We start from the raw sequence: 144179 nt of genomic DNA, 5'->3' as shown, positions 1-144179 counted from the left end.
TACCGGCTAGCGTTGGTCCTCTGTGAGCTGGGACCTGGAGCCAGCTCTGACAACACCAAAGAACACAACTTGAAATAAGCGAAATCCAAGATTCTTCTTTCTATGTAGTTGGAACCCAAAACAACCTGTTTTGCCGTGTTTAGACTTATTCCATATGCGAATAAGACGAATAAGCTTTGATTGGGCTTATGTCAAATCGCATGGTGTTTTTTGGGTGTACACCAGAATCATCCCCAACCAAATCAAAAAGGCGTTTGGGGGGGGCCACTAGGGGGCGCATCGGAAGATGGCTTACTATAACATCTCTCCGACCCACACGAGGTAATTTGGAGGCTATGATGGGGTTAATTAGCCTCCTTACTCCCCCCCCCCCCAGGATGGAGGAGGGGGACTGCCCTTGCCTGCTGTGCCCTACACCACCCCTGAATTTGTGGGGGTGGGGGCACTAGGCACAAAGCCCTCCTGTGGAATTTCGGCACTCCTGGACGCCGTCCCTGATCCGCGCCACGAGCTGCAAGAACTTCAAAAGAAACAATTTTGCAAGATGACCAAAACAACGTGTCAGGGGCTCAGGAGCAGAGGCACAGGGGAGAGAGGAAATGGAGAGCGAAGGGGAAGAATCTGAGGGCAGCGTAGGGGAGTATGAAAGTGGCCCGAGAGATTCCATGAGTCTCTCCAGCGAATCAGAAGATTCCCAGAGGGGGGCGCCAATGGCCAGGGCAAGGGGGGTCCCAGGGGGGACACACCAGAAGCAAGGGGCCAGCGGGGACTCCCAAAGCAGCAGCGGGAGAGCAGGACCAGCTCCTCCACCAGAGCGTAGTGAGGGGGAAGAGTCACATGTATCAGGGCCAGCTTCTCCTCCAGCAGGGAGAGAAGATGAGTCAGGGGTGGCCACGCCTCCATCGCAGAGTGAGGGAACGAAGGGAGAGTCAGGTGCAGCTAGCCTCCCCGAAGGGGGAAGCAGTGACAGGAGCAGTGTAACGGTCAGGAGGAAGGTGGCCGGCTGGGCGTGCGCGCCAAGTTCGAATGTACAGGCGCGCGGCACAGTAGGAAACCCGGATTGGGAACCAGGTCCTAAAGCCCACCGGAGGGAGGGGGAGGACTCAGGAGACTCAGCGTCAGAAGAGTCTAGGAGAGGCGAGACCCCAGCGGACAGGCGGGTCCAGAGGAGAAGAGAGCAAAGGAAGAGGTGGAGCAAGGCTAGAGTCTTAAACTGGTGTCTGGGGGGAGGAGATTCAGACGGAGCTTCGGCGGTCTAGAGTTTGAGACGTAGAGCTGCGCGCCGCGGCTGTGAAAGCGGAACTGAGCTTTAATAAAGACTGTTTTATATAACAACGAACTGGCGTTGGTCCTTTGTAAGCTGGGACCTAGGGCAGCTCTGACAGTAAGCTCCGTCTCACAAATTCAACCCTCGCAGCGTGAGTTGGCGCAGCGAGGGGCAAAACTTGGTGTTTTGTGAGCTCACGAAGATCGGCAAAGATGACTACCGAAGACAAAGTGAAAGACCTGCAAGCAGCAGTCACGACGCTTTACGCAGAGGTAGCAGCATCCAAAAAGAGGGAGGAAGAAGCAGTAGCGCTCTGCCGGGATCTGCAAGCCAGGTGGGAACGTTGGGGCAAAGAGGGGCAGCCAGGACCCAAGCCGGAGGGGGTTGGCCTCGGGAAGAGGGGTGGCAGCATCGTAGCCCACTTCGACGGGAACCTGCAGCAGTATCCTAACTTCAGAGCAGACATAGTTTTTGCGCTCAATTTGCTTCGGAAAGACTTTAGAGATGAGGAGGAGAAAGTAGGCTTCATAATAACTCATCTGCATGGGGAAGCGAAATCGTGGCTGCGCAATTTATGGCGCGAAAATGATCCCACCCTCCAAGATTCAAAAGCCTTTATCAAGGCTATGGACGATTGTTTTAAATCAACAGTAGATGTGGATGTGGCCAGGAGGGAAATGCATGGACTGAAGCAGGGCAAAGCCACTGTGAGACAATATCACTCCCGCTTTTTTGCGTTAGTAAATGTGCTGGGCTGGGAGAAGGACTCCGTTGACGTCAGGGATCTGTTCTGGGAGGGGCTAAATGGACCAGTGAAAGATGAGCTGGCAAGGGGGGAGAGACCTAACAGCACCACAGAAGTCGTGCAGAAAGCGCTGGCGATAGGCGTGCGCCTGGAAGAACGCCCTTGGAGCAGGAATGAGGGAAGTATGGGGCGCACACCAGCCAGAACAACTCCCTTCCTACCCAGAGAGACAGGGCGCGCGCAATCCACGCCTCCACTGGGGAGGGGAGAAGAGCCGATGGAGATAGGTGGTGCTAGGGCTCAGACAGCGACCAGAGCCCAAACACCAGGAGCAGTCAAGGCGAAGGCTCCTAGAGGGAACAGGAAGTGCTATATCTGCGACAGTGCACAGCACATGGCCAAAGAGTGTCCCCAGAGGATCCAGAGGCACACTGCAGCCTCAGCAACAGTAAGGGGAGCAGTTCAACAGGGGGAACAGATACAGGGAAACGACGAAGCCTGGTTGGAGGCAGAGGCACTGGGGCCCAGCCAGGCGAGTCAGTGAAACAGTCCCCAGAGATTTTACAGCCCACAGACCCCCTCCCACCCAAACCAGTGGTGCAACTCACCGCATCACTCCAGCTGCCCAATGGACTCACCCTGGAAGTTCCTATTACCATTGACTCTGGCAGTAATGCAGACTTTGTAGGAGTGGACTTCATCAGGCAACATTGCATAGCGCTCCTACCAGCCACGATGCCCCTAAACGTAGTCACAGTCGATGGCAGAGAGCTACTGGGAGGACAGGTGGTACAGCAAACACCGCCTATGGTAATGCAAATTGGAAATCACCGCGAAGTCATCAGCTTCAACGTCACCCACCTGTCGGACACGCCCATAGTGTTCGGCATGAGTTGGCTGGATAGGCACAGCCCAGCTTTAGCATGGTACCAGTGTCAATTGACCTTCTGCTCCTCCTACTGCGCGGAACACTGCATCCGGACCAGCCAGGAAGAGGAGGGACAAGAGGATGAACCACAGCTACATCTAGGCATGGTGCAAGCGATACCTAACAAGTACAAGGCGTTTTTGGAGGTCTTCTGAGAGAAGGAAGCGGACAAGCTGCCTCCCCACAGGCCCTACGACTGCAAGATTGACCTCCTGCCGGGGGCGACGCTGCCAACTGGAAAACTGTATTCCATGTCTGAAGACGAACTGCAAGAACTCAGGGAGTTCATAGAGCACAACTTGAAGCAGGGATTCATCCAAGAATCCAAAGCAGTGGGGGGCAGTCCCGTGTTTTTCGTGAAGAAGAAAGATACGCCCCAACGCAGGCTGGTAGTTGATTACAGAATCATAAATTCCAGGACAAAGCCCACAGCATTACCCATGCCCAAGATCGACGACCTGCTCGCGACGGTGAGGAAGGGACGAATCTTCACCAAGTTGGATTTACGAGGGGCGTACAACCTTATACGCATGCGGGAGGGCCATGTTTACGCCGTTAGGCACCTATGAATATCGAGTTATGCCGTTTGGTCTCCAAAATGGCTCCCATTGTTTCCAAGCATTTATGCACCACGTGTTAGCGGGACTCCTCTACAAGAAGTGCGTCTGCTTCCTAGACGACATCCTGATCTTCTCGGAATCACAGGAGGCTCACGAGGGAGACGTCAAGGAGGTCCTGCAGAGACTACGGGAGCACAGACTTTACGCCAAACTGGAGAAGTGCCAGTTCGACATGACAGAGGCGGATTTCCTGGGCTACAAGCTGTCCGACAAGGGACTCGCCATGGACAGCGCCAAGGTCCGCTCGGTGTTGGACTGGAAGAGCCCGCGCAATCGGAAGGAAGTCCAGAATTTCGTCGGATTCGCCAACTTTTATCGCAAGTTCAAGGGATTCGCGATGGAGACGGCGGCCATCACGGACACCCTCAGCTCCAAGAAGAAGAAGTTCACCTGGACGGACCAGGCGGAGCAGTCCTTTCGGAGACTCAAGCGTCTCCTCGCGTCCGAAGAACAGCTGCTGCACGTAAACCCCAGCAAACCAATGAGGGTCGAAACGGACGCCTCAGACAGAGCGGTGGGGGCGGTCCTGTTGCAGCAAGATCCGCAAGGGAACTGGAGGCCATGTGCATTCTACTCCAGGAAACTCAGCAAGTCGGAACAGAACTACACCATCTGGGACAGGGAGTTGCTGGCCATTCATGCAGCCTTCAAGGCGTGGCGGCACTTCCTCATCGGAGCCAGACACACAGTGCAGGTCCGCACGGACCATAAGAACCTGGAGTACTGGCGCACGGCGCGGTTCCTGAACCAGAGACACATCCGCTGGGCGGCGTTCTTTGCGGATTTCGACTTCCGGATAGAATACATCCCGGGAGTCAACAACGTCATGGCAGATGCACTGTCCAGGAAGCCGCAGTATCTCGAGGAAGCGGCACCGGTGGCGGCCAAACACATTTTCGCACCGAAAGCGTGGGCGTGCGCTTCAGCCACCGTGGACCTGGACGCGGTACGTCGCGCGCTGCAGACGGATTCCTTCGCACAATCCAAGATGGAGGAGGTGCGAAGAGGCGCAGTGAAGGACGACGAGTTCCAGATACGCGACGGACTGCTCATCCGCAAGGGGGCCCTCTACGTGCCGGGAGACGACCTCCGCGCGAAAGTACTGCAGCAGTTACACGACGCGCCCAGCGCCGGGCACTTCGGCAAGGACAAGACGGTGGAATTGGTAGCCAGATACTTTTGGTGGCCCAAGATGAGGGGAGAAGTCGCGGATTACGTCACTAGGTGTGACACATGCCAAAGGGCCAAACCAGTACACAGGCGGCCGGCGGGACTGCTGGAACCGCTACAGACGCAGCTCGAGCCGTGGGAGAAAGTGGCCCTGGACTTTGTCACATATCTGCCCAGTTCGCGAGGCAAAACAGTGGTACTCGTGGTCGTAGACCTGTTCACCAAGATGGCGCACTTCATTCCTTGCGCGAAGGTGGCCACAGCGGAACAGACCGCCAAGCTGTTCATAGACCACGTGTTCAAGGTTCACGGCTTGCCGCGGTCCATCCTGTCCGACAGGGGTCGCCAATTCATCTCGAGCTTCTGGCAGAAGCTGCTGGGCATCCTGAACGTCAAGATCAACTTAGCGTCGGCACGACACCCGCAGACCAACGGACAAGCGGAGAGGGTCAACGCCATCATGCAGCAGTACCTGAGATGCTACGCGAACCAACAGCCCGCGACCTGGGTGGACTACCTACCGCTGGCCGAGTTTGCCTACAACAACACGAAGCACGTGTCCACGGGGGTGACACCGTTCTTCGCCAACACTGGGCGGCATCCCAGAACCTTCCCGGGGTTGGAGCCGAAGGGGGAGGGGGAGCCACGGGGAGCAGAGGCCTTGGCAGCGGAGTTACAGGAGGTCCACGAGCAACTCCGAAGGCACTTGGAGCTAGCAAAACACGCCTACAAAATGCAGGCAGACAGGCACAGGAGAGTCAGGGAAGACGTCCAGGTGGGGGACTGGGTCTGGTTAGCAGCCCAGGCAGTGCCGGCCAGGACGTTAGCTAAGAAGAAGCTCGGACACAAGCAGCTAGGGCCTTACCAAGTCGAGGCACAAATCAATCCAGTGGCCTTCCGGTTGGCACTCCCGGAGGGCTCCAGAATGCACCCAGTCTTTCATAGATCAGTGCTCACACCCTACAAGGAACCCCACAGGTTTCAGGTGCCAGGGAACGCACCAGACCCACTCAGCAAATCGCCAACAGGGGAGGGTCACCGAGGGCGGCGCCACTCAACGAGGTCATGGAGATTTTAGACTCGAGATGGGGGGAAGAGGGAGTTGAATATCTCCTCGCCAGGGAAGGTACCCCGGCCAGCGCCAACAGGTGGGTACCGTACTATGCAGTGGAGGAGCACTACCTCAAAGACGAGTTCCATGCACTCTTCCCACACAGACCTATGCCGGCAGATTATTTCGACGACTGGCTTTTCACACCCACACTCTCAGCCAGCACGTTCCAGGGGTTCTCATCAGATGAGGAGCCGGCGCCAGACACACAATCCCCGGAGGGATCACTCTCGGGGTTTGCCACAGACCGCTCTTATTGGTGGGACAATCAACCGGAGGTGGGGTGGAGCAGGGAACTGCGGAGGGGGCCCTTACACGCAGCATCGCCCGAGGCAACAGGGGGAGAGACGGACATGGACGTGTTGGGGGAGGATCCTGGGTTCGAGCACAGCTGCAGAGAGATAGAAGCAGAGGAGATTGACGTCGACGAACCCATTACGGACTGGCCGGATCCAGCTGGCGGGCTGCACACCAGGGGGGAAGAACTGTACCCTGCACTCACCCCCACAGCACTGGAGCACCCGGAACCCGCACCCGAAGAAGGGGAGGGGGGAAGGGGGGCTTCGAGGGGGGATGGATGTCAGGGGCTCAGGAGCAGAGGCACAGGGGAGAGAGGAAATGGAGAGCGAAGGGGAAGAATCTGAGGGCAGCGTAGGGGAGTATGAAAGTGGCCCGAGAGATTCCATGAGTCTCTCCAGCGAATCAGAAGATTCCCAGAGGGGGGCGCCAATGGCCAGGGCAAGGGGGGTCCCAGGGGGGACACACCAGAAGCAAGGGGCCAGCGGGGACTCCCAAAGCAGCAGCGGGAGAGCAGGACCAGCTCCTCCACCAGAGTGTAGTGAGGGGGAAGAGTCACATGTATCAGGGCCAGCTTCTCCTCCAGCAGGGAGAGAAGATGAGTCAGGGGTGGCCACGCCTCCATCGCAGAGTGAGGGAACGAAGGGAGAGTCAGGTGCAGCTAGCCTCCCCGAAGGGGGAAGCAGTGACAGGAGCAGTGTAACGGTCAGGAGGAAGGTGGCCGGCTGGGCGCGCGCGCCAAGTTCGAATATACAGGCGCGCGGCATAGCAGGAAACCCGGATTGGGAACCAGGTCCTAAAGCCCGCCGGAGGGAGGGGGAGGACTCAGGAGACTCAGCGTCAGAAGAGTCTAGGAGAGGCGAGACCCCAGCGGACAGGCGGGCCCAGAGGAAAAGAGAGCAAAGGAAGAGGTGGAGCAAGGCTAGAGTCTTAAACTGGTGTCTGGGGGGAGGAGATTCAGACGGAGCTTCGGCGGTCTAGAGTTTGAGACGTAGAGCTGCGCGCCGCGGCTGTGAAAGCGGAACTGAGCTTTAATAAAGACTGTTTTATATAACGACGAACTGGCGTTGGTCCTTTGTGAGCTGGGACCTAGGGCAGCTCTGACACAACGGCTTTTGCTTTGTCTGGACATTTCACTTCCTTTTGGATTTTTGACGGATATGCATGCACAGCCAAAAAACATGAAACCAATCCAAATAAAGCTTATTCGTATTTTTCTATGCAAATAGAAGCAAAATCAATGAGTTTTCGTTTGTTTGGGATTTTATGAAACAAAAGAACTCTGTTTAAAACCCTCCTTTGTTTCGTTTGGGCTTCTTTCACCGCTTTGTGTTTTTTGGGTGAATATGCATTCACACCTAAAGAACCAGAAACCGTGAAATACACCCGAATAAAGTTTGTTCTTTCTATGCAGATGGAATAAAACATAACCAGTTTTCCTTTGCTTGGGATTCTCCCTTCGTTTGCGAATTTTGGGTGCACAGCGAAAGAACCTGAAACCAAGGGAAAGATACCCAAAGAAAGCTTATTCCTCTTTCAGCTATGCATATGGAAGCAAAAACAACGAGTTTTCCTTTCTTAGGGATTCTTTCACTTCGCTTTGCTGTTTTTGTGTGCAAGGCCAGACAACCTGAAACCATGTCAAAGCCCAATCAAAGCTTATTCATTATTTTCTTTGCAAGGTGACCAAAAAACAATGGCTTTTGCTTTGTTTGGACTTTTCATTTTGCGATTTTTGGGTGAATATGCGTTCACAATCAGAACCCAAGTTAAATAAACGTCTTCTTTATATGCATATGGGTGTGCATATTGAAACAAAGTGAACCTGTTTTGCTTTATTTGGCCTTCTTTGTTTTGTCATGTTTGGGTGAATATGCGTGCACACCCAAAAAAACCCGAAACCAAGATAAGCCCAAACAAAACTTATTCGTCTTCTTACTACGCATATGCAACAAAAAACAGCCTGTGTCTCTCTCATTCTCTCTCTTTCCCCCTTCTCTCTCTTCCTTCCCCCCTCTCTCTCCCTTGTCTCTCTCTCTCTCTCTCTCTCTCTCTCTCTCTCTGTCCTTCCTTCCTTGCTTCGTCCTTCCTCCCTTCTCTCTTTCTTTCCTTCCTTCTTCTCTCTCTCTTTATCTTTCTCTCTTCTTTCTCTCTCTTCCCTTCAATCTTTCTCTCCCTATCGCTTTCTCTCTCTCCCTTCCTTCCTCTCCTCTATCCCCATCCTTCAATCTCTCTTCTCTCTCTTTCCTTCCTTCCTTCCTTCCTTCCTTCCTTCCTTCCTTCCTTCCTTCCTTCTTTCTTTCTTTCTTTCTTTCTTTCTCTCCTCTTCCTTCCTTCTTTCCATCTCTCTCCCTTCCTTCCATCTCCCTCTCCCCTTCCTTCCACCCTCTCTTTCTCTCTCTCTTTCCCTTTCTCCCTTTCCTCTTCCTTCCTTCTCTCTCTCTCTCTCTCCTTCCTTCCATCTATTTTTCCTCTCTTTTCCCCTTCCTCTCGCTCTCTCCTCTCTTTCTCCCTCCAATTCTCCCTTTCTCTCCCTCTCTCTTTCCTTCTTCTCTTTCTCTCACCCCTTCCTTCCTTCCTTCCTGCGCTCATTCCTTCCCTCGCTCACGCCTTCCTTCCTTCTCCTGAGCTGTTGAAGGCTTTCTCCATTAGAAGTAGCCCTTGGAATTGGGTGCAGCTGGTGCTGTCAAGGTAGGATCTGTGTCAGATGCTGAATCCGTCTTGCCCCGGTTAGCAACCTGGCTGCCAACTTCTGCACTGGCTTAAATGTCCGAAGTGTCTTTGGAGGCAGCCAAAGCGTCTTTGGAGGCAAGATGCGGACCTTGAGGCTGTCCAGCTGTCATGGCTTTCCCTGTCCGGGGGGGGGGCAGCTGGGTCTCCAGTCGAAGTGGAGGGAAGGCCACAGAGGCCCCCCGGCCTCAAGCAAGGACCCTGAAGCAAAGGACCCCCCTCCTTCCGACAAAGGGTCAGTCGAGGAAGAGCTGCCCACTGGGGTTGCCTTATGATGGGCAAGAGAGCGAAATCATTCAAGGATGAGGCACAGAGAATTTCCGTTAGACTTCTTTCTAGTTTTGCCAAGCCTGCTCCTGTCCCTCTAATAGGAGACTGATCTTCAGATATCAGAAAGTCAAGCTTTGGCTGGGTATAAATTATTGGGTTGTCTTTGTTTTTATTATGTATTTTGTGTGTTTTTTTATTTTGTTTATCTGATGCTGTGAACTGCCCTGAGATTTATGGGTAAGAGGATGGTATACAATTTATTATTATTATTATTATTATTATTATTATTATTATTATTATTATGTAAACTTTAAAAAAAGAAGCCAGGGCCATTTGATAATAATCTGCCAAAATAAAAGTTAGCAACCAGAGGCAGCTAGCTTTAATGGTCGTATCGGATCTTCTTCTCCATCTTTTTCAAATATTTCTAATCTTTCAACTCTTTCCAATCCTCAGTGGGAAAAGAAAATGAAAGCTCACCTCACCAGTGTTTCTAGGGGACCCAAGCACCTGGAGGTCACAGCATTATGGGTGAAAGGATGTCATTGGCAAGGAGGCCTGGGACAATGGGCCAGGTGTTTGCATGTGCCCCCCCCCCCCCCAGTTCAACTACAGCCTCCAGTGGGTTTTCCAGAAGCCATGCAAGATTTTTCAGCCAAGCAGGTCAAGGCAATGTTATTATTACATTGATTAAACTAATTTTATTAAATTTCTATGACACCCCCTCATTGGGGGATCATATGCTTGTTTCACCTCTGCACTCTAAGTTATGGGTGGCCTTTCTCTCTTGCCAGCATTGTATATTGAAAACAAAAAATGCCCAGTTTGAAATTATTATTATAATTATTATACATTTATTTGTACTCTGCCTTTTCCCCTGATGGGGACCCTGTAGTGCTGCAAAGTCAGAAATAAAGGATGTAAACAGACGTTTCTGACTATCTCTTTTCCCTGCCAGGGAAGCAGGAGGGAGGGGGTGTGCATTTCCCACGCTGGGAAGTGTCGCCTATTGAGACCTAGCCTGGATCCTGCGGGGATTGCAGCCAGGGAGGTCACCGGATACCAAGCCGGGAGCCTGGGAGAGTTGCCAGCTTCTCCCGAAGAAGGAGGCTTGTTTCCAACATTTATATATATATATATATATATATATATATATATATATATAGAGAGAGAGAGAGAGAGAGAGAGAGAGAGAGAGAGAGAGAGAGAGTTGTAAAGTATTTTGTACTTCTTTGATTTTACCAACTGAGGGATTGATATAGGCACAAAAGGCCTTATGATCTTCAGATGGACAGCAACTCCGTTGAACCTGTGTGAGTGGTGGAATCTAAAAAATGAAAACACTTTAAAAAAAAAAAAGGTGTTTTGAAGAATATATTGAATTTGCCATAACCTCACAATTGCCATCTAGTGTCACATTTGTATAATGCACCTTAAACACTTCAAACGTTATATTTGCAGCCGTAGAGTTGACTCTGGTGTCCTGGGCAGGGGTGGTTGGGATCCCAGGGTAAATATAAGGCGCAAGATCTTCTAGCACCACAAGTTTTTGCATGCAGTGGTCTCTATGATAAGCCAGTCATGTGTTGTGCTGAGACTTATAGTTTAGGGGCAAACTACAGTTCCCATGATTCTTGGGGGGTGGAGTCATGTGCTGTAATGTTATGCCATGTCCACAGCCACTAACCGCAACAAAGAGGAATACTTTCTGGTGAATTTTCCTTAAATTGTCTCTTCTCAATTATATTTTTAGCATTTCTCCTGAAAAATTTTTATTGATTTGACATTTGTTTTAAATACAGAACGTAATCTGCATTTCATCCAGTGTTTAATCCAGAAGCTGGCCAGTTTGGTGGAAAGATTAGCAGAGCAAATATTAGCACTGCTCGATCCAAGGAATACTTGGAGGCTTTTAAACCAAGCCCGGTCAGAGAGCAGATACTGTACGGTGTGAAAACCCCTATGAAGAAAAAGAGAAAGGTCAGAGCACTTTCCATTGGGAGTTTCCCAGTTTGGGAGAGAGCAGGAAAGCAAAGGTCTTTTTGTAGTCCAACCCTCTGCAAGGGAAGAATCTTTTTGCCCCTCAAACCCAGGTCTTTGAGATGGAAAGTCTCCTGCTCTACAGACTGAGCTGTCGCAGTGATTTTCGGCGTCTGGGCATGCGCAGAAGCAATTTCCAGAGCCGCAGACACACACAGATGCGATTTCTGTGGGAGTGATCTGGCCCATGGCCTTGCCAACCCCTGGGTTAGGGTTAGGATTTTGTTAGGGGTAGGGTTCCCTTCTTGCCAGGGAACTCTGGGAACATGGGGCTCAAAGGATGGCCCTGAGATTAAGAGTCTTGTGCTCTGCCCAATGAGCTATATGGATTGATTTAAATAACAAACACTATTTTTTATTATTTAATAATTTACAGTGATGTAAAATAAAGGGCAATATAAATAAATAAATAAATAAATAAATAAATAAATAATCCCTCAACTGCCAAAACAAATGGTCTTGTAGCACTGTAAAAACTAACAGATTTTGGGGAAACTTTTTTAAGAGGGGGCCTTGGTGAGTGCTAAGAGGGTGCCATGGAGTCCACGTGCCACCCTGGGAACCTCAGTCTGGACCCTAATGATGAAGCGAATCACCAGTCCCTAAATAATGGGAACACCATATGTAACATTAACCCCACAAGAGAGGTTGGTCTTTGTTCTCGGCTGGGAGCAGAGCGATTGAGAGAGTGAGGAGGTGCAGGCACAGTAGGTGAGAGATCCTCCCAGGTTGTCCTTGTTACAGTTCAAAGGCCTGGGACGTGCCTCCTTCGCATCCAGCTCACCAAGGCCACTTTGCACGACACCCACCTCCCAAAGAAGAGAATTACAGAGTCTCATGTGCCTTCCATTTCGGGAGAAACTTCTCAAAGGAATATTTGCTCCCTTACAGGTTAACGGGTGACCTCTCCCTTCTGTTTTAGCTGATTCTGGAAAAACAAAACACTATGGGTAAAATTTTCTGTCCTGGATTGTTGATATTCTCCTGTGTTTTGGCAGGTGAGCTCGTCAGAGTGTTAAATAAATTTATCCCAGCAACACAAATGAGGGATGTGGTTATTTAGCAAACGCAGGGGAGTTTTCCTATTTGTTCCTATTTCCTATTTGTTCTTTGACTGTTTGTGCATTAAATTGTGCAAAGATGTGATTTCTCCAGGCCAATGAGACATGGCCTGGAGAATGTGGATGGAGGAAAGTTTTTCTCCCTCTCATAATGGTAGAACTCATGGAGCTGGACGCTGGAAGATTCAGGACACATCAAAGAAAGGAAGTACTTCTTTGCAAAGCGCACATTATGGAACTCCCTGCCACAAGAGGCAGTGGTGGCCACCAACTTGCAACTTCCGCTCAGGATTTTCCCCAGGGTAAGCCCCATTTCAGCCAGCATACTTTGCACCCTCCTCAAATGCTTTGGCCTGGTTGGGAGGTTTCCTGGTAACCCCCTCCCTTCCGGTGGTGCCAATGTTCCCCTGGCCTCGAATGCCCCCTTGACCGGTCACCGCAACCCCGTTCATCTCCACTGTCGCCACAGTCCTCGGTGCAGGCAGGGGCCACGCAGCTGCTTGGCAGGCACGGCTTGCCTGGGGTGCAGCTCCAGGGACTTGGAAATGTTGGGACGGTTAATGAGTTGCCTCCAAGCAATCTATCTGGTTGGCCAGGTTTTGGGGAGGCGGAAAATAAAGCTTTACTTTGGGGGCCACAGTTCATGAACTACACGTTGTCCAGTGCCACACTCGCCACCGAGGAGAAGGTCACCTGCGCTCTTGACATGCTCCAGATAAGGAGCCGGCCGGGGAGGGCGAGGAGCCCAAGACCTAACTGGAAAGCACTGTGGACTCTTCCGGTGTAGGCCAGCAGGGGGCGCCAGGTGCCTGAGGATGAGGCAGGGCTTCACCACAGGGGACAATGTGGTTGCCGTGGCTCAGCTCCACAGGGAAGCTTCCGTTGAGTCCTGCACAGGAAGGGCGGAGGGGTGAGGAACCAGGCGTCATCTTGCCTGGCCCCTGCAGGTGGGAACCATAGTTATATAAACAGAGGAGATGGGACCCGGGGGTCATCTAGCCTGACCCCTGCGAGAATTGCAGAATGACATCTCATCTCAACTGCTCTCATTTTTATCAGTCAGCTGCCAGGAATCCCAACGGGGGACGGGAAGCAGGGCATCAGTAAATTTCATGATAAGAATGGTATTTCATTATGCTGGCCCTACCAGGCGGGTCAGTGGTCTGGAAATCAATAAATAATAATTATATGATAGCACCACGATATGTCCTGCAGCTTAGAAATGTACGGAATTACGACAACTGTGCCTGGTGGCATTTCCTCCACACAGGGAAAAAGGCCAAGTACATGGCTCTGCTCCTGTTGGTTTTCCGACCAGTGCCCCAAGCTTACCTTTCTCAGCCATACTGTACCAGGTGCGGAGTTCACAGGCTGTGGCTGCGTCACTCATGGTCAGGGAGCGGAGTCAGGCGGCTTGGTTCGCTGCTCCGAGGTGCTCATGTACCAGCCTGGTTGGGGGGTGCCAGGTCAAAGGGGTGCTCTAACTGCTAAGCAATGCTTCTCTGCCTTTCAAATGAAGCAAGTTTACCCTGGTCGGTGCCCAGAATGTGGTTGAAGGGGGAGTCGGAGCCGCACACCCAGCCTCTGCCCCACCCTGGGCACCACCAGTACCCAGACATGCTGACGTCCTCCCAGCTGCAGGCGGTGCCTTCAAAGTCGCAGGCCAAGGTGACACTTGGCGGTTCCAGCCCATTCCGGTAGCCTAGAAGGAGAAGGAATCAGGCGCCCTGAGCAAGCTACAGTTCCCAGAATTCAGGACACCAAGTGATGTTCCTCCCATGAGCTACAGTTCCCAGAGTTCCCTAGGAAAAGAAATGGGCTTGGGAACTAGATCTGTCAAGGGATTCGCAACCCTCAACACCCAGAGCAAGCAATAGTTCCCATGGTGCTTTGGGGAACATCGTGGGAACTGTAGTTTGTTCTGTTTCCCACAGAGACCCTCTCAGAGTTATAACTCCCAGAGTTCCCTTGGGAAAGGTTGTGCAGAATATTCTCTCCCCCCATAGGAAACTACAGTTCCCAGGGTGCTTTGAGAGATGCCGTGATGGGTTAAATACTATCTGCGAGGGGAATTGAAGCACATCTCCCTGATTCCTTTGGTGACGCCAAAACTAGTGTCAATGGATCTTGTCAGAGCAATCCCAGCAGTCGCAGGCAAAGTTGCAGGCGCCAGCACTTGGCTTCCTGGAGGCGGCCCAGCTAAGAAATGGAGGCCCAGCTAGGGGAAAAAAAGGGGGAAGTGCCATTAAAAGGAGAGTAACAGTGAGAGAGATAGGGAGCATGGGAGACATGGAAGGGGCATCAAGAGGCATCTAGTCCAACCCACTGAAAGGAAGCTCAGAGCTATAATTCCCAGGACTTCTTTGGGAAATGAAAGAGGGAAGAGAGAGAAATAAAAAGCATAGAGAGAGGGATGGGATTCACAGCCCCCCCCTCCCTCACCCCAGCCCAGCAGGGCACCCCTCAGGCGCGCCGTCCTCACAGCAGCACCCAGCAGGCCTTCGCCCCCCACCTTATCTGCAAGCCGGCAGGGTGAGGGGGGCCAAAGGTTGGCAGGGCGGAGGCCCCTGTACCCCAAAAGACGCCCAGGGGGACAGAAGCCCACCTTGTGGGGCTACCCTGGCCTCCTAGGCGCTTCTTCTCTCGGGTGGAGCCTCCCGTGCCAGTGGCAGTCTACCTGGGCAGCTCCTGAAGGAGCTTAGCGCTCAGGGAAATGCTGCAAGGAAGAGAAGGAGGAGGAGAATAAGGATAATACTGAGGATAATGATAACAGCAGCAGCAGCAGCAGCAGCAACAACAAACCAGAGAAAGGCTAAGGCCCCTAAGGCACTGTTGGAACTCCTCCCTGAGGGGATGGGGGGGCTCCACCCTTCCTTCTCCACAGGGACCCCTAACGTCTCCTGGGACCCCTCAAGAGATGAGGCGCCCACCTCACAAGGGAGACCAGTGCCACAAAATGGCCAGGCTAGGCCCAACTGCCCTCAACCAATATGGCGGTGGTGGCATGTCTTCATTTGCCTCTCCTCTGGTGGCGCCTCTTTCCGGTCACTCTGCCTTCATCCAAAATGGCCTCCTAGGACCCCTAGGACACGTGCACAGCAGCAACATCAACAATAAAAACAGCAGCAGCAGCAAACAAACATTTGTGAGCCAAAATGGCGACGGAGGTAGCAGCCTAGCCAGAACCTCCTGCCTTCAATTAAGCTTTTAATTAGGTTTTAGCCATCTTCTGACCCTATGTTTATATTTTTAGTTGTCATTTTGTTTTCTTTGCTTTTAGCCTAATGGTTTATTGTTTTAATGTTTTATTATCTACTGTTTTATGGCTCAATTCGATTTAGCGTAAGAAGGAATACTAAAGAAGGTAGACTGCAGTCTTTGCAACTAACACACAGCTTTCATCCATTGAACATAAGACCTGGCCTTGATCTGATAAAAGGTCCAGTCATGGCCGACTGTGAGATTGCGCACTCCTCTCGCTTTATTGGCCGAGGGAGCCGGCGTACAGCTTCCGGGTCATGTGGCCAGCATGACTAAGCCACATTTGGCAAACTAGAGCAGCGCACTGAAACACCATTTACCTTCCCGCTGGAGCAGTACCTATTTATCTTACTTGCACTTTGACATGCTTTCAAACTGCTAGGTTGGCAGGAGCAGGGACCGAGCAACGGGAGCTCACCCCGCTGCTAATTATGCCTGCTAGAAGGAAAAAATGAGGCATTAAGAGCCAAAACAGCATATCATATTTTTCACTCTGTAAGACGCACCAGACCACAAGTTTTTGGAGGAGGAAAACAAGAAAAAAAATATTCTGAATCTCAGAAGCCAGAACAGCAGGAGGGATCGCTGTGCGTGAAAGAAGCAATCCCTCTTGCTGTTCTGGCTTCTGGGATAGCTGCGCAGCCTGCATTCGCTCCATAAGACGCACACACATTTCCCCTTACTTTTTAGGAGGGAAAAAGTGAGTCTTATAGAGCAAAAAATACGGTAATTGGGACTCACAATTCCTCCAACGCAGAGAAGTGGCAGAAAGCCAACACCTTCATTCCTAGCTCGGAAACAGAGCAAATTGTGAGTAATGTTGCTGGGGGAACCCTCCCCCACTCTAAGAAGGAAGGAGATGATCCGACCCCTCCCCCCTTTCAAGGAGGGAAGGAGATGATTTCACCCAGAAAACAGGAGTAGGAGGGATCCCCCCCATCCCAAATGCTGACCCACCCATGTCTTTAGAACAAGACAAATAGAGGAACTTGTTTCCAGCAGATTCCAGATATATACCCTTACCAAGAGATTTATATGATGTCAGCAGAAACTATGGTCTAATTAGTTCTTCAAAGACTGAATGAAATTTTCACCAAAATAACTAATATAGAGGAATACTTGGATAATTGCCCTCCCTCTATAAATGCCCAAAGGGCTAAAAGGAGGATTAGACACAACTATGCCAGCGAACTATCAGTACAAGTCATGGATGAAATAAAGCCTTGCCAGGTCCTCCAAGTGAACCAGATAATGCTTGAGATTCATCAAAATGAGTACAAGTGGATGAATCGCAGGTTAATTATGACGTCCTTATCTCAGCTTGTGACCTGCCATTACCAAAAAGTAGATCTGAAAAATTTCCATTTCCTGCCCAGCATAAGAAACATCACACACCTATTTATGACTTTTAGAATGCCAGCTCTTCCATCTCGACTTATGGAGATGAAAAACATTTTATGGCGGTCTCACCTTCTTTACCTGATAAGGGTTTTCAAGGATGAGACAGTGAGGCAGCCAGTCCCCGGCAGAGAACCAAAGCAAACGCCAATAAGAAACAATACCTGCACGAAGGAGGAAGAGAAACCCGTGACTTTGGAATTAGAAGAATTAGAAGAACTGAAGAGGAGATTATTGAGCATAAAGAGCATAAAATCTCAATTGAGCATAAAATCTCAATTCAAAACATAAGGACATTATAGCTCGGAACACTATATGCCCAATAGCCCTTCATCTCGAGGAAAGACGACTATGCAATTCCCTGATCTTTCCCCAAGCGATAGCGATGGAGAAGATGAACCTGGCAACTCTGACACTCTCATGGCAACAACTTCTAAAGAACTTCATGTCGCAGATAGATTGCTGAAACCAAGCACCCAGGCTATACTTGGGCCTTTGCCTAATACTCCTAAAACTTACAAGAATGACTCACCCAAAGGGTGAGATAGGACGGACGGAGTCTCTGAACATGAAGCGGCTCTCTGCTGGCTAGTGACCTCCATTTTACAGCACATGCCTCTTTAATACTCCCAAAGGCACAGAAAGAGTTAATAGCCTGGCTACCTTATGAGGGAGAGAGGGATTGACAGTTAGTGGACCAGTGTGGGGCTCCCCTCGCTACCTGGGGTGTGGCTGGATGGGTTTTACCTATTGGGGATGTTTGTCCTGCTGATTTTTCATCTCAATATCATACCTTTTCAATTTGGGAGACTTGGCCCAGGGATGTTATGTTATCATTCCTCTACAGGGGAGGCTAGCGTGGGGTCTGGGATTGCCACCGTCAAAGGGCAAGGGAGGTACGGCAGTGGGGGTAAATATTATCTATGAAGGATTTTGAGATGCGGTGATGCTCGAACCCCTTCCAAGCTACGCCCCATCCCAAGGGACATGAGCAGGGATTATCCACCTCCGTCATTGGTGCTGTGCAATGCCAGGTCCATAGGCAATAAAACTGCCACCTTGCGAGACTTATCTCGCTGGGGGTTGACCTGGCTTGTGTGACAGAGACCTGGGTGCACGAAGGCGAAGTATTCACCTTTTATGAGATGTCACCACCAGGTTTCTCCATCCTCCACCAATCGGGGACTGTGGGTCGGGGGGGAGGGTTAGCGTTGTTAATCCAGAAGGATTGCTCTTTCAGGGCTCTGCCATCACCATCAATCTCCAGCATTAAATGTGCTGGCCTAGTGTGGGGCACAAAGGAGAGCTTGGCTGTCTGGCTGGTGTACCAACCACCAGTAGCCACCCTGTCAGGCCTGTTGGATGTGGTGGCAGGCTGGGTCTTGGAGGTTTTGGGGGACTTCAATGTCCATGCTGATGCCACCCCCTCCTCACAGGCTCTGGACCTGGTGTCTTCCATGGCAATATTAGGGCTCTCACCACATGCTGGATTTGATTTTTGGTGTGGGTATAGTATGATTTTTGGTGAGGATCATGTCCTCACTTGTGGAAGTGCCATGGTCTTATCACTACATTCTGAAAGCCAGGATTGACTTCCCGCCCCCACCCCGCTTGGGTGGTGAGCCTATTTGGGCTTGATGTATTGATGTAATGAGGCACAGAATAATGTAAAATTACAAAAGGGACAAGATAGGGTTGACCCCTGTCACTGTTATTGTTTATTTTAGTTACTGTTTATTTTATTGTTTATTGTATATTTGTATTAGAGACCCTGGCAAGGAACAAAAGATCTGATGAAGAAATAAAAGGTATAACAGATGGGTGCACAGCAAATAAAAGGAGATCATATGCAGATGACCTTGTAGGAAACCTGTTGGCGAGTATACCAAATATACACAATATCTGAGGTCGGACAGGTGGCAGGATTCAAGTTAAATAAAAATAAAACAAACCTACTGGTGAAAAATATGACAGAACAAAATAAAAATGAGCTACAAGTAGCAACACAATTGATAATTGAGGGGAAAGGGGAAGGCATGGCTAACAGTCAAGAATATAAATATTTTTAAGGATAGGTATTGTCAGAGCTGCCTCCAGGTCCCAGCTCACAGAGGACCAACGCTAGCCGGTAGTAATGTACAAAAGTCTTTATTGAAGTACAGTTTCCATTTTCAAGCCGCAGCTAGAAGCTAGACCGGCGAAGCTCCGTCTGAGTCTCCACCCCCCGTACACCAGTTTAAGACTCTAACCTTACTCCACCTCTTCCGTCTCTCCTTTCTCCTCTGGGTCCTTCTGCCCCCCGGGGTCTCCTCCTTTCTGGACTCTTCTGACGCTGACGCTGACCCCCCTGAGTCTCCTCCCTCCTTTCTGCGGGCTTTAGGACCTGGCTCCCTATCCGGGCTACCAACTGCGCCGCCCTCCTGTACATTTGAACTTGGCGCGCGCGCCCAGCCTCCAACCTTCCTCTTGACCGTTTCCTCGCTCTCCGATGGAGGCGTGGCCAATCCTGACTCATCTCCTCCCGCTGGCGGTGAGCCGCCTGATCCCGATACCTGGGACTCCTCCCCCCTACTGCGCTCTGGTGGGGAAGCTGGTCCTGATTTCCAACTGCTGCTCTCTGAGTCCCCTCTGGCCCCTTCTTCCTGGGGTGTCCCCCTAGGCACCCCCCTTGCTCTGACCATGGGAGCCCCTTTCTGTGAATCTTCTGATTCGCTGGAAAGACTCAGAGACCTCGGGCCGCTGTCATCGCTAACATTTCCTTCGGATTCCTCCCCCTCGCTCTCTATTTCCTCCCTTTCCTGTGCCTCTGCTCCTGAGCCCCTGACATCCATCCCCCCCTCGAAGCCCCCCCTTCCCCCCTCCCCTCCTTCAGGTGTGGGTACTGGGTGCTCCGTCCTTGTGGGGGTGAGTGCCGGATACAGTTCGTCCCCCGTGGCGTGCATCCAGCCGGATAAGTCCGGCTCGTCCTCCGTGCTCTCGCCGACGTCGATCTCCTCTGCTTCCATCTCTTTGCCTCCGTGCTCGAACCCAAGGTCCTCCCCCAACACGTCCATGTCCGTCTCTCCCCCGGTCTCCTCTGGGGACGTTGCCTGCCCAGGACCCCCCAGCCACTTCCTGCGCCACTGCTCCTCTGGTCGATCGTCCCACCAATAAGAGCGGTCTGAGGCGTGATCCCTCCGGGGAACGTGTGTCTAGTGCCGGTTCCTCGTCCGAGGCGAACCCCTGGAACGTGCTGGCTGAAAGTGTGGGTGTGAAAAGCCAGTCGTCGAAATACTCGGCTGGCATGGGCCTGTGTGGGAAAAGGGCATGAAACTCGTCTTTAAGCAGAGGTTCCTCCAAAGCATAGTCCGGCACCCAACTGTTGGCGCTGGCCGGGGTACCTTCTCTGGCGAGAAGATACTCAACCCCCTCTTCCCCCCATCTCGAGTCTAAAATCTCTGTGACCTCGTTGGTGGGCTCCCCCCTTGGCGACCTCCCCCTTGTGGGAGGCTCTCTGAGCGGGTCTGGTGCCGTCCCTGGCTCCTGAAATCTGTGAGGTGCCTTGTAGGGCGTGAGCACTGATCTATGGAAGACCGGGTGCATTCTGGACCCCTCCAGAACTGTCAACCGGAATGCCACTGGATTGACCTATGCCTCGACTTGGTAAGGCCCTAGCTGCTTATGTCCGAGCTTCTTCTTCGCTAACGATCTGGCCGGCACTGCCTGGGCTGCTAACCAAACCCAGTCTCACACCTGTATGTCCTCCCCAACCCTTCTGTGTCTGTCAGCCTGCAGTTTGTATGCGTGCTTTGCTAGTTCTAACTGCCTTCGAAGCTGTTCGTGGACCTCCTGCAACTCTGACGCGAAGGCGTCCGCTGCCTGTGGCTCCCCCTCCCCCACTCTCTCTAATCCCGGGAAGGTTCTGGGATGCCTCCCATTGTTGGCGAAGAACGGTGTCACCCCCGTGGACACGTGCTTCGTGTTGTTGTAGGCGAACTCAGCGAGCGGCAGGTAGTCCACCCATGTTGCAGGCTGCTGATTCGCGTAGCATCTCAGGTACTGCTGCATGATGGCGTTGACCTGCTCCGCTTGTCCGTTGGTCTGCGGGTGTCTCACCGACGCTAGGTTGATCTTGACGTTCAGGATGCCCATCAACTTCTGCCAGAAGTTCAAGATAAACTGCCGCCCCCGGTCGGACAGGATAGACCGTGGTAGACCGTGAACCTTGAACACGTGGTCTATGAACAGTTTGGCGGTCTGTTCCGCCGTGGCCACCTTCGCGCACGGAATGAAGTGGGGCATTTTGGTGAACATATCCACCACCACTAGCACTGCTGTCTTGCCCCTCGAGCTGGGTAGATCCGTGACAAAGTCCAGGGCCACCCTCTCCCACGGTTCGAGCGGTGTCTGCAGCGGTTCCAGCAGTCCCGCCGGCGGTTTGTGCACTGGTTTGGCCCTTTGGCAGGTGTCGCACCTCGAGACGTAGTCTGCGACTTCCCCCCGCATCTTGGGCCACCAAAAGTCTCTGGCTACTAATTCTACCGTCTTCTCTTTGCCAAAGTGCCCGGCGGTGGGTGCGTCGTGCAACTGTTGTAGTACCTTCGCGCGGAGGTCGTCTCCCGGTACGTAGAGGGCCCCTTTGCGGATGAGCAATCCGTCGCGTATCTGGAACTCATCATCCTTCGCCGTGCCCCTGTGCACCTCCTCCATCTTGGCTTGTGCGAAGGAGTCCTCCTGCAGCGCGCGACGTACCGCATCCAGGTCCACGGTTGCCGAAGCGCACGCCCACGCTTTCGGTGCGAAAATGTGCTTGGCTGCCGCTGGTGCCGCCTCCTCGAGGTATTGCGGCTTCCTGGACAGTGCATCCGCCATGACGTTGTTGTCGCCTGGGATGTACTCTATCCTGAAGTCAAAATCCGCAAAGAACTCCACCCAGCGTATGTGCCTCTGGTTCAGGAACCGTGCCGTGCACCAGTACTCCAGGTTCTTATGGTCTGTGCGTACCTGCACTGTGTGTTTGGCTCCGATAAGGAAGTGCCGCCACGCCTTGAATGCTGCATGAATGGCTAGCAACTCCCTGTCCCAGATGGTGTAGTTCTGCTCCGACTTGCTGAGCTTCCTGGAGTAGAAGGCGCACGGCCTCCAGTCCCCATGCGGGTCTTGCTGCAACAGGACTGCTCCCACGGCCCTGTCTGAGGCGTCCGTTTCAACCCTCATCGGTCTGCTGGGATTCACATGCAGTAGCTGCTCTTCGGACGAGAAGAGACACTTGAGTTTCTGAAAGGACTGCTCCGCCTGCTCCGTCCAGATGAACTTCTTCTTCTTGGAGCTGAGCGTGTCGGTAATGGCCGCCGTCTGCATAGCGAACCCCTTGATGAACTTGCGATAAAAGTTTGCAAAGCCGACAAACCGCTGGACCTCCTTCCGATTGCGTGGGCTCTTCCAGTCCAACACTGAGCGAACCTTGGCGCTGTCCATGGCGAGCCCCTTGTCCGATAATTTGTAGCCCAGGAAATCCACCTCCGTCATGTCGAACTGGCACTTCTCCAGCTTGGCGTACAGTCTGTGCTGCTGTAGTCTCTGCAGAACTTCCTTGACGTCTCTCTCGTGAACCTCCTGCGATTCTGAAAATATCAGGATGTCGTCCAGGAAGCAGACGCACTTCTTGTAGAGGAGTCCCGCTAACACGTGATGCATGAAGGCTTGAAAACAGTGGGAGCCATTTTGTAATCCAAACGGCATAACTCTGTATTCATAGGTGCCCAGGGGTGTGAACATGGCCGTCTTCCACTCGTCGCCCTCCCGTATACGAATAAGGTTGTACGCCCCTCGCAGATCCAACTTGGTGAAAACGCGTCCTTTTCTCACCGTCGCGAGCAGGTCGTCGATTTTGGGCATGGGGAAGGCCGTGGGCTTGGTTTTCGAGTTCAAAATTCGATAGTCTACCACAAGCCTTTTTTGGGGCGTCTCTTTTTTCTTCACAAAGAATACGGGACTGCCCCCCACTGCCTTGGACTCCCGGATGAAACCGCGCTTCAAGTTGTGATCTATGAACTCCCTGAGTTCCTGCAGTTCGTCTTCAGACATGGAATACAGTTTCCCGGTCGGCAGCGTCGCCCCCGGCAGGAGGTCAATCTTGCAGTCATAGGACCTGTGGGGAGGTAGCTTGTCCGCTTCCTTCTCGCAGAAAACCTCCAAAAACGCTGCGTACTTGTGGGGCACTGCTTGCAGCGTGCCTAATTGTAGCAGTGGGTCATCCTCTTCCCCTTCCGGGCTAGGCAGAATGCAGTGTTCTGCACAGTAGGAGGAGCCGAAAGTCAGTTGGCGCTGGTACCAAGCCAATGCTGGGCTGTGCCTGTGCAGCCAACTCATGCCCAATACTACAGGCGTGTCCGACAGTTGGGTGACATTGAAGCTGATGACTTCCCGGTGATTTCCAATTTGCATCACCATCGGGGGCGTTTGCTTCACCACCTGCCCCCCCAGCAATTCCCTGCCATCCACCGTGACAACCTTCAGGGGCAGCGTGGCTGGCAGTAGCGCTATGCTGTGTTGCTTAGTGAAATCCAGTCCTATAAAGTCTGCGTTACTACCAGAGTCAATGGTAATTGGCACTTCCAGTGTGAGTCCATTGGGTAGCTGGAGCGATGCGGTGAGCTGCACCACTGGTTTGGGCGGGAGACGGTCTGTGGGCTGCAAAATTTCTGGGGACTGCTTCACTGACTCGTCTGGCTGGGTCCCAGTGCCTCTGCCTCCAGCCAGACTCCGTCGTTTCCCTGCTGTGGTTCTCTCTGCTGAGTTGCTTCTGTTACTGTTGCGGAGGCTGCAGTGTGCTTGTGGACCCTCTGGGGACACTCTTTCGCCATGTGCTGAGCACTGTCGCAGATGTAGCACTTCCTGTTCCCTCTAGGAGGCTTCGCTTTGACTGCTCCCGGTGTTAGGGCTCTGGTTGCTGACTGAGCCCTGGCGCCTCCAATCTCCATCGGTTCCTCTCCCCCTCCCAGCGGAGGCGTGGATTGCGCACGCGCTGCATCCTTGGGAAAGAGGGGAGGTGCTCTCGCTGGCGTGCTTCCCCAACGCCCTTCTTCTTTCCTCCATGGACGTTCTTCCAGGCGCACCCCAATTGTCAGCGCCCTCTGAATAACTTCCTGAGTGCTCTGGGGTCTCTCCCCCCTTGCAATTTCGTCTTTCACAGCTCCATTCAACCCTTCCCAGAAAAGGTCTCTGACTGCAGCTGAATCTTTCTCCCATCCCAGCGCATTGACCAATGCAAAAAAGCGGGAATGATACTGCCTTACAGTGGCTCTCCCTTGTTTCAGCCCATGTATCTCTTTTCTGGCGATATCAATGTCTATATTTGATAAAAAACACGAATCCATCGCTTTAATGAAGGCATCCGCACTTCGGAACGCCGGATCCTTATCTCTCCACAGATTGCGCAGCCACGCTTTAGCTTCTCCATGCAAATGAGATAAGATAAACCCCACCTTCTCTTGCTCATCTCTAAAGTCTTTATCCAGCAATTCCAGCGCAAACAGCACGTCTGCTCGGAAGTTAGGGTACTGCTGTAAATATGACAGAACAAAATAAAAATGAGCTACAAGTAGCAACACAATTGATAATTGAGGGGAAAGGGGAAGGCATGGCTAACAGTCAAGAATATAAATATTTTTAAGGATAGGTATGTAACAACGTGGAAAGAGATAAAGAAATTACGGATGTCTGGGGAAGGATGAATTTTGGGGAAGAATTTCAGTTATGAAAATGAATGTACAGTTGTCAGGGGTTCAGGGACAGAGGCACAGGTGAGGGAGGAGACGGAGAGCGAGGGGGAAGAATCCCAGGACAGCGAGGAAGAGGATGACAATGACTTGAGGGATTCCATGAGTCTTTCAAGTGAATCGGAGGATTCCCAGAAGGGGGCGCCTGTGGTCAGGCCAAGGGGAGTCACAGGGGGGACTCGTCAGGAGCAGGGGACCAGCGGGGGAACCCAAAGTGGGAGCTGGGAGTCGGGACCGGCTTCTGCCGCCAGAGCGCAGTGAAGGGGGTGGAGATTCCAGAGTGACAGGGGAAGCAGGTCCGAAAGCAGAGAGGGAGGGGAGATCGGAGCAAGACATCGTCCCGGAAAGGGAGGGGAGTAGTGCAGGGAGTAGTGTAACTGTCAAGAGGAAGGTTAGAGGTTGCGAACGCGCGCCAAGTTCAAATGTGGAGGCGCGCGGAAGAACAGGGAGCCCGGAGGAGGAGCCAGGTCCCAAAGCACGCAGGAGGGGGGAAGAGCTGTCTGGGGATTCCGCGTCAGGGGAATCCAGGAGGGGCGAAACCCCAGGGGGCAGGAAGACCCTGCGGAAAAGGAAAGAAAGGAAGGTGGAGCAGCACAAGCCTCTTAAACTGGTGCAGAGGAGGGACTGACTCAGAGGGGACTTCAGCGGTCCAAGCATAACAGACGTGGGGCTGCGCGCCTCGGCTGTGGAGCGTACAATACACTGCAATAAACATCTTTGTATATAAACTGGACTTGGCGTTGGTCTCTTGTGAGCTGGGACCTGGGGCAGCCCTGACAACAGTATTGCCAAGAATGTTATTTTTATTTCAAACAATACCTGTGGTCAGTGGAGCTTCAAACAATGGCAAAAAGATGTATCTAAATTCATCTGGCAGGGGAAGAAACCAAAGATTAAATACAAACTATTAACAGATAGTAAAGAAAGAGGTGGCTTCTCTCTACCGAATTTGAAATTATATTATGAGGTGTCATGTCCCTACTGGCTATAGGAATGGATAACTTTTTAAAAATACAGATATTCTAGACTATGAGGGTCATGATAGCAGATAGATGCACATCTAAGGTATGAGAAGACCAAAATGCATAAATGGTTATTGAAACATTTGGTAAAAAAAGCAATTTATGGGGAAAATATAAAAACTTGTTGGAGCAGAAGACATCATGGTGGCTTTCCCCAGGGAAGCGATATCCCTGAGAAAGACTAATGCAAAAAATGAATGGGCAACTGTCAGGGGCTCAGGAGCAGAGGCACAGGAAAGGGAGGAAATAGAGAGTGAGGGGGAGGAATCCGAAGGAAATGTTAGCGATGACAGCGGCCCGAGGTCTCTGAGTCTTTCCAGCGAATCGGAAGATTCACAGAAAGGGGCTCCCATGGTCAGAGCAAGGGGGGTGCCTAGGGGGACACCCCAGGAAGAAGGGGCCAGAGGGGACTCAGAGAGCAGCAGTTGGAAATCAGGACCAAGCTCCATCTGAGTCTCCACCCCCTGTACACCAGCTTAAGACTCTAACCTTACTCCACCTCTTCCGTCTCTCCTTTCTCCTCTGGGTCCTTCTGCCCCCCGGGGTCTCCTCCTTTCTGGACTCTTCTGACGCTGACGCTGACCCCCCTGACTCCTCCCCCTCTTTTCGGCGGGCTTTGGGACCTGGCTCCCTATCCGGGCTGCCAACTGCGCCGCCCTCCTGTACATTTGAACTTGGCGCGCGCGCCCAGCCTTCAACCTTCCTATTGACCGTTTCCTCGCTCTCCGATGGAGGCGTGGCCAATCCTGACTCCTCTCCTCCCGCTGGCGGTGAGCCTCCTGATCCCGATACCTGGGACTCCTCCCCCCTACTGCGCTCTGGTGGGGAAGCTGGTCCTGATTTCCAACTGCTGCTCTCTGAGTCCCCTCTGGCCCCTTCTTCCTGGGGTGTCCCCCTAGGCACCCCCCTTGCTCTGACCATGGGAGCCCCTTTCTGTGATTCTTCCAATTCGCTGGAAAGACTCAGAGACCTCGGACCGCTGTCATCGCTAACATTTCCTTCGGATTCCTCCCCCTCGCTCTCTATTTCCTCCTTTTCCTGTGCCTCTGCTCCTGAGCCCCTGACAACGGTGTTTTGTTATTTTGGTCTCATTACATACCTTTTGCGATTTATGGGTTAATGTTGCATTAACACCAAAGAACACAACTTGAAATAAGCGACATCCAAGATTCTTCTTTCTATGTAGTTGGAATCCAAAATAACCTGTTTTGCCGTGTTTAGACTTATTACACTTTGCTTTTCTATTTGTGGGTGAATGAACAAAGAAAGAAAAATCAAAGCTGATTTGTCCACTTTCTATTGCGATAGAACCAAAACAGCTATGCATGAATTGGGCTGATAACAAACGTTTCACTCTGCGATTTCTTGGTGAATGTGCAAAAACACAGCAAAAACACCAATTTGAAATAAGCACATATTTTTATGATCTTTTTGTGTAGATGGAACCCAAAACTCCTTTTTGCTTTGTTTGGGGCGATTCTGGTGCACACCCAAAAAACGCCATGCGAATTGAAATAAGCCAAATCAAACCTTATTCGTCTTCTTTCTACGCATATGGAAGCGAAAAGATGGTGTTTTGCTATTTTGGTCTCATTACATACCTTTTGCGATTTCTGGGTTAATGTTCCATTCACACCAAAGAACACAACTTGAAATAAGCTGTCAGGGGTTCAGGAGCAGAGGGACAGGAAAGGGAGGAATTAGAGACCGAGGGAGAGGAATCCGAGGGAGAGGTCAGCGATGATAGCTGTCCGAGGTCTCTAAGTCTCTCCAGCGAATCAGAGGATTCACAGAAAGGGGCTCCCGTGGTCAGAGCTAGGGGGTTGCCAGAGGGAACACCTCAGGAAGGAGGGGCCAGAGGGGACTCAGAGAGCAGCAGCTGGAAATCGGGACCAGCTTCCCCACCGGAGAGCAGTAGGGGGGAGGAGCCCCAGGCATCGGCAGCAGGCAGCTTTCCGTCAGCGGAAGGACATGAGTCAGGGTTAGCCACGCCTGCATCAGAGAGCGAGGAAACGGTCAAAAGGAAGGTCAGGGGCAGCGCGCGCGCGCGCCAGGTTCAAATGTACAAGGGGGTGGCGCAATGAGCAGCCCGGAGAGGGAGCCGGGTCCCAAAGCCCGCCGAAGAGAGGGGGAGGAGTCCGAGGGGTCCGCATCCGAGGCGTCCAGGAAGGAAGGCACCCCGGGGGGTAGTAGGACCCAGAGGCGGAAGGAGAAACGAAGAAGGTGGAGTAAGGCTAGAGTCTTAAACTGGTGTACAGGGGGCGGAGACTCAGACAAGGCTTCGCTGGTCTAGGGTCTAGGCGTAGAGACGCACGCTAGGGCTCGAAAATGGGAACTAAACTTCAATAAAGACTTTTGTACAGTTCTGCTGGCTAGCGTTGGTCTTCTGTGAGCTGGGACCTGGAGGCAGTCTCTGACAGTAAGCCTCGTCTCACATTTTCATCGGTTTTCTTCGCCTCAAGCATCGCTACGGGAGCGAGGCAGGGAGGGCAGAAGACTGGTGCCTTGCGAGCTCACAAAAGTCAGGCGAGATGACTACAGAACAGAAAATAGCTTCCCTGCAAGAAGCGGTGACACAGCTCAGCGCTGAAATAATCGCATCCAGGAAGAGAGAAGAAGAAGCGGCGGCTGCCTGCAGAGATCTTCAAGCCAGGTTGGAAGGGCTTGTGAAGCAGGGGCTACCGGGACCCAGATCCAAGGGGATTGGGTTGGGGAAGAGAGGAGGCAGCATTGTATCTCATTTTGATGGGAATTTGCAGCAGTACCCCAATTTCCGAGCAGACGTGCTGTTTGCGCTGCAGCTGTTGGATAGAGACTTTAGAGATGAGCAAGAGAAAGTGGGGTTTATCTTGTCCCATTTGCATGGGGACGCGAAAGCATGGCTGCGCAATCTGTGGAGGGATAAGGATCCAGCGCTCCAAAGCGCAAATGCATTCATTAAGGCAATGGACTCCTGTTTCTTATCAAACATAGACATTGACATTGCCCGGAAAGACATATTTGGGCTAAGACAAGGGAAAGCCAGCGTAAGGCAGTATCATTCCCGGTTTTTTGCATTGGTCAACGCGCTGAATTGGGATAAGGATTCTCCGCCAGTTAGAGACCTTTTTTTGGAGGGATTGAGCCCACAGATCAAGGATGAGATGGCACGGGGAGAGAGACCCACAACCACTCAGCAAGTGGTTGAAAGAGCGCTATCGATTGGGGTGAGGCAGGAAGAACGCCCATGGAGCAAAGAAGAAGGGCGTTGGGGACGCACACCAGCGAGAGTGCCCCCCCTCTTGCCCAGAGATGCAGCGCGTGCGCAGTCCACGCCTCCACAGGGAGGGGGAGAAGAGCAGATGGAGATTGGCGGTGCTAGGGCTCACTCAGCTACCAGAGCCTTAACACCGGGAGCAGTAAAACCGAAGCTGCCTAGAGGGAACAGGAAGTGCTATATATGTGATAGTGGACAGCACATGGCGAAAGAGTGTCCCCAGAGGCTCCACAAGCACACTGCAGCTTCAGTGACAGTACTGGAAACAACTCAGCAGAGAGAACCACAGCAGGGAAACGACGGAGTCTGGCTGGAAACGGAGGCACTGGGGCCCAGCCAGACGAGTCAGTGAGGAAGTCCCCAGAGATTTTGCAGCCCACAGACCCCCTCCCGCCCAAACCAGTGGTGCAGCTCACCGCATCGCTCCAGCTGCCCAATGGACTCACCTTAGAAGTGCCTATTACAATTGACTCTGGCAGTAATGCAGACTTTATAGGACTGGAGTTCATTCAACAACACAACGTAGCGTTACTGCCAGCCACGCTGCCCCTGAAGGTTGTCACGGTGGATGGCAGGGAACTGCTAGGGGGGCAGGTGGTGCAGCAGACGCCGCCGATGGTGATGCAAATTGGGAATCACCGGGAGGTCATCAGCTTCAATGTCACCCAACTGTCGGACACGCCTGTAGTATTAGGCATGAGTTGGCTGCACAGGCACAGCCCAGCATTGGCTTGGTACCAGCGCCAACTGACTTTTGGCTCCTCCTACTGTGCGGAACACTGCATTATACCCAGCCCAGAAGGGGAAGAGGAAGACCCGCAGTTACAGGTGGGCACGCTGCAAGCAGTACCCCTCAAGTATGCAGAGTTTTTGGAGGTATTCTGCGAGAAGGAGGCGGACAAGCTACCTCCTCACAGACCCTATGACTGCAAGATTGACCTCCTGCCGGGGGCGACGCTGCCAACTGGGAAACTGTACTCCATGTCTGAGGATGAACTGCAGGAACTCAGGGAGTTCATAGATCACAATTTGAAGCGTGGGTTCATCCGGGAGTCAAAAGCGGTGGGAGGCAGTCCAGTATTCTTTGTGAAGAAGCGGGACACGCCCCAAAGGAGGCTGGTGGTGGACTATCGAATTTTAAACTCGAAAACCAAGCCCTCAGCCTTCCCCATGCCCAAGATAGACGACCTGCTCGCGACGGTGAGGAAAGGACGCGTTTTCACCAAGTTAAATCTACGTGGGGCGTACAACCTGATTCGCATGCGCGAAGGCGACGAGTGGAAGACGGCCATGTTCACGCCACTGGGCACCTACGAATACAGAGTTATGCCCTTCGGATTACAAAATGGCTCTCACACTTTCCAAGCCTTTATGCATCATGTGCTGGCGGGGCTCCTTTACAAGAAGTGCGTATGCTTCCTGGACGACATCCTGATTTTTTCAGAATCGCGAGAGGCGCACGAGAGGGATGTCAGGGAAGTTCTGCAGAGACTGAAGGAGCACAGGCTGTACGCCAAGCTGGAGAAGTGCCAGTTCGACGTGACGGAGGTGGACTTCCTGGGCTACAAGTTGTCGGACAAGGGGCTCGCCATGGACAGCGCCAAGGTTCGCGCAGTTTTGGACTGGAAAAGCCCACGCAATCGGAAGGAAGTCCAGCGGTTTGTCGGCTTTGCCAACTTTTACCGCAAGTTCATCAAGGGATTTGCCATGCAGACAGCGGCCATCACCGACACGCTCAGCTCCAAGAAGAAGAAATTCATCTGGACGGAGCAAGCGGAGCAGTCCTTTCAGAAACTCAAGCGTCTCTCCGCGTCCGAAGAGCAGCTGCTGCATGTGAATCCCAGCAGACCCATGAGGGTGGAGACAGACGCCTCAGACAGAGCCGTGGGAGCTGTCCTGTTGCAACAAGACCAGCAGGGGGACTGGAGGCCGTGCGCCTTCTACTCGAGGAAGCTCAGCAAGTCGGAGCAGAATTATACTATCTGGGACAGGGAGTTGCTAGCCATCCATGCAGCATTCAAGGCATGGCGGCACTTCCTCATCGGAGCCAGACACACAGTGCAGGTCCACACGGACCACAAGAATCTGGAGTACTGGCGCACGGCTAGGTTCCTCAACCAGAGACACATTAGATGGGCAGAGTTCTTCGCGGACTTCGACTTCAAGATAGAGTACATTCCAGGCGACAACAACGTGATGGCGGATGCATTGTCCAGAAAGCCGCAATACCTTGAGGAGGCGGCACCGTCGGCGGCCAAGCACATTTTCGCACCGGAAGCGTGGGCATGCGCGTCGGCAACCGTGGACCTGGACGCCGTACGTCGCGCGCTGCGGGAAGACCCCTTCGCACAGGCCAAGATGGAGGAGGTGCACAGGGGCACAGCGAAGGCCGACGAGTTCCAGATACGCGATGGGTTGCTCCTCCACAAGGGAGCACTCTACGTGCCGGGAGACGACCTCCGCGCAAGGGTACTGCAGCAGCTACACGACGCTCCCACCGCCGGGCACTTTGGCAAAGAAAAGACGGTCGAACTAGTAGCCAGAGACTTTTGGTGGCCCAAGATGCGGGGGGAAGTAGCGGATTACGTCTCGAGATGTGACACCTGCCAAAGGGCCAAGTCAGTTCACAAACCGCCGGCGGGACTGCTGAAACCGCTGCAGACACCGTCTGAACCGTGGGAGAGGGTGGCCCTGGACTTCGTCACGGATCTGCCCAGCTCGAGGGGAAAGACAGCAGTGCTAGTGGTGGTGGACATGTTTACTAAAATGGCACACTTCATTCCGTGTGCGAAGGTAGCCACGGCAGAGCAGACCGCCAAACTGTTCATAGACCACGTGTTCAAAGTCCACGGTCTGCCACGGTCTATTCTCTCCGACCGGGGGCGACAGTTCATCTCGAACTTCTGGCAGAAGCTGATGGGCATTCTGAACGTCAAAGTCAATTTGGCGTCGGCGAGACACCCACAGACCAACGGGCAAGCGGAGAGGGTCAACGCCATCATGCAGCAGTACCTGAGATGCTACGCCAATCAGCAGCCCACGACATGGGTGGACTACCTGCCACTCGCCGAGTTCGCTTACAACAATACGAAGCACGTGTCGACGGGGGTGACGCCGTTCTTCGCCAACAACGGGAGGCATCCCAGAACCTTCCCGAGTTTAGAGAGAGTGGGGGAGGGGGAGCCACAGGCAGCGGAAGCCTTAGCGTCGGAGTTGCAGGAAGTCCACGAACAACTCAGGAGGCAGTTAGAACTAGCAAAGCACGCATACAAAGTGCAGGCCGACAGGCACAGAAGAGTTGGGGAAGACATACAGGTGGGAGACTGGGTCTGGTTAGCAGCGCAAGCAGTGCCGACCAGATCGTTAGCGAAGAAGAAGCTAGGACATAAGCAGCTAGGACCTTACCAAGTCCAGGCACAGGTCAATCCAGTGGCCTTCCGGTTGGCTCTTCCGGAGGGTTCCAGAATGCATCCGGTGTTCCATAGATCGGTGCTCACGCCCTACAAAGCACCTCATAGATTTCAGGAGCCAGACACAGCACCAGACCCGCTCAGAGAAGGGCCCAGAAAGGGGGGGTCGCCAAGGAGGGGGCACATCAACGAGGTCACAGAGATTTTAGACTCGAGATGGGGGGAAGAGGGAGTAGAATATCTCCTAGCCAGAGAGGGTACCCCGGCCAGTGCCAACAGCTGGGTACCGGACTATGCTTTGGAGGAGCCTCTGCTCAAAGAGGAGTTTCATGCCCTCTTCCCACACAGGCCCATGCCAGCCGAGTATTTCGACGACTGGCTCTTCACACCCACTCTTTCAGCCAGCACATTCCAGGGGTTCGCCTCGGACGAGGAACAGGCCCCAGTCACGAGCTCCCAGGTGGGTTCGCCACCGGGGTCTGCCTCAGACCACTCTTATTGGTGGGACGATCGACAAGAGGAGCAGTGGCGCAGAAAGTGGTTGAGGGGTCCTTGGCTGGGACCACCCGAAGAGGGGGAGGGGGCGAGACGGACATGGACGTGTTGGGGGAAGACGTGGGGTTCGAGCACGGAGACAGAGAGATGGAAGCAGAGGAGAGCGACGTCGACGAGTACATGGGGGACGAACTGTATCCTGCACGCACCCCCGCTACGACGGAGCACCCAGTACCCACACCGGAAGGAGGGGAGGGGGGAAGGGGGGGCTTCGAGGGGGGGATGGATGTCAGGGGTTCAGGAGCAGAGGGACAGGAAAGGGAGGAATTAGAGACCGAGGGAGAGGAATCCGAGGGAGAGGTCAGCGATGATAGCCGTCCGAGGTCTCTAAGTCTCTCCAGCGAATCAGAGGATTCACAGAAAGGGGCTCCCGTGGTCAGAGCTAGGGGGTTGCCAGAGGGAACACCTCAGGAAGGAGGGGCCAGAGGGGACTCAGAGAGCAGCAGCTGGAAATCGGGACCAGCTTCCCCACCGGAGAGCAGTAGGGGGGAGGAGCCCCAGGCATCGGCAGCAGGCAGCTTTCCGTCAGCGGAAGGACATGAGTCAGGGTTAGCCACGCCTGCATCAGAGAGCGAGGAAACGGTCAAAAGGAAGGTCAGGGGCAGCGCGCGCGCGCCAAGTTCAAATGTACAAGGGGGTGGCGCAATGAGCAGCCCGGAGAGGGAGCCGGGTCCCAAAGCCCGCCGAAGAGAGGGGGAGGAGTCCGAGGGGTCCGCATCCGAGGCGTCCAGGAAGGAAGGCACCCCGGGGGGTAGTAGGACCCAGAGGCGGAAGGAGAAACGAAGAAGGTGGAGTAAGGCTAGAGTCTTAAACTGGTGTACAGGGGGCGGAGACTCAGACGAGGCTTCGCTGGTCTAGGGTCTAGACGTAGAGACGCACGCTAGGGCTCGCAAATGGGAACTAAACTTCAATAAAGACTTTTGTACAGTTCTGCTGGCTAGCGTTGGTCTTCTGTGAGCTGGGACCTGGAGGCAGTCTCTGACATAAGCGAAATCCAAGATTCTTCTTTCTATGTAGTTGGAACGCAAAACAACCTCTTTTGCCTAGTTTAGACTTATTACACTTTGCATTGCTATTTGTGGGTGAATGAACAAAGAAAAAAATCAAAGCTGATTCATCCACTTTCTATTGCGATGGAACCAAAACACCGATGCATGAATTGGGCTGATAACAAACGTTTCACTGCGAATTCTTGGTGAATGTGCAAAAACACAGCAAAAACACCAATTTGAAATAAGCACATATGTCAGGGGTTCAGGGAGAGAGGCACAGATGAGGGAGGAGACTGAGAGCGAGGGGGAAGAATCCAGGAACGAGGAGGAGGAGGAGGACAATGACTTGAGGGTTTCCATGAGTCTTTCAAGTGAATCGGAGGATTCCCAAAAGGGGGCGCCCCTGGTCAGGCCAAGGGGAGCCACAGGGGGGACTCGTCAGGAGCAGGGGAGCAGCAGGGAAACCCCGAGTGGGAGTTGGAGATCGGGGCCGGCTTCCCCGCCGGAACGGAGTGAAGAGGGTGGAGTTCCCAGTGTGACAGATGAAGCAGAGCAGGAAGCAGAGAGGGGAAGGAGATCGGGGCAAGACGTCCTGCCGGAAGGGGCGGAGAGTAGTACAGAGAGTAGTGTAACTGTCAAGAGGAAGGTCAGGGGTAGCGAACGCGCGCCAAGTTCAAATGTGGAGGCGCGTGGAAACGCGGAGAGCCCGGAGGAGGAGCCTGGTCCCAAAGCACGGAGGAGGGGGGAACAGGCGTCTGGGGACTCAGCGTCAGGGGAAAGCAGGAGGGAAGGAACCCAGGGGGGCAGAAAGACCCTGCGGAAAAGGAAGGACAGGAATAAGTGGACCAGCAAAAGCCTCTTAAACTGGTGTGGAGCCGGGACTGGGGACTTCAGCGGTCTAAGCGTAACAGACGTGGGGCTGCGCGCCTCGGCTGTGGAACAAACAATGTACAATAAAGACTTTTGTAAATAAAGTGGACTTGGCGTTGGTCTCTTGTGAGCTGGGACCTGAGGCGGCCCTGACAACATAGTTTTATGATCTTTTTGTGTAGATGGAACCCAAAACTCCTTTTTCTTTGGTTGGGGGCTACTCTGGTGCACACCCAAAAAACACCATGCGAATTGAAATAAGCCCAATCAAAGCTTACTCGTCTTTCTACGCATATGGAAGCGAAAAGACCGTGTTTTTGTTATTTTGGTCTCATTTGGTTACATTAACACCAAAGAACAAAACTTGAAATAAGCGAAATCCAAAATTCTTCTTTCTACATACTTTCTACGTACAACCTACGTACTTTCTACATACAACCTCTTTTGCATAGTTTAGACTTATTACACTTTGCTTTGCTATTTGTGGGTGAATGAACAAAGAAAGAAAAATCAAAGCTGATTCGTCCACTTTCTATTGTGATGGAAACAAAACACCTATGCATGAATTGGGCTGATAACAAACATTTCAGTCTGCGATTTCTGGGTGAATGTGCATTCTAACCCCAAAAACACCAATTTGAAATAACCCCAATCAGAGCTTTAACATCTACTTTTATGCAGATGGAACCCAAAACGCCTTTTTGCTTTGGTTGGGGGTGATTCTGGTGCACACCCAAACAACACCATGCCAATTGAAATAAGCCCAATCATAGCTTATTCGTCTTCTTTCCACGCATATGGAAGTGAGAAGACGGTATTTTGTTATTTTGGTCTCATTACATACCTTTTGCGATTTCTGGGTTAATGTTGCATTAACACCAAAGAACACAACTTGAAATAAGCGAAATCCAAGATTCTTCTTTCTATGTAGTTGGAATCCAAAATAACCTGTTTTGCCTTGTTTAGACTTATTACACTTTGCTTTGCTATTTGTGGGTGAATGAATAAATTAAGAAAAATGAAAGCTGATTTGTCCACTTTCTATTGCGAAAGTGCAAAACAGCTATGCATGAATTGGGCTGATAACAAACGTTTCACTCTGCGATTTCTTGGTGAATGTGCAAAACCACCACAAAAACACCAATTTGAAATAAGCACATAGTTTTATGATCTTTTTGTGTAGATGGAACCCAAAACTCCTTTTTGCTTTGTTTGGTGCGATTCTGGTGCACACCCAAAAAACACCATACGAATTGAAATAAGCCAAATCAAACCTTATTCGTCTTCTTTCTACGCATACGGAAGCGAAAAGACGGTGTTTTGCTATTTTAGTCTCATTACATACTTTTTGCGATTTCTGGGTTAATTTTGCATTAACACCAAAGAACACAACTTGAAATAAGCGACATCCAAGATTCTTCTTTCTACGTACTTGGAACGCAAAACAACCTCTTTTGCATAGTTTAGACATTACACTTTGCTTTGCTATTTGTGGGTGAATGAACAAAGAAAGAAAAATCAAAGCTGATTCGTCCACTTTCTATTGCGATGGAACCAAAACACCTATGCATGAATTGGGCTGATAACAAACATTTCAGTCTGCGATTTCTGGGTGAATGTGCATTCTAACCCCAAAAACACCAATTTGAAATAACCCCAATCAGAGCTTTAACATCTACTTTTATGCAGATGGAACCCAAAACGCCTTTTTGCTTTGGTTGGGGGTGATTCTGGTGCACACCCAAACAACACCATTCCAATTGGAATAAGCCAAATCAAACCTTATTCGTCTTCTTTCTACGCATACGGAAGCGAAAAGACAGTGTTTTGCTATTTTGGTCTCATTACATACTTTTTTCCGATTTCTGGGTTAATGTTGCATTAACACAAAAGAACACAACTTGAAATAAGCGATATCCAAGATTCTTCTTTCTATGTAGTTGGAACGCAAAACAACCTCTTTTGCCTAGTTTAGACTTATTACACTTTGCTTTGCCATTTGTGGGTGAATGAACACCGATAGCACCATTAAAGCTTGTTCGTCCTCTTTCTATTGAGATGGAACCAAAACATCTATGCTTGATTTGGGGTGATAACAAACATTTAACTCTGCGGTTTTTGAGTGAATGTGCACTCTATCCCCCAAAACAACAATTGGAAATAAGCCCATCTTCTTTTTATGTAGATGGAACCCAAAACTCCTTTTTGCTTTGGTTGGGGGCGATTCTGGTGCACACCCAGAAAACACCATGCGAATTGAAATAAGCCCCATCAAAGCTTATTCGTCTTTCTACGCATATGGAAGGGAAAAGACCGTGTTTTGTTATTTTGGTCTCATTACATACTTTTTCCGATTTCTGGGTTAATGTTGCATTAACACCAAAGAACACAACTTGAAATAAGCGACATCCAAGATTCTTCTTTCTACGTACTTGGAACGCAAAACAACCTCTTTTGCATAGTTTAGACATTACACTTTTCTTTGCCATTTGTGGGTGAATGAACACCGATAGCACCATTAAAGCTTGTTCGTCCTCTTTCTATTGAGATGGAACCAAAACACCTATGCTTGATTTGGGCTGATAACAAACATTTAACTCTGCGGTTTTTGGGTGAATGTGCATTCTATCCCCCAAAACAACAATTCGAAATAAGCCCATCTTCTTTTTATGTAGATGGAACCCAAAACTCCTTTTTGCTTTGGTTGGGGCGATTCTGGTGCACACCCAAAAACCACCATGCGAATTGAAATAAGCCCAATCAAAGCTTATTCGTCTTTCTACGCATATGGAAGGGAAAAGACCGTGTTTTGTTATTTTGGTCTCATTACATACTTTTTGCGTTTTCTGGGTTAATGTTGCATTAACACCAAAGAACACAACTTGAAATAAGCGAAATCCAAAATTCTTCTTTCTACGTACTTGGAACGCAAACAACCTCTTTTGCCTAGTTTAGACTTATTACACTTTGCTTTGCTATTTGTGGGTGAATGAACAAAGAAAGAAAAATCAAAGCTGATTCGTCCACCTTCTATTGCGATGGAACCAAAACACCTATGCATGAATTGGGCTGATAACAAACATTTCAGTCTGCGATTTCTGGGTGAATGTGCATTCTAACCCCAAAAACACCATTTTGAAATAACCCCAATCAGAGCTTTAACATCTACTTTTATGCAGATGGAACCCAAAACGCCTTTTTGCTTTGGTTGGGGGTGATTCTGGTGCACACCCAAACAACACCATTCCAATTGAAATAAACCCAATTGTCAGGGCCGCCTCAAGTCCCAGCTCACAAGAGACCAACGCCAAGTCCACTTTATTTACAAAAATCTTTATTGAAGTACATTGTTTGTTCCACAGCTGAGGCGCGCAGCCCCACGTCTGTTACACTTAGACCGCTGAAGTCCCCTCTGAATCAGTCCCGCCTCCACACCAGTTTAAGAGGCTTCTGCTAGTCCACCTCTTCCTGTCCTTCCTTTTCCGCAGGGTCTTTCTGCCCCCCTGGGTTCCTTCCCTCCTGCTTTCCCCTGACGCTGAGTCCCCAGACTCCTGCTCCCCCCTCCTCCGTGCTTTGGGACCAGGCTCCTCCTCCGGGCTCTCCGCATTTCCGCGCGCCTCCACATTTGAACTTGGCGCGCGTTCGCTACCCCTGACCTTCCTCTTGACAGTTACACTACTCTCTGTACTACTCTCCGCCCCTTCCGGCAGGACGTCTTGCCCCGATCTCCTTCCCCTCTCTGCTTCCTGCTCTGCTCCGCCTGTCACACTGGGAACTCCACCCTCTTTACTCCGTTCCGGCTGGGAAGCCTGCCCCGATCTCCCACTCCCACTCGGGGTTTCCCTGCTGCTCCCCTGCTCCTGACGAGTCCCCCCTGTGGCTCCCCTTGGCCTGACCAGGGGCGCCCCCTTTTGGGAATCCTCCGATTCACTTGAAAGACTCATGGAAACCCTCAAGTCATTGTCATCCTCCTCCTCCTCGTTCCGGGATTCTTCCCCCTCACTCTCAGTCTCCTCCCTCATCTGTGCCTCTCTCCCTGAACCCCTGACACCAATCATAGCTTATTCATCTTCTTTCCACGCATATGGAAGTGAAAAGACGGTGTTTTGTTATTTTGGCCCCTGACACATACCTTTTGCGATTTCTGGGTTAATGTTGCATAAACACCAAAGAACACAACTTGAAATAAGCGAAATCCAAGATTCTTCTTTCTATGTAGTTGGAACGCAAAACAACCTCTTTTGCCTAGTTTAGACTTATTACACTTTGCTTTGCTATTTGTGGGTGAATGAACACCGATAGCACAATTAAAGCTTGTTCGTCCTCTTTCTATTGAGATGGAACCAAAACACCTATGCTTGATTTGGGCTGATAACAAACATTTAACTCTGCGGTTTTTGGGTGAATGTGCATTCTATCCCCCAAAACAACAATTGGAAATAAGCCCATCATCTGTTTATTATTATTATTATTATTATTATTATTATTATTATTTTGTAAACTTTAAAAAAAGAAGCCAGGGCCATTTGATAATAATCTGCCAAAATAAAAGTTAGCAACCAGAGGCATTTAGCTTTAATGGTCGTATCGGATCTTCTTCTCCATCTTTTTCAAATATTTCTAATCTTTCAACTCTTTCCAATCCTCAGTGGGAAAAGAAAATGAAAGCTCACCTCACCAGTGTTTCTAGGGGACCCAAGCACCTGGAGGTCACAGCATTATGGGTGAAAGGATGTCAGTGGCAAGGAGGCCTGGGACAATGGGCCAGGTGTTTGCATGTGCCCCCCCCCAGTTCAGCTACAGCCTCCACTGGGTTTTCCAGAAGCCATGCAAGATTTTTCAGCCAAGCAGGTCAAGGCAATGTTATTATTACATTGATTAAACTAATTTTATTAAATTTCTATGACACCCCTCATTGGGGGATCATATGCTTGTTTCACCTCTGCACTCTAAGTTATGGGTGGCCTTTCTCTCTTGCCAGCATTGTATATTGAAAACAAAAAATGCCCAGTTTGAAATTATTATTATAATTATTATACATTTATTTGTACCCTGCCTTTTCCCCTGATGGGGACCCAAGGCAGTTTACGGATGAAAAGAAGACAAGCTAAAACCTGGGCGGGGGATCTACAATTAAAAAGCAATTAAACACTGATAGAATTAAAACTGTGTGTGTATACATATAAAAATCTTGATATTGATGTATACTTCGCTAATTGTAGAGTTGGAAGGGACCCCAAGGGTCATGCAGGAATCTTTCACGCAACATGGGACTCAAACCCATGAGTCTTGGTCAAAATTTTAGGCCTTTATAGTGCAATCCTATACATATTCTCTCAGAAGTTCTTTGAAGTTCAGTGAGTTTGATTCCCAGGTAAGTGCATAGCCCCGCAGCCTTCCAGCAGAGGCTCCTCAGTGTGTTGGAATTATTGTTACAATATGAGCTTATCGCAGTTGCAGACAGCCAGTTTGTTGACATCATGTGATATGGCTAGCTGTGGGAAAGAAGCTTCCCGGGAGTTCACAGGCTGGAAAAGTCTTTGTGAAGAGTGTAATATGAGACCTAATATGAGATGTAAACAGACGTTTCTGACTATCTCTTTTCCCTGCCAGGGAAGCAGGAGGGAGGGGGTGTGCATTTCCCATGCTGGGAAGTGTCGCCTATTGAGACCTAGCCTGGATCCTGCGGGGATTGCAGCCAGGGAGCTCACTGGACACCAAGCCGGGAGCCTGGGAGAGTTGCCAGCTTCTCCCGAAGAAGGAGGCTTGTTTCCAACATTTATATATATATATATATAGAGAGAGAGAGAGAGAGTGTTGTAAAGTATTTTGTACTTCTTTGATTTTACCAACTGAGGGATTGATATAGGCACAAAAGGCCTTATGATCTTCAGATGGACAGCAACTCCGTTGAACCTGTGTGAGTGGTGGAATCTAAAAAATGAAAACACTTAAAAAAAAAAGGTGTTTTGAAGAATATATTGAATTTGCCATAACCTCACAATTGCCATCTAGTGTCACATTTGTATAATGCACCTTAAACACTTCAAATGTTATATTTGCAGCCGTAGAGTTGACTCTGGTGTCCTGGGCAGGGGTGGTTGGGATCCCAGGGTAAATATAAGGCGCAAGATCTTCTAGCACCACAAGTTTTTGCATGCAGTGGTCTCTATGATAAGCCAGTCATGTGTTGTGCTGAGACTTATAGTTTAGGGGCAAACTACAGTTCCCATGATTCTTGGGGGGTGGAGTCATGTACTGTAATGTTATGCCATGTCCACAGCCACTAACCGCAACAAAGAGGAATACTTTCTGGTGAATTTTCCTTAAATTGTCTCTTCTCAATTATATTTTTAGCATTTCTCCTGAAAATTTTTTATTGATTTGACATTTGTTTTAAATACAGAACGTAATCTGCATTTCATCCAGTGTTTAATCCAGAAGCTGGCCAGTTTGGTGGAAAGATTAGCAGAGCAAATATTAGCACTGCTCGATCCAAGGAATATTTGGAGGCTTTTAAACCAAGCCCGGTCAGAGAGCAGATACTGTACGGTGTGAAAACCCCTATGAAGAAAAAGAGAAAGGTCAGAGCACTTTCCATTGGGAGTTTCCCAGTTTGGGAGAGAGCAGGAAAGCAAAGGTCTTTTTGTAGTCCAACCCTCTGCAAGGGAAGAATCTTTTTGCCCCTCAAACCCAGGTCTTTGAGATGGAAAGTCTCCTGCTCTACAGACTGAGCTGTCGCAGTGATTTTCGGCGTCTGGGCATGCGCAGAAGCAATTTCCAGAGCCGCAGACACACACAGATGCGATTTCTGTGGGAGTGATCTGGCCCATGGCCTTGCCAACCCCTGGGTTAGGGTTAGGATTTTGTTAGGGGTAGGGTTCCCTTCTTGCCAGGGAACTCTGGGAACATGGGGCTCAAAGGATGGCCCTGAGATTAAGAGTCTTGTGCTCTGCCCAATGAGCTATATGGATTGATTTAAATAACAAACACTATTTTTTATTATTTAATAATTTACAGTGATGTAAAATAAAGGGCAATATAAATAAATAAATAAATAATCCCTCAACTGCCAAAACAAATGGTCTTGTAGCACTGTAAAAACTAACAGATTTTGGGGAAACTTTTTTAAGAGGGGGCCTTGGTGAGTGCTAAGAGGGTGCCATGGAGTCCACGTGCCACCCTGGGAACCTCAGTCTGGACCCTAATGATGAAGCGAATCACCAGTCCCTAAATAATGGGAACACCATATGTAACATTAACCCCACAAGAGAGGTTGGTCTTTGTTCTCGGCTGGGAGCAGAGCGATTGAGAGAGTGAGGAGGTGCAGGCACAGTAGGTGAGAGATCCTCCCAGGTTGTCCTTGTTACAGTTCAAAGGCCTGGGACGTGCCTCCTTCGCATCCAGCTCCCCAAGGCCACTTTGCACGACACCCACCTCCCAAAGAAGAGAATTACAGAGTCTCATGTGCCTTCCATTTCGGGAGAAACTTCTCAAAGGAATATTTGCTCCCTTACAGGTTAACGGGTGACCTCTCCCTTCTGTTTTAGCTGATTCTGGAAAAACAAAACACTATGGGTAAAATTTTCTGTCCTGGATTGTTGATATTCTCCTGTGTTTTGGCAGGTGAGCTCGTCAGAGTGTTAAATAAATTTATCCCAGCAACACAAATGAGGGATGTGGTTATTTAGCAAACGCAGGGGAGTTTTCCTATTTGTTCCTATTTCCTATTTGTTCTTTGACCGATTGTGCATTAAATTGTGCAAAGATGTGATTTCTCCAGGCCAATGAGACATGGCCTGGAGAATGTGGATGGAGGAAAGTTTTTCTCCCTCTCATAATGGTAGAACTCATGGAGCTGGACGCTGGAAGATTCAGGACACATCAAAGAAAGGAAGTACTTCTTTACAAAGCGCACATGTCAGGGGCTCAGGAGCAGAGGCACAGGAGAGGGAGGAAATAGAGACCGAGGGGGAGGAATCTGAAGGAAATGTTAGCAATGACAGCCGTCCGAGGTCTCTGAGTCTCTCCAGCGACTCGGAGGATTCACAGAAAGGGGCTCCCAGGGCCAGAGCAAGGGGGGTGCCTAGGGGGACACTCCAGGAAGAAGGGGCAAGAGGGGACTCAGAGAGCAGCAGTTGGAAATCAGGACCAGCTTCTCCACCAGAGCGCAGTAGGGGGGAGGAGTCCCAGGCATCGGGATCAGGCGGCGCACCGCCAGCGGGAGGACATGAGTCAGGATTGGCCACACCTCCATCGGAGAGCGAGGAAACGGTCAAAAGGAAGGTCGGAGACTGGGCGCGCGCGCCAAGTTCAAATGTACAAGAGGGCGGCGCAGTGGGCAGCCCGGATAGGGAGCCAGGTCCTAAAGCCCGCCGAAAGGAGGGAGGAGACTCAGGGGGGTCAGCGTCAGCGTCAGAAGAGTCCAGGACTGAAGGGACCCCGGGGGGTAGAAGGACCCAGAGGAGAAAGGAGAGACGGAAGAGGTGGAGTAAGGTTAGAGTCTTAAACTGGTGTACAGGGGGCGGAGACTCAGATGGAGCTTCGCCGGTCTAGCTCTAAGACGTAGAGCTGGGGCGCTCCGGTTTGGAAATGGAAACTGTACTTCAATAAAGACTTTTGTACATTACTGCCGGCTAGCGTTGGTCCTCTGTGAGCTGGGACCTGGAGCCAGCTCTGACAGTAAGCTCCATCCCCTTTTGCACCAAAAACCTCGCAGCGTGAGGTTACGCAGCGAGGGGCGAAGATTGGTGCTTCGCGAGCTCACAAAAGTCAGGCAAGATGACTACAGAACAGCAGATAGCAGCTCTGCAAAATGCAGTGACACAACTCAACGCGGAGGTAATCGCCTCCAGGAAGAGGGAAGACGAAGCGGCTGCCGCCTGCAGGGATCTCCAAGCCAGGTTGGAAGTGCTTACTAAGCAGGGGCAACCGGGACCCAAATCAGAGGGGATTGGGCTGGGGAAGAGAGGAGGCAGCCTTGTATCTCATTTCGATGGGAATTTACAGCAGTACCCCAACTTCCGAGCAGACGTGCTGTTTGCGCTGCAACTGCTGGATAAAGACTTTAGAGATGAGCAAGAGAAGGTGGGGTTTATCTTCTCTCATTTGCATGGAGACGCTAAAGCGTGGCTGCGTAATCTGTGGAGAGATAGAGATCCGGCGCTCCAAAGTGCGGATGCATTCATTAAAGCGATGGATTCGTGTTTTTTATCTAATATAGACATTGATATCGCCAGAAAAGACATACATGATTTGAAACAAGGAAGAGCCACTGTAAGGCAGTATCATTCTCGCTTTTTTGCATTGGTCAACGCGCTGGGTTGGGAAAAACATTCTGCTCCAGTCAGAGACCTTTTTTGGGAAGGCTTGAATGCAAATGTTAAAGATGAAATTGCAAGGGGGGAGAGACCAAAGAGCACTCAGGAAATTGTCCAGCGGGCGCTGACAATTGGGGTGCGTCTGGAAGAACGTCCATGGAGCAAGGATGAAGGGCGTTGGGGACGCACGCCAGCGAGAGCACCTCCCCTCTTTCCCAGGGATGCAGCGCGTGCGCAATCCACACCTCCGCAGGGAGGGGGAGAGGAACCAATGGAGATTGGAGGCGCCAGGGCTCAGTCAGCTACCAGAGCCCTAACACCGGGAGCAGTCAAAGCGAAGCCTCCTAGAGGGAACAGGAAGTGTTACATCTGCGACAATCCGCAGCACATGGCGAAAGAGTGTCCCCAGAGGCTCCACAGGCACACTGCAGCCTCCGCAACAGTAACAGAAGCAACTCAGCAGAGAGAACCACAGCAGGGAAACGACGGAGTCTGGCTGGAGGAAGAGGCACTGGGGCCCAGCCAGACGAGTCAGTGAAGCAGTCCCCAGAAATTTTGCAGCCCACAGACCCCCTCCCGCCCAAACCAGTGGTGCAGCTCACCGCATCGCTCCAGCTACCCAATGGACTCACTATGGAAGTACCCATTACCATTGACTCTGGCAGTAACGCAGACTTTATAGGACTGGATTTCATTCAACAACACAGCATAGCGCTACTGCCAGCCACGCTGCCCCTGAAGGTTGTCACGGTGGATGGCAGGGAATTGCTGGGGGGGCAGATGGTGAAGCAAACGCCTCCGATGGTGATGCAAATTGGGAATCACCGAGAAGTCATCAGCTTCAATGTCACCCAACTGTCAGACACGCCTGTAGTATTGGGCATGAGTTGGCTGCACAGGCACAGCCCTGCATTGGCTTGGTACCAGCGCCAACTGACTTTCGGCTCCTCCTACTGTGCGGAACATTGCATTCTGCCTAGCACGGAAGGGGAAGAGGATGACCCGCAGCTACAATTAGGCACGCTGCAAGCAGTGCCCATCAAGTACGCAGCGTTTTTGGAGGTTTTCTGCGAGAAGGAAGCGGACAAGCTACCTCCCCACAGATCTTATGACTGCAAGATTGACGTCCTGCCGGGGGCGACGCTGCCGACAGGGAAACTGCATTCCATGTCTGAGGACGAACTGCAGGAACTCAGGGAGTTCATAGATCACAACTTGAAGCGCGGCTTCATCCGGGAGTCCAAGGCAGTGGGGGGCAGTCCCGTATTCTTTGTGAAGAAAAAGGACACGCCCCAAAAAAGACTTGTAGTGGACTATAGAATTTTTAACTCGAAAACAAAGCCCACAGCCTTCCCCATGCCCAAGAGTGACGACCTGCTCGCGACAGTGAGAAAAGGACGCGTTTTCACCAAGTTGGATCTGCGAGGGGCGTACAACCTGATTCGCATACGGGAAGGCGACGAGTGGAAGACGGCCATGTTCACGCCCCTGGGCACCTATGAATACAGGGTTATGCCCTTTGGATTACAAAATGGCTCCCACTGTTTTCAAGCTTTCATGCATCACGTGTTAGCGGGACTCCTCTACAAGAAGTGCGTCTGCTTCCTGGACGACATCCTGATATTTTCAGAATCGCAGGAGGCTCACGAGAGAGACGTCAAGGAAGTTCTGCAGAGACTGCAGGAGCACAGACTGTACGCCAAGCTGGAGAAGTGCCAGTTCGACATGACGGAGGTGGATTTCCTGGGCTACAAATTGTCGGACAAGGGGCTTGCCATGGACAGCGCCAAGGTTCGCTCAGTGTTGGACTGGAAGAGCCCGCGCAATCAGAAGAAGGTCCAGAGGTTTGTTGGCTTTGCTAACTTTTACCGCAAGTTCATCAAGGGGTTCGCGATTACCGACACGCTCAGCTCCAAGAAGAAGAAGTTCATCTGGACGGAGCAAGCGGAGCAGTCCTTTCAGAAACTCAAGCGTCTCTTCTCGTCAGAAGAGCAGCTACTGCATGTGAATCCCAGCAGACCGATGAGGGTTGAAACGGACGCCTCAGACAGGGCCGTGGGAGCAGTACTGTTGCAGCAAGACCCGCATGGGGACTGGAGACCGTGCGCCTTCTACTCCAGGAAGCTCAGCAAGTCAGAGCAGAACTACACCATCTGGGACAGGGAGTTGCTAGCCATTCATGCAGCATTCAAGGCGTGGAGGCACTTCCTTATCGGAGCCAAACACACAGTGCAGGTCCGCACAGACCATAAGAACCTGGAGTACTGGCGCACGGCACGGTTCCTGAACCAGAGGCACATACGATGGGCGGAGTTCTTTGCGGATTTCGACTTCAGGATAGAGTACATCCCAGGCGACAACAACGTCATGGCGGATGCACTGTCCAGGAAGCCGCAATACCTCGAGGAGGCGGCACCAGCGGCGGCCAAGCACATTTTTGCACCGAAAGCGTGGGCGTGCGCTTCGGCAACCGTGGACCTGGATGCTGTACGTCGCGCGCTGCAGGAGGACCCCTTCACACAAGCCAAGATGGAGGAGGTGCACAGGGGCACAGCGAAGGACGACGAGTTCCAGATACGCGACGGATTGCTCATCCGCAAAGGCGCCCTCTACGTACCGGGAGACGACCTCCGCGCGAAGGTACTGCAGCAGTTGCACGACGCACCCACCGCCGGGCACTTTGGCAAAGAGAAGACTGTAGAGTTAGTAGCCAGAGATTTTTGGTGGCCCAAGATGCGGGGGGGAAGTCGCGGATTACGTCTCGAGGTGCGACACCTGCCAAAGGGCCAAGTCAGTGCACAAACCGCCGGCGGGACTGCTGGAACCGCTGCAGACACCGATCGAACCGTGGGAGAGGGTGGCCCTGGACTTTGTCACGGATCTGCCCAGCTCGAGGGGCAAGACAGCAGTGCTAGTGGTGGTGGACATGTTCACCAAAATGGCCCACTTCATTCCGTGCGCGAAGGTGGCCACGGCGGAACAGACCGCCAAACTGTTCATAGACCACGTGTTCAGGGTTCACGGTCTACCACGGTCTAACCTGTCCGACCGGGGGCGGCAGTTCATCTTGAACTTCTGGCAGAAGCTGATGGGCATCCTGAACGTCAAGATCAACCTAGCGTCGGCGAGACACCCGCAAACCAACGGACAAGCGGAGCGGGTCAACGCCGTCATGCAGCAGTACCTGAGATGCTACGCAAATCAGCAGCCTGCAACATGGGTGGACTACCTGACGCTCGCCGAGTTCGCCTACAACAACACGAAGCACGTGTCCACGGGGGTGACACCGTTCTTCGCCAACAACGGGAGGCATCCCAGAACCTTCCCGGGATTAGAGAGAGTGGGGGAGGGGGAGCCACAGGCAGCGGAAGCCTTAGCATCAGAGTTGCAGGAGGTCCACGAACAGCTTCGAAGGCAGTTAGAATTAGCAAAGCACGCATACAAACTGCAGGCTGACAGACACAGAAGGGTTGGGGAGGACATACAGGTGGGAGACTGGGTTTGGTTAGCAGCCCAGGCAGTGCCGGCCAGATCGTTAGCGAAGAAGAAGCTCGGACATAAGCAGCTAGGGCCTTACCAAGTTGAGGCACAGGTCAATCGAGTGGCATTCCGGTTGACACTTCCGGAGGGGTCCAGAATGCACCCGGTCTTCCATAGATCAGTGCTCACGCCCTACAAGGCACCTCACAGATTTCAGGAGCCAGGGACGGCACCAGACCCGCTCAGGGAGGCGCCCACAAGGGGGAGGTCGCCAAGGGGGGAGCCCATCAACGAGGTCACAGAGATTTTAGACTCGAGATGGGGGGAAGAGGGGGTTGAGTATCTTCTCAGCGAGAAGTGGTTGCTGAACAACTCCAGGCACGCCTGGAAGAAGCGGACCATTTGGATCCCTTCCAATCGGGATTCAGGCCTCATCACGGGACTGAAACTGCCTTGGTCGCACTGGTTGATGATCTCCGGCGGGCTAGGGACAAAGGTGAGAGCTGTTTCCTAGTTCTGCTGGATCTCTCAGCGGCATTTGATACCATCGACCATAACATCCTTCTGGACCGTCTTGAGGGGCTGGGAGCTGGGGGTACTGTCATACAGTGGTTCCGCTCCTTCCTCCTGGGCCGTGTTCAGAAAGTGGTGGTGGGGGATGAGTGTTCAGACCCCTGGGCTCTCACTTGTGGGGTGCCTCAGGGTTCTGTCCTCTCCCCTATGCTTTTCAACATCTACATGCAGCCGCTGGGAGAGATCATCAGGGGGTTTGGGCTGGGTGTTCATCAGTATGCAGATGATACCCAGCTCTACCTTTCTTTCAAATCAGAACCAGTGAAGGCGGTGACGGTCCTGTGTGAGTGTCTGGAGGCGGTTGGAGGATGGATGGCGGCAAACAGATTGAGATTGAATCCTGACAAGACAGAAGTACTGTTTCTGGGGGACAGGAGGCGGGCAGGTGTGGAGGATTCCCTGGTCCTGAATGGGGTAACCGTGCCCCTGAAGGACCAGGTGCGCAGCCTGGGAGTCATTTTGGACTCACAGCTGTCCATGGAGGCACAGGTTAAATCCGTGTCCAGGGCAGCTGTGTACCAGCTCCATCTGGTACGTAGGCTGAGACCCTATCTGCCCGCGGACTGCCTCGCCAGTGTGGTGCATGCTCTGGTTATCTCCCGCTTGGACTACTGCAATGCGCTCTACGTGGGGCTACCTTTGAAGGTGACCCGGAAACTACAACTAATCCAGAATGCAGCAGCCAGACTGGTGACTGGGAACGGCCGCCGAGACCATATAACACCTGTCAGGGGTTCAGGAGCAGAGGGACAGGAAAGGGAGGAATTAGAGACCGAGGGAGAGGATTCTGAGGGAGAAGTCAGCGATGATAGCCATCCGAGGTCTCTAAGTCTCTCCAGTGAATCAGAGGATTCACAGAAAGGGGCTCCAGTGGTCAGAGCCGGGGGGTTGCCAGAGGGAACACCCCAGGAAGGAGGGGCCAGAGGGGACTCAGAGAGCAGCAGCTGGAAATCGGGACCAGCTTCTCCACCGGAGAGCAGTAAGGGGGAGGAGTCCCAAACATCGGCAGCAGGCAGCCTTCCGTCAGCGGAAGGACAGGAGTCAGGGTTAGCCACGCCTGCATCAGAGAGCGAGGTAACGGTCAAAAGGAAGGTCAGGGGCAGCGCGCGCGCGCCAAGTTCAAATGTACAAGAGGGGGGCGCAATGGGCAGTCCGGAGAGAGAGCCGGGTCCCAAAGCCCGCCGGAGAGAAGGGGAGGAGTCCGAAGGGTCCGCTTCCGAGGCATCCAGGAAGGAAGGCACCCAGGGGGGTAGTAGGACCCAGAGGAGGAAGGAGAAACGTAGAAGGTGGAGTAAGGCTAGAGTCTTAAGCTGGTGTACAGGGGGCGGAGACTCAGACGAGGCTTCGCTGGTCTAGGGTCTAGACGTAGAGACGCACGCTAGTGCTTGAAAATGGAAACTAAACGTCAATAAAGACTTCTGTACAGTTCTACTGGCTAGCGTTGGTCTTCTGTGAGCTGAGACCTGGAGGCAGTCTCTGACAGTAAGCCTCGTCTCAAGTATCATCGGTTTTCTTCGCCTCAAGCATCGCTAAGGAAGCGAGGCAGGGAGGGTAGAAGACTGGTGCCTTGCGAGCTCACAAGAGTCAGGCAAGATGACTACAGAACAGAAAATAGCTTCCCTGCAAGAAGCGGTGACACTACTCAACGCTGAAATAATCGCATCCAGGAAGAGAGAGGAAGAAGCGGCAGCTGCCTGCAGAGATCTTCAAGTCAGGTTGGAAGGGCTTGTAAAGCAGGGGATCCCAGTACCCAGATCCGAGGGGATCGGTTTGGGGAAGAGAGGAGGCAGCATTGTATCTCATTTTGATGGGAATTTGCAGCAGTACCCCAATTTCCGAGCAGATGTGGTGTTTGCGCTGCAGCTGCTGGAAAGAGACTTTAGAGATGAGCGGGAGAAAGTGGGGTTTATTTTGTCTCATCTGCATGGGGACGCGAAAGCATGGCTGCGCAACCTATGGAGGGATAAGGATCCAGCGCTCCAAAGCGCAGATGCGTTCATTAAGGCGATGGACTCCTGTTTCTTATCCAAAATAGACCTTGACATTGCCCGGAGGGACATATTTGGGCTAAGACAAGGGAAAGCCAGCGTAAGGCAGTATCATTCCCGGTTTTTTGCATTGGTCAACGCGCTGAATTGGGATAAGGATTCTCCGCCGGTTAGAGACCTTTTTTGGGAGGGTCTGAATGCACAGATCAAGGACGAGATGGCAAGGGGAGAGAGACCCACAACCACTCAACAAGTGGTTGAAAGAGCGTTGTCTATTGGGGTGAGGCAGGAAGAACGCCCGTGGAGCAAAGAAGAAGGGCGTTGGGGACGCTCACCAGCGAGAGTGCCCTCCCTCTTGCCCAGAGAGGCAGCGCGTGCGCAGTCCACGCCTCCACAGGGAGGGGGCGAGGAGCAGATGGAGATTGGCGGTGCTAGGGCTCACTCAGCTACCAGAGCCTTAACACCGGGAGCAGTAAAATCGAAGCTGCCTAGAAGGAACAGGAAGTGTTATATATGTGAGAGTGCAGAGCACATGGCGAAAGAGTGTCCCCAGAGGATCCTCAAGCACACTGCAGCTTCAGTGACAGTATTGGAAACAACTCAGCAGAGAGCACCACAGCAGGGAAACGACGAAGTCTGGCTGGAATAGGAGGCACTGGGGCCCAGCCAGACGAGTCAGTGAGAGAGTCCCCAGAGATTTTGCAGCCCACAGACCCCCTCCCGCCCAAGCCAGTGGTGCAGCTAACCGCATCGCTTCAGCTGCCCAATGGACTCACCTTAGAAGTGCCTATTACAATTGACTCTGGCAGTAACGCAGACTTTATAGGATTGGAGTTCATTCAACAACACAACGTAGCATTACTGCCAGCCACACTGCCCCTGAAGGTTGTCACGGTGGATGGCAGGGAACTGCTAGGGGGGCAGGTGGTGCAGCAGACGCCGCCTATGGTGATGCAAATTGGGAATCACCGGGAAGTCATCAGTTTCAATGTCACCCAACTGTCCGACACGCCTGTAGTATTAGGCATGAGTTGGCTGCACAGACACAGCCCAGCATTGGCTTGGTACCAGCGCCAACTGACCTTTGGATCTTCCTACTGTGCGGAACACTGCATTATACCCAGCTTGGAAGGGGAAGAGGAAGACCCGCAGTTACAGTTGGGCACGCTGCAAGCGGTACCCCACAAGTATGCGGAATTTTTAGAGGTGTTCTGCGAGAAGGAGGCGGACAAGCTACCTCCGCACAGACCCTATGACTGCAAGATTGACCTCCTGCCGGGAGCGACGCTGCCAACTGGGAGACTGTACTCCATGTCGGAGGATGAACTGCAGGAACTCAGGGAGTTTATAGACCACAATTTGAAGCGTGGGTTCATCCGGGAGTCAAGAGCGGTGGGAGGCAGTCCGGTTTTCTTTGTGAAGAAGCGGGACACGCCCCCAAAGGAGGCTGGTGGTGGATTTTAGAATCTTAAACTCGAAGACCAAGCCCTCAGCCTTCCCCATGCCCAAGATAGACGACCTGCTAGCGACGGTGCGGAAAGGACGCGTTTTCACCAAGTTGGATCTACGTGGGGCGTACAACCTGATTCGCATGCGCGAAGGCGACGAGTGGAAGACGGCCATGTTCACGCCACTGGGCACCTACGAATACAGAGTTATGCCTTTTGGATTACAAAATGGCTCTCACACCTTCCAAGCCTTTATGCATCATGTGCTGGCGGGGCTCCTTTACAAGAAGTGCGTATGCTTCCTGGACGACATCCTGATTTTTTCAGAATCGCGAGAGGAGCACGAGAGGGATGTCAGGGAAGTACTGCAGAGACTGAAGGAGCACAGGCTGTACGCCAAGCTGGAGAAGTGCCAGTTCGACGTGACGGAGGTGGATTTCCTGGGCTACAAGTTGTCGGACAAGGGGCTCGCCATGGACAGCGCCAAGGTTCGCGCAGTTTTGGACTGGAAAAGCCCACGCAATCGGAAGGAAGTCCAACGGTTTGTCGGCTTTGCCAACTTTTACCGCAAGTTCATCAAGGGATTTGCCATGCAGACAGCGGCCATCACCGATACGCTCAGCTCCAAGAAGAAGAAATTCATCTGGACGGAGCAAGCGGAGCAGTCCTTTCAGAAACTCAAGCGTCTCTTCGCGTCAGAAGAGCAGCTGCTGCATGTGAATCCTAGCAGGCCCATGAGGGTGGAGACAGACGCCTCAGACAGGGCCGTGGGAGCGGTCCTGTTGCAACAAGACCAGCAGGGGGACTGGAGGCCGTGCGCTTTCTACTCGAGGAAGCTCAGCAAGTCGGAGCAGAATTACACGATCTGGGACAGGGAGTTGCTTGCCATACATGCAGCATTCAAAGCGTGGAGGCACTTCCTCATCGGAGCCCGACATACAGTGCAGGTCCACACGGACCACAAGAATCTGGAGTACTGGCGCACGGCTAGGTTCCTCAACCAGAGACACATCAGATGGGCGGAGTTCTTCGCGGACTTCGACTTCAGGATTGAGTACATTCCAGGCGACAACAACGTGATGGCAGACGCATTGTCCAGAAAGCCGCAATACCTTGAGGAGGCGGCACCGGCGGCGGCCAAGCACATTTTCGCACCGGAAGCGTGGGCATGCGCGTCGGCAACTGTGGATCTGGACGCCGTACGTCGTGCGCTGCGGGAAGACCCCTTCGCACAGGCCAAGATGGAGGAGGTGCAGAGGGGCACAGCGAGGGCCGACGAGTTCCAGATACGCGATGGGTTACTCCTCCACAAGGGAGCACTCTACGTGCCGGGAGACAACCTCCGAGCAAAGGTCCTGCAGCAGCTACACGACGCTCCCACCGCCGGGCACTTCGGCAAGGAAAAGACTGTCGAACTAGTAGCCAGAGACTTTTGGTGGCCCAAGATGCGGGGGGAGGTAGCGGATTACGTCTCGAGATGTGACACCTGCCAAAGGGCCAAGTCAGTTCACAGACCGCCGGCGGGACTGCTGGAACCGCTGCAGACACCGTCTGAACCGTGGGAGAGGGTGGCCCTGGACTTCGTCACGGATCTGCCCAGTTCGAGGGGAAAGACAGCAGTGCTAGTGGTGGTGGACATGTTCACCAAGATGGCACACTTCATTCCGTGTGCGAAGGTAGCCACGGCTGAGCAGACCGCCAAACTGTTCATAGACCACGTGTTCAAAGTCCACGGGCTGCCACGGTCTATTCTCTCCGACCGGGGGCGGCAGTTCATCTCGAACGTTTGGCGGAAGCTGATGGGCATTCTGAACGTCAAAGTCAATTTGGCGTCGGCGAGACACCCACAGACCAACGGACAAGCGGAGAGGGTCAACGCCATCATGCAGCAGTACCTAAGATGCTACGCCAACCAGCAGCCCACGACATGGGTGGACTACCTGCCGCTCGCCGAGTTCGCTTACAACAATACGAAGCACGTGTCGACGGGGGTGACGCCGTTCTTCGCCAACAACGGGAGGCATCCCAGAACCTTCCCGGGGTTAGAGAGAGTGGGGGAGGGGGAGCCACAGGCAGCGGAAGCCTTAGCGTCGGAGTTGCAGGAGGTCCACGAACAGCTCAGGAGGCAGTTAGAACTAGCAAAGCACGCATACAAGGTGCAGGCTGACAGACACAGAAGAGTTGGGGAAGACATACAGGTGGGAGACTGGGTCTGGTTAGCAGCGCAAGCAGTGCCGACCAGATCATTAGCTAAGAAGAAGCTAGGACATAAGCAGCTAGGACCTTACCAAGTCCAGGCGCAGGTCAATCCAGTGGCCTTCCGGTTGGCTCTTCCGGAGGGTTCCAGAATGCATCCGGTGTTCCATAGATCGGTGCTCACGCCCTACAAAGCACCTCATAGGTTTCAGGAGCCAGACACAGCACCAGACCAGCGCAGAGAAGGGCCCAGAGAGAGGGGGTCGCCTAGGAGGGGACACATCAATGAGGTCACAGAGATTTTGGACTCCAGATGGGGGGAAGAGGGAGTAGAATATTTCCTAGCCAGAGAGGGTACCCCGGCCAGTGCCAACAGCTGGGTACCGGACTATGCCTTGGAGGAACCGCTGCTCAAAGAGGAGTTTCATGCCCTCTTCCCGCACAGGCCCATGCCAGCAGAGTATTTCGACGACTGGCTTTTCACACCCACTCTTTCAGCCAGCACATTCCTGGGGTTCGACTCGGACGAGGAACAGGCACCAGTCCCCAGCTCCCAGGTGGGTTCGCCACCGGGGTCTGCCTCAGACCACTCGTATTGGTGGGACGATCAACCAGAGGAGCAGTGGCGCAGGAAGTGGCTGAGGGGTCCTTGGATGGGACCACCCGAAGAGGGGGAGAGGGGCGAGACGCATATGGACGTGTTGGGTGACAACGTGGGGTTCGAGCACGAAGACAGAGAGATGGAAGCAGAGGAGAGCGACGTTGACGAGTACATGGGGGACGAACTGTACCCTGCAAGCACCCCCGCTACGACGGAGCACCCAGTACCCGCACCGGAAGGAGGGGAGGGGGGAAGGGGGGGCTTCGAGGGGGGGATGGATGTCAGGGGTTCAGGAGCAGAGGGACAGGAAAGGGAGGAATTAGAGACCGAGGGAGAGGATTCTGAGGGAGAAGTCAGCGATGATAGCCATCCGAGGTCTCTAAGTCTCTCCAGTGAATCAGAGGATTCACAGAAAGGGGCTCCAGTGGTCAGAGCCGGGGGGTTGCCAGAGGGAACACCCCAGGAAGGAGGGGCCAGAGGGGACTCAGAGAGCAGCAGCTGGAAATCGGGACCAGCTTCTCCACCGGAGAGCAGTAAGGGGGAGGAGTCCCAAACATCGGCAGCAGGCAGCCTTCCGTCAGCGGAAGGACAGGAGTCAGGGTTAGCCACGCCTGCATCAGAGAGCGAGGTAACGGTCAAAAGGAAGGTCAGGGGCAGCGCGCGCGCGCCAAGTTCAAATGTACAAGAGGGGGGCGCAATGGGCAGTCCGGAGAGAGAGCCGGGTCCCAAAGCCCGCCGGAGAGAAGGGGAGGAGTCCGAAGGGTCCGCTTCCGAGGCATCCAGGAAGGAAGGCACCCAGGGGGGTAGTAGGACCCAGAGGAGGAAGGAGAAACGTAGAAGGTGGAGTAAGGCTAGAGTCTTAAGCTGGTGTACAGGGGGCGGAGACTCAGACGAGGCTTCGCTGGTCTAGGGTCTAGACGTAGAGACGCACGCTAGTGCTTGAAAATGGAAACTAAACGTCAATAAAGACTTCTGTACAGTTCTACTGGCTAGCGTTGGTCTTCTGTGAGCTGAGACCTGGAGGCAGTCTCTGACAACACCGGTCTTGAAAAACCTACATTGGCTCCCAGTACGTTTCCGAGCACAATTCAAAGTGTTGGTGCTGACCTTTAAAGCCCTAAACGGCCTCGGTCCAGTATACCTGAAGGAGCGTCTCCACCTCCATCGTTCTACCCGGACACTGAGGTCCAGCACCGAGGGCCTTCTGGCGGTTCCCTCACTGCGAGAAGCCAAGTTACAGGGAACCATGCAGAGGGCCTTCTCGGTAGTGGCGCCCTCCCTGTGGAACGCCCTCCCACCAGATGTCAAAGAGAACAACAACTACCAGACTTTTAGAAGACATCTGAAGGCAGCCCTGTTTAGGGAAGCTTTTAATGTTTGATGTATCACAGTATTTTAATATTCTTTTGGAAGCCGCCCAGAGTGGCTGGGGAAACCCAGCCAGATGGGCGGGGTATAAATAATAAATTATTATTATTATTATTATTATTATTATTATTATTATTATTATTCTCGCCAGAGAAGGTACCCCGGCCAGCGCCAACAGTTGGGTGCCGGACTATGCTTTGGAGGAACCTCTGCTCAAAGACGAGTTTCATGCCCTTTTCCCACACAGGCCCATGCCAGCCGAGTATTTCGACGACTGGCTTTTCACACCCACACTTTCAGCCAGCACGTTCCAGGGGTTCGCCTCGGACGAGGAACCGGCACTAGACACACGTTCCCCGGAGGGATCACCCTCGGGGTCTGCCTCAGACCGCTCTTATTGGTGGGACGATCGACCAGAGGAGCAGTGGCGCAGGAAGTGGCTGGGGGGTCCTGGACAGGCAACGTCCCCAGAGGAGACCGGGGGAGAGACGGACATGGACGTGTTGGGGGAGGACCTTGGGTTCGAGCACGGAGGCAAAGAGATGGAAGCAGAGGAGATCGACGTCGGCGAGAGCACGGAGGACGAGCCGGACTTATGCGGCTGGATGCACGCCACGGGGGACGAACTGTATCCGGCACTCACCCCCACAACGACGGAGCACCCAGTACCCACACCTGAAGGAGGGGAGGGGGGATGGGGGGGCTTCGAGGGGGGATGGATGTCAGGGGCTCAGGAGCAGAGGCACAGGAAAGGGAGGAAATAGAGAGCGAGGGGGAGGAATCCGAAGGAAATGTTAGTGATGACAGCGGCCCGAGGTCTCTGAGTCTTTCCAGCGAATCAGAAGATTCACAGAAAGGGGCTCCCATGGTCAGAGCAAGGCGGGTGCCTAGGGGGACACCCCAGGAAGAAGGGGCCAGAGGGGACTCAGAGAGCAGCAGTTTGAAATCAGGACCAGCTTCCCCACCAGAGCGCAGTAGGGGGGAGGAGTCCCAGGTATCGGGATCAGGCGGCTCACCGCCAGTGGGAGGAGATGAGTCAGGATTGGCCACGCCTCCATTGGAGAGCGAGGAAACGGTCAAGAGGAAGGTTGGAGGCTGGGCGCGCGCGCCAAGTTCAAATGTACAGGAGGGCGGCGCAGTTGGTAGCCCGGATAGGGAGCCAGGTCCTAAAGCCCGCAGAAAGGAGGGACAGGAGTCAGGGGGGTCAGCGTCAGCGTCAGAAGAGTCCAGAAAGGAGGAGACCCCAGGGGGCAGAAGGACCCAGAGGAGAAAGGAGAGACGGAAGAGGTGGAGTAAGGTTAGAGTCTTAAACTGGTGTACAGGGGGTGGAGACTCAGACGGAGCTTCGCCGGTCTAGCTTCTAAGACGTAGAGCTGCGCGCTGCGGCTTGAAAATGGAAACTGTACTTCAATAAAGACTTTTGTACATTACTACCGGCTAGCGTTGGTCCTCTGTGAGCTGGGACCTGGAGGCAGCTCTGACAGCAACCTATAGAGAGTTGCTTATGGAAGTAGAGCAACAATTGAAATTGAAAAAGTTTTGAGGATATAAGACAGTAACAGACTGGTTGCAATATCAATTAAATGATGTGTTTAAAATAGATAAGAAAATTGGATTCAGTAAAGAAATTTCAAGGTTTGAAAAATCTTTAATGGAAAATAATGTGGTTACTTTCTAAAATGTATAAATTGTTGCTAAAGTGGCATACCAAAGATGAAAAAGTTAAATCGGTAATGATATATTTGGCACAAGATATTGGGCATAATATCCAATTTTCATCTTGGGAAAAATTATGGAGGGTTAGAACTGCTTCAAATGTTTGTTGGAAATGCAAAGAGAAAGAAATGTGGTGGACAAAAGCATTCTGAGAAATGATTTATAATAAATTGAAAAAAATGTTTAAAGTAACGTTTGCAAAAAATCCAGAGTCTTTTATTAGGTGTTAAATAGTGGGTAGACATAGCAGACAACACGGCAATTTCTCCAAAGCAGCTCTTTATTTGTAAGCTGGAACAGAACAGAATAGCAAACAGCTCAGCCGGCCTGCTTTTATAGGCAGCCGGCTGTCAACATTGTAGCAACAACAACCCAGGGTTTCCCGCCTAAAGTAACTGATGTGGATCTGTGTGAATACTATATACTATACACGATACTCCAGGTGGCCAGGGTGAGAACTTCAATACATAACACCAGGTATTTTAGGTGCAGAAATTCCAAAGGAGCAGAAATGACTATTTATGTAGGCGATGACAGCAGTGTGGATACTATTGCAAAGAAGATAAAGTCCTGAGCAGAGATGAATGGTTGATATGGCGAAATTGGAAATTGACTGGGAAAATCAGAAACCAGGAAGAGACTAAATTTAAGAAAGAATAGGAAAAAATTATATTGTATAAGCTACTAAAAACTTTAGCAGGATTTGAGAAATGCTTGTAATGTACAAAAAAAATGGTAGAAAGATTATTTTTATATTAAAAAAAGAGGTAAAATAAGGGAAGCAGCTGGGGAGGGAGATTGATAATGGGAACCATGGAAGGGTGGAGGGGAGTCGAAGGATTCAGGGAATCCTAAATGATGATTAATGTCTGAATTTAAATTTGTTATGTAAAACTTAATAAAAATATGTTTTCATTTTAAAAAAGGATAATGTTCCAAGTATAATAATACTTTATTATAATAGTAAAAAAGGTAAAGGTACCCCTGCCCGTACGGGCCAGTCTTGCCAGACTCTAGGGTTGTGCGCCCATCTCACTCAAGAGGCCGGGGGCCAGCGCTGTCCGGAGACACTTCCGGGTCACGTGGCCAGCGTGACATCGCTGCTCTGGTGAGCCAGAGCCGCACACGGAAACGCCGTTTACCTTCCCGCTGGTAAGCGGTCCCTATTTATCTACTTGCACCCGGGGGTGCTTTCGAACTGCTAGGTTGGCAGGCGCTGGGACCGAACGACGGGAGCGCACCCCGCCGCAGGGATTCGAACTGCCGACCTTTCGATCGGCAAGCCCTAGGCTCTGAGGCTTTTACCCACAGCGCCACCTGCGTCCCATTTATTATAATAATAAAGTGCAAATATATAGATATAGCTAGCAGTATGCAGTAGAGCTACATACCAAATTTGGTCAAATCCCAAACTCAATCAAACCAGTTCAAGGCACAGATCCACCTTCCCTGATAAGGGTTCCATGACAAATCTAAGCTCCAATTCCCTCCACACAAAGCAGCCCATCATATGCCCATCAAAGCACTTTGCCCATTCAGTGACCGGAATGGGATGCTCTATCCCATACCAATAGTCAACTGAGGGCCAGATAACAGTTGACCTTAACTGCATAGTTCTGTGCAGGTTTCTTTTCTTCATCCCTTCACAAACTGCAGATGCAGAGTTCCTGATTTAGTTTGCAAATTGAGCATATAGGAGGACCTTGCTGTGGCCCTGGCCCCTGACTCTGGGGTTGCGGCACTCATCTCGCTTTACTGGCTGAGGGAGCCAGCGTTTGTCTGCAGACAGCTTCCGAGTCATGTGGACAGCATGACAAAGCCGCTTCTGGCGAACCAGAGCAGCACATGGAAACGCCATTTACCTTCCTGCCGGAGTGGTACCTATTTATCTACTTGCACTTGACGTGCTTTCAATCTGCTAGGTTGGCAGGAGCAGGGACCGAGCAATGGGAGCTCACCCTGTCGTGGGGATATGAACCACGGACCTTCTGATTGGCAAGCCCTAGGCCCTGTGGTTTAGACCACAGCACCATCCTTGTCCCAGTCCACCCTAACCTTATACCGTAACCCTAAACCCTACCCCCAACCTGACCCTAACTCCTAAACCGTAGGACACCCCTTACCCCCTAAACCACAGATACTTCTTGCACCATTAGGGTTAGGGTTGGGTTTGAGTTAGGGTTAGGGCCAGGGTTAGGGTAATGATTACAATCAGGGTTAGGGTTAAGTTAAGAGTTAGGTTTAAATTAGAATTAGGGTTAAGGTTAGGTTTAGGGTTAAATTAGGCTTAGGTTTAGGTTTAGGCTTAAGTTTGGGTTAGGGTTAAGGTTCGGCATAGGGTTGGGTTTAAGTTAATATTAGTGAGCGCTAGGGTGAGGGTTAGGTTTGAGTTAGGGTGAGCATTAAGGTTAAGGTTTGGGATAGGGTTGGGTTTGAGTAAGAGAAGAACAGCAGCAGGAGCAATATAATTATATTATTTATACTCCACCCATCTGGCTGCGTTTCCCAAGTCACTTGTGGCCACTTTCAATAAAAGGTAAAAACATGAGCGGATGCTCATGAATGCTCATGAATTTAGAAACTCTCAATTCCCATAGAATTCCCAAAGAAGACCTGGGAATTGTAGCTCTGAGCTTCTTTACAGAGGGTTGGACTAGATGACCCTTGGGTTCCCTTCCATCTCTACCATTCCCTCTCTACCATTCTAGGATGCTCCCTGTCTCTCTCTCTCTCTCTCGCTCACTCACACACTCACTCCTCCTTTTCATGGCAGTTTCACCTTTTTCTGCACTCCTAGCTCGGAAGGGCTGAAGAGGCTGCGCTGTCACCATGTTGGGCGCGGGCAGGGGTATCGGAAGGAGGGGCCGCCGGAGGAGAGGCAAGAGGACAGGAAGGGGAGGGAAATGGGCGAGGGCAGGGATACCGGAAGGAGGTTCCAACCGGAGGAGAGACGAGCGGAAAGGGAGGGGAAAGGGCGGAAGAGGCGCTGCGACGCTGGGCCAGCAGAGACGTGCCGAGCCAGGCTGGCCCTCTCTCTTTCTCCCAGCCGCTCTCTCTCGACCCCGCTCTCCCCAGGGGGCAGCCCTGCCCCCCGCCCCGCCCTCACCTGCCTTTCTCCCCCAGTGGCTTTCTTCTAGTGCCGCCATTTTGGGCTGTGCTGCCGCCATGTTGGGCGAGGGCACGGGTACCGGAAGGAAGTGCCACCGGAGGAGAGGCAAGAGGACAGGAAGGGGAGGGGAAAGGGGGGGGAGAGGCGCTGCGACGTTGGGCCAGCAGAGACGTGCCGAGCCAGGCTGGCCCTCTCTCTTTCTCCCAGCCGCTCTTTTCTCCCCCAGTGGCTTTCTTCTAGTGCCGCCATTTTGGGCTGTGCTGCCGCCATGTTGAGCGAGGTCAGGGGTACCGGAAGGAGGTGCCACAGGAGAGGCAAGAGGACAGGAAGGAGAGGGAACTGGGCGGAAGAGGCTGTGCTGCCGCCATGTTGGGCGAGGGCAGGAGTACCGGAAGGAGGTGCCAGCGGAGGAGAGGCAAGAGGACAGGAAGGGGAGGGGAAAGGGGGGAAGAGGCGCTGCGACGCTGGGCCAGCAGAGACGTGCCGAGCCAGGCTGGCCCTCTTTCTCCCAGCTCTCTCTCGACCCCGCTCTCCCCAGGGTGCAGCCCTGCCCCCCGCCCCGCCCTCACCTGCCTTTCTCCCCCAGTGGCCTTCCTCTCGTGCCCCTTTGCGGAGGGATGGTGCGGGTGGGCTGCGGAAGCCAAACGGAGCCTCTCGTGGGCGAGGAACTGCAGCTTGCGGCCCCTGCCTCACGCGCGACCACAACAGCAACACGCGCGAAGGTGGGGGCCGGCCTTCTCCCTTGCAGGAGAGAGCGACTCTGCGCGCGCATAGAGTTCTGCGCATCTCATATATGCTTCCACAGGAAGGGAGGTATTTTGTTAGAGCATTCAAAAAATATGATGTCATGCCTACCCATGGAAGTGACACAGTCCAGAATCAAGCTACCTGCTATTTGTGGGTGAATGAACAAAGAAAAGAAAAATCAAAGCTGATTCATCCACTTTCTATTGCGATGGAACCAAAACACCGATGCATGAAATGGGCTGATAACAAACATTTCACTCTGCGAATTCTTGGTGAATGTGCAAAAACACCAATTTGAAATAAGCACATAGTTTTATGATCTTTTTGTGTACATGGAACCCAAAACTCCTTTTTGCTTTGTTTGGGGCGATTCTGGTGCACACCCAAAAACCACGATGCGAATTGAAATAAGCCAAATCAAAGCTTATTCGTCTTCTTTCTACGCATATGGAAGCGAAAAGACGGTGTTTTGCTATTTTGGTCTCATTACATACTTTTTGCGATTTCTGGGTTAATGTTGCATTCACACCAAAGAACACAACTTGAAATAAGCGAAATCCAAGATTCTTCTTTCTATGTAGTTGGAATCCAAAATAACCTGTTTTGCCTTGTTTAGACTTATTACACTTTGCTTTGCTATTTGTGGGTGAATGAATAAATTAAGAAAAATCAAAGCTGATTTGTCCACTTTCTATTGCGAAAGTGCAAAACAGCTATGCATGAATTGGGCTGATAACAAACGTTTCACTCTGCGATTTCTTGGTGAATGTGCAAAAACACCGCAAAAAAACCAATTTGAAAGAAGCACATAGTTTTATGATCTTCTTTTTGTGTAGATGGAACCCAAAACTCCTTTTTGCTTTGGTTGGGGGCTACTCTGGTGCACACCCAAAAACAACCATGCGAATTGAAATAAGACCAATCAAAGCTTATTCGTCTTTCTACGCATATGGAAGCGAAAAGACCGTGTTTTGTTATTTTGGTCTCATTACATACTTTTTGCGATTTCTGGGTTAATGTTGCATTAACACCAAAGAACACAACTTGAAATAAGCGAAATCCAAAATTCTTCTTTCTACGTACTTGGAACGCAAAACAACCTCTTTTGCATAGTTTAGACTTATTACACTTTGCTATTTGTGGGTGAATCAACAAAGAAAGAAAAATCAAAGCTGATTCGTCCACTTTCTATTGCGATGGAACCAAAACACCTATGCATGAATTGGGCTGATAACAAACATTTCAGTCTGCGATTTCTTGGTGAATGTGCATTCTAACCCCAAAAACACCAATTTGAAATAACCCCAATCAGAGTTTTAACATCTACTTTTATGCAGATGGAACCCAAAACGCCTTTTTGCTTTGGTTGGGGGCTACTCTGGTGCACACCCAAAAACCACCATGCGAATTGAAATAAGCCCAATCAAGGCTTATTCGTCTTTCTACGCATATGGAAGCGAAAAGACCATGTTTTGTTATTTTGGTCTCATTACATACTTTTTGCGATTTCTGGGTTAATATTGCGTTAACACCAAAGAACACAACTTGAAATAAGCGAAATCCAAAATTCTTCTTTCTACGTACTTGGAACGCAAAACAACCTCTTTTGCATAATTCAGACTTATTACACTTTGCTATTTGTGGGTGAATGAACAAAGAAAGAAAAATCAGATTCGTCCACTTTCTATTGCGATGGAAACAAAACACCTATGCATGAATTGGGCTGATAACAAAGATTTCAGTGTGGGATTTCTGGGTGAATGTGCATTCTAACCCCAAAAACACCAATTTGAAATAACCCCAATCAGAGCTTTAATATCTACTATTATGCAGATGGCACCCAGAACGCCTTTCTGCTTTGGTTGGGGGCTACTCTGGTGCACACCCAAAAATCACCATTCCAATTGAAATAAGCCCAATCATAGCTTATTCGTCTTCTTTACACGCATATGAAGTGAAAAGATGGTATTTTGTTATTTTGGTCTCATTACATACCTTTTGCGATTTCTGGGTTAATGTTGCATTCACACCAAAGAACACAACTTGAAATAAGCGAAATCCAAGATTCTTCTTTCTATGTAGTTGGAATCCAAAATAACCTGTTTTGCCGTGTTTAGACTTATTACACTTTGCTTTGCTATTTGTGGGTGAATGAACAAAGAAAGAAAAATCAAAGCTGATTTGTCCACTTTCTATTGCGATAGAACCAAAACAGCTATGCAGGAATTGGGCTGATAACAAACGTTTCACTGCGATTTCTTGGTGAATGTGCAAAAACACTGCAAAAACAACAATTTGAAATAAGCACATAGTTTTATGATCTTTTTGTGTAGAACCCAAAACTCCTTTTTGCTTTGGTTGGGGGCTACTCTGGTGCACACCCAAAAACCACCATGCGAATAGAAATAAGCCCAATCAAAGCTTATTCGTCTTTCTACGCATATGGAAGCGAAAAGACCGTGTTTTGTTATTTTGGTCTCATTACATACTTTTTGCGATTTCCGGGTTAATGTTGCATTAACACCAAAGAACACAACTTGGAATAAGCGAAATCCAAAATTCTTCTTTCCACGTACTTGGAACGCAAAACAACCTCTTTTGCATAGTTTAGACTTATTACACTTTGCTATTTGTTGGTGAATGAGCAAAGAAAGAAAAATCAAAGCTGATTCGTCCACTTTCTATTGCGATGGAAACAAAACACCTATGCATGAATTGGGCTGATAACAAACATTTCAGTCTGCGATTTCTGGGTGAATGTGCATTCTAACCCCTAAAACACCAATTTGAAATAACCCCAATCAGAGCTTTAACATCTACTTTTATGCAGATGGAACCCAAAACGCCTTTTTGCTTTGGTTGGGGGTGATTCTGGTGCACACCCAAACAACACCATTCCAATTGAAATAAGCCCAATCAAAGCTTATTCGTCTTCTTTCAACGCATATGGAAGCGAAAAGACGGTGTTTTGTTATTTTGGTCTCATTACATACCTTTTGCGATTTCTGGGTTAATGTTGCATTAACACCAAAGAACACAACTTGAAATAAGCGAAATCCAAGATTCTTCTTTCTATGTAGTTGGAATCCAAAATAACCTGTTTTGCCGTGTTTAGACACTTTGCTTTGCTATTTGTGGGTGAATGAACAAAGAAAGAAAAATCAAAGCTGATTTGTCCACTTTCTATTGCGATAGAACCAAAACAGCTATGCAGGAATTGGGCTAACAAACGTTTCTCTCTGCGATTTCTTGGTGATGTGCAAAAACACTGCAAAAACACCAATTTGAAATAAGCACATAGTTTTATCATCTTCTTTTTGTGTAGATGGAACCCAAAACTCCTTTTTGCTTTGGTTGGGGGCTACTCTGGTGCACACCCAAAAACAACCATGCGAATTGAAATAAGCCCAATCAAAGTTTATTCGTCTTTCTACGCATATGGAAGCGAAAAGACCGTGTTTTGTTATTTTGGTCTCATTACATACTTTTTGCGATTTCTGGGTTAATGTTGCATTAACACCAAAGAACACAACTTGGAATAAGCGAAATCCAAAATTCTTCTTTCTACGTACTTGGAACGCAAAACAACCTCTTTTGCATAGTTTAGACTTATTACACTTTGCTATTTGTGGGTGAATGAACAAAGAAAGAAAAATCAAAGCTGATTCGTCCACTTTCTATTGCGATGGAACCAAAACACCTATGCATGAATTGGCCTGATAAACATTTCAGTCTGCGATTTCTGAGTGAATGTGCATTCTAACCCCAAAAACACCAATTTGAAATAACCCCAATCAGAGCTTTAACATCTACTTTTATGCAGATGGAACCCAAAACTCCTTTTTGCTTTGGTTGGGGGCTACTCTGGTGCACACCCAAAAACCACCATGCGAATTGAAATAAGCCCAATCAAAGCTTATTCGTCTTTCTACGCATATGGAAGCGAAAAGTCCGTGTTTTGTTATTTTGGTCTCATTACATACTTTTTGCGATTTCTGGGTTAATGTTGCATTAACACCAAAGAACACAACTTGGAATAAGCGAAATCCAAAATTCTTCTTTCTACGTACTTGGAACGCAAAACAACCTCTTTTGCATAGTTTAGACTTATTACACTTTGCTATTTGTGGGTGAATCAACAAAGAAAGAAAAATCAAAGCTGATTCGTCCACTTTCTATTGCGATGGAACCAAAACACCTATGCATGAATTGGGCTGATAACAAACATTTCAGTCTGCGATTTCTTGGTGAATGTGCATTCTAACCCCAAAAACACCAATTTGAAATAACCCCAATCAGAGTTTTAACATCTACTTTTATGCAGATGGAACCCAAAACGCCTTTTTGCTTTGGTTGGGGGCTACTCTGGTGCACACCCAAAAACCACCATGCGAATTGAAATAAGCCCAATCAAGGCTTATTCGTCTTTCTACGCATATGGAAGCGAAAAGACCATGTTTTGTTATTTTGGTCTCATTACATACTTTTTGCGATTTCTGGGTTAATATTGCGTTAACACCAAAGAACACAACTTGAAATAAGCGAAATCCAAAATTCTTCTTTCTACGTACTTGGAACGCAAAACAACCTCTTTTGCATAATTCAGACTTATTACACTTTGCTATTTGTGGGTGAATGAACAAAGAAAGAAAAATCAGATTCGTCCACTTTCTATTGCGATGGAAACAAAACACCTATGCATGAATTGGGCTGATAACAAAGATTTCAGTGTGGGATTTCTGGGTGAATGTGCATTCTAACCCCAAAAACACCAATTTGAAATAACCCCAATCAGAGCTTTAATATCTACTATTATGCAGATGGCACCCAGAACGCCTTTCTGCTTTGGTTGGGGGCTACTCTGGTGCACACCCAAAAATCACCATTCCAATTGAAATAAGCCCAATCATAGCTTATTCGTCTTCTTTACACGCATATGAAGTGAAAAGATGGTATTTTGTTATTTTGGTCTCATTACATACCTTTTGCGATTTCTGGGTTAATGTTGCATTCACACCAAAGAACACAACTTGAAATAAGCGAAATCCAAGATTCTTCTTTCTATGTAGTTGGAATCCAAAATAACCTGTTTTGCCGTGTTTAGACTTATTACACTTTGCTTTGCTAGTTGTGGGTGAATGAACAAAGAAAGAAAAATCAAAGCTGATTTGTCCACTTTCTATTGCGATAGAACCAAAACAGCTATGCAGGAATTGGGCTGATAACAAACGTTTCACTGCGATTTCTTGGTGAATGTGCAAAAACACTGCAAAAACAACAATTTGAAATAAGCACATAGTTTTATGATCTTTTTGTGTAGAACCCAAAACTTTTTGCTTTGTTTGGGGCGATTCTGGTGCACACCCAAAAAACGCCATGCGAATTGAAATAAGCCAAATCAAACCTTTTTCGTCTTCTTTCTACGCATATGGAAGCGAAAAGACGGTGTTTTGCTATTTTGGTCTCATTACATACTTTTTGCGATTTCTGGGTTAATGTTGCATTCACACCAAAGAACACAACTTGAAATAAGCGAAATCCAAGATTCTTCTTTCTATGTAGTTGGAACGCAAAACAACCTCTTTTGCCTAGTTTAGACTTATTACACTTTGCTTTGCTATTTGTGGGTGAATGAACAAAGAAGAAAATCAAAGCTGATTCATCCACTTTCTATTGCGATGGAAAAAAAACACCGATGCATGAATTGGGCTGATAACAAACGTTTCACTGCGAATTCTTGGTGAATGTGCAAAAACACCGCAAAAACACCAATTTGAAATAAACACATAGTTTTATCATCTTCTTTTTGTGTAGATGGAACCCAAAACTCCTTTTTGCTTTGGTTGGGGGCTACTCTGGTGCACACCCAAAAACCACCATGCGAATTGAAATAAGCCCAATCAAAGCTTATTCGTCTTTCTACGCATATGGAAGCGAAAAGACCGTGTTTTGTTATTTTGGTCTCATTACATACTTTTTGGAATTTCTGGGTTAATGTTGCATTAACACCAAAGAACACAACTTGAAATAAGCGAAATCCAAGATTCTTCTTTCTATGTAGTTGGAATCCAAAATAACCTGTTTTGCCTTGTTTAGACTTATTACACTTTGCTTTGCTATTTGTGGGTGAATGAATAAATTAAGAAAAATGAAAGCTGATTTGTCCACTTTCTATTGCGAAAGTGCAAAACAGCTATGCATGAATTGGGCTGATAACAAACGTTTCACTCTGCGATTTCTTGGTGAATGTGCAAAAACACCGCAAAAACACCAATTTGAAAGAAGCACATAGTTTTATGATCTTCTTTTTGTGTAGATGGAACCCAAAACTCCTTTTTGCTTTGGTTGGGGGCTACTCTGGTGCACACCCAAAAACCACCATGCGAATAGAAATAAGCCCAATCAAAGCTTATTCGTCTTTCTACGCATATGGAAGCGAAAAGACCGTGTTTTGTTATTTTGGTCTCATTACATACTTTTTGCGATTTCCGGGTTAATGTTGCATTAACACCAAAGAACACAACTTGGAATAAGCGAAATCCAAAATTCTTCTTTCCACGTACTTGGAACGCAAAACAACCTCTTTTGCATAGTTTAGACTTATTACACTTTGCTATTTGTTGGTGAATGAGCAAAGAAAGAAAAATCAAAGCTGATTCGTCCACTTTCTATTGCGATGGAAACAAAACACCTATGCATGAATTGGGCTGATAACAAACATTTCAGTCTGCGATTTCTGGGTGAATGTGCATTCTAACCCCTAAAACACCAATTTGAAATAACCCCAATCAGAGCTTTAACATCTACTTTTATGCAGATGGAACCCAAAACGCCTTTTTGCTTTGGTTGGGGGTGATTCTGGTGCACACCCAAACAACACCATTCCAATTGAAATAAGCCCAATCAAAGCTTATTCGTCTTCTTTCAACGCATATGGAAGCGAAAAGACGGTGTTTTGTTATTTTGGTCTCATTACATACCTTTTGCGATTTCTGGGTTAATGTTGCATTAACACCAAAGAACACAACTTGAAATAAGCGAAATCCAAGATTCTTCTTTCTATGTAGTTGGAATCCAAAATAACCTGTTTTGCCGTGTTTAGACACTTTGCTTTGCTATTTGTGGGTGAATGAACAAAGAAAGAAAAATCAAAGCTGATTTGTCCACTTTCTATTGCGATAGAACCAAAACAGCTATGCAGGAATTGGGCTAACAAACGTTTCACTCTGCGATTTCTTGGTGATGTGCAAAAACACTGCAAAAACACCAATTTGAAATAAGCACATAGTTTTATCATCTTCTTTTTGTGTAGATGGAACCCAAAACTCCTTTTTGCTTTGGTTGGGGGCTACTCTGGTGCACACCCAAAAACAACCATGCGAATTGAAATAAGCCCAATCAAAGTTTATTCGTCTTTCTACGCATATGGAAGCGAAAAGACCGTGTTTTGTTATTTTGGTCTCATTACATACTTTTTGCGATTTCTGGGTTAATGTTGCATTAACACCAAAGAACACAACTTGGAATAAGCGAAATCCAAAATTCTTCTTTCTACGTACTTGGAACGCAAAACAACCTCTTTTGCATAGTTTAGACTTATTACACTTTGCTATTTGTGGGTGAATGAACAAAGAAAGAAAAATCAAAGCTGATTCGTCCACTTTCTATTGCGATGGAACCAAAACACCTATGCATGAATTGGCCTGATAAACATTTCAGTCTGCGATTTCTGAGTGAATGTGCATTCTAACCCCAAAAACACCAATTTGAAATAACCCCAATCAGAGCTTTAACATCTACTTTTATGCAGATGGAACCCAAAACTCCTTTTTGCTTTGGTTGGGGGCTACTCTGGTGCACCCCCAAAAACCACCATGCGAATTGAAATAAGCCCAATCAAAGCTTATTCGTCTTTCTACGCATATGGAAGCGAAAAGACCATGTTTTGTTATTTTGGTCTCATTACATACTTTTTGCGATTTCTGGGTTAATATTGCATTAACACCAAAGAACACAACTTGAAATAAGCGAAATCCAAAATTCTTCTTTCTACTTACTTGGAACGCAAAACAACCTCTTTTGCCTTCTTTAGACTTATTACACTTTGTTTTGCTATTTGTGGGTGAATGAACAAAGAAAGAAAAATCAAAGCTGATTCATCCACCTTCTATTGCGATGGAACCAAAACACCGATGCATGAGTTGGGCTGATAACAAACATTTCAGTCTGCGATTTCTGGGTGAATGTGCATTCTAACCCCAAAAACACCAATTTGAAATAACCCCAATCAGAGCGTTAACATCTACTTTTATGCAGATGGAACCCAAAACGCCTTTTTGCTTTGGTTGGGGGTGATTCTGGTGCACACCCAAACAACACCATTCCAATTGAAATAAGCCCAATCAAAGCTTATTCGTCTTCTTTCAACGCATATGGAAGCGAAAAGACGGTGTTTTGTTATTTTGGTCTCATTACATACCTTTTGCGATTTCTGGGTTAATGTTGCATTAACACCAAAGAACACAACTTGAAATAAGCGAAATCCAAGATTCTTCTTTCTATGTAGTTGGAATCCAAAATAACCTGTTTTGCCGTGTTTAGACTTATTACACTTTGCTTTGCTATTTGTGGGTGAATGAACAAAGAAAGAAAAATCAAAGCTGATTTGTCCACTTTCTATTGCGATAGAACCAAAACAGCTATGCAGGAATTGGGCTGATAACAAACGTTTCACTCTGCGATTTCTTGGTGAATGTGCAAAAACACTGCAAAAACACCAATTTGAAATAAGCACATAGTTTTATGATCTTTTTGTGTAGATGGAACCCAAAACTCCTTTTTGCTTTGTTTGGGGCGATTCTGGTGCACACCGAAAAAACACCATGCGAATTGAAATCAAACCTTATTCGTCTTCTTTCTACGCATATGAAAGTGAAAAGAGGGTGTTTTGTTATTTTGGTCTCATTACATACTTTTTGCGATTTCTGGGTTAATGTTGCATAAACACCAAAGAACACAACTTGAAATAAGCGAAATCCAAGATTCTTCTTTCTATGTAGTTGGAACGCAAAACAACCTCTTTTGCCTAGTTTAGACTTATTACACTTTGCTTTGCTATTTGTGGGTGAATGAACAAAGAAGAAAATCAAAGCTGATTCATCCACTTTCTATTGCGATGGAAAAAAAACACCGATGCATGAATTGGGCTGATAACAAACGTTTCACTGCGAATTCTTGGTGAATGTGCAAAAACACCGCAAAAACACCAATTTGAAATAAGCACATAGTTTTATCATCTTCTTTTTGTGTAGATGGAACCCAAAACTCCTTTTTGCTTTGGTTGGGGGCTACTCTGGTGCACACCCAAAAACCACCATGCGAATTGAAATAAGCCCAATCAAAGCTTATTCGTCTTTCTACGCATATGGAAGCGAAAAGACCGTGTTTTGTTATTTTGGTCTCATTACATACTTTTTGGAATTTCTGGGTTAATGTTGCATTAACACCAAAGAACACAACTTGAAATAAGCGAAATCCAAGATTCTTCTTTCTATGTAGTTGGAATCCAAAATAACCTGTTTTGCCTTGTTTAGACTTATTACACTTTGCTTTGCTATTTGTGGGTGAATGAATAAATTAAGAAAAATGAAAGCTGATTTGTCCACTTTCTATTGCGAAAGTGCAAAACAGCTATGCATGAATTGGGCTGATAACAAACGTTTCACTCTGCGATTTCTTGGTGAATGTGCAAAAACACCGCAAAAACACCAATTTGAAAGAAGCACATAGTTTTATGATCTTCTTTTTGTGTAGATGGAACCCAAAACTCCTTTTTGCTTTGGTTGGGGGCTACTCTGGTGCACACCCAAAAACAACCATGCGAATTGAAATAAGCCCAATCAAGGCTTATTCGTCTTTCTACGCATATGGAAGCGAAAAGACCGTGTTTTGTTATTTTGGTCTCATTACATACTTTTTGCGCTTTCTGGGTTAATATTGCATTAACACCAAAGAACACAACTTGAAATAAGCGAAATCCAAAATTCTTCTTTCTACGTACTTGGAACGCAAAACAACCTCTTTTGCATAGTTTAGACTTATTACACTTTGCTATTTGTGGGTGAATGAACAAAGAAAGAAAAATCAAAGCTGATTCGTCCACTTTCTATTGCGATGGAAACAAAACACGTATGCATGAATTGGGCTGATAACAAACATTTCAGTCTGCGATTTCTGGGTGAATGTGCATTCTAACCCCAAAAACACCAATTTGAAATAACCCCAATCAGAGCTTTAACATCTACTTTTATGCAGATGGAACCCAAAACGCCTTTTTGCTTTGGTTGGGGGCTACTCTGGTGCACACCCAAAAAACACCATGCCAATTGAAATAAGCGCAATCATAGCTTATTCGTCTTCTTTCCACGCATATGGAAGTGAAAAGACGGTATTTTGTTATTTTGGTCTCATTACATACCTTTTGCGATTTCTGGGTTAATGTTGCATTAACACCAAAGAACACAACTTGAAATAAGCGAAATCCAAGATTCTTCTTTCTATGTAGTTGGAATCCAAAATAACCTGTTTTGCCTTGTTTAGACTTATTACACTTTGCTTTGCTATTTGTGGGTGAATAAATAAATTAAGAAAAATCAAAGCTGATTTGTCCACTTTCTATTGCGATACAACCAAAACAGCTATGTATGAATTGGGCTGATAACAAACGTTTCACTCTGCGATTTCTTGGTGAATGTGCAAAAACACCGCAAAAACACCAATTTGAAAGAAGCACATAGTTTTATGATCTTCTTTTTGTGTAGATGGAACCCAAAACTCCTTTTTGCTTTGGTTGGGGGCTACTCTGGTGCACACCCAAAAACCACCATGCGAATAGAAATAAGCCCAATCAAAGCTTATTCGTCTTTCTACGCATATGGAAGCGAAAAGACCGTGTTTTGTTATTTTGGTCTCATTACATACTTTTTGCGATTTCCGGGTTAATGTTGCATTAACACCAAAGAACACAACTTGGAATAAGCGAAATCCAAAATTCTTCTTTCCACGTACTTGGAACGCAAAACAACCTCTTTTGCATAGTTTAGACTTATTACACTTTGCTATTTGTTGGTGAATGAGCAAAGAAAGAAAAATCAAAGCTGATTCGTCCACTTTCTATTGCGATGGAAACAAAACACCTATGCATGAATTGGGCTGATAACAAACATTTCAGTCTGCGATTTCTGGGTGAATGTGCATTCTAACCCCTAAAACACCAATTTGAAATAACCCCAATCAGAGCTTTAACATCTACTTTTATGCAGATGGAACCCAAAACGCCTTTTTGCTTTGGTTGGGGGTGATTCTGGTGCACACCCAAACAACACCATTCCAATTGAAATAAGCCCAATCAAAGCTTATTCGTCTTCTTTCAACGCATATGGAAGCGAAAAGACGGTGTTTTGTTATTTTGGTCTCATTACATACCTTTTGCGATTTCTGGGTTAATGTTGCATTAACACCAAAGAACACAACTTGAAATAAGCGAAATCCAAGATTCTTCTTTCTATGTAGTTGGAATCCAAAATAACCTGTTTTGCCGTGTTTAGACACTTTGCTTTGCTATTTGTGGGTGAATGAACAAAGAAAGAAAAATCAAAGCTGATTTGTCCACTTTCTATTGCGATAGAACCAAAACAGCTATGCAGGAATTGGGCTAACAAACGTTTCACTCTGCGATTTCTTGGTGATGTGCAAAAACACTGCAAAAACACCAATTTGAAATAAGCACATAGTTTTATCATCTTCTTTTTGTGTAGATGGAACCCAAAACTCCTTTTTGCTTTGGTTGGGGGCTACTCTGGTGCACACCCAAAAACAACCATGCGAATTGAAATAAGCCCAATCAAAGTTTATTCGTCTTTCTACGCATATGGAAGCGAAAAGACCGTGTTTTGTTATTTTGGTCTCATTACATACTTTTTGCGATTTCTGGGTTAATGTTGCATTAACACCAAAGAACACAACTTGGAATAAGCGAAATCCAAAATTCTTCTTTCTACGTACTTGGAACGCAAAACAACCTCTTTTGCATAGTTTAGACTTATTACACTTTGCTATTTGTGGGTGAATGAACAAAGAAAGAAAAATCAAAGCTGATTCGTCCACTTTCTATTGCGATGGAACCAAAACACCTATGCATGAATTGGCCTGATAAACATTTCAGTCTGCGATTTCTGAGTGAATGTGCATTCTAACCCCAAAAACACCAATATGAAATAACCCCAATCAGAGCTTTAACATCTACTTTTATGCAGATGGAACCCAAAACTCCTTTTTGCTTTGGTTGGGGGCTACTCTGGTGCACCCCCAAAAACCACCATGCGAATTGAAATAAGCCCAATCAAAGCTTATTCGTCTTTCTACGCATATGGAAGCGAAAAGACCATGTTTTGTTATTTTGGTCTCATTACATACTTTTTGCGATTTCTGGGTTAATATTGCATTAACACCAAAGAACACAACTTGAAATAAGCGAAATCCAAAATTCTTCTTTCTACTTACTTGGAACGCAAAACAACCTCTTTTGCCTTCTTTAGACTTATTACACTTTGTTTTGCTATTTGTGGGTGAATGAACAAAGAAAGAAAAATCAAAGCTGATTCATCCACCTTCTATTGCGATGGAACCAAAACACCGATGCATGAGTTGGGCTGATAACAAACATTTCAGTCTGCGATTTCTGGGTGAATGTGCATTCTAACCCCAAAAACACCAATTTGAAATAACCCCAATCAGAGCGTTAACATCTACTTTTATGCAGATGGAACCCAAAACGCCTTTTTGCTTTGGTTGGGGGTGATTCTGGTGCACACCCAAACAACACCATTCCAATTGAAATAAGCCCAATCAAAGCTTATTCGTCTTCTTTCAACGCATATGGAAGCGAAAAGACGGTGTTTTGTTATTTTGGTCTCATTACATACCTTTTGCGATTTCTGGGTTAATGTTGCATAAACACCAAAGAACACAACTTGAAATAAGCGAAATCCAAGATTCTTCTTTCTATGTAGTTGGAATCCAAAATAACCTGTTTTGCCGTGTTTAGACTTATTACACTTTGCTTTGCTATTTGTGGGTGAATGAACAAAGAAAGAAAAATCAAAGCTGATTTGTCCACTTTCTATTGCGATAGAACCAAAACAGCTATGCAGGAATTGGGCTGATAACAAACGTTTCACTCTGCGATTTCTTGGTGAATGTGCAAAAACACTGCAAAAACACCAATTTGAAATAAGCACATAGTTTTATGATCTTTTTGTGTAGATGGAACCCAAAACTCCTTTTTGCTTTGTTTGGGGCGATTCTGGTGCACACCGAAAAAACACCATGCGAATTGAAATCAAACCTTATTCGTCTTCTTTCTACGCATATGAAAGTGAAAAGAGGGTGTTTTGTTATTTTGGTCTCATTACATACCTTTTGCGATTTCTGGGTTAATGTTGCATAAACACCAAAGAACACAACTTGAAATAAGCGAAATCCAAGATTCTTCTTTCTATGTAGTTGGAACGCAAAACAACCTCTTTTGCCTAGTTTAGACTTATTACACTTTGCTTTGCTATTTGTGGGTGAATGAACAAAGAAGAAAATCAAAGCTGATTCATCCACTTTCTATTGCGATGGAAAAAAAACACCGATGCATGAATTGGGCTGATAACAAACGTTTCACTGCGAATTCTTGGTGAATGTGCAAAAACACCGCAAAAACACCAATTTGAAATAAGCACATAGTTTTATCATCTTCTTTTTGTGTAGATGGAACCCAAAACTCCTTTTTGCTTTGGTTGGGGGCTACTCTGGTGCACACCCAAAAACCACCATGCGAATTGAAATAAGCCCAATCAAAGCTTATTCGTCTTTCTACGCATATGGAAGCGAAAAGACCGTGTTTTGTTATTTTGGTCTCATTACATACTTTTTGGAATTTCTGGGTTAATGTTGCATTAACACCAAAGAACACAACTTGAAATAAGCGAAATCCAAGATTCTTCTTTCTATGTAGTTGGAATCCAAAATAACCTGTTTTGCCTTGTTTAGACTTATTACACTTTGCTTTGCTATTTGTGGGTGAATGAATAAATTAAGAAAAATGAAAGCTGATTTGTCCACTTTCTATTGCGAAAGTGCAAAACAGCTATGCATGAATTGGGCTGATAACAAACGTTTCACTCTGCGATTTCTTGGTGAATGTGCAAAAACACCGCAAAAACACCAATTTGAAAGAAGCACATAGTTTTATGATCTTCTTTTTGTGTAGATGGAACCCAAAACTCCTTTTTGCTTTGGTTGGGGGCTACTCTGGTGCACACCCAAAAACAACCATGCGAATTGAAATAAGCCCAATCAAGGCTTATTCGTCTTTCTACGCATATGGAAGCGAAAAGACCGTGTTTTGTTATTTTGGTCTCATTACATACTTTTTGCGCTTTCTGGGTTAATATTGCATTAACACCAAAGAACACAACTTGAAATAAGCGAAATCCAAAATTCTTCTTTCTACGTACTTGGAACGCAAAACAACCTCTTTTGCATAGTTTAGACTTATTACACTTTGCTATTTGTGGGTGAATGAACAAAGAAAGAAAAATCAAAGCTGATTCGTCCACTTTCTATTGCGATGGAAACAAAACACGTATGCATGAATTGGGCTGATAACAAATGTCAGGGGTTCAGGAGCAGAGGCAAGGGCAAGGGAGGAAACAGAGAGCGAAGGGGAGGAGGCAGAAGAAAGGATGAGCGATGACGACGACCCGAGATCTCCGAGTCTCTCCAGTGAGTCGGAGGATTCACAGAAAGGAGCACCAGTGGCCAAGGCAAGGGGGGAGTTTAGGGGGGCACCCCAGGGAGATAGAGCCAGAGGGGAATCAGAGGAGAGCAGTTGGAGATCGGGTCCAGCGTCACCGCCAGAGAACAGGGAAGAGGAAAGGAGCCAGGGGGCAAGCGCTGGCAGCTCACAGCAGGAGGGAGGGCACGAGTCAGGGGTGGCCACACCTCCATCTGGGAGCGAAGAAACGGTTAGACGGAAGGTGGAAGGTTGGGCGCGCGCGCCAAGTTCAAATGCACAGGAAGGAGGCGCAGTAGGCAGCCCGGAAAGAGAGCCGGGTCCTAAAGCCCGGCGCAAGGAGACAGGAGAGTCCGGGGGGTCAGCGTCCGAAGAATCCCGGAAGGAAGAGACCCAGGGGGGCAGAGGGACCCAGAGAAGAACAGTCAGGCGGAAAAGGTGGAGCAGGGCTAGGATATTAAGTTGGTGTACGAGGGGCGGAGATTCAGACGGAGCTTCGCCGATCTAGCTACTAGACGTAGGGTTGCACGCAGCAGCTTGAGAATGGAAACTGTAACTCAATAAAGACTTTTACTTAATGACCGTTGGCTAGCGTGATCCTCTGTGAGCTAGGATCTTGAAGCAACCCTGACAGTAAGCTCCGTCTCCTGTATTGTGGGCATCTACAGCCTCGAGGAGAGGAGAGAAGCAGGTGCCTACTAGTGAGCTCACGAACGGCAGCCGACATGACGGCTGAACAGCAGATAGCGGAACTCAGAGAAGCAGTGTCACAGCTGAATGCCGAGGCTCTCGCATCCAGGAAGAGAGAGGAGGACGCAGCTGCCGCCTACAGGGATCTCCAGGTCAGGTTGGAAGTGCTTACGAAGCAAGGGCAACAGACACCCAAACCAGAGGGGATTGGGTTGGGGAGACGCACAGGCGGTCTGGTCTCTCACTTCGATGGGAACCTGCAACAGTATCCCAATTTTAAAGCAGACGTACTGTGTGCACTGCAGCTGCTGAGTAAAGATTTTAGAGATGAGCAAGAGAAAGTGGGGTTCATCATGTCTTATTTGCATGGGGATGCCAGAGCATGGCTGCGCAATTTATGGAGGGATAACGATCCGGCGCTCCAAAATGCGAATGCCTTTATTAAAGCGATGGATGCGTGTTTTTTATCAAGCATTGACGTGGATCTTGCTCGGCAACAGATTCATGGACTGAAGCAGGGAAGGGCCAGCGTACGGCAGTACCATGCCCGCTTTTTCGCCTTGGCCAGTGCCCTAGAATGGGACAGAGATGCGACCCCTGTAAGAGACCTTTTCTGGGAGGGACTAAACAGCTCTGTAAAAGATGAGATTGCGAGGGGGGAGAGACCCCGGACCACCCAGGAGGTCGTGCAGAGGGCGCTGGCAGTGGGGGTACGGCTGGAAGGACGTCCGTGGAGCACGGACGAAGGGCGTGGAGGGCGCGAACCAGCCAGGGGCTCCTCCTTCTTTCCCAGAGAAGCAGCACGTACGCAATCCACGCCTCCGCCAGGGGGAGGAGCTGAACCGATGGAGGTTGGAGGTGCCAGGGCTCAGTCAGCAACCAGAGCCCTAGCACCAGCAGCAGTGAAAGCGAAGCCTCCTAGAGGGAACAGGAAGTGTTACGTCTGTGAGGAGCCAGGGCATATGGCGAAAGAGTGTCCCCAGAGGCTCCACAAGCTCACTGCAGCCTCAGCAATGGCGACTGCAGCAACGCAGCAAGGAGAACCACAACAGGGAAACGACGCTGTCTGGCTGGAGGAAGAGGCACTGGGGCCCAGCCAGACGTATTAATGATGCAGTCCCCAGAGATTTTACAGCCCGTGAACCCCCTCCCGCCCAAACCAGTGGTGAGGCTCACCGCGTCGCTCCAGCTGCCCAATGGCATCACCATGGACGTGCCAATCACCATTGACTCAGGCAGCAATGCGGACTTTATGGGGCAGGACTTTGTCAACCAGCATGCTATACAGTTGCTGCCGGCCACACTGCCCCTGCAGGTGGTCACGGTGGATGGCAGGGAGCTGCTAGGAGGGCAAGTGGTGCAGCAGACGCCACCGATGGTGATGCGACTTGGGAATCACCAAGAAGTCATCAGCTTCAACGTCACTCAATTGTCGGACACGCCCATTGTGTTGGGCATGAGTTGGCTGGACAAACACAGCCCAACGCTGGCTTGGTACCAGAGGCAGCTGACCTTCGGCTCTTCCTTTTGTGCTGAACACTGCATCGTGCCCAGGCAGGAAGGAGAGGAAGAGGAGTCACAGCTACTGCTAGGCACGCTGCAAGCGATTCCCCACAAGTACGCAGAATTTTTGGAAGTTTTCTGCGAGAAGGAGGCAGACAGGCTACCCCCTCACAGGCCATATGACTGCAAGATTGACCTGCTGCCAGGGGCGGCGCTGCCTAAGGGGAGACTGTATTCCATGTCAGAGGACGAGCTGCAAGAACTCAAGGAGTTCATAGATCATAATTTGGAGCGCGGTTTCATCCGAGAGTCCAAGGCGGTGGGAGGCAGCCCGGTGTTCTTCGTTAAGAAGCGGGATACGCCCCAAAAGAGGCTCGTAGTGGATTACAGGATCTTGAACAGTGTGACTAAGCCGTCGGACTTCCCCATGCCCCGAATTGACGACCTCCTCGCAAAGGTGCGGAAGGGCAGAGTGTTCACCAAATTGGATCTGCGAGGTGCGTACAACCTCATTCGCATGCGGGAGGGAGACGAGTGGAAAACAGCCATGTTCACGCCACTGGGGACCTACGAATATAGAGTTATGCCTTTTGGATTGCAAAATGGCTCCCACGTTTTTCAAGCATTCATGCATCACGTGTTGGCGGGACTTCTCTACAAGACGTGCGTCTGTTTCTTAGATGACATCCTGATCTTTTCGGAGTCGCAACAGGAGCATGACAAACACGTCAAGGAAGTACTGAACAGGCTGAAGCACCATAGGCTCTACGCCAAGCTGGAGAAGTGCCAATTTGACGTGACGGAGGTGGATTTTCTGGGCTACAAGCTGTCTGACAAGGGGCTCGCCATGGACAGCGCCAAGGTTCGAGCGGTGTTGGATTGGAAGAGCCCGCGCAACCGGAAGGAGGTCCAACGGTTTGTCGGCTTTGCGAACTTCTATCGCAAGTTTATCAAGGGCTTCGCTATGCAGACGGCGGCCATCACTGACACGCTTAGCTCCAAGAAGAAGAAGTTCATTTGGACAGAGCAGGCGGAACAGTCCTTTCAGGCACTCAAGCGTCTCTTCGCGTCGGAAGAGCAGCTGCTTCATGTCAACCCCAGCAAGCCGATGAGGGTGGAGACTGACGCCTCGGACAGAGCCGTGGGGGCGGTCCTGCTGCAGAAAGACCCGCAGGGGGTGTGGCGACCGGGAGCGTTTTACTCCAGGAAGCTCAGCAAGTCCGAGCAGAACTACACCATATGGGACAGGGAGTTGCTGGCCATTCATGCAGCGTTCAAGGCGTGGAGGCACTTTCTGATCGGCGCCAAGCACACGGTGCAGGTTTGCACGGACCACAAGAACCTAGAGCACTGGCGCACGGCACAGTTCCTGAACCAAAGGCAGATACGTTGGGCCGAGTTCTTTGCGAACTTCGACTTCCGAATAGAGTATGTCCCGGGGGACACCAACATCATGGCGGACGCTCTCTCCCGCAAGCCACAGTATCTGGAGGAAGCAACGCCAGCGGCCGCCATGCACATCTTCGCACCAACAGTGTGGGCGTGCGCCGCGGCAACCGTGGATCTGGAGGCGGTGCGACGAGCGTTGCAGGGGGACTCCTTCGCGCAAGCAAAGATCTCAGAGGTGCAAAGGGGCAAAGCAGCGGCCGACGGTTTCCAGCTAAGAGATGGATTGCTCATCCGTAAAGGGGCCATCTACGTGCCGGGAGACGAACTTCGCGCCAAGGTGCTGCAGCAGCTGCACGACGCGCCCACTGCAGGGCACTTCGGCAAGGAGAAGACGGTGGAACTAGTAGCCAGGGATTTCTGGTGGCCTGGAATGAGAAGGGAGGTCGCGGACTACGTGGCGAGGTGTGACACCTGCCAGAGGGCGAAGCCAGTGCTTAGACCGCCGGCCGGACTGTTGGAACCGCTGCAAACTCCGGCCGAACCTTGGGAGAGGGTGGCCCTGGACTTTGTCACGGATCTGCCCAGCTCGAGGGGCAAGACGGCAGTGCTGGTGGTGGTGGACTTGTTCTCCAAGATGGCACATTTCATTCCGTGTGCGAAGGTGGCCACGGCGGAACAAACCGCCAAACTGTTCATAGACCACGTGTTCAAGGTTCACGGTCTGCCACGGTCTATTCTGTCCGACCGGGGGCGGCAGTTCATCTCAAATTTCTGGCAGCGGCTGATGGGCTTCCTGAACGTCAAGATCAACCTGGCGTCGGCGAGACACCCGCAAACCAACGGGCAAGCAGAGCGGGTCAATGCCATCATGCAGCAGTACTTGAGGTGTTATGCAAATCAACAGCCTGCGACGTGGGTGGATTACCTGCCGCTCGCCGAGTTCGCTTACAACAACACGAAGCACGTGTCCACGGGGGTCACACCGTTCTTCGCCAACAACGGGAGGCACCCCAGAACCTTCCCGGGACTGGAAAGGCGGGGGGAAGGGGAGCCGCAGACGGCAGATGCGTTCGCGTCGGAACTGCAGGAAGTCCACGATCAGCTGAGGCGCCACCTGGAGCTGGCCAAGCACGCATACAAGGTACAAGCGGACAAACGCAGAAGGGTTGGCGAAGAGCTACACGTGGGGGACTGGGTCTGGTTAGCAGCCCACGCAGTGCCGGCCAGGTCGTTGGCCAAGAAGAAACTAGGGCATAAGCAACTGGGGCCCTATCAAGTCGAAGAGCAGGTCAACCCGGTGGCCTTCAGGCTGGCGCTTCCGGAGGGTTCCAGAATGCATCCGGTATTCCACAGATCGGTGCTCACTCCCTACAAGGCACCGCACAGGTTTCAGGAACCCGGAACGGCGCAGAGTCCGGCCAGAGACAGAACAGGGCACGCAGGAGTGGCACAGAAGGAGCGCATCAACGAAGTCACAGAGATTTTGGATTCCAGATGGGGGGAAGAAGGGGTAGAATACTTTCTCGCCAGGGAGGGCACCCCGGCCAGTGCGAACAGTTGGGTGCCGGACTACGCCTTGGACGAACCTCTGCTCAAAGACGAGTTTCATGCCCTCTTCCCACATAGACCGATGCCAGCAGACTTTTTCGACGACTGGCTTTTCACACCCACGCTTTCGGGCAGCACGTTCCGGGGGTTCGACTCGGACGAGGACCCGATACGAGACGTCCGTTCCCCGGAGGGGTCGCCCTCGGGATCTGCCTCAGAACCCTCGTATTGGTGGGACGACAAACCAGAGGAACAGTGGCGCAGGAAGTGGCAAGAAGGTCCAGGCCGAGCAACGCCGCCTGGAGGAAGCGAGGGAGAGACGGACATGGACATTTTCGGGGACGATCCAGGTTTCGAGCACGGCGGCACAGAGAAGGAAGCAGAGGTGACCGTCGTCGACGAGAGAAGGGAGGAAGAACCGGAAGACTTCGGAGGGAGGCCCGCTACGGGAACCGAACGGTACCCGACATTCGTCTCCTTGACGCAGCAGCACCCAGCTCCAGCACCGGAAGGAGGGGAAGGGGGAGTGGGGGGCTTCGAGGGGGGGATGGATGTCAGGGGTTCAGGAGCAGAGGCAAGGGCAAGGGAGGAAACAGAGAGCGAAGGGGAGGAGGCAGAAGAAAGGATGAGCGATGACGACGACCCGAGATCTCCGAGTCTCTCCAGTGAGTCGGAGGATTCACAGAAAGGAGCACCAGTGGCCAAGGCAAGGGGGGAGTTTAGGGGGGCACCCCAGGGAGATAGAGCCAGAGGGGAATCAGAGGAGAGCAGTTGGAGATCGGGTCCAGCGTCACCGCCAGAGAACAGGGAAGAGGAAAGGAGCCAGGGGGCAAGCGCTGGCAGCTCACAGCAGGAGGGAGGGCACGAGTCAGGGGTGGCCACACCTCCATCTGGGAGCGAAGAAACGGTTAGACGGAAGGTGGAAGGTTGGGCGCGCGCGCCAAGTTCAAATGCACAGGAAGGAGGCGCAGTAGGCAGCCCGGAAAGAGAGCCGGGTCCTAAAGCCCGGCGCAAGGAGACAGGAGAGTCCGGGGGGTCAGCGTCCGAAGAATCCCGGAAGGAAGAGACCCAGGGGGGCAGAGGGACCCAGAGAAGAACAGTCAGGCGGAAAAGGTGGAGCAGGGCTAGGATATTAAGTTGGTGTACGAGGGGCGGAGATTCAGACGGAGCTTCGCCGATCTAGCTACTAGACGTAGGGTTGCACGCAGCAGCTTGAGAATGGAAACTGTAACTCAATAAAGACTTTTACTTAATGACCGTTGGCTAGCGTGATCCTCTGTGAGCTAGGATCTTGAAGCAACCCTGACAACAAACATTTCAGTCTGCGATTTCTGGGTGAATGTGCATTCTAACCCCAAAAACACCAATTTGAAATAACCCCAATCAGAGCTTTAACATCTACTTTTATGCAGATGGAACCCAAAACGCCTTTTTGCTTTGGTTGGGGGCTACTCTGGTGCACACCCAAAAAACACCATGCCAATTGAAATAAGCGCAATCATAGCTTATTCGTCTTCTTTCCACGCATATGGAAGTGAAAAGACGGTATTTTGTTATTTTGGTCTCATTACATACCTTTTGCGATTTCTGGGTTAATGTTGCATTAACACCAAAGAACACAACTTGAAATAAGCGAAATCCAAGATTCTTCTTTCTATGTAGTTGGAATCCAAAATAACCTGTTTTGCCTTGTTTAGACTTATTACACTTTGCTTTGCTATTTGTGGGTGAATAAATAAATTAAGAAAAATCAAAGCTGATTTGTCCACTTTCTATTGCGATACAACCAAAACAGCTATGTATGAATTGGGCTGATAACAAACGTTTCACTCTGCGATTTCTTGGTGAATGTGCAAAAACACCGCAAAAACACCAATTTGAAAGAAGCACATAGTTTTATGATCTTCTTTTTGTGTAGATGGAACCCAAAACTCCTTTTTGCTTTGGTTGGGGGCTACTCTGGTGCACACCCAAAAACCACCATGCGAATAGAAATAAGCCCAATCAAAGCTTATTCGTCTTTCTACGCATATGGAAGCGAAAAGACCGTGTTTTGTTATTTTGGTCTCATTACATACTTTTTGCGATTTCCGGGTTAATGTTGCATTAACACCAAAGAACACAACTTGGAATAAGCGAAATCCAAAATTCTTCTTTCCACGTACTTGGAACGCAAAACAACCTCTTTTGCATAGTTTAGACTTATTACACTTTGCTATTTGTTGGTGAATGAGCAAAGAAAGAAAAATCAAAGCTGATTCGTCCACTTTCTATTGCGATGGAAACAAAACACCTATGCATGAATTGGGCTGATAACAAACATTTCAGTCTGCGATTTCTGGGTGAATGTGCATTCTAACCCCTAAAACACCAATTTGAAATAACCCCAATCAGAGCTTTAACATCTACTTTTATGCAGATGGAACCCAAAACTCCTTTTTGCTTTGGTTGGGGGCTACTCTGGTGCACCCCCAAAAACCACCATGCGAATTGAAATAAGCCCAATCAAAGCTTATTCGTCTTTCTACGCATATGGAAGCGAAAAGACCATGTTTTGTTATTTTGGTCTCATTACATACTTTTTGCGATTTCTGGGTTAATATTGCATTAACACCAAAGAACACAACTTGAAATAAGCGAAATCCAAAATTCTTCTTTCTACTTACTTGGAACGCAAAACAACCTCTTTTGCCTTCTTTAGACTTATTACACTTTGTTTTGCTATTTGTGGGTGAATGAACAAAGAAAGAAAAATCAAAGCTGATTCATCCACCTTCTATTGCGATGGAACCAAAACACCGATGCATGAGTTGGGCTGATAACAAACATTTCAGTCTGCGATTTCTGGGTGAATGTGCATTCTAACCCCAAAAACACCAATTTGAAATAACCCCAATCAGAGCGTTAACATCTACTTTTATGCAGATGGAACCCAAAACGCCTTTTTGCTTTGGTTGGGGGTGATTCTGGTGCACACCCAAACAACACCATTCCAATTGAAATAAGCCCAATCAAAGCTTATTCGTCTTCTTTCAACGCATATGGAAGCGAAAAGACGGTGTTTTGTTATTTTGGTCTCATTACATACCTTTTGCGATTTCTGGGTTAATGTTGCATAAACACCAAAGAACACAACTTGAAATAAGCGAAATCCAAGATTCTTCTTTCTATGTAGTTGGAATCCAAAATAACCTGTTTTGCCGTGTTTAGACTTATTACACTTTGCTTTGCTATTTGTGGGTGAATGAACAAAGAAAGAAAAATCAAAGCTGATTTGTCCACTTTCTATTGCGATAGAACCAAAACAGCTATGCAGGAATTGGGCTGATAACAAACGTTTCACTCTGCGATTTCTTGGTGAATGTGCAAAAACACTGCAAAAACACCAATTTGAAATAAGCACATAGTTTTATGATCTTTTTGTGTAGATGGAACCCAAAACTCCTTTTTGCTTTGTTTGGGGCGATTCTGGTGCACACCGAAAAAACACCATGCGAATTGAAATCAAACCTTATTCGTCTTCTTTCTACGCATATGAAAGTGAAAAGAGGGTGTTTTGTTATTTTGGTCTCATTACATACCTTTTGCGATTTCTGGGTTAATGTTGCATAAACACCAAAGAACACAACTTGAAATAAGCGAAATCCAAGATTCTTCTTTCTATGTAGTTGGAACGCAAAGCAACCTCTTTTGCCTAGTTTAGACTTATTACACTTTGCTTTGCTATTTGTGGGTGAATGAACACCGATAGCACAATTAAAGCTTGTTCGTCCTCTTTCTATTGAGATGGAACCAAAACACCTATGCTTGATTTGGGCTGATAACAAACATTTAACTGCGGTTTTTGGGTGAATGTGCATTCTATCCCCCAAAACAACAATTGGAAATAAGCCCATCATCTGATTATTATTATTATTATTATTATTATTATTATTTTGTAAACTTTAAAAAAAGAAGCCAGGGCCATTTGATAATAATCTGCCAAAATAAAAGTTAGCAACCAGAGGCAGCTAGCTTTAATGGTCGTATCGGATCTTCTTCTCCATCTTTTTCAAATATTTCTAATCTTTCAACTCTTTCCAATCCTCAGTGGGAAAAGAAAATGAAAGCTCACCTCACCAGTGTTTCTAAGGGACCCAAGCACCTGGAGGTCACAGCATTATGGGTGAAAGGATGTCAGTGGCAAGGAGGCCTGGGACAATGGGCCAGGTGTTTGCATGTGCCCCCCCCCCCCCCAGTTCAGCTACAGCCTCCACTGGGTTTTCCAGAAGCCATGCAAGATTTTTCAGCCAAGCAGGTCAAGGCAATGTTATTATTACATTGATTAAACTAATTTTATTAAATTTCTATGACACCCCTCATTGGGGGATCATATGCTTGTTTCACCTCTGCACTCTAAGTTATGGGTGGCCTTTCTCTCTTGCCAGCATTGTATATTGAAAACAAAAAATGCCCAGTTTGAAATTATTATTATAATTATTATACATTTATTTGTACCCTGCCTTTTCCCCTGATGGGGACCCAAGGCAGTTTACGGATGAAAAGAAGACAAGCTAAAACCTGGGTGGGGGATCTACAATTAAAAAGCAATTAAACACTGATAGAATTAAAACTGTGTGTGTATACATATAAAAATCTTGTAAAACCAAATAATGGCAATAAAAACAGCACAGCAGAAGCCCTTTCATTAAAAGCACATTTTTATTTTATATTGATGTATACTTCGCTAATTGTAGAGTTGGAAGGGACCCCAAGGGTCATGCAGGAATCTTTCACGCAACATGGGACTCAAACCCATGAGTCTTGGTCAAAATTTTAGGCCTTTATAGTGCAATCCTATACATATTCTCTCAGAAGTTCTTTGAAGTTCAGTGAGTTTGATTCCCAGGTAAGTGCATAGCCCCGCAGCCTTCCAGCAAAGGCTCCTCAGTGTGTTGGAATTTATTGTTACAATATGAGCTTATCGCAGTTGCAGACAGCCAGTTTGTTGACATCATGTGATATGGCTAGCTGTGGGAAAGAAGCTTCCCGGAAGTTCACAGGCTGGAAAAGTCTTTGTGAAGAGTGTAATATGAGACCTTCCTCTTGCGTATGTACAGGAAGTCTCTCTCTCGTTTGCTGGATTTTGAAGTGAACGGACATGTTTTCTGTAGTGCTGCAAAGTCAGAAATAAAGGATGTAAACAGACGTTTCTGACTATCTCTTTTCCCTGCCAGGGAAGCAGGAGGGAGGGGGTGTGCATTTCCCACGCTGGGAAGTGTCGCCTATTGAGACCTAGCCTGGATCCTGCGGGGATTGCAGCCAGGGAGGTCACCGGACACCAAGGCGGGAGCCTGGGAGAGTTGCCAGCTTCTCCCGAAGAAGGAGGCTTGTTTCCAACATTTATATATATATATATATATATATATATATAGAGAGAGAGAGAGAGAGAGAGAGAGAGAGTTGTAAAGTATTTTGTACTTCTTTGATTTTACCAACTGAGGGATTGATATAGGCACAAAAGGCCTTATGATCTTCAGATGGACAGCAACTCCGTTGAACCTGTGTGAGTGGTGGAATCTAAAAAATGAAAACACTTAAAAAAAAAAGGTGTTTTGAAGAATATATTGAATTTGCCATAACCTCACAATTGCCATCTAGTGTCACATTTGTATAATGCACCTTAAACACTTCAAATGTTATATTTGCAGCCGTAGAGTTGACTCTGGTGTCCTGGGCAGGGGTGGTTGGGATCCCAGGGTAAATATAAGGCGCAAGATCTTCTAGCACCACAAGTTTTTGCATGCAGTGGTCTCTATGATAAGCCAGTCATGTGTTGTGCTGAGACTTATAGTTTAGGGGCAAACTACAGTTCCCATGATTCTTGGGGGGTGGAGTCATGTACTGTAATGTTATGCCATGTCCACAGCCACTAACCGCAACAAAGAGGAATACTTTCTGGTGAATTTTCCTTAAATTGTCTCTTCTCAATTATATTTTTAGCATTTCTCCTGAAAAATTTTTATTGATTTGACATTTGTTTTAAATACAGAACGTAATCTGCATTTCATCCAGTGTTTAATCCAGAAGCTGGCCAGTTTGGTGGAAAGATTAGCAGAGCAAATATTAGCACTGCTCGATCCAAGGAATATTTGGAGGCTTTTAAACCAAGCCCGGTCAGAGAGCAGATACTGTACGGTGTGAAAACCCCTATGAAGAAAAAGAGAAAGGTCAGAGCACTTTCCATTGGGAGTTTCCCAGTTTGGGAGAGAGCAGGAAAGCAAAGGTCTTTTTGTAGTCCAACCCTCTGCAAGGGAAGAATCTTTTTGCCCCTCAAACCCAGGTCTTTGAGATGGAAAGTCTCCTGCTCTACAGACTGAGCTGTCGCAGTGATTTTCGGCGTCTGGGCATGCGCAGAAGCAATTTCCAGAGCCACAGACACACACAGATGCGATTTCTGTGGGAGTGATCTGGCCCATGGCCTTGCCAACCCCTGGGTTAGGGTTAGGATTTTGTTAGGGGTAGGGTTCCCTTCTTGCCAGGGAACTCTGGGAACATGGGGCTCAAAGGATGGCCCTGAGATTAAGAGTCTTGTGCTCTGCCCAATGAGCTATATGGATTGATTTAAATAACAAACACTATTTTTTATTATTTAATAATTTACAGTGATGTAAAATAAAGGGCAATATAAATAAATAAATAAATAATCCCTCAACTGCCAAAACAAATGGTCTTGTAGCACTGTAAAAACTAACAGATTTTGGGGAAACTTTTTTAAGAGGGGGCCTTGGTGAGTGCTAAGAGGGTGCCATGGAGTCCACGTGCCACCCTGGGAACCTCAGTCTGGACCCTAATGATGAAGCGAATCACCAGTCCCTAAATAATGGGAACACCATATGTAACATTAACCCCACAAGAGAGGTTGGTCTTTGTTCTCGGCTGGGAGCAGAGCGATTGAGAGAGTGAGGAGGTGCAGGCACAGTAGGTGAGAGATCCTCCCAGGTTGTCCTTGTTACAGTTCAAAGGCCTGGGACGTGCCTCCTTCGCATCCAGCTCCCCAAGGCCACTTTGCACGACACCCACCTCCCAAAGAAGAGAATTACAGAGTCTCATGTGCCTTCCATTTCGGGAGAAACTTCTCAAAGGAATATTTGCTCCCTTACAGGTTAACGGGTGACCTCTCCCTTCTGTTTTAGCTGATTCTGGAAAAACAAAACACTATGGGTAAAATTTTCTGTCCTGGATTGTTGATATTCTCCTGTGTTTTGGCAGGTGAGCTCGTCAGAGTGTTAAATAAATTTATCCCAGCAACACAAATGAGGGATGTGGTTATTTAGCAAACGCAGGGGAGTTTTCCTATTTGTTCCTATTTCCTATTTGTTCTTTGACTGATTGTGCATTAAATTGTGCAAAGATGTGATTTCTCCAGGCCAATGAGACATGGCCTGGAGAATGTGGATGGAGGAAAGTTTTTCTCCCTCTCATAATGGTAGAACTCATGGAGCTGGACGCTGGAAGATTCAGGACACATCAAAGAAAGGAAGTACTTCTTTACAAAGCGCACATTATGGAACTCCCTGCCACAAGAGGCAGTGGTGGCCACCAACTTGCAACTTCCGCTCAGGATTTTCCCCAGGGTAAGCCCCATTTCAGCCAGCATACTTTGCACCCTCCTCAAATGCTTTGGCCTGGTTGGGAGGTTTCCTGGTAACCCCCTCCCTTCCGGTGGTGCCAATGTTCCCCTGGCCTCGAATGCCCCCTTGACCGGTCACCGCAACCCCGTTCATCTCCACTGTCGCCACAGTCCTCGGTGCGGGCAGGGGCCACGCAGCTGCTTGGCAGGCACGGCTTGCCTGGGGTGCAGCTCCAGGGACTTGGAAATGTTGGGACGGTTAATGAGTTGCCTCCAAGCAATCTATCTGGTTGGTCAGGTTTTGGGGAGGCGGAAAATAAAGCTTTACTTTGGGGGCCACAGTTCATGAACTACACGTTGTCCAGTGCCACACTCGCCACCGAGGAGAAGGTCACCTGCGCTCTTGACATGCTCCAGATAAGGAGCCGGCCGGGGAGGGCGAGGAGCCCAAGACCTAACTGGAAAGCACTGTGGACTCTTCCGGTGTAGGCCAGCAGGGGGCGCCAGGTGCCTGAGGATGAGGCAGGGCTTCGCCACAGGGGACAATGTGGTTGCCGTGGCTCAGCTCCACAGGGAAGCTTCCGTTGAGTCCTGCACAGGAAGGGCGGAGGGGTGAGGAACCAGGCGTCATCTAGCCTGGCCCCTGCAGGTGGGAACCATAGTTATATAAACAGAGGAGATGGGACCCGGGGGTCATCTAGCCTGACCCCTGCGAGAATTGCAGAATGACATCTCATCTCAACTGCTCTCATTTTTATCAGTCAGCTGCCAGGAATCCCAAAGGGGGACGGGAAGCAGGGCATCAGTAAATTTCATGATAAGAATGGTATTTCATTATGCTGGCCCTACCAGGCGGGTCAGTGGTCTGGAAATCAATAAATAATAATTATACGATAGCACCACAATATGTCCTGCAGCTTAGAAATGTACGGAATTACGACAACTGTGCCTGGTGGCATTTCCTCCACACAGGGAAAAAGGCCAAGTACATGGCTCTGCTCCTGTTGGTTTTCCGACCAGTGCCCCAAGCTTACCTTTCTCAGCCATACTGTACCAGGTGCGGAGTTCACAGGCTGTGGCTGCGTCACTCATGGTCAGGGAGCGGAGTCAGGCGGCTTGGTTCGCTGCTCCAAGGTGCTCATGTACCAGCCTGGTTGGGGGGTGCCAGGTCAAAGGGGTGCTCTAACTGCTAAGCAATGCTTCTCTGCCTTTCAAATGAAGCAAGTTTACCCTGGTCGGTGCCCAGAATGTGGTTGAAGGGGGAGTCGGGGCCGCACACCCAGCCTCTGCCCCACCCTGGGCACCACCAGTACCCAGACATGCTGACGTCCTCCCAGCTGCAGGCGGTGCCTTCAAAGTCGCAGGCCAAGGTGACACTTGGCGGTTCCAGCCCATTCCGGTAGCCTAGAAGGAGAAGGAATCAGGCGCCCTGAGCAAGCTACAGTTCCCAGAATTCAGGACACCAAGTGATGTTCCTCCCATGAGCTACAGTTCCCAGAGTTCCCTAGAAAAAGAAATGGGCTTGGGAACTAGATCTGTCAAGGGATTCGCAACCCTCAACACCCAGAGCAAGCAATAGTTCCCATGGTGCTTTGGGGAACATCGTGGGAACTGTAGTTTGTTCTGTTTCCCAAAGAGACCCTCTCAGAGTTATAACTCCCAGAGTTCCCTTGGGAAAGGTTGTGCAGAATATTCTCTCCCCCCATAGGAAACTACAGTTCCCAGGGTGCTTTGAGAGATGCCGTGATGGGTTAAATACTATCTGCGAGGGGAATTGAAGCACATCTCCCTGATTCCTTTGGTGACGCCAAAACTAGTGTCAATGGATCTTGTCAGAGCAATCCCAGCAGTCGCAGGCAAAGTTGCAGGCGCCAGCACTTGGCTTCCTGGAGGCGGCCCAGCTAAGAAATGGAGGCCCAGCTAGGAAAAAAAAGGGGGAAGTGCCATTAAAAGGAGAGTAACAGTGAGAGAGATAGGGAGCATGGGAGACATGGAAGGGGCATCAAGAGGCATCTAGTCCAACCCACTGAAAGGAAGCTCAGAGCTATAATTCCCAGGACTTCTTTGGGAAATGAAAGAGGGAAGAGAGAGAAATAAAAAGCATAGAGAGAGGGATGGGATTCACAGCCCCCCCTCCCTCACCCCAGCCCAGCAGGGCACCCCTCAGGCGCGCCGTCCTCACAGCAGCACCCAGCAGGCCTTCGCCCCCACCTTATCTGCAAGCCGGCAGGGTGAGGGGGGCCAAAGGTTGGCAGGGCGGAGGCCCCTGTACCCCAAAAGACGCCCAGGGGGACAGAAGCCCACCTTGTGGGGCTACCCTGGCCTCCTAGGCGCTTCTTCTCTCGGGTGGAGCCTCCCGTGCCAGTGGCAGTCTACCTGGGCAGCTCCTGAAGGAGCTTAGCGCTCAGGGAAATGCTGCAAGGAAGAGAAGGAGGAGGAGAATAAGGATAATACTGAGGATAATGATAACAGCAGCAGCAGCAACAACAACAAACCAGAGAAAGGCCAAGGCCCCTAAGGCACTGTTGGAACTCCTCCCTGAGGGGATGGGGGGGCTCCACCCTTCCTTCTCCACAGGGACCCCTAACGTCTCCTGGGACCCCTCAAGAGATGAGGCGCCCACCTCACAAGGGAGACCAGTGCCACAAAATGGCCAGGCTAGGCCCAACTGCCCTCAACCAATATGGCGGTGGTGGCATGTCTTCATTTGCCTCTCCTCTGGTGGCGCCTCTTTCCGGTCACTCTGCCTTCATCCAAAATGGCCTCCTAGGACCCCTAGGACACGTGCACAGCAGCAACATCAACAATAAAAACAGCAGCAGCAGCAAACAAACATTTGTGAGCCAAAATGGCGACGGAGGTAGCAGCCTAGCCAGAACCTCCTGCCTTCAATTAAGCTTTTAATTAGGTTTTAGCCATCTTCTGGCCCTATGTTTATATTTTTAGTTGTCATTTTGTTTTCTTTGCTTTTAGCCTAATGGTTTATTGTTTTAATGTTTTATTATCTACTGTTTTAATGTTTTATTATCTACTGTTTTATGGCTCAATTCGATTTAGCGTAAGAAGGAACACTAAAGAAGGTAGACTGCAGTCTTTGCAACTAACACACAGCTTTCATCCATTGAACATAAGGTCCAGTCATGGCCGACTCTGAGATTGCGCACTCCTCTCGCTTTATTGGCCGAGGGAGCCGGCGTACAGCTTCCGGGTCATGTGGCCAGCATGACTAAGCCACATTTGGCAAACTAGAGCAGCGCACTGAAACACCATTTACCTTCCCGCTGGAGCAGTACCTATTTATCTTACTTGCACTTTGACATGCTTTCAAACTGCTAGGTTGGCAGGAGCAGGGACCGAGCAACGGGAGCTCACCCCGCTGCTAATTATGCCTGCTAGAAGGAAAAAACGAGGCATTAAGAGCCAAAACAGCATATCATATTTTTCACTCTGTAAGACGCACCAGACCACAAGTTTTTGGAGGAGGAAAACAAGAAAAAAAATATTCTGAATCTCAGAAGCCAGAACAGCAGGAGGGATCGCTGTGCGTGAAAGAAGCAATCCCTCTTGCTGTTCTGGCTTCTGGGATAGCTGCGCAGCCTGCATTCGCTCCATAAGACGCACACACATTTCCCCTTACTTTTTAGGTGGGAAAAAGTGAGTCTTATAGAGCAAAAAATACGGTAATTGGGACTCACAATTCCTCCAACGCAGAGAAGCGGCAGAAAGCCAACACCTTCATTCCTAGCTCGGAAACAGAGCAAATTGTGAGTAATGTTGCTGGGGGAACCCTCCCCCACTCTAAGAAGGAAGGAGATGATCCGACCCCTCCCCCCTTTCAAGGAGGGAAGGAGATGATTTCACCCAGAAAACAGGAGTAGGAGGGATCCCCCCCATCCCAAATGCTGACCCACCCATGTCTTTAGAACAAGACAAATAGAGGAACTTGTTTCCAGCAGATTCCAGATATATACTGTCAGGGTTGCTTCAAGATCCTAGCTCACAGAGGATCACGCTAGCCAACGGTCATTAAGTAAAAGTCTTTATTGAGTTACAGTTTCCATTCTCAAGCTGCTGCGTGCAACCCTACGTCTAGTAGCTAGATCGGCGAAGCTCCGTCTGAATCTCCGCCCCTCGTACACCAACTTAATATCCTAGCCCTGCTCCACCTTTTCCGCCTGACTGTTCTTCTCTGGGTCCCTCTGCCCCCCTGGGTCTCTTCCTTCCGGGATTCTTCGGACGCTGACCCCCCGGACTCTCCTGTCTCCTTGCGCCGGGCTTTAGGACCCGGCTCTCTTTCCGGGCTGCCTACTGCGCCTCCTTCCTGTGCATTTGAACTTGGCGCGCGCGCCCAACCTTCCACCTTCCGTCTAACCGTTTCTTCGCTCCCAGATGGAGGTGTGGCCACCCCTGACTCGTGCCCTCCCTCCTGCTGTGAGCTGCCAGCGCTTGCCCCCTGGCTCCTTTCCTCTTCCCTGCTCTCTGGCGGTGACGCTGGACCCGATCTCCAACTGCTCTCCTCTGATTCCCCTCTGGCTCTATCTCCCTGGGGTGCCCCCCTAAACTCCCCCCTTGCCTTGGCCACTGGTGCTCCTTTCTGTGAATCCTACGACTCACTGGAGAGACTCGGAGATCTCGGGTCGTCGTCATCGCTCATCCTTTCTTCTGCCTCCTCCCCTTCGCTCTCTGTTTCCTCCCTTGCCCTTGCCTCTGCTCCTGAACCCCTGACATCCATCCCCCCCTCGAAGCCCCCCACTCCCCCTTCCCCTCCTTCCGGTGCTGGAGCTGGGTGCTGCTGCGTCAAGGAGACGAATGTCGGGTACCGTTCGGTTCCCGTAGCGGGCCTCCCTCCGAAGTCTTCCGGTTCTTCCTCCCTTCTCTCGTTGACGACGGTCACCTCTGCTTCCATCTCTGTGCCGCCGTGCTCGAAACCTGGATCGTCCCCGAAAATGTCCATGTCCGTCTCTCCCTCGCTTCCTCCAGGCGGCGTTGCTCGGCCTGGACCTTCTTGCCACTTCCTGCGCCACTGTTCCTCTGGTTTGTCGTCCCACCAATACGAGGGTTCTGAGGCAGATCCCGAGGGCGACCCCTCCGGGGAACGGACGTCTCGTATCGGGTCCTCGTCAGAGTCGAACCCCCGGAACGTGCTGCCCGAAAGCGTGGGTGTGAAAAGCCAGTCGTCGAAAAAGTCTGCTGGCATCGGTCTATGTGGGAAGAGGGCATGAAACTCGTCTTTGAGCAGAGGTTCGTCCAAGGCGTAGTCCGGCACCCAACTGTTCGCACTGGCCGGGGTGCCCTCCCTGGCGAGAAAGTATTCTACCCCTTCTTCCCCCCATCTGGAATCCAAAATCTCTGTGACTTCGTTGATGCGCTCCTTCTGTGCCACTCCTGCGTGCCCTGTTCTGTCTCTGGCCGGACTCTGCGCCGTTCCGGGTTCCCGAAACCTGTGCGGTGCCTTGTAGGGAGTGAGCACCGATCTGTGGAATACCGGATGCATTCTGGAACCCTCCGGAAGCGCCAGCCTGAAGGCCACCGGGTTGACCTGCTCTTCGACTTGATAGGGCCCCAGTTGCTTATGCCCTAGTTTCTTCTTGGCCAACGACCTGGCCGGCACTGCGTGGGCTGCTAACCAGACCCAGTACCCCACGTGTAGCTCTTCGCCAACCCTTCTGCGTTTGTCCGCTTGTACCTTGTATGCGTGCTTGGCCAGCTCCAGGTGGCGCCTCAGCTGATCGTGGACTTCCTGCAGTTCCGGTTGCGCGGGCTCTTCCAATCCAACACCGCTCGAACCTTGGCGCTGTCCATGGCGAGCCCCTTGTCAGACAGCTTGTAGCCCAGAAAATCCACCTCCGTCACGTCAAATTGGCACTTCTCCAGCTTGGCGTAGAGCCTATGGTGCTTCAGCCTGTTCAGTACTTCCTTGACGTGTTTGTCATGCTCCTGTTGCGACTCCGAAAAGATCAGGATGTCATCTAAGAAACAGACGCACGTCTTGTAGAGAAGTCCCGCCAACACGTGATGCATGAATGCTTGAAAAACGTGGGAGCCATTTTGCAATCCAAAAGGCATAACTCTATATTCGTAGGTCCCCAGTGGCGTGAACATGGCTGTTTTCCACTCGTCTCCCTCCCGCATGCGAATGAGGTTGTACGCACCTCGCAGATCCAATTTGGTGAACACTCTGCCCTTCCGCACCTTTGCGAGGAGGTCGTCAATTCGGGGCATGGGGAAGTCCGACGGCTTAGTCACACTGTTCAAGATCCTGTAATCCACTACGAGCCTCTTTTGGGGCGTATCCCGCTTCTTAACGAAGAACACCGGGCTGCCTCCCACCGCCTTGGACTCTCGGATGAAACCGCGCTCCAAATTATGATCTATGAACTCCTTGAGTTCTTGCAGCTCGTCCTCTGACATGGAATACAGTCTCCCCTTAGGCAGCGCCGCCCCTGGCAGCAGGTCAATCTTGCAGTCATATGGCCTGTGAGGGGGTAGCCTGTCTGCCTCCTTCTCGCAGAAAACTTCCAAAAATTCTGCGTACTTGTGGGGAATCGCTTGCAGCGTGCCTAGCAGTAGCTGTGACTCCTCTTCCTCTCCTTCCTGCCTGGGCACGATGCAGTGTTCAGCACAAAAGGAAGAGCCGAAGGTCAGCTGCCTCTGGTACCAAGCCAGCGTTGGGCTGTGTTTGTCCAGCCAACTCATGCCCAACACAATGGGCGTGTCCGACAATTGAGTGACGTTGAAGCTGATGACTTCTTGGTGATTCCCAAGTCGCATCACCATCGGTGGCGTCTGCTGCACCACTTGCCCTCCTAGCAGCTCCCTGCCATCCACCGTGACCACCTGCAGGGGCAGTGTGGCCGGCAGCAACTGTATAGCATGCTGGTTGACGAAGTCCTGCCCCATAAAGTCCGCATTGCTGCCTGAGTCAATGGTGATTGGCACGTCCATGGTGATGCCATTGGGCAGCTGGAGCGACGCGGTGAGCCTCACCACTGGTTTGGGCGGGAGGGGGTTCACGGGCTGTAAAATCTCTGGGGACTGCATCATTAATACGTCTGGCTGGGCCCCAGTGCCTCTTCCTCCAGCCAGACAGCGTCGTTTCCCTGCTGTGGTTCTCCTTGCTGCGTTGCTGCAGTCGCCATTGCTGAGGCTGCAGTGAGCTTGTGGAGCCTCTGGGGACACTCTTTCGCCATATGCCCTGGCTCCTCACAGACGTAACACTTCCTGTTCCCTCTAGGAGGCTTCGCTTTCACTGCTGCTGGTGCTAGGGCTCTGGTTGCTGACTGAGCCCTGGCACCTCCAACCTCCATCGGTTCAGCTCCTCCCCCTGGCGGAGGCGTGGATTGCGTACGTGCTGCTTCTCTGGGAAAGAAGGAGGAGCCCCTGGCTGGTTCGCGCCCTCCACGCCCTTCGTCCCTGCTCCACGGACGTCCTTCCAGCCGTACCCCCACTGCCAGCGCCCTCTGCACGACCTCCTGGGTGGTCCGGGGTCTCTCCCCCCTCGCAATCTCATCTTTTACAGAGCTGTTTAGTCCCTCCCAGAAAAGGTCTCTTACAGGGGTCGCATCTCTGTCCCATTCTAGGGCACTGGCCAAGGCGAAAAAGCGGGCATGGTACTGCCGTACGCTGGCCCTTCCCTGCTTCAGTCCATGAATCTGTTGCCGAGCAAGATCCACGTCAATGCTTGATAAAAAACACGCATCCATCGCTTTAATAAAGGCATTCGCATTTTGGAGCGCCGGATCGTTATCCCTCCATAAATTGCGCAGCCATGCTCTGGCATCCCCATGCAAATAAGACATGATGAACCCCACTTTCTCTTGCTCATCTCTAAAATCTTTACTCAGCAGCTGCAGTGCACACAGTACGTCTGCTTTAAAATTGGGATACTGTTGCAGGTTCCCATCGAAGTGAGAGACCAGACCGCCTGTGCGTCTCCCCAACCCAATCCCCTCTGGTTTGGGTGTCTGTTGCCCTTGCTTCGTAAGCACTTCCAACCTGACCTGGAGATCCCTGTAGGCGGCAGCTGCGTCCTCCTCTCTCTTCCTGGATGCGAGAGCCTCGGCATTCAGCTGTGACACTGCTTCTCTGAGTTCCGCTATCTGCTGTTCAGCCGTCATGTCGGCTGCCGTTCGTGAGCTCACTAGTAGGCACCTGCTTCTCTCCTCTCCTCGAGGCTGTAGATGCCCACAATACAAGAGACGGAGCTTACTGTCAGGGTTGCTTCAAGATCCTAGCTCACAGAGGATCACGCTAGCCAACGGTCATTAAGTAAAAGTCTTTATTGAGTTACAGTTTCCATTCTCAAGCTGCTGCGTGCAACCCTACGTCTAGTAGCTAGATCGGCGAAGCTCCGTCTGAATCTCCGCCCCTCGTACACCAACTTAATATCCTAGCCCTGCTCCACCTTTTCCGCCTGACTGTTCTTCTCTGGGTCCCTCTGCCCCCCTGGGTCTCTTCCTTCCGGGATTCTTCGGACGCTGACCCCCCGGACTCTCCTGTCTCCTTGCGCCGGGCTTTAGGACCCGGCTCTCTTTCCGGGCTGCCTACTGCGCCTCCTTCCTGTGCATTTGAACTTGGCGCGCGCGCCCAACCTTCCACCTTCCGTCTAACCGTTTCTTCGCTCCCAGATGGAGGTGTGGCCACCCCTGACTCGTGCCCTCCCTCCTGCTGTGAGCTGCCAGCGCTTGCCCCCTGGCTCCTTTCCTCTTCCCTGCTCTCTGGCGGTGACGCTGGACCCGATCTCCAACTGCTCTCCTCTGATTCCCCTCTGGCTCTATCTCCCTGGGGTGCCCCCCTAAACTCCCCCCTTGCCTTGGCCACTGGTGCTCCTTTCTGTGAATCCTCCGACTCACTGGAGAGACTCGGAGATCTCGGGTCGTCGTCATCGCTCATCCTTTCTTCTGCCTCCTCCCCTTCGCTCTCTGTTTCCTCCCTTGCCCTTGCCTCTGCTCCTGAACCCCTGACATATACCCTTACCAAGAGATTTATATGATGTCAGCAGAAACTATGGTCTAATTAGTTCTTCAAAGACTGAATGAAATTTTCACCAAAATAACTAATATAGAGGAATACTTGGATAATTGCCCTCCCTCTATAAATGCCCAAAGGGCTAAAAGGAGGATTAGACACAACTATGCCACCGAACTATCAGTACAAGTCATGGATGAAATAAAGCCTTGCCAGGTCCTCCAAGTGAACCAGATAATGCTTGAGATTCATCAAAATGAGTACAAGTGGATGAATCGCAGGTTAATTATGACGTCCTTATCTCAGCTTGTGACCTGCCATTACCAAAAAGTAGATCTAAAAAATTTCCATTTCCTGCCCAGCATAAGAAACATCACACACCTATTTATGACTTTTAGATTGCCAGCTCTTCCATCTCGACTTATGGAGATGAAAAACATTTTATGGCGGTCTCACCTTCTTTACCTGATAAGGGTTTTCAAGGATGAGACAGTGAGGCAGCCAGTCCCCGGCAGAGAACCAAAGCAAACGCCAATAAGAAACAATACCTGCACGAAGGAGGAAGATAAACCCGTGAGTTTGGAATTAGAAGAATTAGAAGAACTGAAGAGGAGATTATTGAGCATAAAGAGCATAAAATCTCAATTGAGCATAAAATCTCAATTCAAAACATAAGGACATTATAGCTCGGAACACTATATGCCCAATAGCCCTTCATCTCGAGGAAAGACGACTATGCAATTCCCTGATCTTTCCCCAAGCGATAGCGATGGAGAAGATGAACCTGGCAACTCTGACACTCTCATGGCAACAACTTCTAAAGAACTTCATGTCGCAGATAGATTGCTGAAACCAAGCACCCAGGCTATACTTGGGCCTTTGCCTAATACTCCTAAAACTTACAAGAATGACTCACCCAAAGGGTGAGATAGGACGGACGGAGTCTCTGAACATGAAGCGGCTCTCTGCTGGCTAGTGACCTCCATTTTACAGCACATGCCTCTTTAATACTCCCAAAGGCACAGAAAGAGTTAATAGCCTGGCTACCTTATGAGGGAGAGAGGGATTGACAGTTAGTGGACCAGTGTGGGGCTCCCCTCGCTACCTGGGGTGTGGCTGGATGGGTTTTACCTATTGGGGATGTTTGTCCTGCTGATTTTTCATCTCAATATCATACCTTTTCAATTTGGGAGACTTGGCCCAGGGATGTTATGTTATCATTCCTCTACAGGGGAGGCTAGCGTGGGGTCTGGGATTGCCACCGTCAAAGGGCAAGGGAGGTACGGCAGTGGGGGTAAATATTATCTATGAAGGATTTTGAGATGCGATGATGCTCGAACCCCTTCCAAGCTACGCCCCATCCCAAGGGACATGAGCAGGGATTATCCACCTCCGTCATTGGTGCTGTGCAATGCCAGGTCCATAGGCAATAAAACTGCCACCTTGCGAGACTTATCTCGCTGGGGGTTGACCTGGCTTGTGTGACAGAGACCTGGGTGCACAAAGGCGAAGTATTCACCTTTTATGAGATGTCACCACCAGGTTTCTCCATCCTCCACCAATCGGGGACTGTGGGTCGGGGGGGAGGGTTAGCGTTGTTAATCCAGAAGGATTGCTCTTTCAGGGCTCTGCCATCACCATCAATCTCCAGCATTAAATGTGCTGGCCTAGTGTGGGGCACAAAGGAGAGCTTGGCTGTCTGGCTGGTGTACCAACCACCAGTAGCCACCCTGTCAGGCCTGTTGGATGTGGTGGCAGGCTGGGTCTTGGAGGTTTTGGGGGACTTCAATGTCCATGCTGATGCCACCCCCTCCTCACAGGCTCTGGACCTGGTGTCTTCCATGGCAATATTAGGGCTCTCACCACATGCTGGATTTGATTTTTGGTGCGGGTATAGTATGATTTTTGGTGAGGATCATGTCCTCACTTGTGGAAGTGCCATGGTCTGATCACTACATTCTGAAAGCCAGGATTGACTTCCCGCCCCCACCCCGCTTGGGTGGTGAGCCTATTTGGGCTTGATGTATTGATGTAATGAGGCACAGGATAATGTAAAATTACAAAAGGGACAAGATAGGGTTGACCCCTGTCACTGTTATTGTTTATTTTAGTTACTGTTTATTTTATTGTTTATTGTATATTTGTATTAGAGACCCTGGCAAGGAACAAAAGATCTGATGAAGAAATAAAAGGTATAACAGATGGGTGCACAGCAAATAAAAGGAGATCATTTGCAGATGACCTTGTAGGAAACCTGTTGGCGAGTATACCAAATATACACAATATCTGAGGTCGGACAGGTGGCAGGATTCAAGTTAAATAAAAATAAAACAAACCTACTGGTGAAAAATATGACAGAACAAAATAAAAATGAGCTACAAGTAGCAACACAATTGATAATTGAGGGGAAAGGGGAAGGCATGGCTAACAGTCAAGAATATAAATATTTTTAAGGATAGGTATGTAACAACGTGGAAAGAGATAAAGAAATTACGGATGTCTGGGGAAGGATGAATTTATCACTTTGGGGAAGAATTTCAGTTATGAAAATGAATGTACAGTTGTCAGGGGTTCAGGGACAGAGGCACAGGTGAGGGAGGAGACGGAGAGCGAGGGGGAAGAATCCCAGGACAGCGAGGAAGAGGATGACAATGACTTGAGGGATTCCATGAGTCTTTCAAGTGAATCGGAGGATTCCCAGAAGGGGGCGCCTGTGGTCAGGCCAAGGGGAGTCACAGGGGGGACTCGTCAGGAGCAGGGGACCAGCGGGGGAACCCAAAGTGGGAGCTGGGAGTCGGGACCGGCTTCTCCGCCAGAGCGCAGTGAAGGGGGTGGAGATTCCAGAGTGACAGGGGAAGCAGGTCCGAAAGCAGAGAGGGAGGGGAGATCGGAGCAAGACATCGTCCCGGAAAGGGAGGGGAGTAGTGCAGGGAGTAGTGTAACTGTCAAGAGGAAGGTTAGAGGTTGCGAACGCGCGCCAAGTTCAAATGTGGAGGCGCGCGGAAGAACAGGGAGCCCGGAGGAGGAGCCAGGTCCCAAAGCACGCAGGAGGGGGGAAGAGCTGTCTGGGGATTCCGCGTCAGGGGAATCCAGGAGGGGCGAAACCCCAGGGGGCAGGAAGACCCTGCGGAAAAGGAAAGAAAGGAAGAGGTGGAGCAGCACAAGCCTCTTAAACTGGTGCAGAGGAGGGACTGACTCAGAGGGGACTTCAGCGGTCCAAGCATAACAGACGTGGGGCTGCGCGCCTCGGCTGTGGAGCGTACAATACACTGCAATAAACATCTTTGTATATAAACTGGACTTGGCGTTGGTCTCTTGTGAGCTGGGACCTGGGGCAGCCCTGACAACAGTATTGCCAAGAATGTTATTTTTATTTCAAACAATACCTGTGGTCAGTGGAGCTTCAAACAATGGCAAAAAGATGTATCTAAATTCATCTGGCAGGGGAAGAAACCAAAGATTAAATACAAACTATTAACAGATAGTAAAGAAAGAGGTGGCTTCTCTCTGCCGAATTTGAAATTATATTATGAGGTGTCATGTCCCTACTGGCTATAGGAATGGATAACTTTTTAAAAATACAGATATTCTAGACTATGAGGGTCATGATAGCAGATAGATGCACATCTAAGGTATGAGAAGACCAAAGTGCATAAATGGTTTTTGAAACATTTGGTAAAAAAAGCAATTTATGGGGAAAATATAAAAACTTGTTGGAGCAGAAGACATCATGGTGGCTTTCCCCAGGGAAGCGATATCCCTGAGAAAGACTAATGCAAAAAATGAATGGGCAACCTATAGAGAGTTGCTTATGGAAGTAGAGCAACAATTGAAATTGAAAAAGTTTTGAGGATATAAGACAGTAACAGACTGGTTGCAATATCAATTAAATGATGTGTTTAAAATAGATAAGAAAATTGGATTCAGTAAAGAAATTTCAAGGTTTGAAAAATCTTTAATGGAAAATAATGTGGTTACTTTCTAAAATGTATAAATTGTTGCTAAAGTGGCATACCAAAGATGAAAAAGTTAAATCGGTAATGATATATTTGGCACAAGATATTGGGCATAATATCCAATTTTCATCTTGGGAAAAATTATGGAGGGTTAGAACTGCTTCAAATGTTTGTTGGAAATGCAAAGAGAAAGAAATGTGGTGGACAAAAGCATTCTGAGAAATGATTTATAATAAATTGAAAAAAATGTTTAAAGTAACGTTTGCGAAAAATCCAGAGTCTTTTATTAGGTGTTAAATAGTGGGTAGACATAGCAGACAACACAGCAATTTCTCCAAAGCAGCTATTTATTTGTAAGCTGGAACAGAACAGAATAGCAAACAGCTCAGCCGGCCTGCTTTTATAGGCAGCCGGCTGTCAACATTGTAGCAACAACAACCCAGGGTTTCCCGCCTAAAGTAACTGATGTGGATCTGTGTGAATACTATATACTATACACGATACTCCAGGTGGCCAGGGTGAGAACTTCAATACATAACACCAGGTATTTTAGGTGCAGAAATTCCAAAGGAGCAGAAATGACTATTTATGTAGGCGATGACAGCAGTGTGGATACTATTGCAAAGAAGATAAAGTCCTGAGCAGAGATGAATGGTTGATATGGCGAAATTGGAAATTGACTGGGAAAATCAGAAACCAGGAAGAGACTAAATTTAAGAAAGAATAGGAAAAAATTATATTGTATAAGCTACTAAAAACTTTAGCAGGATTTGAGAAATGCTTGTAATGTACAAAAAAAATGGTAGAAAGATTATTTTTATATTAAAAAAAGAGGTAAAATAAGGGAAGCAGCTGGGGAGGGAGATTGATAATGGGAACCATGGAAGGGTGGAGGGGAGTCGAAGGATTCAGGGAATCCTAAATGATGATTAATGTCTGAATTTAAATTTGTTATGTAAAACTTAATAAAAATATGTTTTCATTTTAAAAAAGGATAATGTTCCAAGTATAATAATACTTTATTATAATAGTAAAAAAGGTAAAGGTACCCCTGCCCGTACGGGCCAGTCTTGCCAGACTCTAGGGTTGTGTGCCCATCTCACTCAAGAGGCCGGGGGCCAGCGCTGTCCGGAGACACTTCCGGGTCACGTGGCCAGCGTGACATCGCTGCTCTGGTGAGCCAGAGCCGCACACGGAAACGCCGTTTACCTTCCCGCTGGTAAGCGGTCCCTATTTATCTACTTGCACCCGGGGGTGCTTTCGAACTGCTAGGTTGGCAGGCGCTGGGACCGAACGACGGGAGCGCACCCCGCCGCAGGGATTCGAACTGCCGACCTTTCGATCGGCAAGCCCTAGGCTCTGAGGCTTTTACCCACAGCGCCACCTGCGTCCCATTTATTATAATAATAAAGTGCAAATATATAGATATAGCTAGCAGTATGCAGTAGAGCATACTGACCAAATTTGGTCAAATCCCAAACTCAATCAAACCAGTTCAAGGCACAGATCCACCTTCCCTGATAAGGGTTCCATGACAAATCTAAGCTCCAATTCCCTCCACACAAAGCAGCCCATCATATGCCCATCAAAGCACTTTGCCCATTCAGTGACCGGAATGGGATGCTCTATCCCATACCAATAGTCAACTGAGGGCCAGATAACAGTTGACCTTAACTGCATAGTTCTGTGCAGGTTTCTTTTCTTCATCCCTTCACAAACTGCAGATGCAGAGTTCCTGATTTAGTTTGCAAATTGAGCCTATAGGAGGACCTTGCTGTGGCCCTGGCCCCTGACTCTGGGGTTGCGGCACTCATCTCGCTTTACTGGCTGAGGGAGCCAGCGTTTGTCTGCAGACAGCTTCCGAGTCATGTGGACAGCATGACAAAGCCGCTTCTGGCGAACCAGAGCAGCACATGGAAACGCCATTTACCTTCCTGCCAGAGTGGTACCTATTTATCTACTTGCACTTGACGTGCTTTCAATCTGCTAGGTTGGCAGGAGCAGGGACCGAGCAATGGGAGCTCACCCTGTCGTGGGGATATGAACCACGGACCTTCTGATTGGCAAGCCCTAGGCCCTGTGGTTTAGACCACAGCACCATCCTTGTCCCAGTCCACCCTAACCTTATACCGTAACCCTAAACCCTACCCCCAACCTGACCCTAACTCCTAAACTGTAGGACACCCCTTACCCCCTAAACCACAGATACTTCTTGCACCATTAGGGTTAGGGTTGGGTTTGAGTTAGGGTTAGGGCCAGGGTTAGGGTAATGATTACAATCAGGGTTAGGGTTAAGTTAAGAGTTAGGTTTAAATTAGAATTAGGGTTAAGGTTAGGTTTAGGGTTAAATTAGGCTTAGGTTTAGGTTTAGGCTTAAGTTTGGGTTAGGGTTAAGGTTCGGCATAGGGTTGGGTTTAAGTTAATATTAGTGAGCGCTAGGGTGAGGGTTAGGTTTGAGTTAGGGTGAGCATTAAGGTTAAGGTTTGGGATAGGGTTGGGTTTGAGTAAGAGAAGAACAGCAGCAGGAGCAATATAATTATATTATTTATACTCCACCCATCTGGCTGCGTTTCCCAAGTCACTTGTGGCCACTTTCAATAAAAGGTAAAAACATGAGTGGATGCTCATGAATGCTCATGAATTTAGAAACTCTCAATTCCCATAGAATTCCCAAAGAAGACCTGGGAATTGTAGCTCTGAGCTTCTTTACAGAGGGTTGGACTAGATGACCCTTGGGTTCCCTTCCATCTCTACCATTCCCTCTCTACCATTCTAGGATGCTCCCTGTCTCTCTCTCTCTCTCTCTCGCTCACTCACACACTCACTCCTCCTTTTCATGGCAGTTTCACCTTTTTCTGCACTCCTAGCTCGGAAGGGCTGAAGAGGCTGCGCTGTCACCATGTTGGGCGCGGGCAGGGGTATCGGAAGGAGGGGCCGCCGGAGGAGAGGCAAGAGGACAGGAAGGGGAGGGAAATGGGCGAGGGCAGGGATACCGGAAGGAGGTTCCAACCGGAGGAGAGACGAGCGGAAAGGGAGGGGAAAGGGCGGAAGAGGCGCTGCGACGCTGGGCCAGCAGAGACGTGCCGAGCCAGGCTGGCCCTCTCTCTTTCTCCCAGCCGCTCTCTCTCGACCCCGCTCTCCCCAGGGGGCAGCCCTGCCCCCCGCCCCGCCCTCACCTGCCTTTCTCCCCCAGTGGCTTTCTTCTAGTGCCGCCATTTTGGGCTGTGCTGCCGCCATGTTGGGCGAGGGCACGGGTACCGGAAGGAAGTGCCACCGGAGGAGAGGCAAGAGGACAGGAAGGGGAGGGGAAAGGGGGGGAGAGGCGCTGCGACGTTGGGCCAGCAGAGACGTGCCGAGCCAGGCTGGCCCTCTCTCTTTCTCCCAGCCGCTCTTTTCTCCCCCAGTGGCTTTCTTCTAGTGCCGCCATTTTGGGCTGTGCTGCCGCCATGTTGAGCGAGGTCAGGGGTACCGGAAGGAGGTGCCACAGGAGAGGCAAGAGGACAGGAAGGAGAGGGAACTGGGCGGAAGAGGCTGTGCTGCCGCCATGTTGGGCGAGGGCAGGAGTACCGGAAGGAGGTGCCAGCGGAGGAGAGGCAAGAGGACAGGAAGGGGAGGGGAAAGGGGGGAAGAGGCGCTGCGACGCTGGGCCAGCAGAGACGTGCCGAGCCAGGCTGGCCCTCTCTCTTTCTCCCAGCCGCTCTCTCTCGACCCCGCTCTCCCCAGGGTGCAGCCCTGCCCCCCGCCCCGCCCTCACCTGCCTTTCTCCCCCAGTGGCCTTCCTCTCGTGCCCCTTTGCGGAGGGATGGTGCGGGTGGGCTGCGGAAGCCAAACGGAGCCTCTCGTGGGCGAGGAACTGCAGCTTGCGGCCCCTGCCTCACGCGCGACCACAACAGCAACACGCGCGAAGGTGGGGGCCGGCCTTCTCCCTTGCAGGAGAGAGCGACTCTGCGCGCGCATAGAGTTCTGCGCATCTCATATATGCTTCCACAGGAAGGGAGGTATTTTGTTAGAGCATTCAAAAAATATGATGTCATGCCTACCCATGGAAGTGACACAGTCCAGAATCAAGCTACCTGCTATTTGTGGGTGAATGAACAAAGAAAAGAAAAATCAAAGCTGATTCATCCACTTTCTATTGCGATGGAACCAAAACCCCGATGCATGAAATGGGCTGATAACAAACATTTCACTCTGCGAATTCTTGGTGAATGTGCAAAAACACCAATTTGAAATAAGCACATAGTTTTATGATCTTTTTGTGTACATGGAACCCAAAACTCCTTTTTGCTTTGTTTGGGGCGATTCTGGTGCACACCCAAAAACCACGATGCGAATTGAAATAAGCCAAATCAAAGCTTATTCGTCTTCTTTCTACGCATATGGAAGCGAAAAGACGGTGTTTTGCTATTTTGGTCTCATTACATACTTTTTGCGATTTCTGGGTTAATGTTGCATTCACACCAAAGAACACAACTTGAAATAAGCGAAATCCAAGATTCTTCTTTCTATGTAGTTGGAATCCAAAATAACCTGTTTTGCCTTGTTTAGACTTATTACACTTTGCTTTGCTATTTGTGGGTGAATGAATAAATTAAGAAAAATCAAAGCTGATTTGTCCACTTTCATTGCGAAAGTGCAAAACAGCTATGCATGAATTGGGCTGATAACAAACGTTTCACTCTGCGATTTCTTGGTGAATGTGCAAAAACACCGCAAAAACACCAATTTGAAATAAGCACATAGTTTTATGATCTTTTTGTGTAGATGGAACCCAAAACTCCTTTTTGCTTTGTTTGGGGCGATTCTGGTGCACACCCAAAAAACACCATGCGAATTGAAATAAGCCAAATCAAACCTTATTCGTCTTCTTTCTACGCATATGGAAGCGAAAAGACGGTGTTTTGCTATTTTGGTCTCATTACATACCTTTTGCGATTTCTGGGTTAATGTTGCATTAACACCAAAGAACACAACTTGAAATAAGCGAAATCCAAGATTCTTCTTTCTATGTAGTTGGAATCCAAAATAACCTGTTTTGCCTTGTTTAGACTTATTACACTTTGCTATTTGTGAGTGAATAAATAAATTAAGAAAAATCAAAGCTGATTTGTCCACTTTCTATCGCGATAGAACCAGAACAGCTATGCATGAATTGGGCTGATAACCAACGTTTCACTGTGCGATTTCTTGGTGAATGTGCAAAAACACCGCAAAAAAACCAATTTGAAAGAAGCACATAGTTTTATGATCTTCTTTTTGTGTAGATGGAACCCAAAACTCCTTTTTGCTTTGGTTGGGGGCTACTCAGGTGCACACCCAAAAACAACCATGCGAATTGAAATAAGACCAATCAAAGCTTATTCGTCTTTCTACGCATATGGAAGCGAAAAGACCGTGTTTTGTTATTTTGGTCTCATTACATACTTTTTGCGATATCTGGGTTAATGTTGCATTAACACCAAAGAACACAACTTGAAATAAGCGAAATCCAAAATTCTTCTTTCTACGTACTTGGAACGCAAAACAACCTCTTTTGCATAGTTTAGACTTATTACACTTTGCTATTTGTGGGTGAATGAACAAAGAAAGAAAAATCAAAGCTGATTCGTCCACTTTCTATTGCGATGGAACCAAAACACCTATGCATGAATTGGGCTGATAACAAACATTTCAGTCTGCGATTTCTGGGTGAATGTGCATTCTAACCCCAAAAACACCAATTTGAAATAACCCCAATCAGAGCTTTAACATCTACTTTTATGCAGATGGAACCCAAACCTCCTTTTTGCTTTGGTTGGGGGCTACTCTGGTGCACACCCAAAAACCACCATGCGAATTGAAATAAGCGCAATCAAAGCTTATTCGTCTTTCTACGCATATGGAAGCGAAAAGACCATGTTTTGTTATTTTGGTCTCATTACATACTTTTTGCGATTTCTGGGTTAATGTTGCATTAACACCAAAGAACACAACTTGAAATAAGCGAAATCCAAAATTCTTCTTTCTACGTACTTGGAACGCAAAACAACCTCTTTTGCATAGTTTAGACTTATTACACTGCTATTTGTGGGTGAATGAACAAAGAAAGAAAAATCAAAGCTGATTCATCCACTTTCTATTGCGATGGAACCAAAACAGCTATGCATGAATTGGGCTGATAACAAACGTTTCACTCTGCGATTTCTTGGTGAATGTGCAAAAACACCGCAGACACCAATTTGAAAGAAGCACATAGTTTTATGATCTTCTTTTTGTGTAGATGGAACCCAAAACACCTTTTTGCTTTGGTTGGGGGCTACTCTGGTGCACACCCAAAAACAACCATGCGAATTGAAATAAGCCCAATCAAGGCTTATTCGTCTTTCTACGCATATGGAAGCGAAAAGACCGTGTTTTGTTATTTTGGTCTCATTACATACTTTTTGCGATTTCTGGGTTAATGTTGCATTAACACCAAAGAACACAACTTGAAATAAGCGAAATCCAAAATTCTTCTTTCTACGTACTTGGAACGCAAAACAATCTCTTTTGCATAGTTTAGACTTATTACACTTTGCTATTTGTGGGTGAATGAACAAAGAAAGAAAAATCAAAGCTGATTCGTCCACTTTCTATTGCGATGGAACCAAAACACCTATGCATGAATTGGGCTGATAACAAACATTTCAGTCTGCGATTTCTGGGTGAATGTGCATTCAAACCCCAAAAACACCAATTTGAAATAACCCCAATCAGAGCTTTAACATCTACTTTTATGCAGATGGAACCCAAAACGCCTTTTTGCTTTGGTTGGGGGCTACTCTGGTGCACACCCAAAAACAACCATGCGAATTGAAATAAGCCCAATCAAGGCTTATTCGTCTTTCTACGCATGGAAGCGAAAAGACCATGTTTTGTTATTTTGGTCTCATTACATACTTTTTGCGATTTCTGGGTTACTATTGCATTAACACCAAAGAACACAACTTGAAATAAGCGAAATCCAAAATTCTTCTTTCTACGTAGTTGGAACGCAAAGCAACCTCTTTTGCATAGTTTAGACTTATTACACTTTGCTATTTGTGGGTGAATGAACAAAGAAAGAAAAAACAGATTCGTCCACTTTCTATTGCGATGGAAACAAAACACCTATGCATGAATTGGCCTGATAACAAACATTTCAGTCGGCGATTTCTGGGTGAATGTGCATTCTAACCCCAAAAACACCAATTTGAAATAACCCCAATCAGAGCTTTAACATCACTTTTATGCAGATGGAACCCAAAACGCCTTTTTGCTTTGGTTGGGGGTGATTCTGGTGCACACCCAAACAACACCATGCCAATTGAAATAAGCGCAATCATAGCTTATTCGTCTTCTTTCCACGCATATGGAAGTGAAAAGACGGTATTTTGTAATTTTGGTCTCATTACATACTTTTTGCGATTTCTGGGTTAATGTTGCATTCACACCAAAGAACACAACTTGAAATAAGCGAAATCCAAGATTCTTCTTTCTATGTAGTTGGAATCCAAAATAACCTGTTTTGCCTTGTTTAGACTTATTACACTTTGCTTTGCTATTTGTGGGTGAATGAATAAATTAAGAAAAATCAAAGCTGATTTGTCCACTTTCATTGCGAAAGTGCAAAACAGCTATGCATGAATTGGGCTGATAACAAACGTTTCACTCTGCGATTTCTTGGTGAATGTGCAAAAACACCGCAAAAACACCAATTTGAAATAAGCACATAGTTTTATGATCTTTTTGTGTAGATGGAACCCAAAACTCCTTTTTGCTTTGTTTGGGGCGATTCTGGTGCACACCCAAAAAACACCATGCGAATTGAAATAAGCCAAATCAAACCTTATTCGTCTTCTTTCTACGCATATGGAAGCGAAAAGACGGTGTTTTGCTATTTTGGTCTCATTACATACCTTTTGCGATTTCTGGGTTAATGTTGCATTAACACCAAAGAACACAACTTGAAATAAGCGAAATCCAAGATTCTTCTTTCTATGTAGTTGGAATCCAAAATAACCTGTTTTGCCTTGTTTAGACTTATTACACTTTGCTATTTGTGAGTGAATAAATAAATTAAGAAAAATCAAAGCTGATTTGTCCACTTTCTATCGCGATAGAACCAGAACAGCTATGCATGAATTGGGCTGATAACCAACGTTTCACTGTGCGATTTCTTGGTGAATGTGCAAAAACACCGCAAAAAAACCAATTTGAAAGAAGCACATAGTTTTATGATCTTCTTTTTGTGTAGATGGAACCCAAAACTCCTTTTTGCTTTGGTTGGGGGCTACTCAGGTGCACACCCAAAAACAACCATGCGAATTGAAATAAGACCAATCAAAGCTTATTCGTCTTTCTACGCATATGGAAGCGAAAAGACCGTGTTTTGTTATTTTGGTCTCATTACATACTTTTTGCGATATCTGGGTTAATGTTGCATTAACACCAAAGAACACAACTTGAAATAAGCGAAATCCAAAATTCTTCTTTCTACGTACTTGGAACGCAAAACAACCTCTTTTGCATAGTTTAGACTTATTACACTTTGCTATTTGTGGGTGAATGAACAAAGAAAGAAAAATCAAAGCTGATTCGTCCACTTTCTATTGCGATGGAACCAAAACACCTATGCATGAATTGGGCTGATAACAAACATTTCAGTCTGCGATTTCTGGGTGAATGTGCATTCTAACCCCAAAAACACCAATTTGAAATAACCCCAATCAGAGCTTTAACATCTACTTTTATGCAGATGGAACCCAAACCTCCTTTTTGCTTTGGTTGGGGGCTACTCTGGTGCACACCCAAAAACCACCATGCGAATTGAAATAAGCGCAATCAAAGCTTATTCGTCTTTCTACGCATATGGAAGCGAAAAGACCATGTTTTGTTATTTTGGTCTCATTACATACTTTTTGCGATTTCTGGGTTAATGTTGCATTAACACCAAAGAACACAACTTGAAATAAGCGAAATCCAAAATTCTTCTTTCTACGTACTTGGAACGCAAAACAACCTCTTTTGCATAGTTTAGACTTATTACACTGCTATTTGTGGGTGAATGAACAAAGAAAGAAAAATCAAAGCTGATTCATCCACTTTCTATTGCGATGGAACCAAAACAGCTATGCATGAATTGGGCTGATAACAAACGTTTCACTCTGCGATTTCTTGGTGAATGTGCAAAAACACCGCAGACACCAATTTGAAAGAAGCACATAGTTTTATGATCTTCTTTTTGTGTAGATGGAACCCAAAACACCTTTTTGCTTTGGTTGGGGGCTACTCTGGTGCACACCCAAAAACAACCATGCGAATTGAAATAAGCCCAATCAAGGCTTATTCGTCTTTCTACGCATATGGAAGCGAAAAGACCGTGTTTTGTTATTTTGGTCTCATTACATACTTTTTGCGATTTCTGGGTTAATGTTGCATTAACACCAAAGAACACAACTTGAAATAAGCGAAATCCAAAATTCTTCTTTCTACGTACTTGGAACGCAAAACAATCTCTTTTGCATAGTTTAGACTTATTACACTTTGCTATTTGTGGGTGAATGAACAAAGAAAGAAAAATCAAAGCTGATTCGTCCACTTTCTATTGCGATGGAACCAAAACACCTATGCATGAATTGGGCTGATAACAAACATTTCAGTCTGCGATTTCTGGGTGAATGTGCATTCAAACCCCAAAAACACCAATTTGAAATAACCCCAATCAGAGCTTTAACATCTACTTTTATGCAGATGGAACCCAAAACGCCTTTTTGCTTTGGTTGGGGGCTACTCTGGTGCACACCCAAAAACAACCATGCGAATTGAAATAAGCCCAATCAAGGCTTATTCGTCTTTCTACGCATGGAAGCGAAAAGACCATGTTTTGTTATTTTGGTCTCATTACATACTTTTTGCGATTTCTGGGTTACTATTGCATTAACACCAAAGAACACAACTTGAAATAAGCGAAATCCAAAATTCTTCTTTCTACGTAGTTGGAACGCAAAGCAACCTCTTTTGCATAGTTTAGACTTATTACACTTTGCTATTTGTGGGTGAATGAACAAAGAAAGAAAAAACAGATTCGTCCACTTTCTATTGCGATGGAAACAAAACACCTATGCATGAATTGGCCTGATAACAAACATTTCAGTCGGCGATTTCTGGGTGAATGTGCATTCTAACCCCAAAAACACCAATTTGAAATAACCCCAATCAGAGCTTTAACATCACTTTTATGCAGATGGAACCCAAAACGCCTTTTTGCTTTGGTTGGGGGTGATTCTGGTGCACACCCAAACAACACCATGCCAATTGAAATAAGCGCAATCATAGCTTATTCGTCTTCTTTCCACGCATATGGAAGTGAAAAGACGGTATTTTGTAATTTTGGTCTCATTACATACCTTTTGCGATTTCTGGGTTAATGTTGCATTAACACCAAAGAACACAACTTGAAATAAGCGAAATCCAAGATTCTTCTTTCTACGTACTTGGAATCCAAAACAACCTTTTGCATAGTTTAGACTTATTACACTTTGCTATTTGTGGGTGAATGAACAAAGAAAGAAAAATCAAAGCTGATTCGTCCACTTTCTATTGCGATGGAAACAAAACACCTATGCATGAATTGGGCTGATAACAAAGATTTCAGTGTGGGATTTCTGGGTGAATGTGCATTCTAACCCCAAAAACACCAATTTGAAATAACCCCAATCAGAGCTTTAACATCACTTTTATGCAGATGGAACCCAAAACGCCTTTTTGCTTTGGTTGGGGGTGATTCTGGTGCACACCCAAACAACACCATGCCAATTGAAATAAGCGCAATCATAGCTTATTCGTCTTCTTTCCACGCATATGGAAGTGAAAAGACGGTATTTTGTTATTTTGGTCTCATTACATACCTTTTGCGATTTCTGGGTTAATGTTGCATTAACACCAAAGAACACAACTTGAAATAAGCGAAATCCAAGATTCTTCTTTCTATGTAGTTGGAATCCAAAATAACCTGTTTTGCCTTGTTTAGACTTATTACACTTTGCTTTGCTATTTGTGGGTGAATAAATAAATTAAGAAAAATCAAAGCTGATTTGTCCACTTTCTATTGCGATACAACCAAAACAGCTATGCATGAATTGGGCTGATAACAAACGTTTCACTCTGCGATTTCTTGGTGAATGTGCAAAAACACCGCAAAAACACCAATTTGAAAGAAGCACATAGTTTTATGATCTTCTTTTTGTGTAGATGGAACCCAAAACTCCTTTTTGCTTTGGTTGGGGGCTACTCTGGTGCACACCCAAAAACCACCATGCGAATTGAAATAAGCCCAATCAAAGCTTATTCGTCTTTCTACGCATATGGAAGCGAAAAGACCGTGTTTTGTTATTTTGGTCTCATTACATACTTTTTGCGATTTCTGGGTTAATGTTGCATTAACACCAAAGAACACAACTTGAAATAAGCGAAATCCAAAATTCTTCTTTCTACGTACTTGGAACGCAAAACAACCTCTTTTGCATAGTTTAGACTTATTACACTTTGCTATTTGTGGGTGAATGAACAAAGAAAGAAAAATCAAAGCTGATTCGTCCACTTTCTATTGCGATGGAACCAAAACACCTATGCATGAATTGGGCTGATAACAAACATTTCAGTCTGCGATTTCTGGGTGAATGTGCATTCTAACCCCAAAAACACCAATTTGAAATAACCCCAATCAGAGCTTTAACATCTACTTTTATGCAGATGGAACCCAAACCTCCTTTTTGCTTTGGTTGGGGGCTACTCTGGTGCACACCCAAAAACCACCATGCGAATTGAAATAAGCGCAATCAAAGCTTATTCGTCTTTCTACGCATATGGAAGCGAAAAGACCATGTTTTGTTATTTTGGTCTCATTACATACTTTTTGCGATTTCTGGGTTAATGTTGCATTAACACCAAAGAACACAACTTGAAATAAGCGAAATCCAAAATTCTTCTTTCTACGTACTTGGAACGCAAAACAACCTCTTTTGCATAGTTTAGACTTATTACACTGCTATTTGTGGATGAATGAACAAAGAAAGAAAAATCAAAGCTGATTCATCCACTTTCTATTGCGATGGAACCAAAACAGCTATGCATGAATTGGGCTGATAACAAACGTTTCACTCTGCGATTTCTTGGTGAATGTGCAAAAACACCGCAGACACCAATTTGAAAGAAGCACATAGTTTTATGATCTTCTTTTTGTGTAGATGGAACCCAAAACACCTTTTTGCTTTGGTTGGGGGCTACTCTGGTGCACACCCAAAAACAACCATGCGAATTGAAATAAGCCCAATCAAGGCTTATTCGTCTTTCTACGCATATGGAAGCGAAAAGACCGTGTTTTGTTATTTTGGTCTCATTACATACTTTTTGCGATTTCTGGGTTAATGTTGCATTAACACCAAAGAACACAACTTGAAATAAGCGAAATCCAAAATTCTTCTTTCTACGTACTTGGAACGCAAAACAATCTCTTTTGCATAGTTTAGACTTATTACACTTTGCTATTTGTGGGTGAATGAACAAAGAAAGAAAAATCAAAGCTGATTCGTCCACTTTCTATTGCGATGGAACCAAAACACCTATGCATGAATTGGGCTGATAACAAACATTTCAGTCTGCGATTTCTGGGTGAATGTGCATTCAAACCCCAAAAACACCAATTTGAAATAACCCCAATCAGAGCTTTAACATCTACTTTTATGCAGATGGAACCCAAAACGCCTTTTTGCTTTGGTTGGGGGCTACTCTGGTGCACACCCAAAAACAACCATGCGAATTGAAATAAGCCCAATCAAGGCTTATTCGTCTTTCTACGCATGGAAGCGAAAAGACCATGTTTTGTTATTTTGGTCTCATTACATACTTTTTGCGATTTCTGGGTTACTATTGCATTAACACCAAAGAACACAACTTGAAATAAGCGAAATCCAAAATTCTTCTTTCTACGTACTTGGAACGCAAAGCAACCTCTTTTGCATAGTTTAGACTTATTACACTTTGCTATTTGTGGGTGAATGAACAAAGAAAGAAAAAACAGATTCGTCCACTTTCTATTGCGATGGAAACAAAACACCTATGCATGAATTGGCCTGATAACAAACATTTCAGTCGGCGATTTCTGGGTGAATGTGCATTCTAACCCCAAAAACACCAATTTGAAATAACCCCAATCAGAGCTTTAACATCACTTTTATGCAGATGGAACCCAAAACGCCTTTTTGCTTTGGTTGGGGGTGATTCTGGTGCACACCCAAACAACACCATGCCAATTGAAATAAGCGCAATCATAGCTTATTCGTCTTCTTTCCACGCATATGGAAGTGAAAAGACGGTATTTTGTTATTTTGGTCTCATTACATACCTTTTGCGATTTCTGGGTTAATGTTGCATTAACACCAAAGAACACAACTTGAAATAAGCGAAATCCAAGATTCTTCTTTCTACGTACTTGGAATCCAAAACAACCTTTTGCATAGTTTAGACTTATTACACTTTGCTATTTGTGGGTGAATGAACAAAGAAAGAAAAATCAAAGCTGATTCGTCCACTTTCTATTGCGATGGAAACAAAACACCTATGCATGAATTGGGCTGATAACAAAGATTTCAGTGTGGGATTTCTGGGTGAATGTGCATTCTAACCCCAAAAACACCAATTTGAAATAACCCCAATCAGAGCTTTAACATCACTTTTATGCAGATGGAACCCAAAACGCCTTTTTGCTTTGGTTGGGGGTGATTCTGGTGCACACCCAAACAACACCATGCCAATTGAAATAAGCGCAATCATAGCTTATTCGTCTTCTTTCCACGCATATGGAAGTGAAAAGACGGTATTTTGTTATTTTGGTCTCATTACATACCTTTTGCGATTTCTGGGTTAATGTTGCATTAACACCAAAGAACACAACTTGGAATAAGCGAAATCCAAAATTCTTCTTTCTACGTACTTGGAACGCAAAACAACCTCTTTTGCATAGTTTAGACTTATTACACTCTGCTATTTGTGGGTGAATGAACAAAGAAAGAAAAATCAAAGCTGATTCGTGCACTTTCTATTGCGATGGAACCAAAACACCGATGCATGAATTGGGCTGATAACAAACATTTCAGTGTGGGATTTCTGGGTGAATGTGCATTCTAACCCCAAAAACACCAATTTGAAATAACCCCAATCAGAGCTTTAACATCACTTTTATGCAGATGGAACCCAAAACGCCTTTTTGCTTTGGTTGGGGGTGATTCTGGTGCACACCCAAACAACACCATGCCAATTGAAATAAGCGCAATCATAGCTTATTCGTCTTCTTTCCACGCATATGGAAGTGAAAAGACGGTATTTTGTTATTTTGGTCTCATTACATACCTTTTGCGATTTCTGGGTTAATGTTGCATTAACACCAAAGAACACAACTTGAAATAAGCGAAATCCAAGATTCTTCTTTCTATGTAGTTGGAATCCAAAATAACCTGTTTTGTCTTGTTTAGACTTATTACACTTTGCTTTGCTATTTGTGGGTGAATAAATAAATAAAGAAAAATCAAAGCTGATTTGTCCACTTTCTATTGCGATACAACCAAAACAGCTATGCATGAATTGGGCTGATAACAAACGTTTCACTGCGATTTCTTGGTGAATGTGCAAAAACACCGCAAAAACACCAATTTGAAAGAAGCACATAGTTTTATGATCTTTTTGTGTAGATGGAACCCAAAACTCCTTTTTGCTTTGGTTGGGGGCTATCTGGTGCACACCCAAAAACAACCATGCGAATTGAAATAAGCCCAATCAAGGCTTATTCGTCTTTCTTCGCATATGGAAGCGAAAAGACCGTGTTTTGTTATTTTGGTCTCATTACATACCTTTTGCGATTTCTGGGTTAATGTTGCATTAACACCAAAGAACACAACTTGAAATAAGCGAAATCCAAAATTCTTCTTTCTATGTAGTTGGAACGCAAAACAACCTCTTTTGCATAGTTTAGACTTATTACACTTTGCTATTTGTGGGTGAATGAACAAAGAAAGAAAAATCAAAGCTGATTCGTCCACTTTCAGTTGCGATGGAACCAAAACACCTATGCATGAATTGGGCTGATAACAAACATTTCAGTCGGCGATTTCTGGGTGAATGTGCATTCTAACCCCAAAAACACCAATTTGAAATAACCCGAATCAGAGCTTTAACATCTACTTTTATGCAGATGGAACCCAAAACGCCTTTTTGCTTTGGTTGGGGGCTACTCTGGTGCACACCCAAAAACCACCATGCGAATTGAAATAAGCCCAATCAAAGCTTATTCGTCTTTCTACGCATATGGAAGCGAAAAGACCATGTTTTGTTATTTTGGTCTCATTACATACTTTTTGCGATTTCTGGGTTAATGTTGCATTAACCCCAAAGAACACAACTTGAAATAAGCGAAATCCAAAATTCTTCTTTCTACGTACTTGGAACGCAAAACAACCTCTTTTGCATAGTTTAGACATTACACTTTGCTATTTGTGGGTGAATGAACAAAGAAAGAAAAATCAAAGCTGATTCGTCCACTTTCTATTGCGATGGAACCAAAACACCTATGCATGAATGGGGCTGATAACAAACATTTCAGTCTGCGATTTTTGGGTGAATGTGCATTCAAACCCCAAAAACACCAATTTGAAATAACCCCAATCAGAGCTTTAACATCTACTTTTATGCAGATGGAACCCAAAACGCCTTTTTGCTTTGGTTGGGGGCTACTCTGGTGCACACCCAAAAACAACCATGCGAATTGAAATAAGCCCAATCAAGGCTTATTCGTCTTTCTACGCATGGAAGCGAAAAGACCATGTTTTGTTATTTTGGTCTCATTACATACTTTTTGCGATTTCTGGGTTACTATTGCATTAACACCAAAGAACACAACTTGAAATAAGCGAAATCCAAAATTCTTCTTTCTACGTACTTGGAACGCAAAGCAACCTCTTTTGCATAGTTTAGACTTATTACACTTTGCTATTTGTGGGTGAATGAACAAAGAAAGAAAAAACAGATTCGTCCACTTTCTATTGCGATGGAAACAAAACACCTATGCATGAATTGGCCTGATAACAAACATTTCAGTCGGCGATTTCTGGGTGAATGTGCATTCTAACCCCAAAAACACCAATTTGAAATAACCCCAATCAGAGCTTTAACATCACTTTTATGCAGATGGAACCCAAAACGCCTTTTTGCTTTGGTTGGGGGTGATTCTGGTGCACACCCAAACAACACCATGCCAATTGAAATAAGCGCAATCATAGCTTATTCGTCTTCTTTCCACGCATATGGAAGTGAAAAGACGGTATTTTGTTATTTTGGTCTCATTACATACCTTTTGCGATTTCTGGGTTAATGTTGCATTAACACCAAAGAACACAACTTGAAATAAGCGAAATCCAAGATTCTTCTTTCTACGTACTTGGAATCCAAAACAACCTTTTGCATAGTTTAGACTTATTACACTTTGCTATTTGTGGGTGAATGAACAAAGAAAGAAAAATCAAAGCTGATTCGTCCACTTTCTATTGCGATGGAAACAAAACACCTATGCATGAATTGGGCTGATAACAAAGATTTCAGTGTGGGATTTCTGGGTGAATGTGCATTCTAACCCCAAAAACACCAATTTGAAATAACCCCAATCAGAGCTTTAACATCACTTTTATGCAGATGGAACCCAAAACGCCTTTTTGCTTTGGTTGGGGGTGATTCTGGTGCACACCCAAACAACACCATGCCAATTGAAATAAGCGCAATCATAGCTTATTCGTCTTCTTTCCACGCATATGGAAGTGAAAAGACGGTATTTTGTTATTTTGGTCTCATTACATACCTTTTGCGATTTCTGGGTTAATGTTGCATTAACACCAAAGAACACAACTTGGAATAAGCGAAATCCAAAATTCTTCTTTCTACGTACTTGGAACGCAAAACAACCTCTTTTGCATAGTTTAGACTTATTACACTCTGCTATTTGTGGGTGAATGAACAAAGAAAGAAAAATCAAAGCTGATTCGTGCACTTTCTATTGCGATGGAACCAAAACACCGATGCATGAATTGGGCTGATAACAAACATTTCAGTGTGGGAATTCTGGGTGAATGTGCATTCTAACCCCAAAAACACCAATTTGAAATAACCCCAATCAGAGCTTTAACATCACTTTTATGCAGATGGAACCCAAAACGCCTTTTTGCTTTGGTTGGGGGTGATTCTGGTGCACACCCAAACAACACCATGCCAATTGAAATAAGCGCAATCATAGCTTATTCGTCTTCTTTCCACGCATATGGAAGTGAAAAGACGGTATTTTGTTATTTTGGTCTCATTACATACCTTTTGCGATTTCTGGGTTAATGTTGCATTAACACCAAAGAACACAACTTGAAATAAGCGAAATCCAAGATTCTTCTTTCTATGTAGTTGGAATCCAAAATAACCTGTTTTGTCTTGTTTAGACTTATTACACTTTGCTTTGCTATTTGTGGGTGAATAAATAAATAAAGAAAAATCAAAGCTGATTTGTCCACTTTCTATTGCGATACAACCAAAACAGCTATGCATGAATTGGGCTGATAACAAACGTTTCACTGCGATTTCTTGGTGAATGTGCAAAAACACCGCAAAAACACCAATTTGAAAGAAGCACATAGTTTTATGATCTTTTTGTGTAGATGGAACCCAAAACTCCTTTTTGCTTTGGTTGGGGGCTATCTGGTGCACACCCAAAAACAACCATGCGAATTGAAATAAGCCCAATCAAGGCTTATTCGTCTTTCTTCGCATATGGAAGCGAAAAGACCGTGTTTTGTTATTTTGGTCTCATTACATACTTTTTGCGATTTCTGGGTTAATGTTGCATTAACACCAAAGAACACAACTTGAAATAAGCGAAATCCAAAATTCTTCTTTCTATGTAGTTGGAACGCAAAACAACCTCTTTTGCATAGTTTAGACTTATTACACTTTGCTATTTGTGGGTGAATGAACAAAGAAAGAAAAATCAAAGCTGATTCGTCCACTTTCAGTTGCGATGGAACCAAAACACCTATGCATGAATTGGGCTGATAACAAACATTTCAGTCGGCGATTTCTGGGTGAATGTGCATTCTAACCCCAAAAACACCAATTTGAAATAACCCGAATCAGAGCTTTAACATCTACTTTTATGCAGATGGAACCCAAAACGCCTTTTTGCTTTGGTTGGGGGCTACTCTGGTGCACACCCAAAAACCACCATGCGAATTGAAATAAGCCCAATCAAAGCTTATTCGTCTTTCTACGCATATGGAAGCGAAAAGACCATGTTTTGTTATTTTGGTCTCATTACATACTTTTTGCGATTTCTGGGTTAATGTTGCATTAACCCCAAAGAACACAACTTGAAATAAGCGAAATCCAAAATTCTTCTTTCTACGTACTTGGAACGCAAAACAACCTCTTTTGCATAGTTTAGACATTACACTTTGCTATTTGTGGGTGAATGAACAAAGAAAGAAAAATCAAAGCTGATTTATCCACTTTCTATTGCGATGGAAACAAAACACCTATGCATGAATTGGGCTGATAACAAAGATTTCAGTGTGGGATTTCTGGGTGAATGTGCATTCTAACCCCAAAAACACCAATTTGAAATAACCCCAATCAGAGCTTTAACATCTACTTTTATGCAGATGGAACCCAAAACGCCTTTTTGCTTTGGTTGGGGGTGATTCTGGTGCACACCCAAACAACACCATGACTATTGAAATAAGCGCAATCATTGCTTATTCGTCTTCTTTCCACGCATATGGAAGTGAAAAGACGGTATTTTGTTATTTTGGTCTCATTACATACCTTTTGCGATTTCTGTGTTAATGTTGCATTCACACCAAAGAACACAACTTGAAATAAGCGAAATCCAAGATTCTTCTTTCTATGTAGTTGGAATCCAAAATAACCTGTTTTGCCGTGTTTAGACTTATTACACTTTGCTATTTGTGGGTGAATGAACAAAGAAAGAAAAATCAAAGCTGATTTGTGCACTTTCTATTGCGATAGAACCAAAACAGCTATGCAGGAATTGGGCTGATAACAAACGTTTCACTCTGCGATTTCTTGGTGAATGTGCAAAAACACCGCAAAGACACCAATTTGAAAGCACATAGTTTTATGATCTTCTTTTTGTGTAGATGGAACCCAAAATTCCTTTTTGCTTTGGTTGGGGGCTACTCTGGTGCACACCCAAAAACAACCATGCGAATTGAAAAAAGCTCAATCAAGGCTTATTCGTCTTTCTACGCATATGGAAGCGAAAAGACCGTGTTTTGTTATTTTGGTCTCATTACATACTTTTTGCGATTTCTGGGTTAATGTTGCATTAACACCAAAGAACACAACTTGGAATAAGCGAAATCCAAAATTCTTCTTTCTATGTAGTTGGAACGCAAAACAACCTCTTTTGCATAGTTTAGACTTATTACACTTTGCTATTTGTGGGTGAATGAACAAAGAAAGAAAAATCAAAGCTGATTCGTCCACTTTCTATTGCGATGGAACCAAAACACCTATGCATGAATTGGCCTGATAAACATTTCAGTCTGCGATTTCTGGGTGAATGTGCATTCTAACCCCAAAAACACCAATTTGAAATAACCCCAATCAGAGCTTTAACATCTACTTTTATGCAAATGGAACCCAAAACGCCTTTTTGCTTTGGTTGGGGGCTACTCTGGTGCACACCCAAAAAACACCATGCGAATTGAAATAAGCCCAATCAAAGCTTATTCGTCTTTCTACGCATATGGAAGCGAAAAGACCATGTTTTGTTATTTTGGTCTCATTACATACTTTTTGCGATTTCTGGGTTAATATTGCATTAACACCAAAGAACACAACTTGAAATAAGCGAAATCCAAAATTCTTCTTTCTACGTACTTGGAACGCAAAACAACCTCTTTTGCCTTCTTTAGACTTATTACACTTTGTTTTGCTATTTGTGGGTGAATGAACAAAGAAAGAAAAATCAAAGCTGATTCGTCCACTTTCTATTGCGATGGAACCAAAACACCTATGCATGAATTGGGCTGATAACAAACATTTCAGTCTGCGATTTCTGGGTGAATGTGCATTCTAACCCCAAAAACACCAATTTGAAATAACCCCAATCAGAGCGTTAACATCTACTTTTATGCAGATGGAACCCAAAACGCCTTTTTGCTTTGGTTGGGGGTGATTCTGGTGCACACCCAAACAACACCATTCCAATTGAAATAAGCCCAATCAAAGCTTATTCGTCTTCTTTCAACGCATATGGAAGCGAAAAGACGGTGTTTTGTTATTTTGGTCTCATTACATACCTTTTGCGATTTCTGGGTTAATGTTGCATTAACACCAAAGAACACAACTTGGAATAAGCGAAATCCAAGATTCTTCTTTCTATGTAGTTGGAACGCAAAGCAACCTCTTTTGCCTAGTTTAGACTTATTACACTTTGCTTTGCTATTTGTGGGTGAATGAACACCGATAGCACAATTAAAGCTTGTTCGTCCTCTTTCTATTGAGATGGAACCAAAACACCTATGCTTGATTTGGGCTGATAACAAACATTTAACTCTGCGGTTTTTGGGTGAATGTGCATTCTATCCCCCAAAACAACAATTGGAAATAAGCCCATCATCTGATTATTATTATTATTTTGTAAACTTTAAAAAAAGAAGCCAGGGCCATTTGATAATAATCTGCCAAAATAAAAGTTAGCAACCAGAGACAGCTAGCTTTAATGGTCGTATCGGATCTTCTTCTCCATCTTTTTCAAATATTTCTAATCTTTCAACTCTTTCCAATCCTCAGTGGGAAAAGAAAATGAAAGCTCACCTCACCAGTGTTTCTAAGGGACCCAAGCACCTGGAGGTCACAGCATTATGGGTGAAAGGATGTCAGTGGCAAGGAGGCCTGGGACAATGGGCCAGGTGTTTGCATGTGCCCCCCCCCCCCCAGTTCAGCTACAGCCTCCACTGGGTTTTCCAGAAGCCATGCAAGATTTTTCAGCCAAGCAGGTCAAGGCAATGTTATTATTACATTGATTAAACTAATTTTATTAAATTTCTATGACACCCCTCATTGGGGGATCATATGCTTGTTTCACCTCTGCACTCTAAGTTATGGGTGGCCTTTCTCTCTTGCCAGCATTGTATATTGAAAACAAAAAATGCCCAGTTTGAAATTATTATTATAATTATTATACATTTATTTGTACCCTGCCTTTTCCCCTGATGGGGACCCAAGGCAGTTTACGGATGAAAAGAAGACAAGCTAAAACCTGGGTGGGGGATCTACAATTAAAAAGCAATTAAACACTGATAGAATTAAAACTGTGTGTGTATACATATAAAAATCTTGTAAAACCAAATAATGGCAATAAAAACAGCACAGCAGAAGCCCTTTCATTAAAAGCACATTTTTATTTTATATTGATGTATACTTCGCTAATTGTAGAGTTGGAAGGGACCCCAAGGGTCATGCAGGAATCTTTCACGCAACATGGGACACAAACCCATGAGTCTTGGTCAAAATTTTAGGCCTTTATAGTGCAATCCTATACATATTCTCTCAGAAGTTCTTTGAAGTTCAGTGAGTTTGATTCCCAGGTAAGTGCATAGCCCCGCAGCCTTCCAGCAAAGGCTCCTCAGTGTGTTGGAATTTATTGTTACAATATGAGCTTATCGCAGTTGCAGACAGCCAGTTTGTTGACATCATGTGATATGGCTAGCTGTGGGAAAGAAGCTTCCCGGAAGTTCACAGGCTGGAAAAGTCTTTGTGAAGAGTGTAATATGAGACCTTCCTCTTGCGTATGTACAGGAAGTCTCTCTCTCGTTTGCTGGATTTTGAAGTGAACGGACATGTTTTCTGTAGTGCTGCAAAGTCAGAAATAAAGGATGTAAACAGACGTTTCTGACTATCTCTTTTCCCTGCCAGGGAAGCAGGAGGGAGGGGGTGTGCATTTCCCACGCTGGGAAGTGTCGCCTATTGAGACCTAGCCTGGATCCTGCGGGGATTGCAGCCAGGGAGGTCACCGGACACCAAGCCGGGAGCCTGGGAGAGTTGCCAGCTTCTCCCGAAGAAGGAGGCTTGTTTCCAACATTTATATATATATATATATATATATAGAGAGAGAGAGAGAGAGAGAGAGAGAGAGAGAGAGAGAGAGAGAGAGAGTTGTAAAGTATTTTGTACTTCTTTGATTTTACCAACTGAGGGATTGATATAGGCACAAAAGGCCTTATGATCTTCAGATGGACAGCAACTCCGTTGAACCTGTGTGAGTGGTGGAATCTAAAAAATGAAAACACTTAAAAAAAAAAAGGTGTTTTGAAGAATATATTGAATTTGCCATAACCTCACAATTGCCATCTAGTGTCACATTTGTATAATGCACCTTAAACACTTCAAATGTTATATTTGCAGCCGTAGAGTTGACTCTGGTGTCCTGGGCAGGGGTGGTTGGGATCCCAGGGTAAATATAAGGCGCAAGATCTTCTAGCACCACAAGTTTTTGCATGCAGTGGTCTCTATGATAAGCCAGTCATGTGTTGTGCTGAGACTTATAGTTTAGGGGCAAACTACAGTTCCCATGATTCTTGGGGGGTGGAGTCATGTACTGTAATGTTATGCCATGTCCACAGCCACTAACCGCAACAAAGAGGAATACTTTCTGGTGAATTTTCCTTAAATTGTCTCTTCTCAATTATATTTTTAGCATTTCTCCTGAAAAATTTTTATTGATTTGACATTTGTTTTAAATACAGAACGTAATCTGCATTTCATCCAGTGTTTAATCCAGAAGCTGGCCAGTTTGGTGGAAAGATTAGCAGAGCAAATATTAGCACTGCTCGATCCAAGGAATATTTGGAGGCTTTTAAACCAAGCCCGGTCAGAGAGCAGATACTGTACGGTGTGAAAACCCCTATGAAGAAAAAGAGAAAGGTCAGAGCACTTTCCATTGGGAGTTTCCCAGTTTGGGAGAGAGCAGGAAAGCAAAGGTCTTTTTGTAGTCCAACCCTCTGCAAGGGAAGAATCTTTTTGCCCCTCAAACCCAGGTCTTTGAGATGGAAAGTCTCCTGCTCTACAGACTGAGCTGTCGCAGTGATTTTCGGCGTCTGGGCATGCGCAGAAGCAATTTCCAGAGCCACAGACACACACAGATGCGATTTCTGTGGGAGTGATCTGGCCCATGGCCTTGCCAACCCCTGGGTTAGGGTTAGGATTTTGTTAGGGGTAGGGTTCCCTTCTTGCCAGGGAACTCTGGGAACATGGGGCTCAAAGGATGGCCCTGAGATTAAGAGTCTTGTGCTCTGCCCAATGAGCTATATGGATTGATTTAAATAACAAACACTATTGTCAGAGACTGCCTCCAGGTCTCAGCTCACAGAAGACCAACGCTAGCCAGTAGAACTGTACAGAAGTCTTTATTGACGTTTAGTTTCCATTTTCAAGCACTAGCGTGCGTCTCTACGTCTAGACCCTAGACCAGCGAAGCCTCGTCTGAGTCTCCGCCCCCTGTACACCAGCTTAAGACTCTAGCCTTACTCCACCTTCTACGTTTCTCCTTCCTCCTCTGGGTCCTACTACCCCCCTGGGTGCCTTCCTTCCTGGATGCCTCGGAAGCGGACCCTTCGGACTCCTCCCCTTCTCTCCGGCGGGCTTTGGGACCCGGCTCTCTCTCCGGACTGCCCATTGCGCCCCCCTCTTGTACATTTGAACTTGGCGCGCGCGCGCTGTCCCTGACCTTCCTTTTGACCGTTACCTCGCTCTCTGATGCAGGCGTGGCTAACCCTGACTCCTGTCCTTCCGCTGACGGAAGGCTGCCTGCTGCCGATGTTTGGGACTCCTCCCCCTTACTGCTCTCCGGTGGAGAAGCTGGTCCCGATTTCCAGCTGCTGCTCTCTGAGTCCCCTCTGGCCCCTCCTTCCTGGGGTGTTCCCTCTGGCAACCCCCTGACTCTGACCACTGGAGCCCCTTTCTGTGAATCCTCTGATTCACTGGAGAGACTTAGAGACCTCGGATGGCTATCATCGCTGACTTCTCCCTCAAAATCCTCTCCCTCGGTCTCTAATTCCTCCCTTTCCTGTCCCTCTGCTCCTGAACCCCTGACAACTATTTTTTATTATTTAATAATTTACAGTGATGTAAAATAAAGGGCAATATAAATAAATAAATAAATAATCCCTCAACTGCCAAAACAAATGGTCTTGTAGCACTGTAAAAACTAACAGATTTTGGGGAAACTTTTTTAAGAGGGGGCCTTGGTGAGTGCTAAGAGGGTGCCATGGAGTCCACGTGCCACCCTGGGAACCTCAGTCTGGACCCTAATGATGAAGCGAATCACCAGTCCCTAAATAATGGGAACACCATATGTAACATTAACCCCACAAGAGAGGTTGGTCTTTGTTCTCGGCTGGGAGCAGAGCGATTGAGAGAGTGAGGAGGTGCAGGCACAGTAGGTGAGAGATCCTCCCAGGTTGTCCTTGTTACAGTTCAAAGGCCTGGGACGTGCCTCCTTCGCATCCAGCTCCCCAAGGCCACTTTGCACGACACCCACCTCCCAAAGAAGAGAATTACAGAGTCTCATGTGCCTTCCATTTCGGGAGAAACTTCTCAAAGGAATATTTGCTCCCTTACAGGTTAACGGGTGACCTCTCCCTTCTGTTTTAGCTGATTCTGGAAAAACAAAACACTATGGGTAAAATTTTCTGTCCTGGATTGTTGATATTCTCCTGTGCTTTGGCAGGTGAGCTCGTCAGAGTGTTAAATAAATTTATCCCAGCAACACAAATGAGGGATGTGGTTATTTAGCAAACGCAGGGGAGTTTTCCTATTTGTTCCTATTTCCTATTTGTTCTTTGACTGTTTGTGCATTAAATTGTGCAAAGATGTGATTTCTCCAGGCCAATGAGACATGGCCTGGAGAATGTGGATGGAGGAAAGTTTTTCTCCCTCTCATAATGGTAGAACTCATGGAGCTGGACGCTGGAAGATTCAGGACACATCAAAGAAAGGAAGTACTTCTTTACAAAGCGCACATTATGGAACTCCCTGCCACAAGAGGCAGTGGTGGCCACCAACTTGCAACTTCCGCTCAGGATTTTCCCCAGGGTAAGCCCCATTTCAGCCAGCATACTTTGCACCCTCCTCAAATGCTTTGGCCTGGTTGGGAGGTTTCCTGGTAACCCCCTCCCTTCCGGTGGTGCCAATGTTCCCCTGGCCTCGAATGCAACCCCGTTCATCTCCACTGTCGCCACAGTCCTCGGTGCGGGCAGGGGCCACGCAGCTGCTTGGCAGGCACGGCTTGCCTGGGGTGCAGCTCCAGGGACTTGGAAATGTTGGGACGGTTAATGAGTTGCCTCCAAGCAATCTATCTGGTTGGTCAGGTTTTGGGGAGGCGGAAAATAAAGCTTTACTTTGGGGGCCACAGTTCATGAACTACACGTTGTCCAGTGCCACACTCGCCACCGAGGAGAAGGTCACCTGCGCTCTTGACATGCTCCAGATAAGGAGCCGGCCGGGGAGGGCGAGGAGCCCAAGACCTAACTGGAAAGCACTGTGGACTCTTCCGGTGTAGGCCAGCAGGGGGCGCCAGGTGCCTGAGGATGAGGCAGGGCTTCGCCACAGGGGACAATGTGGTTGCCGTGGCTCAGCTCCACAGGGAAGCTTCCGTTGAGTCCTGCACAGGAAGGGCGGAGGGGGTGAGGAACCAGGCGTCATCTAGCCTGGCCCCTGCAGGTGGGAACCATAGTTATATAAACAGAGGAGATGGGACCCGGGGGTCATCTAGCCTGACCCCTGCGAGAATTGCAGAATGACATCTCATCTCAACTGCTCTCATTTTTATCAGTCAGCTGCCAGGAATCCCAAAGGGGGACGGGAAGCAGGGCATCAGTAAATTTCATGATAAGAATGGTATTTCATTATGCTGGCCCTACCAGGCAGGTCAGTGGTCTGGAAATCAATAAATAATAATTATATGATAGCACCACAATATGTCCTGCAGCTTAGAAATGTACGGAATTACGACAACTGTGCCTGGTGGCATTTCCTCCACACAGGGAAAAAGGCCAAGTACATGGCTCTGCTCCTGTTGGTTTTCCGACCAGTGCCCCAAGCTTACCTTTCTCAGCCATACTGTACCAGGTGCGGAGTTCACAGGCTGTGGCTGCGTCACTCATGGTCAGGGAGCGGAGTCAGGCGGCTTGGTTCGCTGCTCCGAGGTGCTCATGTACCAGCCTGGTTGGGGGGTGCCAGGTCAAAGGGGTGCTCTAACTGCTAAGCAATGCTTCTCTGCCTTTCAAATGAAGCAAGTTTACCCTGGTCGGTGCCCAGAATGTGGTTGAAGGGGGAGTCGGGGCCGCACACCCAGCCTCTGCCCCACCCTGGGCACCACCAGTACCCAGACATGCTGACGTCCTCCCAGCTGCAGGCGGTGCCTTCAAAGTCGCAGGCCAAGGTGACACTTGGCGGTTCCAGCCCATTCCGGTAGCCTAGAAGGAGAAGGAATCAGGCGCCCTGAGCAAGCTACAGTTCCCAGAATTCAGGACACCAAGTGATGTTCCTCCCATGAGCTACAGTTCCCAGAGTTCCCTAGAAAAAGAAATGGGCTTGGGAACTAGATCTGTCAAGGGATTCGCAACCCTCAACACCCAGAGCAAGCAATAGTTCCCATGGTGCTTTGGGGAACATCGTGGGAACTGTAGTTTGTTCTGTTTCCCAAAGAGACCCTCTCAGAGTTATAACTCCCAGAGTTCCCTTGGGAAAGGTTGTGCAGAATATTCTCTCCCCCCATAGGAAACTACAGTTCCCAGGGTGCTTTGAGAGATGCCGTGATGGGTTAAATACTATCTGCGAGGGGAATTGAAGCACATCTCCCTGATTCCTTTGGTGACGCCAAAACTAGTGTCAATGGATCTTGTCAGAGCAATCCCAGCAGTCGCAGGCAAAGTTGCAGGCGCCAGCACTTGGCTTCCTGGAGGCGGCCCAGCTAAGAAATGGAGGCCCAGCTAGGAAAAAAAAGGGGGAAGTGCCATTAAAAGGAGAGTAACAGTGAGAGAGATAGGGAGCATGGGAGACATGGAAGGGGCATCAAGAGGCATCTAGTCCAACCCACTGAAAGGAAGCTCAGAGCTATAATTCCCAGGACTTCTTTGGGAAATGAAAGAGGGAAGAGAGAGAAATAAAAAGCATAGAGAGAGGGATGGGATTCACAGCCCCCCCTCCCTCACCCCAGCCCAGCAGGGCACCCCTCAGGCGCGCCGTCCTCACAGCAGCACCCAGCAGGCCTTCGCCCCCACCTTATCTGCAAGCCGGCAGGGTGAGGGGGGCCAAAGGTTGGCAGGGCGGAGGCCCCTGTACCCCAAAAGACGCCCAGGGGGACAGAAGCCCACCTTGTGGGGCTACCCTGGCCTCCTAGGCGCTTCTTCTCTCGGGTGGAGCCTCCCGTGCCAGTGGCAGTCTACCTGGGCAGCTCCTGAAGGAGCTTAGCGCTCAGGGAAATGCTGCAAGGAAGAGAAGGAGGAGGAGAATAAGGATAATACTGAGGATAATGATAACAGCAGCAGCAGCAGCAACAACAAACCAGAGAAAGGCCAAGGCCCCTAAGGCACTGTTGGAACTCCTCCCTGAGGGGATGGGGGGGCTCCACCCTTCCTTCTCCACAGGGACCCCTAACGTCTCCTGGGACCCCTCAAGAGATGAGGCGCCCACCTCACAAGGGAGACCAGTGCCACAAAATGGCCAGGCTAGGCCCAACTGCCCTCAACCAATATGGCGGTGGTGGCATGTCTTCATTTGCCTCTCCTCTGGTGGCGCCTCTTTCCGGTCACTCTGCCTTCATCCAAAATGGCCTCCTAGGACCCCTAGGACACGTGCACAGCAGCAACATCAATAAAAAAAACAGCAGCAGCAGCAAACAAACATTTGTGAGCCAAAATGGCGACGGAGGTAGCAGCCTAGCCAGAACCTCCTGCCTTCAATTAAGCTTTTAATTAGGTTTTAGCCATCTTCTGGCCCTATGTTTATATTTTTAGTTGTCATTTTGTTTTCTTTGCTTTTAGCCTAATGGTTTATTGTTTTAATGTTTTATTATCTACTGTTTTAATGTTTTATTATCTACTGTTTTATGGCTCAATTCGATTTAGCGTAAGAAGGAACACTAAAGAAGGTAGACTGCAGTCTTTGCAACTAACACACAGCTTTCATCCATTGAACATAAGGTCCAGTCATGGCCGACTCTGAGATTGCGCACTCCTCTCGCTTTATTGGCCGAGGGAGCCGGCGTACAGCTTCCGGGTCATGTGGCCAGCATGACTAAGCCACATTTGGCAAACTAGAGCAGCGCACTGAAACACCATTTACCTTCCCGCTGGAGCAGTACCTATTTATCTTACTTGCACTTTGACATGCTTTCAAACTGCTAGGTTGGCAGGAGCAGGGACCGAGCAACAGGAGCTCACCCCGCTGCTAATTATGCCTGCTAGAAGGAAAAAACGAGGCATTAAGAGCCAAAACAGCATATCATATTTTTCACTCTGTAAGACGCACCAGACCACAAGTTTTTGGAGGAGGAAAACAAGAAAAAAAATATTCTGAATCTCAGAAGCCAGAACAGCAGGAGGGATCGCTGTGCGTGAAAGAAGCAATCCCTCTTGCTGTTCTGGCTTCTGGGATAGCTGTGCAGCCTGCATTCGCTCCATAAGACGCACACACATTTCCCCTTACTTTTTAGGTGGGAAAAAGTGAGTCTTATAGAGCAAAAAATACGGTAATTGGGACTCACAATTCCTCCAACGCAGAGAAGCGGCAGAAAGCCAACACCTTCATTCCTAGCTCGGAAACAGAGCAAATTGTGAGTAATGTTGCTGGGGGAACCCTCCCCCACTCTAAGAAGGAAGGAGATGATCCGACCCCTCCCCCCTTTCAAGGAGGGAAGGAGATGATTTCACCCAGAAAACAGGAGTAGGAGGGATCCCCCCCATCCCAAATGCTGACCCACCCATGTCTTTAGAACAAGACAAATAGAGGAACTTGTTTCCAGCAGATTCCAGATATATACCCTTACCAAGAGATTTATATGATGTCAGCAGAAACTATGGTCTAATTAGTTCTTCAAAGACTGAATGAAATTTTCACCAAAATAACTAATATAGAGGAATACTTGGATAATTGCCCTCCCTCTATAAATGCCCAAAGGGCTAAAAGGAGGATTAGACACAACTATGCCACCGAACTATCAGTACAAGTCATGGATGAAATAAAGCCTTGCCAGGTCCTCCAAGTGAACCAGATAATGCTTGAGATTCATCAAAATGAGTACAAGTGGATGAATCGCAGGTTAATTATGACGTCCTTATCTCAGCTTGTGACCTGCCATTACCAAAAAGTAGATCTAAAAAATTTCCATTTCCTGCCCAGCATAAGAAACATCACACACCTATTTATGACTTTTAGATTGCCAGCTCTTCCATCTCGACTTATGGAGATGAAAAACATTTTATGGCGGTCTCACCTTCTTTACCTGATAAGGGTTTTCAAGGATGAGACAGTGAGGCAGCCAGTCCCCGGCAGAGAACCAAAGCAAACGCCAATAAGAAACAATACCTGCACGAAGGAGGAAGATAAACCCGTGAGTTTGGAATTAGAAGAATTAGAAGAACTGAAGAGGAGATTATTGAGCATAAAGAGCATAAAATCTCAATTGAGCATAAAATCTCAATTCAAAACATAAGGACATTATAGCTCGGAACACTATATGCCCAATAGCCCTTCATCTCGAGGAAAGACGACTATGCAATTCCCTGATCTTTCCCCAAGCGATAGCGATGGAGAAGATGAACCTGGCAACTCTGACACTCTCATGGCAACAACTTCTAAAGAACTTCATGTCGCAGATAGATTGCTGAAACCAAGCACCCAGGCTATACTTGGGCCTTTGCCTAATACTCCTAAAACTTACAAGAATGACTCACCCAAAGGGTGAGATAGGACGGACGGAGTCTCTGAACATGAAGCGGCTCTCTGCTGGCTAGTGACCTCCATTTTACAGCACATGCCTCTTTAATACTCCCAAAGGCACAGAAAGAGTTAATAGCCTGGCTACCTTATGAGGGAGAGAGGGATTGACAGTTAGTGGACCAGTGTGGGGCTCCCCTCGCTACCTGGGGTGTGGCTGGATGGGTTTTACCTATTGGGGATGTTTGTCCTGCTGATTTTTCATCTCAATATCATACCTTTTCAATTTGGGAGACTTGGCCCAGGGATGTTATGTTATCATTCCTCTACAGGGGAGGCTAGCGTGGGGTCTGGGATTGCCACCGTCAAAGGGCAAGGGAGGTACGGCAGTGGGGGTAAATATTATCTATGAAGGATTTTGAGATGCGATGATGCTCGAACCCCTTCCAAGCTACGCCCCATCCCAAGGGACATGAGCAGGGATTATCCACCTCCGTCATTGGTGCTGTGCAATGCCAGGTCCATAGGCAATAAAACTGCCACCTTGCGAGACTTATCTCGCTGGGGGTTGACCTGGCTTGTGTGACAGAGACCTGGGTGCACGAAGGCGAAGTATTCACCTTTTATGAGATGTCACCACCAGGTTTCTCCATCCTCCACCAATCGGGGACTGTGGGTCGGGGGGGAGGGTTAGCGTTGTTAATCCAGAAGGATTGCTCTTTCAGGGCTCTGCCATCACCATCAATCTCCAGCATTAAATGTGCTGGCCTAGTGTGGGGCACAAAGGAGAGCTTGGCTGTCTGGCTGGTGTACCAACCACCAGTAGCCACCCTGTCAGGCCTGTTGGATGTGGTGGCAGGCTGGGTCTTGGAGGTTTTGGGGGACTTCAATGTCCATGCTGATGCCACCCCCTCCTCACAGGCTCTGGACCTGGTGTCTTCCATGGCAATATTAGGGCTCTCACCACATGCTGGATTTGATTTTTGGTGCGGGTATAGTATGATTTTTGGTGAGGATCATGTCCTCACTTGTGGAAGTGCCATGGTCTGATCACTACATTCTGAAAGCCAGGATTGACTTCCCGCCCCCACCCCGCTTGGGTGCTGAGCCTGCTAGGGTGAGGGTTAGGTTTGAGTTAGGGTGAGCATTAAGGTTAAGGTTTGGGATAGGGTTGGGTTTGAGTAAGAGAAGAACAGCAGCAGGAGCAATATAATTATATTATTTATACTCCACCCATCTGGCTGCGTTTCCCAAGTCACTTGTGGCCACTTTCAATAAAAGGTAAAAACATGAGTGGATGCTCATGAATGCTCATGAATTTAGAAACTCTCAATTCCCATAGAATTCCCAAAGAAGACCTGGGAATTGTAGCTCTGAGCTTCTTTACAGAGGGTTGGACTAGATGACCCTTGGGTTCCCTTCCATCTCTACCATTCCCTCTCTACCATTCTAGGATGCTCCCTGTCTCTCTCTCTCTCTCGCTCACTCACACACTCACTCCTCCTTTTCATGGCAGTTTCACCTTTTTCTGCACTCCTAGCTCGGAAGGGCTGAAGAGGCTGCGCTGTCACCATGTTGGGCGCGGGCAGGGGTATCGGAAGGAGGGGCCGCCGGAGGAGAGGCAAGAGGACAGGAAGGGGAGGGAAATGGGCGAGGGCAGGGATACCGGAAGGAGGTTCCAACCGGAGGAGAGACGAGCGGAAAGGGAGGGGAAAGGGCGGAAGAGGCGCTGCGACGCTGGGCCAGCAGAGACGTGCCGAGCCAGGCTGGCCCTCTCTCTTTCTCCCAGCCGCTCTTTTCTCCCCCAGTGGCTTTCTTCTAGTGCCGCCATTTTGGGCTGTGCTGCCGCCATGTTGAGCGAGGTCAGGGGTACCGGAAGGAGGTGCCACAGGAGAGGCAAGAGGACAGGAAGGAGAGGGAACTGGGCGGAAGAGGCTGTGCTGCCGCCATGTTGGGCGAGGGCAGGAGTACCGGAAGGAGGTGCCAGCGGAGGAGAGGCAAGAGGACAGGAAGGGGAGGGGAAAGGGGGGAAGAGGCGCTGCGACGCTGGGCCAGCAGAGACGTGCCGAGCCAGGCTGGCCCTCTCTCTTTCTCCCAGCCGCTCTCTCTCGACCCCGCTCTCCCCAGGGTGCAGCCCTGCCCCCCGCCCCGCCCTCACCTGCCTTTCTCCCCCAGTGGCCTTCCTCTCGTGCCCCTTTGCGGAGGGATGGTGCGGGTGGGCTGCGGAAGCCAAACGGAGCCTCTCGTGGGCGAGGAACTGCAGCTTGCGGCCCCTGCCTAACGCGCGACCACAACAGCAACACGCGCGAAGGTGGGGGCCGGCCTTCTCGCTTGCAGGAGAGAGCGACTCTGCGCGCGCATAGAGTTCTGCGCATCTCATATATGCTTACACAGGAAGGGAGGTATTTTGTTAGAGCATTCAAAAAATATGATGTCATGCCTACCCATGGAAGTGACACAGTCCAGAATCAAGCTACCTGCTATTTGTGGGTGAATGAACAAAGAAAAGAAAAATCAAAGCTGATTCATCCACTTTCTATTGCGATGGAACCAAAACACCGATGCATGAAATGGGCTGATAACAAACATTTCACTCTGCGAATTCTTGGTGAATGTGCAAAAACACCAATTTGAAATAAGCACATAGTTTTATGATCTTTTTGTGTACATGGAACCCAAAACTCCTTTTTGCTTTGTTTGGGGCGATTCTGGTGCACACCCAAAAACCACGATGCGAATTGAAATAAGCCAAATCAAAGCTTATTCGTCTTCTTTCTACGCATATGGAAGCGAAAAGACGGTGTTTTGCTATTTTGGTCTCATTACATACTTTTTGCGATTTCTGGGTTAATGTTGCATTCACACCAAAGAACACAACTTGAAATAAGCGAAATCCAAGATTCTTCTTTCTATGTAGTTGGAATCCAAAATAACCTGTTTTGCCTTGTTTAGACTTATTACACTTTGCTTTGCTATTTGTGGGTGAATGAATAAATTAAGAAAAATCAAAGCTGATTTGTTCACTTTCTATTGCGAAAGTGCAAAACAGCTATGCATGAATTGGGCTGATAACAAACGTTTCACTCTGCGATTTCTTGGTGAATGTGCAAAAACACCGCAAAAACACCAATTTGAAATAAGCACATAGTTTTATGATCTTTTTGTGTAGATGGAACCCAAAACTCCTTTTTGCTTTGTTTGGGGCGATTCTGGTGCACACCCAAAAAACACCATGCGAATTGAAATAAGCCAAATGAAACCTTATTCGTCTTCTTTCTACGCATACGGAAGCGAAAAGACGGTGTTTTGCTATTTTGGTCTCATTACATACCTTTTGCGATTTCTGGGTTAATGTTGCATTAACACCAAAGAACACAACTTGAAATAAGCGAAATCCAAGATTCTTCTTTCTATGTAGTTGGAATCCAAAATAACCTGTTTTGCCTTGTTTAGACTTATTACACTTTGCTATTTGTGGGTGAATAAATAAATTAAGAAAAATCAAAGCTGATTTGTCCACTTTCTATTGCGATAGAACCAGAACAGCTATGCATGAATTGGGCTGATAACCAACGTTTCACTGTGCGATTTCTTGGTGAATGTGCAAAAACACCGCAAAAAAACCAATTTGAAAGAAGCACATAGTTTTATGATCTTCTTTTTGTGTAGATGGAACCCAAAACTCCTTTTTGCTTTGGTTGGGGGCTACTCAGGTGCACACCCAAAAACAACCATGCGAATTGAAATAAGACCAATCAAAGCTTATTCGTCTTTCTACGCATATGGAAGCGAAAAGACCGTTGTCAGAGACTGCCTCCCGGTCTCAGCTCACAGAAGACCAACGCTAGCCATTAGAACTGTACAGAAGTCTTTATTGACATTTAGTTTCCATTTTCAGGCACTAGCGTGCGTCTCTATGTCTAGACCCTAGACCAGCGAAGCCTCGTCTGAGTCTCCGCCCCCTGTACACCAGCTTAAGACTCTAGCCTTACTCCACCTTCTACGTTTCTCCTTCCTCCTCTGGGTCCTACTACCCCCCTGGGTGCCTTCCTTCCTGGATGCCTCTGAAGCGGACCCTTCGGACTCCTCCCCTTCTCTCCGGCGGGCTTTGGGACCCGGCTCTCTCTCCGGACTGCCCATTGCGCCCCCCTCTTGTACATTTGAACTTGGCGCGCGCGCGCTGCCCCTGACCTTCCTTTTGACCGTTACCTCGCTCTCTGATGCAGGCGTGGCTAACCCTGACTCTTGTCCTTCCGCTGACGGAAGGCTGCCTGCTGCCGATGTTTGGGACTCCTCCCCCTTACTGCTCTCCGGTGGGGAAGCTGGTCCCGATTTCCAGCTGCTGCTCTCTGAGTCCCCTCTGGCCCCTCCTTCCTGGGGTGTTCCCTCTGGCAACCCCCTGGCTCTGACCACTGGGGCCCCTTTCTGTGAATCCTCTGATTCACTGGAGAGACTTAGAGACCTCGGATGGCTACCCTCGCTGACTTCTCCCTCAGATTCCTCTCCCTCGGTCTCTACTTCCTCCCTTTCCTGTCCCTCTGCTCCTGAACCCCTGACATCCATCCCCCCCTCGAAGCCCCCCCTTCCCCCCTCCCCTCCTTCCGGTGCGGGTACTGGGTGCTCCGTCGTAGCGGGGGTGCTTGCAGGATACAGTTCGTCCCCCATGTACTCGTCAACGTCGCTCTCCTCTGCTTCCATCTCTCTGTCTTCGTGCTCGAACCCCACGTTGTCCCCCAACACGTCCATGTCCGTCTCGCCCCTCTCCCCCTCTCCGGGTGGTCCCATCCAAGGACCCCTCAGCCACTTCCTGCGCCACTGCTCCTCTGGTTGATCGTCCCACCAATACGAGTGGTCTGAGGCAGACCCCGGTGGCGAACCCACCTGGGAGCTGGGGACTGGTGCCTGTTCCTCGTCCGAGTCGAACCCCAGGAATGTGCTGGCTGAAAGAGTGGGTGTGAAAAGCCAGTCGTCGAAATACTCTGCTGGCATGGGCCTGTGCGGGAAGAGGGCATGAAACTCCTCTTTGAGCAGCGGTTCCTCCAAGGCATAGTCCGGTACCCAGCTGTTGGCACTGGCCGGGGTACCCTCTCTGGCTAGGAAATATTCTACTCCCTCTTCCCCCCATCTGGAGTCCAAAATCTCTGTGACCTCATTGATGTGCCCCCTCCTAGGCGACCCCCTCACTCTGGGCCCTTCTCTGCTCTGGTCTGGTGCTGTGTCTGGCTCCTGAAACCTATGAGGTGCTTTGTAGGGCGTGAGCACCGATCTATGGAACACCGGATGCATTCTGGAACCCTCCGGAAGCGCCAACCTGAAGGCCACTGGATTGACCTGCGCCTGGACTTGGTAAGGTCCTAGCTGCTTATGTCCTAGCTTCTTCTTAGCTAATGATCTGGTCGGCACTGCTTGCGCTGCTAACCAGACCCAGTCACCCACCTGTATGTCTTCCCCAACTCTTCTGTGTCTGTCGGCCTGCACCTTGTATGCGTGCTTTGCTAGTTCTAACTGCCTCCTGAGCTGTTCGTGGACCTCCTGCAACTCCGACGCTAAGGCTTCCGCTGCCTGTGGCTCCCCCTCCCCCACTCTCTCTAAACCCGGGAAGGTTCTGGGATGCCTCCCGTTGTTGGCGAAGAACGGCGTCACCCCCGTCGACACGTGCTTCGTATTGTTGTAAGCGAACTCGGCGAGCGGCAGGTAGTCCACCCATGTCGTGGGCTGCTGGTTGGCGTAGCATCTTAGGTACTGCTGCATGATGGCGTTGACCCTCTCCGCTTGTCCGTTGGTCTGTGGGTGTCTCGCCGACGCCAAATTGACTTTGACGTTCAGAATGCCCATCAGCTTCTGCCAGAAGTTCGAGATGAACTGTCGCCCCCGGTCGGAGAGAATAGACCGTGGCAGACCGTGGACTTTGAACACGTGGTCTATGAACAGTTTGGCGGTCTGCTCTGCCGTGGCTACCTTCGCACACGGAATGAAGTGTGCCATCTTAGTAAACATGTCCACCACCACTAGCACTGCTGTCTTTCCCTTCGAGCTGGGCAGATCCGTGACGAAGTCCAGGGCCACCCTCTCCCACGGTTCAGACGGTGTCTGCAGCGGTTCCAGCAGTCCCGCCGGCGGTCTGTGAACTGACTTGGCCCTTTGGCAGGTGTCACATCTCGAGACGTAATCCGCTACTTCCCCCCGCATCTTGGGCCACCAAAAGTCTCTGGCTACGAGTTCGACAGTCTTTTCTTTGCCAAAGTGCCCGGCGGTGGGAGCGTCGTGTAGCTGCTGCAGGACCCTTGCGCGGAGGTCGTCTCCCGGCACGTAGAGTGCTCCCTTGTGGAGGAGCAACCCATCGCGTATCTGGAACTCGTCGGCCCTCGCTGTGCCCCTGTGCACCTCCTCCATCTTGGCCCGTGCGAAGGGGTCTTCCCGCAGCGCGCGACGTACGGCGTCCAGGTCCACGGTTGCCGACGCGCATGCCCACGCTTCCGGTGCGAAAATGTGCTTGGCCGCCGACGGTGCCGCCTCCTCCAGGTATTGCGGCTTTCTGGACAATGCATCCGCCATCACGTTGTTGTCGCCTGGGATGTACTCTATCTTGAAGTCGAAGTCCGCGAAGAACTCTGCCCATCTAATGTGTCTCTGGTTGAGGAACCTAGCCGTGCGCCAGTACTCCAGATTCTTGTGGTCCGTGTGGACCTGCACTGTATGTCTGGCTCCGATGAGGAAGTGCCTCCATGCCTTGAATGCTGCATGTATGGCTAGCAACTCCCTGTCCCAGATAGTGTAATTCTGCTCCGACTTGCTGAGCTTCCTCGAGTAGAAGGCGCACGGCCTCCAGTCCCCCTGCTGGTCTTGTTGCAACAGGACGGCTCCCACGGCTCTGTCTGAGGCGTCTGTCTCCACCCTCATGGGTCTGCTGGGATTCACATGCAGCAGCTGCTCTTCGGACGCGAAGAGACGCTTGAGTTTCTGAAAGGACTGCTCCGCTTGCTCCGTCCAGATGAATTTCTTCTTCTTGGAGCTGAGCGTGTCGGTGATGGCCGCTGTCTGCATGGCAAATCCCTTGATGAACTTGCGGTAAAAGTTGGCAAAGCCGACAAACCGCTGGACTTCCTTCCGATTGCGTGGGCTTTTCCAGTCCAAAACTGCGCGAACCTTGGCGCTGTCCATGGTGAGCCCCTTGTCCGACAACTTGTAGCCCAGGAAATCCACCTCCGTCACGTCGAACTGGCACTTCTCCAGCTTGGCGTACAGCCTGTGCTCCTTCAGTCTCTGCAGAACTTCCCTGACATCCCTCTCGTGCGCCTCTCGCGATTCTGAAAAAATCAGGATGTCGTCCAGGAAGCATACGCACTTCTTGTAAAGGAGCCCCGCCAGCACGTGATGCATAAAGGCCTGGAAAGTGTGAGAGCCATTTTGTAATCCGAAGGGCATAACTCTGTATTCGTAGGTGCCCAGTGGCGTGAACATGGCCGTCTTCCACTCGTCGCCGTCGCGCATGCGAATCAGGTTGTACGCGCCACGTAGATCCAGCTTGGTGAAAACGCGTCCCTTCCGCACCGTCGCTAGCAGGTCGTCTATCTTGGGCATGGGGAAAGCTGAGGGCTTGGTTTTCGAATTTAAGATTCTGAAGTCCACCACCAGCCTCCGTTGGGGCGTGTCCCGCTTCTTCACAAAGAATACGGGACTGCCTCCCACCGCTTTCGACTCCCGGATGAACCCACGCTTCAAATTGTGATCTATGAACTCCCTGAGTTCTTGCAGTTCATCCTCAGACATGGAGTACAGTTTCCCAGTTGGCAGCGTCGCCCCCGGCAGGAGGTCAATCTTGCAATCATAGGGTCTGTGAGGGGGTAGCTTGTCCGCCTCCTTCTCGCAGAATACCTCCAAAAACTCCGCATACTTGTGGGGTACTGCTTGCAGCGTGCCCAACTGTAACTGCGGGTCCTCCTCTTCCCCTTCCGGGCTGGGTATAATGCAGTGTTCTGCACAGTAGGAGGAGCCAAAAGTCAGTTGGCGCTGGTACCAAGCCAATGCTGGGCTGTGTCTGTGCAGCCAACTCATGCCTAATACTATAGGCGTGTCGGACAGTTGGGTGACGTTGAAACTGATGACTTCCCGGTGATTCCCAATTTGCATCACCATAGGCGGCGTCTGCTGCACCACCTGCCCCCCTAGCAGTTCCCTGCCATCCACCGTGACAACCTTCAGGGGCAGTGTGGCTGGCAGTAATGCTACGTTGTGTTGTTGAACGAACTCCAATCCTATAAAGTCTGCGTTACTGCCAGAGTCAATTGTAATAGGCACTTCTAAGGTGAGTCCATTGGGCAGCTGAAGCGATGCGGTTAGCTGCACCACTGGCTTGGGCGGGAGGGGGTCTGTGGGCTGCAAAATCTCTGGGGACTTCCTCACTGACTCGTCTGGCTGGGCCCCAGTGCCTCCTCTTCCAGCCAGACTTGGTCGTTTCCCTGCTGTGGTGCTCTCTGCTGAGTTGTTTCCAATACTGTCACTGAAGCTGCAGTGTGCTTGAGAATCCTCTGGGGACACTCTTTCGCCATGTGCTCTGCACTCTCACATATATAACACTTCCTGTTCCTTCTAGGCAGCTTCGATTTTACTGCTCCCGGTGTTAAGGCTCTGGTAGCTGAGTGAGCCCTAGCACCGCCAATCTCCATCTGCTCCTCGCCCCCTCCCTGTGGAGGCGTGGACTGCGCACGCGCTTCCTCTCTGGGCAAGAGGGAGGGCACTCTCGCTGGTGAGCGTCCCCAACGCCCTTCTTCTTTGCTCCACGGGCGTTCTTCCTGCCTCACCCCAATAGACAACGCTCTTTCAACCACTTGTTGAGTGGTTGTGGGTCTCTCTCCCCTTGCCATCTCATCCTTGATCTGTGCATTCAGACCCTCCCAAAAAAGGTCTCTAACCGGCTGTCAGGGGTTCAGGAGCAGAGGCAAGGGCAAGGGAGGAAACAGAGAGCGAAGGGGAGGAGGCAGAAGAAAGGATGAGCGATGACGACGACCCGAGATCTCCGAGTCTCTCCAGTGAGTCGGAGGATTCACAGAAAGGAGCACCAGTGGCCAAGGCAAGGGGGGAGTTTAGGGGGGCACCCCAGGGAGATAGAGCCAGAGGGGAATCAGAGGAGAGCAGTTGGAGATCGGGTCCAGCGTCACCGCCAGAGAGCAGGGAAGAGGAAAGGAGCCAGGGGGCAAGCGCTGGCAGCTCACAGCAGGAGGGAGGGCACGAGTCAGGGGTGGCCACACCTCCATCTGGGAGCGAAGAAACGGTTAGACGGAAGGTGGAAGGTTGGGCGCGCGCGCCAAGTTCAAATGCACAGGAAGGAGGCGCAGTAGGCAGCCCGGAAAGAGAGCCGGGTCCTAAAGCCCGGCGCAAGGAGACAGGAGAGTCCGGGGGGTCAGCGTCCGAAGAATCCCGGAAGGAAGAGACCCAGGGGGGCAGAGGGACCCAGAGAAGAACAGTCAGGCGGAAAAGGTGGAGCAGGGCTAGGATATTAAGTTGGTGTACGAGGGGCGGAGATTCAGACGGAGCTTCGCCGATCTAGCTACTAGACGTAGGGTTGCACGCAGCAGCTTGAGAATGGAAACTGTAACTCAATAAAGACATTTACTTAATGACCGTTGGCTAGCGTGATCCTCTGTGAGCTAGGATCTTGAAGCAACCCTGACAGTAAGCTCCGTCTCTTGTATTGTGGGCATCTACAGCCTCGAGGAGAGGAGAGAAGCAGGTGCCTACTAGTGAGCTCACGAACGGCAGCCGACATGACGGCTGAACAGCAGATAGCGGAACTCAGAGAAGCAGTGTCACAGCTGAATGCCGAGGCTCTCGCATCCAGGAAGAGAGAGGAGGACGCAGCTGCCGCCTACAGGGATCTCCAGGTCAGGTTGGAAGTGCTTACGAAGCAAGGGCAACAGACACCCAAACCAGAGGGGATTGGGTTGGGGAGACGCACAGGCGGTCTGGTCTCTCACTTCGATGGGAACCTGCAACAGTATCCCAATTTTAAAGCAGACGTACTGTGTGCACTGCAACTGCTGAGTAAAGATTTTAGAGATGAGCAAGAGAAAGTGGGGTTCATCATGTCTTATTTGCATGGGGATGCCAGAGCATGGCTGCGCAATTTATGGAGGGATAACGATCCGGCGCTCCAAAATGCGAATGCCTTTATTAAAGCGATGGATGCGTGTTTTTTATCAAGCATTGACGTGGATCTTGCTCGGCAACAGATTCATGGACTGAAGCAGGGAAGGGCCAGCGTACGGCAGTACCATGCCCGCTTTTTCGCCTTGGCCAGTGCCCTAGAATGGGACAGAGATGCGACCCCTGTAAGAGACCTTTTCTGGGAGGGACTAAACAGCTCTGTAAAAGATGAGATTGCGAGGGGGGAGAGACCCCGGACCACCCAGGAGGTCGTGCAGAGGGCGCTGGCAGTGGGGGTACGGCTGGAAGGACGTCCGTGGAGCAGGGACGAAGGGCGTGGAGGGCGCGAACCAGCCAGGGGCTCCTCCTTCTTTCCCAGAGAAGCAGCACGTACGCAATCCACGCCTCCGCCAGGGGGAGGAGCTGAACCGATGGAGGTTGGAGGTGCCAGGGCTCAGTCAGCAACCAGAGCCCTAGCACCAGCAGCAGTGAAAGCGAAGCCTCCTAGAGGGAACAGGAAGTGTTACGTCTGTGAGGAGCCAGGGCATATGGCGAAAGAGTGTCCCCAGAGGCTCCACAAGCTCACTGCAGCCTCAGCAATGGCGACTGCAGCAACGCAGCAAGGAGAACCACAGCAGGGAAACGACGCTGTCTGGCTGGAGGAAGAGGCACTGGGGCCCAGCCAGACGTATTAATGATGCAGTCCCCAGAGATTTTACAGCCCGTGAACCCCCTCCCGCCCAAACCAGTGGTGAGGCTCACCGCGTCGCTCCAGCTGCCCAATGGCATCACCATGGACGTGCCAATCACCATTGACTCAGGCAGCAATGCGGACTTTATGGGGCAGGACTTTGTCAACCAGCATGCTATACAGTTGCTGCCGGCCACACTGCCCCTGCAGGTGGTCACGGTGGATGGCAGGGAGCTGCTAGGAGGGCAAGTGGTGCAGCAGACGCCACCGATGGTGATGCGACTTGGGAATCACCAAGAAGTCATCAGCTTCAACGTCACTCAATTGTCGGACACGCCCATTGTGTTGGGCATGAGTTGGCTGGACAAACACAGCCCAACGCTGGCTTGGTACCAGAGGCAGCTGACCTTCGGCTCTTCCTTTTGTGCTGAACACTGCATCGTGCGCAGGAAGGAGAGGAAGAGGAGTCACAGCTACTGCTAGGCACGCTGCAAGCGATTCCCCACAAGTACGCAGAATTTTTGGAAGTTTTCTGCGAGAAGGAGGCAGACAGGCTACCCCCTCACAGGCCATATGACTGCAAGATTGACCTGCTGCCAGGGGCGGCGCTGCCTAAGGGGAGACTGTATTCCATGTCAGAGGACGAGCTGCAAGAACTCAAGGAGTTCATAGATCATAATTTGGAGCGCGGTTTCATCCGAGAGTCCAAGGCGGTGGGAGGCAGCCCGGTGTTCTTCGTTAAGAAGCGGGATACGCCCCAAAAGAGGCTCGTAGTGGATTACAGGATCTTGAACAGTGTGACTAAGCCGTCGGACTTCCCCATGCCCCGAATTGACGACCTCCTCGCAAAGGTGCGGAAGGGCAGAGTGTTCACCAAATTGGATCTGCGAGGTGCGTACAACCTCATTCGCATGCGGGAGGGAGACGAGTGGAAAACAGCCATGTTCACGCCACTGGGGACCTACGAATATAGAGTTATGCCTTTTGGATTGCAAAATGGCTCCCACGTTTTTCAAGCATTCATGCATCACGTGTTGGCGGGACTTCTCTACAAGACGTGCGTCTGTTTCTTAGATGACATCCTGATCTTTTCGGAGTCGCAACAGGAGCATGACAAACACGTCAAGGAAGTACTGAACAGGCTGAAGCACCATAGGCTCTACGCCAAGCTGGAGAAGTGCCAATTTGACGTGACGGAGGTGGATTTTCTGGGCTACAAGCTGTCTGACAAGGGGCTCGCCATGGACAGCGCCAAGGTTCGAGCGGTGTTGGATTGGAAGAGCCCGCGCAACCGGAAGGAGGTCCAACGGTTTGTCGGCTTTGCGAACTTCTATCGCAAGTTTATCAAGGGCTTCGCTATGCAGACGGCGGCCATCACTGACACGCTTAGCTCCAAGAAAAAGAAGTTCATTTGGACAGAGCAGGCGGAACAGTCCTTTCAGGCACTCAAGCGTCTCTTCGCGTCGGAAGAGCAGCTGCTTCAT

The 144179-nt window shown here is 48.6% G+C and overlaps 2 long non-coding RNA genes across 11 annotated transcripts; both read right to left on the bottom strand.

Moving 5' to 3' along the window:
- Nucleotides 1-10497: 10497 nt before the first annotated feature.
- On the bottom strand, nt 10498-15708 carry LOC114589797 (uncharacterized). Its single transcript, XR_013391722.1, has 2 exons — nt 14845-15708; nt 10498-14457 (listed from the first exon to the last, which is right to left on the bottom strand). It is a non-coding gene; the product is annotated as an uncharacterized LOC114589797 (long non-coding RNA).
- A 70255-nt stretch (nt 15709-85963) lies between these two features.
- LOC144326851 (uncharacterized) lies at nt 85964-133909 on the bottom strand. 10 transcript variants are annotated; one of them, XR_013391706.1, is made up of 4 exons: nt 133384-133909; nt 131428-131510; nt 128029-129769; nt 85964-91308 (listed from the first exon to the last, which is right to left on the bottom strand). It is a non-coding gene; the product is annotated as an uncharacterized LOC144326851 (long non-coding RNA). The 10 variants fall into 10 exon arrangements; XR_013391710.1 differs by having other exon boundaries at nt 128029-129409; nt 131419-131510; nt 133384-133904; XR_013391714.1 differs by lacking the exon at nt 133384-133909 and having other exon boundaries at nt 128029-128914; nt 129299-129409; nt 131419-132957.
- Nucleotides 133910-144179: the final 10270 nt, after the last annotated feature.

The sequence above is a fragment of the Podarcis muralis genome, chromosome 2 (genome assembly GCF_964188315.1).
Source record: "Podarcis muralis chromosome 2, rPodMur119.hap1.1, whole genome shotgun sequence".
Classification (NCBI taxonomy): Eukaryota; Metazoa; Chordata; class Lepidosauria; order Squamata; family Lacertidae; genus Podarcis; species Podarcis muralis.
Note: the sequence above shows the minus strand (reverse complement) of the source record. Positions and strands in the feature narration are given on the sequence as shown.